Raw genomic sequence first — 110,531 nt, 5'->3', positions numbered from 1 at the left:
CTGGGAAGACCCCTTCTAGAAGACCGCTGTGACAGCTGCTTGGAAAAGCACTTTTATGATAGTGCTTTCTAATATCCATCTAATGCGGTATCGCACAGCAGAGCTCTGAAACGCTGCAGCGATCACAACCATAGCCACTGCTGGTAGCCAGCAACTTGGCAAAGTGCGCAGACCTTAGCGAAAATGCTCTCAGTCCAGGTCTGTCCCCCCCTCCCCCGTATCGCCAGTCAGCCCCTGTCCTCCAGGAACATCCACCCTGCAGAGGTGAAGCGGGTTAGTAGCAGAGGACAAGCGTGCACACAGACATGCTCTTTATTACTAACCTTGGTGATAGGACTGAGTGGCTGTGTGCATGCAGCAAAGCCCCTTTTTATTGTGTCTGTCAAGGTCAGAGTGGGAAAAGATATGTCAGAAATTCCCATGTGTCATGTCCACACAGCTCCATTGGTGCTGCTGTCCCACTGCCTGGAGAGACACAAAAGGCAAACTTCGCTTTTATCTCTCTGCAAATGCAGCCTGGTTATTTTTATTCCTGTATTGTCAGGCGAGTACAAAGGCAGAGCGAGAGACTGCAGCTCGAGGAGGCAGCACAGCTCTCCAAGCCTGCCACACTGCCTGCTTCGATGGGGAGTGGAGGAACGAGAGCTTCACCGTTTCCTCCTGCACCTGAGCAACCGGTCCTCCTGCTTCTTCCCTGCACTCCACCAGGAGAGCTGCTGCCTGGTGGGATGTGTGCGGCTGCTGGCTTTCCAAGCTGGAGCATCCCAACCTCTCGCTCAGCTCTGGTTCAGCCTCTCCTGGACAGACTGCCTGGGAGCGGGGGACTGGGGAAGGACCTCGGGCTTGGTCTCTGCTACGCCACTGCCGCCTTCTCAAAGGGCTTGGCTTGTTTCCCGAGGAACACCGGCCGCTCCCTATTGAACAGTAACCATCAAAACACCAGAATTTACTTTTCTGGTTATATGCATGAAACTCAATGGTTTTGTCAGAGGGGCCTGATGCTCCCCTGAGCTGTGGTGGCCTGTGGGTAGCCCCCGAGGGCAGGCATGCTGCGGGGCAGGGGGGCTTGAGCCCCAGGTTGGTCTCTCTACAGTTGATGGGCTCTGCCTCTGGCAAGCTCTGTCCAGCAGTAACCCCCCAGGTCCTGCTCCCAGAGCTCACTCACCTTGGTGTGGGAGCCTGGCTCATGGCTAGGCCAGATTCAAAATCTCTCACCAGAGAGGCTGTTGGGTTTCATCCACACCATTTTACCTGGACAGCACCCAAAGACACTGTGTGCAACGCAGTGATCACAGCTGGGAGCACACCTCCATCACAGTACCACCACCACGTGCTGCCTGAGATGGGAACGGGACCCACAGCCGTGCCATGGTGATTTCTGTGCCAGGCTCAAGGAAAAGCCATTTTAGTTGCTGGCATCCCAAGTGTAGTGAGGTTTGTACCCTCGGGGCTGGCTGTGTTACTGCCTCCCTGACGCATCCCCATGCCTGCCCACCAAGTGCTCTGCTCTTCTCCTTGCCTTTGCCTCGGTGCACTTAAAGCAAAGTGGGGCTGGATGCTTTTTTGCACCCCATCTCCCTCGGAGAGAGTAAGGAGGTGCCACTGCAAGGGCAGGACCATCACGTACCTTCCCCAGGGCAACAAACCCCGTGGATCAGCCCAGGGATTGCAGCTGCGGTGTGCACACCCTGCCAGGGTGGGCTACTGCCGCTCAGCCCCCCGGGGAACACGGCCGGTCCTCTCTGCAGCGCCGCTCTGCTCCTTCCCAGACCCTAAGGCACTCCATGCCCCCTGTGGCAGAAGGGGCACTCGTGGGCTGCTTGGATTTGTGTGAAACAAGCTGCAGCTGCCTCCAGAGCTGGAAATCAGCCTAACTAGAGCTGGATGACTTGGGACCCCCATGTGCATGTGCAGGGAGGGGCAGCATCTGGCCCCCCTAGATGGGCTGGATGGCTGCACCCCCCCTCCTCAGCCGGGGGGTGCCCAAGTGCCAAACCACCTCTTGGCTCTCCAGTCATGTCATGTCCAGGGGGGACAGAAATTAGAAATAACCCCACTCAGGTGATACCAGAGAACCGGGGCCCATGGGCTGCAGGGCTTTGCTATTCCCCATTCAGTACCCCTCGCACCCCAAATAAACTTGGGGTTGTTGTATCCTCCTGAGAGTAGGGGAAACTGAGGCACGGGGAGGTTAAGGATTGGCTGGATGTGGCGTGGCTTCTGCCATGGCCAGGATAGCAGCACCAGAAGCTGCTTAGGGCATGTGGCTTCAGCTGGGCACACAGCCCAGGTTACAGAGAGGTTTTTGCAGCCCCAGGACCTGCCCTGAACCTCAGCTAAGCACTGGAAGGGTTTCTGCTGAAGCCCAGCAGTCACTCCTTCATCCAGCGCACAGGCATGGTTTGCTGCTACATTCTGCGAGTGCCATCTCCTCCACAGCCCCCTGACAGGCAGGTCCTCTGCCCTGCCACCCTGCTTTGAAGTGAAGCCTGGGACATTCATGGGATGGAGGAGGACTCCAGACCTGTCCCCTGTGTATTGAGCCCCAGCAGAGAGGATAGCTGGGCTCAGGGAGGGGTTGATGCCTTCACTGGCTGCACGGTGTAATGTAAGGGCTTTGTGTGGTGCCAGTCTTCCCCACGAATTAAAATGTTCCTGTGGAGGGAGGCCTGTGGCATGGACAAGGTCACTTTGAGCACATCAGGATAAAGCGGGGTGCAAGCCCCCATCTCCATGTCCCACGTGGGCACTCTCTCACCAGGCTGATGTTCAGAAGCTGGTGCACAGCTGGACTCCATGGATGTGTGTACTGCAGCTGCCCTGGGGAGACCATCAGGGGGACACCAGTCCTGAGATCTCTCTTGATCATGGCATGACGGGGGTGCTCAACCCTTGCCAAGAAGGCAGAGTTTCAGTGTCCTGAAGAGTCACAGGCGCTGGTGGACCACAGGTCCCTCTGAGGTCACCCCGGTGGTCTTCTGCCTCTCTGCCCTGGGCTCAGAGTCAGGTTTCCACCCACGTCCTGGAGGGACCCGAGGCTTTTGGCGGGTCTGGTGCCAAGTACCTTTGCCACAAGCGCCCAGGCAGTGGGACAAGCTCTCGGCCCAGACCCACCAGCTGGCCCAGCCTCACACATTCTTCTCAGGGCATGTACTCCCCCCTCGCTCTGCTCACCCCCTCCCCTGCCTTATCTTTAAAGCGATTTTATTTTCGGAGATTCCTTCTGCAGTTCCTTCTGTTCGCCCTAGTTTCTCTCCCTCTTTGAAGAGGTTCCAGCAGGGTCCATCAAAGGCTGAGCAGATCTGTAGAAGGAGAAATGTGGAATGGTCGCTCCAGCAGCTGCTGAAGTGCATTTCCGCTTGGTTTAGGCGTTTTCAGCACTAGCATTTGTGATGTGGTTTTTCAGGGTGGTAGGAAGCTCATCCTTGTGTTGCTGGCAAGGCCTGAGCTGTGCCCTGCTCAGACAGGTGGGACGGGGCATCCTCAGCGGGGCAGCGGCCGCAGAGGGCTCCTGCGGACCTCCCACGAAACCCCATGGGCACGACGAGGAGCACATGCTTTTAGCTTGAACAGAGGGGAGTTTGCTAAATTTAGGTGGCTATTGCCCAAAGCAAACAGTCTGCCCGAACGTCCCACCAGCCCTGCACGACCATCCTCAGCAGTGGGAGCATCTGCCCTCACCATTAAGGTACCCCCACTCTTCCCCCCCTAGTCTGTGCTTGACGTTGGTGTCCCAGGATATGATGGAAGAGGATGGGGCTCCTCAGCCATGCCCCCACAGGCTGGACAGGCCTCTCCCCATGGGACAGGACACCACCAGCACCAGACTACAGAGCTGCCCCTTCAGTGAGCGTTTTGTGGTCAGATCAGCTCCTGCTCAGCCCTGGAGAGCCAGGAGGGTGCCAGGGGCTCAGCCATCCTCTCTGGAGAAATCCCCTGGCTGCTCCCTGACCCCCAGGAGGAATGTTTCCCATTAGCAGGCTCTGATAAGTGGCAGGAAGGAGAATTACTCTACGTGTCAGCCAGTTTGCTAGAGGTTTCCACACTTAACATATCACCGCTATCAGCTCCCTGAAATGCACTGGAGGGGAGTGCGAAGGCGGCTGATTAGATAAAGACAATCTACGGAGGGGCTATTTCAGGCATATTTCCATGGAGCGGGAATGTCTGCTTACAGCGAGACAGGCGGCAGTGACAGGCCAGCGCTGCCAGTCTGACAGTGTCCCCCTGGCTTAGCGTGGCCACCAAGGCTCCCTCCAAAGCAAACCCCTAAAACCCCACAGCCCTGTCCCCCCAGGGCAAGCGAGCAGTCACCGCCGCAGCACAGCTTTCCGTGTATTGCTTGACATCAGCAGGAGACAGGTGCGGCAGCGGTGCTGCTACAGGGACCCCAAGGGGCAGATGCTCCTGTGGGGCTTGGCATGGAGTTAGCACTGGGTCCCCTCATCTCACAGCTCCCTGGGCACTTCCCAGCACAAGTGCTCTGCTGCCTGGACGTCCCACCCTGGGGACAGTGCTGGTCCCCCTGTCCTGAGCTGGCTGTCCTTTGGCTGGGGGTGAAGTTTTGCCTCTATAACCCTTCATGAACACGCATGAAGCTGCCGCTGCCATGAGCACCTCGGTGCGGTGGTACACACCTCAGCATAGCACGAGGCTTGGGCAGCATGGGCATGCTGGCAGCTGACCCTCTGGGCACTGCGCTTGCACTGCATGGGGCAAGTCTCCAAAATGAGTATCAGGACTGAGAAAGAGACATGCCATGAGAAATTAAGTGTCCAGAGTTACCAAGCATGGTCACACACAGGCATGGAGACACCGAGATCACCTGGAGACTGGGAAAATCAGAGAGGTTTTGTTTGTTCACTTTGAATTTACTAGCTTTGAGGTTTGAGGGGTTTTCTCCTGGGGTTTGCTACCATAAAGCATCTGTTTAAGAATGAAGGTTGTACTGAACACTGCAAAAATTACAGGAATGTGTGAGCCTTCAGTGAAGATGCTTGAGGTTTCGGTAACACACTTCAAAACAATGACAGAAAAGAGAATCTTGCCCTGTCCATTTGAGTACTTAATTGCACCTTAACTCCAGATGGCCTGTCAGGACAGACCCTGGCATACAGCAGTCATTGGAAATCACGACCAAGAGCTGCCTTGGAGGCTGCAGGGAGGTGCAGAGCCTGATCAGAACCAGAGCCGGGACGTGGTTCTGCCCGTCCATGGGCCGGCTCTGTCCTAGCAGCGCCCTGGATGTTCTGGTTTTGCATCAGCTTTTGAGATGTGCGAGCACGAGGTGGGGCGGTGCTGTGCACACACCCCAAGCCCACACAACCAGCTGCTCACAGAGCATCGATCCTTGGGGGGATCCCATCACAGCCCCCTGCTCTCTCCATTCTTCATGCACCTTCTCCTTCACTCCATGGGAAACTAGCCCAGGGCGGTGTTGCAGGCATAAGCTGATGGAAGTGGCTGGGCTGGGCCAGGACCTGCTTGGCTTTAGCAGTGTTTCCTTGGCCTGAAGAAGTCCATGACTCTGCTCTCCTGGCCCATCGACCCAGCATTCTGCTCACTGTGGGCTCAGACACTGCTCAGTTTGTCCTTCCCGCTGTGCCTGCTCATCAAGCCTCACAATAGACGAAGCTCAAGTCTATCTCATGGCAAGGGACAATTGTTCAAGACAAAGTGGCAATAGATGTGGCAGATTTTCATGGAACCTGGTAGGCCTGGATGTTTCTCAAGACTGGCTGTCACCTGGGAGGGAGCAATATTCCTGCATGTCCTCACATCATGACAGGAGACCTTCTCACCTCACTATGGCCCATCGCAGCCCATGCTACCACCTGTCTGTCGGCCAGTGGGTGAAATAAACCTCCCTAAAAGCTCCCCAGGAAGCAAGTCCTGGTGCTGGTGGGACTCTGGCCTCAGGAGACCAGCAGCTGGGTCCCTCACAGCCAGTGCAGCATCTGCAGGGATCTGCTCCCTGCCAGCCAAAGCAGACCAGCATCCCTGGCTGGTCCCCACCTTGCTGCTGCAGAAGGTTGGGCACAGCTCGGGGAAGCGAAGGTGCAGCCAAACACAGGTTCAGCCTGGCAGCTTTGTTTTCCACCAGCCGGTCCTGCTGCCTCCCTCACAGCCTGGCTCGGTGTTATTTATACCTCACTCCATGGCCACTTCACTGCACAGAAAGGCCTGGTGGAAAAGCTAAGGAAGTGAAATTACTTTGGGGAAGAAATGACACTACCCATTTATAAATAACCCGGGTTTCATTGATCTTTTAGATGCTCTTTTGGCAGAGAGTCCAATGTCATTGCTCCAGCAATGCAGACAATACTTGGGCATTGTTTTATTCTCAGTTACAGGGAAAAGGACAGCACCAGCTGCCTTTCTATCTTTAGCCCATGAGAGCACTCTTCAATTGTTCTGAGCTTCAAACAATAGGCACATGTGTGTGTGGTTTAAGATTGCTGGCCTTACCAGAGCATTTTGCAGCGAAATACGGCCTTAAGAGACAATAGATTTCTTTCATGCCCTGGCTGAAGCTGGTATTTATACGACAGAGAAGCCATGGTGCAAGAGCTCTGTCTTGTTTTTCTTGTGCATGATGGGCCAGCGAGAGGTTCCGCTCCCCGGGGAGTCCTCTGAACTCTCTTCCACAAAAATAGCCCTATTGTTCTCCCTTTATTTGGCTGGTGCTGAACATCACATCATCCCGTCCCCTCGCAGGGTCAAGTTAATGGCTCTGGTACTATATTGCAAAAACAGGCTTCTGCATTAATGCACAGATATCCTGAGATACAAGAGAGTTGGCCAAAACCTCAGACTTGGTTTCTTTGCAGCTAGAAGAGCAAAGGAGAACTGGGGTATTTATTTTTTTGTCCCTGTAACAGGGCACCAGGGAAAGTGAGTGTGCCCGCACGTGGTTGACGAGTGATTTTTTGAAGGCGCGGATGGGCAGCCAGGCACCCAGCTCTGCAACCAGCCCGTCAGCTGCAGTGTATCAAATGCCTGTGCATAACTCAGCAGTGGAGTGGGTAAACGATCTGCTCACTTTCTGGTGGCTCTGCCAAGGCCCTCGGTGCCCAGCCGCCTCTGCCTGCATGGCTGGGGGACCGAGGCTGTGCCATGGGCATCCCAGGTGCAGGACGGGGCTGCATGTGGGACGTACCTGCTGCAAAGCCCCCATTCACGTGTCAGTCTCTGAAGAGTGAGAAAAGCAGGGTCTTGTCAGAACTATTTATTCCCCTACCCCGTTGTGGCTGATGTTGTATTGAGTTTCAATTGTCTGAGCCCTGGGCAGCCTTTGAAAGGGGACGCGACATCCCAAAGCCACAAAGCCCACCTTTGAAGGCTCTTTAGCAGCCAGAGGAGAGGTTTACAAGTATAAAGTGCTTTTCTTTAAACTTCGCAGGTCTCTATTTTTAGCAAATAAAGATAATGTCCCAGTTGCTGTTGTTCATCTTTTGTTGCATGTAACATGCCAAATAGTTACCATGTCTGCCATATTTTTTTATCATTAAACCTTCTCTGAGCTGCATTGCGGCTCTCTTACGCTATAGCAGAGATTAGGGGCTATCTGCATGTACAAATCCTCCCCGGGCTACTGGATTACTTTGAAAAGATCTCATTCTCCAGACTGAATTTGGAAAAGAGAAAGAAAAGACAAGTCAGAGCTCTCTATAAAAAGACTTTTCCCAGTCTGAGCAGGCTACATTCATTCTGGGAACTCTCAAGTACAGGGCAGCACCTTTTCCCAACTTTTTGCGATGAACTAGGACCATTTTTTGCAATGTATTGCTTAGAAACCCAAGATTTGCATGCCCCTTCTCAGACACTCAGAGCAAACAGAAAGGAGGAGGGACTCAGGACCCTGCGAGGATCGAGGACTGAGAGAAAATGCTTCTGTCTGAGTAAACTCTGTCCTTCTGCATCATCATTAAAACTCTTGGACTTTGTTCCTGACTTCCAACTGTTGACCCACATGCGGGTGAACAGCCTTTGCCCCGTGGTGGGGTCAGAGCAGGCTCCCAGCACAGGGCAGTTTTCCAGCGAGAGAATACTGGATCACCAGTCCACTTCCAAATTCACAGCCTGGATGTTATTAATTAAGGTGTGAATCCACAGTTACTGATCAAAGGATGGCAGAGAGCAAAAAGAAAGAGTAGGACTCCTGAGTCCAGAAAAGAGACTAGGTGTATGTTATTAGAGAGCTATAATCATAGAGCTTCATTTCAGCAATAGACCTCTAAGGGCAGAGCTAAGAGGCTTGCAATGACAACTCCTGGCGCTTGTAACAGGATAAAGAGCTGGTTATCTCCCAGCCTGTCCTGGCCACTGGAGATGATGCATCTATGGACGGTGACCTAGTGTAACAAGAGCCAGTGCTTGCTGGAGAAATCCCTCCACCACTGGCAGGCACATCCAAGGGTTGGGGGCTGCCTTCGCGCCTTCCTCTTAATGCATCCCGTTGCGGGGTACCCCTGCCTGGGGCTTTCCCTTGTTGCCCCAGAGTGTAGGTGTGGCTGAGGGCATGAGCACAGCACGTGTGAGCCTGACACCCTCCTCAAATGTCATGCTCTAGGTTAATATATATGTGTGTACGTATATACAGTCCTAATCCACCCACAGCCTCTCTGCAGGTTAGATGGGTCAGGGACCTTCCCGTGCAGACAGGTTCTGGGGCTTGCTGTGGAGCTTGGCACTTGGTGCATTTCCAGACTCGGTGCTGCTTTTGCTGCTGGGTAATAGCTCTCAGGGCAGACGGGGAACTGAGGCAAAGGATAAAGTCATTTGCCCAAAGTCATCAGCAAGTCAGTGGCCAAGTGAGGAAGGGATCCCCTTGCCTTCCTAGGCAGTCCAGCAACGCATCTTCAAGCTCTGGAACATGTCACCAAAGAGATGGGAAGGTCTCTGTTCTGGGAGGTTCTCAAGGCTTGGTTAAGCGAAGCCACAGCCACTCTGATCTTGTGCAAGGGATGGTCTCACTGTGAGCAGGAGGCCGGGTTAAGAGACCAGCCCCTTCCCTCTCATTCCCTGACGTGAGGAAATGCCTGAGCTAATCCCTGCTGGTAGAGCAGACAGAAAAAATAAGTATCAGCAGGCAGCGCACTGGAGTCGATGAAATAATTCACAATTTCATGGCTTTGTGATGGCAGGATCTGAGCATCGTAGGTGGATTTACTCATCCCCTTCCCGAAGCTGCATTGTTGAAAAATTAAGTCCACATAAAGATCCAGATCTGAGGTGTTCAGGCGTTGTTCTGCTGGCTGACACACAAGCATCACATAACCATCTCTTCACCAGCAATCAATGATTTCAAATGTTCATAATGCAGGTCACAAGCCAAGTCCAGCCCTACTGCTTTTGTAGGAGCCTCCCAGTTATATCACAAATGTCCTGTGAAAATGTTTAAGCAACTCTATTGCTCCAGTAGGTACACAAATGATTGCCTTGTGATGACAATAAATGTTTTTTTCTAGTTACGCTGTTGTGTTGATGGTACCTTACTGGCGAATGTGTAGGGTTGTTTCATTTTATTACACTTATTGTAAGAGCAGAGAGAGTTAGGACTCACAGTTCCTTTGTATATTTAAACAAAAAAGTAGGAAGGACCTGGTTCGGATTCATTTGCACACAAACAAATCTTATCTGTTCCAAATACAGACACATTCCCACAGAAATAACCCTCTCGATTTGTCACACTGCCATTTCCAGCCTTATTGCTGGGAAATTAATATCCTGCAAGTACATGAAACTGTTCTGAAATCTGAGATTTACCAGATGTACTTAAATGAAAAGGCACAGAACAGCCCCCAGCCTTGGATCTGCCCGAAATGAGAGCAGGGAGCAACCCTATCTCTTGAAGAACCCAGACAGTCAGTGTAAATACACATCTAAAGTGGGAGAAAACTATCAGCTTGCATTATGCCCCAGGGCGTGCCAGAGCCCGCCGAGCGCCTCCCACCGCAGCATGGCACCCAGCCACGGACACCCTGGCCCACCGGGGCACCCAACAACCTCTCTGGGGACACCAGGGGGAGATCTGCGATGGGGGCTGCCAGTGGGCTGGGCTGATCGAGGTGCCCCTGGCCACCCCTTCTCCAGGCCCTGCCGGCGCCGCGCTGCAAAGGGCAATGAACGTGTCGAAGAAATGGGAAACGTGAAGATGTGGCCAGTATTGGTTCAGTTTGGGTTCCTTCATTCCCAAAGCCGGGCCCATGGTCCCTCTGCCTTCCCCCGCCTGGCAAGGGGCGGATTTCACTGCTGCGAAGGCAGGAGCTGACACCGCTCCAGCGGGTGAGGATGTGCCGGCCCTTAACACAAGACGCTTCCCGCTGCTTTCGGCTCGCAGCTGCCTCCAGCAGGTGCCGGGGGCCTGCAGCAGGCACAGAGTAGACCACACACGGCGGGACCCCCTGGGCACCTCCACCAGATTTCCCCCAGAGCCTGCATGGCCCTGGGGTCTTGTGTCCCTTCCGCGGGGATGATGTCATTACGAGTGGCAACAACCCGGTTAGCACTGTGCAGCGCCGCAGAGGAGGGGTTTCATTCGCCTGAGACCTCGCTGCGGCCGAGCACCCCCAGTGCCCACCTCCCCGAGCCTACCGGAAGTCCCGCACTCCCGCCAGCGCTGCTTCCGCCCGCCTGACGTCACAGCGTGACGCCACACGTCGCCGTGACGCAGCCCCGCGGCCGGGAGCACGCCCCCTTGCTGCAGCACGCATGCGCGCTCTCCACACCTCCCGCAGCCCCACCCCCGGTCACTGCATTGGCACGCCGTGGCGGCGCCTCCCACACTGATAGGACGGCTGCGCTGCCAATCTGTCTCGGGGCGGAAGGGCTGTCCAATCGCGTGATGGCGGGCGGGGCGGGCCGGGCCGGAGCGGCGGGTCGGAGCAGGTAGGCGGCTGGCGGGGCACGGGGCTCGGTGAGGGGCTGCGGCCGCCCCCTCGGGCCGCCCCGCTGCTGCCCCCCGGGCGAGCGGTGTCGCAGCCCGGTGCTGCGCAGGCCCCTGGGAATCCCGCACGGGCCTCCCTGGGGCGAGCGGTGGCAGCCTGCGGTGCCGGCTCCTGAGCCGGGGCTCGGCCGGGGGGCTCGGGCCTGCCCGGCCGGCACACCCCGCGAGCTCGGCGGGGGGCGGAGGTGCCTTTATCCGGCGCGGGGCCGGGCTGGGCGGCGGGGGCGGTGCGGAACGCTGGGTCGCCGGCCCCACGGGGAGGCAGGGCCGGGCTGCCGCCCGGGGGAGAGGCGCTGGGGGCCGGGGGTGACCGCCGCTCTGCCCCCTCAGCGCTGGCCATGGCTGCGCCGTGGGAGGACGTGCTGCGGAACGAGCCGGCCATCCGGGAGGCCGCGTCGGTGGCCGTGGATGCGGCGCTGCTGGAGGGCGTGCTGATGCGGACCGAGCGGGAGCCCAACGCGTCGGATGTGAGTGCCAGAGCGGAGTCACGGGACGTGCTCGGTCCTGGCCGGGGTGTGAGTCAGCAGAGCCGGAGGAGCCGGCTGCCTCCCGCGGTTTGCTGAGCCCTCGGCCGTGTGCGATCGCCTGGACACCTGGCTGAGGCACGAGTGACCTGGGGGCGATAACTCACACCCAGGCTGAGGCATGAGTGACCTTGGGGTTGGTAACTCACACCCTGTCCTGCTGATGAGCGCATCTCCCCCGAGAGAAAATTCGGGAAATTGCCAGGAGCCCCACGTGTGTGTGGTGGTGGTAGTTCATTCCTCTCCCAGCCTCTCGCCACCCATGTGATCCTTTGAACCAGGGGAGCATCTCTTGGAAGGGCCTCTGGTTTCGGTGTGCTCCCAGCCGAAGGCAGCCTTTTCCCCATACCTGGGACAAGGCGACTGGGGCAGCCGATGCCGTGGGATTACCTCTGGTGAATGTCTGGCAGCTGGTGGCGGTGAGGGCACTGATGGGGGGCTTAGCCTGTTCGAGAGGAATGCTGTGAAGGATCTCAGAAGGAAGAAGTACCCCTGTGCAAGAGGGGTGGGATACCACTGGGGGTGGGACACCACTGGGGATGGGTCCCTGAGGAGCCAGCCTGCGGGCTGTCAGAGGTACAAGCAGGGAGGTCTCCACCACAGGGGCTGCTCCTTAATGTCAACCCCATGGTCAGGTCAGGGCTGTGATGGAACCTCGAAGGACGAGAGGAATAAGGAGCCTGGGAGGAGAGGCCAAACACACAGGAGAGACCCAAATAAGGGACAGACCCTTGTTTCATGTAAAAATCAAGGTGAATCGGGAACCTCTGTCTGGTGTAGTCTTTGGCTTTGAGGGTGGTTTTGTACCTGAGCTGTGGGGTGAGCCAGGGGCCCAGAGTCACCCTTGGGACTCAGTGAGCAGGGATCAAAAGAATCAACTCTGGTGGCCAAAATTTAGGACTGGCATGTTCACATTTTCTCTCAAACTGAAGTGTTTTGGACATGGTGCTCTACAGTTAAGGTGGAAACAGAACATCTTTCAAAGGAAAGCACTCAGTCCAGCTTGAATTCTGGAGCAGCTGCTCCTGCCTCCGCAGCACCCTGTGGACAAACTCCTCAAAAGTCAGGGGTCACCAGGGTTTGAGGCCATGTGTCTGTCCAGGGCACACCGAAGAGGGCGGCTGGGGGTGGCTTCAGCCTTCAGGCAAGCAGAGAAAGCACCTCTTTACCGCCACTTAAACTGCATAGACCTGACTGCTCTGCTGCATCCTTGTTTGCAGGTGGTGAATTATGCTCCCTTCACACTGCTCCCATCTGCAGTACCAAGTGCCCTGTTTGAACAAGCCTACGCTGTTCAGCAAGATTTTAACCTGCTGGTGGATGCTATTAGTCAAAACAAAGAATTCCTAGAGAATACTCTGGCCAGGTAACTTTCTTGCATGTTGCGTTTTAATGAAATATTTTAAATGCAAAGCATTTATCACCTTCGGAGCATTGTTACCTGCCATCCATTCAAGTCCTGCAAGCTGAGGCCAGCACTCCTGTTCTCTGTGCAGAAATTGTCTCCTTTGCTGCATTATTTGTCCTAAGATCAATTTCCATCAAGTCTCCATCTTTTGAGGTCTCCTTGGGCCTCAGAAGATGGGACATCTGGCCAAGAGTTGACTCCCTGCAATGGTCTTTAACTTTGCCAGTGTTTCAGGTCTGTGAATTCTTACTTGTGAGCCTTAAATTCAAATTGCTGGAGTCTTCTTTGAGTCCTGGATTTAGTAGTTTCTTTTAGTTTTTGTTTTGCATCTGTGTGTGGCTGGCTGATAACCACCAGCTCTCCTGCCTGCCCGCAGTTAGGAAGAGAAAGTGTTTGTTCCTTCCCCCATACCTGCTTCTGGTCAGTCACCCCATGTCCCCTGCTTTTCCAGCCGTTACAGGAAGGTGACCCGCAAGCTCTGAGTGCTGAAGGACTGCTCAGCTCTGGCTCATGAACTCTGCTGGATTTATCTGTGGCTGTTGCCCTGTGCTGGAGCACCCATCCCTGACTGTGGCACCCATAATCTACACAGCTGTTGCTTCCACAAAATTAATTTCCCTTCCTGCTTCCCGTTCTGTGCTGCCTGTCTGTGCAGGTGCTGCTGGCTTTCTGGCACCAGAACAGAGCAAAGGAAACTGTTTTCCAGCGTCCTCCTTGTTTTGCTGAAGCCTGGCCCCTCAGAACTGTGTAATGCTTGTGCCTGTTCCATAGCCAGCTGCAAACAGAGCTTGTGGGGGCATTTTTATACCTGTGGTTAAGAAACGCAGCGCCTGCCCTGTGCTGTCTCCTGTGCAGTGTCTCAGGGCAGCTCCTTGGAGATGCTGCTCTCAGTCAGCTCGGGGGTTTGGGACCCTGAAGAAAAGACAGACCTATTCTGGCAGGGCCACTGAACACTTCGCACCACAGTGTGTGGGATTTGGAGCCCAACAGGACGGGGAATTTGATGAAACGTGTGAAGCTTCTATGAGCTGTGTGTGCAGGCACAGACACACCTCTGATTTCTTTCCTGTTTCTACAGAATTCTGCTGCATGTCTTTGCTTTTGCTTGTCCTGTCCCTCTGCCCTGCAAGTGAGTCATCTCTGCACAGCGGTGCTTTTCACAGGGCTGTACTGAGCAAACCAGATTTGAGTTACAGTTTTGTGCTGTGGCCCTTGTTGAGGAGTGCATTCGTGGTGAGGTGCTTAACGGTGCTGTAGGACTTGGTCTAGGCACAGCCCTGCTGTTTGTGCTGGAGAATGTCCTTGGTAACATTTTTTTTTTCTGGAGAGGAGTTAATTTTCTTGTTCCTCTGTGACAGTGTAAGGGGGCTGATCTGGTCTGTCTTTCTCTCTAGCACCATCAAGGTGGATGACTTCACAGCTCGGCTCTTCAGAATCCACATGCAAGTTTTGGAGGAAGGCTTGGCTCAGGTACCTTGGCAGGAGGCCCCAGTGGTCAGCAGCTGTGCGGGGGGTTGCCCGGTCTCTGTCTGCAGGCTTGCTGGTGTGGGCTTTGAACTGTCCCGTAGTCAGGCTGGTTGCTCCCTACGCTTCAATGTCTTGGTTACAGCCTGTGAGCTCAGGACCTTGTCTTGTTTGGCAGTCATGCGCTTTGGTTAGTGCTGCTGGAAACAGGCCTTGACTGGAAGGGTTTATGTGGTTTGTCTTTGCCCTCTGGGAGCCTCAGGAGAGCGCAAGGACGTGTGCCGTGTTGGGGCATGTGCTGGACAGGCAGTCCCTGCAGAAGCTCCTTTACTCTGACAAGTGGTGTTAACTTTGGAGTACTGAGGGCCGTGGGCCCTGAGCAAGGACCAAAGCGCACACAGACACGTCTTGCAGAGGTTTTATCAAAATGAAGGTGTCTGGATCTGGCCCAGGAGGATTCTGAAGTGAGATCATCAAAGGGGTTTACAGTTAAAGGCAACGGGAGAACCCACTTCACTTCCCTTCTGTTTCAGTCTGTGTTTTTAGGCATAAACCGCTCCGATTACATGTTTGACTGTGGGGTGGATGGGACACCGGCTCTGAAGCAAATAGAAATAAACACCATTGCTGCCAGCTTTGGAGGCCTCACCTCCCGCACTGCGGCGGTCCATGGGTAAGGGAGCATCTCTGGCCCATGCCACCAGACGCTGCAGCAGCTGTACTGTGTGGCCTGCTGCACTTCATGTCTTTGTGTGGTCTCCAAACTCCTGCTCCCTAGGTCTGGCTGGGGGCTGTCATGACATTTACAGCTTTTCTTATTTTGTTCCACAGGCGGGTGTTAAAAGTGCTGGGAAAGACTAAGGAGGCATCACGCCTGCTGCCCAACAACCCATCGAAAGGGCTTGCCTTGGGTATTGCAAAAGCCTGGGAGCTCTACGGTTCTCAAAGGTAAGGAGAGAGGAGGTACTCTAGGCTGGATTATCTTGTCTCCCCTGGGGATGGACATGTTTGGTTTTGAAACTGCACTTTCTGAAAGATGCCTGCTTTCTAGACAAGCTGCTCTCGAAAAGCCTGTGGCACCCTGGGAAGAGCAATGCAGTTGTCTTAGTGGGCGAGGTTGCTGCGCCACAAAGGCAGAGAGGTGCAGAGGGACCCTGGAGGAGCTGTGTGGTTCAACAGCCCTGCACAGAACTTACTTTGCCTCCTGCCTTTGTACTTATGCCCCGCACTGGTTTGTAATTGCACAGGATCAGTACTGCTTTCTGTTTGCACGCTGACCTGTAGAAACACTGGAGAAAACAAGCAGGAGCAGTGCAGGAAGTCTGGATCACAGAGGTCAAAAGCTGGTGATCCTGGGCGCATTTGGAGTGTATCTGGGTTTAATGATGTCCTTGGTATCTCTTCCAGTGCTGTGGTGATGTTTCTGGTGGAAGAAGTCCAAAGGAACATTTTTGATCAGCGATGTGTAGAAAATGAGCTTTGGAACAGGTAAAGATTGAATTTTCCTGGGATGGGAAAGGAAGGAGATGGTACAGCTTTGGAAAAGGGAAGCAGAATGGACCGCTGTCAGGTCATGGTGTTTCCCTCAAGGCAGCTTGTGGGGAGTCTCCAGGCCCTCCAGCAGGCACAGTGAGTTGGCCGGAGCATAGGGGCAGGCCAGGGAAAGATGGAGAATCGACATGCTTTCTACTTTTGTCACATACTCAAGGCTAAAGTCAAAACACTTCATAGTTTCTGGGACTGTGGGCGAGCATATTTTGGTATGTAACAGTGGGCAGCTGTTGTCTTGGACTTATTTCTGTGGTCTGTTGTGCAGCCCTCTTCAGCATTCCTTCAGTAGGCCCCTGTCTAGCCTCAGCACCCACCTTTGTCTTCTCACCAACCTCCCAAAGCCTCTCACCAGCAATTTGCTGGAAATACTAGCAGCTATCAAAGCCTCTGGTCTCCAGGGCTGACTCCTTGCTGATTTTGTGCCTGTGTAGTCCTCAGAGCTGCACCAGTGGTACCTTTGCTGTGGACCAGGTCTCTTAGGTGAAACAATAAGGAGCAGAGTGGGGTTAATGAGGGTCCTGCTTGCTCTCTGGCTTCGGATTGGGCACAGCATATTTCATAAAAGCTTAATTAATGAAGTTTCAAACCCACTGAGGGCAGAAGCCAGGTGAAAGATCTGGGCAAAGCAAGCAGCGCAGCAGTGGAGTACAGGACTCTGGAGAAGGAGGTGTTTTGAGAATGTCTAGCCCTGAGCCCGTGCTGAGCAGCGGGAGGTGTTTTGGGCTGTCTCCCGATCAGCAGGTCCACAGTGCCACTGTGTGGAGGAAGGACTGTAAAGCGTGAAGGAGGTAAAACGCAGGAAGTCCCTGCCTGAATGCAGCTCTTGGTTTTGAAGCCAGCAGTGGATGAATCTGTTGTGTAGGAATAAAAAAATCCAAAATACCGACTTTTCTTAGAAACACTTTAGGAGTGGAAAGGTGAGTATGGGCAAATCCAAGGTATTCAGGCACGTGTTCTGCTTCCTACAGTATTTGGGCTGGAAACGTAGGGCAGGTGCTAAAAACAGGGACTGGTTTGGCCTCTAGGATTCCTCTGGCTCTTTAGTACAAAGCCTGAGGTTATTTGTAAAGGAGCCTACAGATCCTCCTTGATGTTGCTGCTGCTTCTGCCTGTGATTTCCAACTCGAGTAACTATGCCCAGCCTGGTGACTATCCCACTCCTCTTTTAACAGGAACATTCGGGTCATCAGGAAGCGATTCAGAGATGTGTTTGAAAAGGGGTCTCTGGATGATGCCAAGAGGCTGTATATGTGAGTATGAACCAAGGTGCGCATTCCTGGCTGTGCACTGGGCACACAGGGCTGTAAATGGGAATTGTCAGCCAAAGCTGGTGGTATGTTTTGAGCGTAAATAGTGACTTTCTGAGAAAGCAGTTCTCTTCTGTGCTGCAGCCTGCTGCTGCTTGCTTCCCCTTAGAGCTGGAATGTTTTTGTTTTCACAGTGGTGAGATTTTGCATACACACATCAGTCCCTTACAGCTGGAAACATAATTTCCCTCCTTCAAGCCACAGCCTTCACAGCTCTGTGGGATCTCGACTTCCTCCACATACATCTGCTACAAAAAGTCCTGGCTATTTCAGAGGCTTCCACAAAGACATTTCCTGTTTACTGTTCACGTGATGCTCTGCTAGTGGGAGTTGGGCTGGGTTATTAGTGCTAGAGGAGGAAGCATTACATGTCCTTATGGTATCTGTTGGTTTTGAATGCACTCAGCATCTTGCCTGCTCCCTGTGGAGGCCAGGACATGCGGGTTGCAGACTCCAAGTGCTGGCAGTTTGTCCCCAAGTGTGACATTTGTCCTATTCCCAAGTAATGGGCTTGGAGCTGTACAGCCCTAAAGGAAGATTTGGTTTCATGCCATTTATTTTTTTTTTTGCTGTAGTTAGACTGTTTTTTCCATGGTTTGACCTTTGGTGCTTCTGCTATGTTTAATTAGCAAATACATTTTTATAGCCGAACAGTTAAGGGGAAAGTGTATCCCACTGTTCTTCCTCCAGAGCATCCTCTCCTCTTACTGGTGAATGCCTTTAAAATTACACTGCCTGGCTGCCAGCAGGTGCTGTGCTGCTTTCCCTGACCACGCACTGTTTGTGTAGCCAAAGCTTGGGTGTGTGGTGCTACAGGTATGCTGATGGCCCTGCCCTGGCGGGATAGTTTGGTGCCTGGGCAGGTTGTTGAGTTGATGTCCTGCCTTGAATTGCCACTGGAGAAGGACTGTGTTTCAGCTTCAAGAATCTTGTAGGTCTGGCTCCTGGTGGCAAAAGCTACTAAAAAGTTAGGTTCTTGGTTCCCTGCTGGACTGGGTGCCTAAATTACTAAGACTTTGGTTAGTCAAGGCAGAGGCCAGATGTGAGCTCCCTGTGTCTCGGAACAGGGCAAGCCAGCTGGGGTGTAGATGACACCAAGCTAGGGTGGAGTATTGATCTGCGTGAAGGCAGGAAGGCTCTGTAGGGGTGTTGGGCAGGCTGGACCAGTGGGCCAAGGCCAATTGTATGAGGTTTAACAAGGCTCAGTGCCGGGTCCTCCTGCATGTGGGTCACAACAACCCCACACAATGCTACAGGCTTGGGGCAGAGTGGCTGGAAAGCTGCCTGGCTGGAAAGGACCTGGGAGTGCTGGTTGGCAGCTGGCTGAACATGAGCCAGCAGTGTGCCCAGGTGGCCAAGGAGGCCAACAGCATCCTGGCTTGTATCTGAAACAGGGTGGCCAGCAGGGCCAGGGCAGTGCCCATCCCCCTGTGCTCACACTGGTGCAGCCGCATTGCAAACCCTGTGTGCAGAATTGGGCCCCTTGCTCCAGGAGGGACATGGAGGGGCTGGAGTGTGTCCAGGGACAGGCAGCAGGGCTGGGGAAGGGGCTGGGGCACAAGTCTGATGGAGAGCAGCGGGGGGGGGGGGGGGGGCTGGTGGGGTTCAGCCTGGAGAAAAGGAGGCTTGGGGGGGACCTTATTGCTCTCTACAACTACCTGAAAGGGGCTGTACAGGTGGGGGTCAGTCTCTGCTCCCAGGTAACAAGCTATAGGACAAGAGGAAATCGCCTCAAGTTGCACCAGGGGAGGTTTAGACTGGATATTAGGAAATTTTTTTTCACAGCGAGGGCAGCCTGTGCCAGTGCTTGGCCACCCAGGGAGGTGGTGGAGTCCCCACCCCTGGAGGTGTTTAAAACACGCACCGATGCGGTGCCTGGGGACATGGGTCAGCGGTGGGCTTGGCAGTGCTGGGCTAACGGCTGGACTTGATCTCAAAGGTCTTTTCCAACCTGAATGATTCTATGATTCAATGGAGAGGAGCCAGGGCTTGCAGCCCTCTTCTGCTTCTGGCTGGCTTTGCCAGAGAAAGAACAACCCAGGATACTAAGGAGAAGGGGCAAATGCTGTAACACGTGTCCTGCCTGACCCCATTGCAGCCCCCTTGTGCGGGGGGGGGGGGGGTCGGGCAGAGGCGGGCACTGGCTGGCCTGGTTCTGTGAGTGCTTCTGGTTTCTGTTGCAGGGACGGCCAGGAGGTAGCAGTGGTGTACTACAGAGAGGGCTACGTGCCAAAGAACTACGACCAGCAGGTCAGTACTGCCCACTCTGCTCCAGGAAGCCGCCCACGCTGTGGCCTTGCTTGGCGAGTTTGAAATGCCCCGTGATCCCAGGGGCATCTCTCCCGTCCTGGATGGGGTTAGCCCTGTCCGGCATGGCTGACAGCTTGGGGAGCTGTGATTCCACAGTGCAGGGAGGTGTCCCTGGCACTCGCACAGTAAGAGACGTGAGTGGCTTGCTTCTGCAGTAACCACTCGTGTGGTGACCTCGTACTGCAGCACCGAATCGCTTCTGGACAGTATGGGTTATAACACAGGTATTAGCGCCTGCTTAAAGGGTTTGTACTTGATCTACAGGTCACACTCTGTCCTCTGCTAGGGCTATTAGGCTGCAGGTAATAATAATACAGACCAGAGCGTACTGTTGTCTGGGGGTGGCAGCACTGGACAGGCTGGGAAAGGGGGTGCAGGCAAAGACAGTGGGCTAACCTGGCTGTGCTGTTTCCAGAGGTGGGAAATCCATGTATGCATGTCTCCTTGTTTCTGGGGTGCTTTTCCACCCCCCATCCCTGCCAGGCTGAGAAGGAGGAGGCAATCATACATCAATAACTGAACAGAAAAGAGTGGAGAAAAAACTTTTTTATTCCCACCTTTCTTTTCTTTTATGCTGACAGGATGGTTTCTCTCCTTCTGTTTCAGAACTGGGAGGCACGGTTGTTGCTGGAGAGATCAAGGGCAGTGAAGTGCCCTGACATTGCTACCCAACTCGCAGGCACCAAGAAGGTGCAGCAGGAGCTGAGCCGGCCAGGGACACTGGAGAGGTTACTGCCCGGCCGTGCCGAGGCTGTCGCCCGAATAAGAGCAACATTTGCTGGACTCTATTCCCTGGATGTGGTGAGTGTGAGGGGGGCTGGAGCAGGAGTGAACATGCAGGTGTGTGCTTGGCCTGTGTGATGTTTCTCTTTGGTTAAGAAGAGAGGGGGCTTTGTTGTGGTCCCTGGGGGACCCTGTTGATCCTGCTCAGAGAGGTCTGTTGAGGAGCCCCTGTTCCTTCCTGATGCTTTGCTGTTGCCGTCCTTTCCTGCCAGGGCGAAGAGGGTGACAAGATAGCTGCTACAGCTATTGCTGACCCCGACCGGTTTGTGCTGAAGCCACAGCGAGAAGGTGGAGGTACGAACTGGACTGGGTCTGTGTGGGTTTTTGTCACGGTTCATGCTGTATCCAGGAGAGGCAGTAGCTCTGTGATGGCCCCTGGTCCTGTGCCGAGGAATAAAAGGTGGGGTGGCTTGTAGCTGCTTGGAGCGGCTTGTAGCTGTGGGAACTAGTCATGGCAGTAGGGTAGTGGTGCCTCCAGGGCAGGAGCTCCCTAGGCCCCAGAGCTGGTGGGGGGGGGGCCCAGGCAGCACAGGGGGAGGTGAAGGCTGGGTCTCTTTGGGCTGCTGGGGCCAATGGTTTCTGCTGTGCTGGGAAGTGCTCGACTTGCTGATTTTGTTGTCAGGGAACAACCTCTACGGTGAAGAGCTCAGGCAGGTTCTGGAGAAGATCAGGGACAGCCCTGAGAGAACCTCCTACATCTTGATGGATAAGATCAAACCACAGCCAACAATGAATTACTTGCTGAGGGCTCACAGTCCCCTACAAGTGTCTGAATGTATCTCGGAGCTTGGTATTTTTGGTGTCTATGTCAGGTGAGAAATGTACTTGTGTTATGGGGTGGTTACCTGCTCCAGCCAGTGCTTGGGTGGGGAGCATTTTCCCCTCTGCACTTGTGGTTACTGGTGTAACAGCCACATGGAACCGGTGCATCTCATCCTAGATTTCTGGGAGCACTCCTCAGGTTCTGGAGGCAGCCACGTGCTCCTCTGAAGCCCTGGCGATCTCAGAAATACCTGAAGGCTTAATGCGGTCCTACTCAGCTCTAAATAGCTGCTGCTTTTGTTTAAAACCCTCGCGGGCCCATGGAAATGTTTCCATAGCTTATAAATTAAAGTCCTTCTTATACAATTTTAGAAACAGATGTACTCTGGCAGCATTCTGAACCCGACACGGCTTGTGTGCAGAGCAATCGGACCAGAATGGCCCAGCTGAGGAAAGGCGCTGTTGCTGGCAGGCACAAAACAGGCGCAGCTCTGTGGTCGGCAGAGGCCCCTGCGTTACCCCTGGGGCTGTCACCTGTGGTTACCTGCCCTGTGCTGGGCAGCGTTGGGGTGTAACCCCAGCCCGTAACTAAGTATAAGCACCAGGCAGCTGCTCGCTCACTCCCCCAGCCCCCAGAGGGACAGGGAGAAGAACGGGGAAGGAATGTAAAACTTGAGGGTTGAGATAAGAACAGTTTAATAATTGAAATGAAGCAATTATTATTATTGGTAGTAGTAGTATTATAACAATTATAATGAAAAGGAGGGAGAAAGTGAGAGGAACGAAATCCAAAGGGAAGGGAGAAAACAACCCAAGTGATGCACCGTGCAGCTGCTCCCCGCCGCTGGCCGATGCCCAGCCAGTCCCCGAGCAGTGACCGGCCCGTCCCAGCCAGCTCCCCCCGTTTCCATCCTGAGCACGATGCTCTGTGCAACGGGACATGCCTCTGGCCAGGCCGGGGCAGCTGTCCTGGCTCTGCTCCCTCCCAGTGTCCCGTGCCCCTCCAGCCCTCTGGCTGGCAAAGCCTGAGAAACCACAAAATCCTGACTTAGTATAAACATCACCGAGTAACAACCAAAACATCGGTGTGTTATCGACATTGTTCTCAGACCATATCCAAAACACAGCTACTAAGAAGAAACTTAACTCTATCCCACTGAAACCAGGACAGGCAGGGAACACGGATCAAATTGTCCAAGATGAAATGCCCTAAGCTTTCTGCTCTGCAGGTGCTCAGTTGCCCTTTTCTTTGCAGACAGGGCAAGGAGATGGTGATGAACGAGGCTGCCGGCCACCTCCTGCGGACAAAGGCGATCGAGCATGCAGACGGCGGGGTAGCAGCTGGTGTGGCAGTGTTGGACACTCCTTACCTGGTGTGAGGAGGTGATGCCCTATCCCACCCGCCTCACTGTGCTTCCTGAACAGCTGATCTACTACAGGGATGTTCTCCTGAAGGTGTGCTTACTGAGGTCTGACGTGTTGGGGTCTGTGAGGAGGGACTGTGTGGACGCAACCGCTCAAACATCCCACGTGCCAGCCCCAGCTTCTCTGCAATTCCTCCTGCAGGAAGAAGGGACTTCCTTGCTCTGCCTGCTCAGGGGGCCCTGCCCAGAGCGCATCCCAGCTGTGACCTCCCAGGACTGCACTGGTCCGGGTGTTCCCTTGGGGGCTAGCCTGCGGCCAGGAGTACGTACAGCAAAGCTGAATGGTGAACGTGCCACAACAGGCACTTTTGCTGTTCCCAGTTTCGTGCTCCTGGATGCTGCATTATTTCTGGAGACGCGCAAACCCAAAGCCTATAGAACGGGAGGAGAAAATTGGGATATATAAGGCTTCATCCTTGGGATTTGTGGCCCAGTGCCTCAGTGCTTTCCAGGTTAAAGAGGGGAGCCCAGCGCCATGTGTCCATGGCTCCTCCAGCCCTCCTTCAGGTGCTGCCGCTGCCCCCATTTCTACTTTTCCCTGTGCCTGAGGATCCTCGGGATTCCTGCGCAAGGGACAGCTGCCCTGGTGTAATTTGCCAGAGGGCCTGATGCTTGCTTTTGCTTTGCCCAGCTCCTGGTTTGTTGGACTGGGTACTCATGCCAGACAGTGCCTCTGTGCTACGCAAGGCAAGCGACAGTGCAGAACGCATCTGGGAGGGCTGTGTCTGCTCCCAGTGCCTCCTGCAGCCTTGTCCAACAGATCCCCGCAGGCTGGCATAAGAAGCCCTCAACAATGGTGGCAGATCCCAACATGATGGTGAATTGAACCCCTGAGGGCTTGTGCCGGTGCATCCCACTGCCCTTTAGGCACTGCGTGTGGCACATGCAGCCCAAGAGCGGTGTCAGGGATGGGAGGTGATGACATCCAAGAGTGGACGTCAGCAGCGGGAGCTTTGTGGTGAGGAGGGAAAGGAGTTGCAGGAGAGGCTGAGTGGGACCAGCACCAGCAGATGGCGAGATGTGTCTCCCTCCAGGTTTTATGACTCGGTGGGAACAGCGCAGCGACATGGAGGATCAGGACTCTCCTTCCCGAGGTGTTCTGCCTCCTCAGCCAAACAGTTCAAGGGGAAACATAAAAGATGCATCTTCCTGGCAGTGCCGTGGTAAAGCGCCCAGGCAGCCTCAGCTCCACCCTTTTAGTGACACCAGAGAGAAGCGGTGTAAAGCCAGTATTCCTGAAGAAAGAATGTGCCAATTGACAGACCTGCACCCTGCTGAGCGCATTGCCGCTGTCACTGCGGCTGTGCTGTGTGCTTCAAATCATCCGTCTTTCACCTTGGAGAATTCAGCTGTGTAAGTGTGACAATCTACGGTTCTGGGGGGTTGTTTTGATGGGGGATTGGTTACCCCCAGCCAGAGATTAAAATGTACGTGCAATCTGAATGTTGTTCTTGAGCCAGTTTTGTCTGAGAGAGGATGCAAAGGGGAGAGGTTTGCCTCCTCCCTGGCCAGGCGAGGCTTCTGGGCAGGTGTTCACCGGCGCGTGGCCCTTTTGTGTACCTTTGCACCAGGGACGGCTGAAGACAACCCCCCAGTTTCTGCTCCGGTTGCTGTAAGGCTGCACAGCGCTGTGTTGGGGGCATGTCCTGGCACTCTGCAGTGCTGGCCCAGTGCAACCAGTGGGTGGAGGGGTGCTGGGTGAGCTGGGCTCCAGGAAGCTCAGCCTGGGCAGTTTGCTTGGAGCAGCAAGAGCCCAAGGTCAGATGCAGCCACGAGATGCTGTAGCAGGGTCCCTGCGCTGCTGGAGGCAGCTGCTGGTGAGGCCTGAGCAGAAGGTGACACTGGGGACCACAGCGTGGAGGCAGAGGCTGGCAGCCCTTGCTGTACCTGGATGAGGACCAGGCCAGGTGTGGAGGTGAGTCAGCTCCCAGCACCCCCAGGCTCCCCTGGCTGCTGTGCTGGGTGCCTGCCTGTCTGCCCGGCGCTGGCCCTGCAGGGGTGGCTGATCACAGACGGGTGTACGGCCGTGCACGGCCCTGAGCCTTAGTGGAACAACGCTGGCTGGAGACCAGGGAGAAGCTGAGGTACAGGCTCCCGCCCTGGAGCCAGAGCTTCTTGCCCCCATGCAGCGCAGCAGCACAGCCCCACAGCGCCCATAAATCCCAGCCCACAAAAAGGCATCACGTGGGCAGTAACCTGCCCCTGCTCAAAAGCCCACCCTGGTTAGCAAGGTCTGAGCACCCCCCTTTCCCCCAGACTCAACAGCAGACAAGCACCTACAACCCATGCACACTCTCTAAACCTGTTTCCATTTTGTTTCCTTGAATTTTATTTCATTTTGCATAAAACTCTAGCTGTTTCCAGCCAAAATTACATCGCAGACAGAGTAACAGAGGAGGAGAAGTGATGTAGGAATCCTTGTCAACAAGGTGGCACAATCCAGTGGTACAGAGCTGGGGCGGGGCACGGGACACGGGCACGCACCGAGCTGATGGATCACAGCCAAGTGCTGTGCCAGTGAGAGCAGCAGGTAAGGAGTGAGACTTGGGACTTGGACAACAGCCCACCAGAGCACCCGCCCCACCTGCCCTGAGCCCCCCGCCTCAGGGGTGCTCACCTCATCCTTCCCTGGCCAGGCAAAAGTCAGCTCAGGTTGCAGGTAAAGCCCATATGCTGGCACTCGCCGAAACAGCTGTTGCAGCAAGTTGTAAAGCCCAGTTCTCCTTTGGTTTAAGTGCAAAATCACACAGTTCGCATGCATGTTTTTATAGACATTACAAAGGAGGTATCTCCCAGCTCAATCCAAGGCTGGAGTTAAGCGTAATTCATTTGAAGAAGAATGGCTCTGGCAGTACCCTTGTCATGTTCAGGCTCTGGGGTTAGAGGTTTTGGGTGTTTTTCCTATCATCACAAATCCATGTCAGATTTAAGCAGAAGCTAACTTTAAACATCTTCCACCATTTTTTCCCTAATGGGAAAAACATCATCTAGGACTAACACAGCCCTGCCTGCCTTGGTTTCTTTGCTGTAGCGATGGTCATGGTGTGCTGTAACCCAGTGCCCGTTTGCCCTGCAATGGGAAAGGGGCTGCTGCGTGGCTTTCCTTCCCCTCCCTCCTTTGGTATCAACAGCACCCACTCCTACCCCAGGGCACGAAAGGAGCACACAGCGGTGGAGCCCAGCTGCGAGCAGGTGGAAGCAGCGCTCTCTGGGGCACATCAGACCAAGCCTTTTCCTCCTAGACCACACGTGGCTCCCTGTGGTGTCCATGGCCCCTGAAGGACCCTGGGCTGAGGAAAAACCACACCAGCCAGCACCATGCAGTCAGGAAGCAGCAGACCTTGGTACCAAGTTGCTCTGAAAAAGCCTGTTTGAAGCACAGAGCTCCCTTGAGCCTTGCCCCGCTCCCTTTCAGGCTAGGGGACCTCTGCCAGCAACAGGCTTGGATGGTGGATGCAGGACTGAAACTGCTGCCCCGTTATGATGCGAGTGTCCTAAGTTCTCACGCAGCTTGCAGCGCTCCAAGTAGAATAGGAAGCTTAGCTGGTGCGTGGCCAGCGGCAGATGTACCTCCCTCGCCTGCCTGCACTGGGTAACTCCAGACCACTTCCCCTCCAGCCTCCCCCGCCGAGTTCCTTCCCACTGTGCGCAAGGTACCAGGGCTCCTCAATTACATAAGTTAATTAACCACACCCCCCCGCCAAAAAAAAAAAAAAAATTAAAAATCAAGAATGAGGTGCTGAAAACGGAGGAGCGTGAGCTGAACCTCAGATATACCATACCCATCTGGAACATGATGAACACACTCCTCCGAGGCAGGGACGCGCTAGCGAGACACGGCTCTCCGAGCCAGCCTTTCCCTCATTCCCAGCGTTCGTACATTCAATTCAAAAAGTGAAGTTTCCTTCCCAGGGCAGACAGCGGACGTTCGAGGGACGTGCTCATCGGGACACTGCTGCTGCTACAGTTCTGCTCAGCAGGGACAAGTCATGCTGCTACTGCGTAGTGTCACATCTGCTGTTGAAAAGATGTTTTATGATGCCCGGGTTTGCCAAGGTGGAGATGTCCCCCAGATCTTTGTCATTTTTGGCGATCTTCCTTAATATCCGTCTGGTAATCTTTCCTGTAACAACCACCATGAAAGAAAAGCGGGAGTCAGGATCTCCAGCATCTGTAGGAGGGGGGAGTGCCCAGACCTACAGCACCCTGCTTGCCCTGAGGTTGCTCCCCCCCGAATTTGAGTGGCCCTGGACAAGCGGTTTAGGGCTGATTTCCTCCCACTGGCAGGAGCTACTCAGTCCTCCCAGTGCTGTCACTGGGCCCTTACCTGAGCGGGTTTTGGGCAGGCTAGGTGCATACTGGATGTAATCAGGTGTTGCAATCGGTCCAATTTTTTCTCTGACTAAAGAAAAAAAGAAGTATTTTCATTGTAGGTACTAGGAGACAGAACACACCCCCTTTTCAGGCAGGATGACCAAGTGAAGACGTGCAGAGCCCAGCTCCTGGGGAACGTGGTAGGGCAGCGCTTGGGGGTGCTGCACCCCAGCCTCGGGGCTGTGGGAGCGGGCAGCAGGGCCTGCAATGACAACAGGGCTAACAAGCACGTCTTCCCAAAGGCAAGGGCCCTCGTTTTTTCATTCTCTCCATCTCCAGGAGACCTCTAAAATGGCTACACCAACCACTACTACCATTTTGGTAGAGCAAGGACTGATTTGCTGTTGGGTTCCTACAGAGAAGGAACTGCCAAGGGTCTGTTTCACATATTAAATGCGGCAGGCTGCTGTGGCAGTTAAAGAGCTCCCTCGAGACCAGAGCACAAACACCCACAGCACTGACCCCCAGAGCAACCAAATGATCCTCACAGTGAGTCAGAACTGCCAGGGAGAGCTGTGGCAGCCGTGCCCACGCTGCTGCCAATGGAAGCCTGCCAGGTACCGCAGTCCTTCACGCAGCTTGCCAGCTCCCAGGAGGTAGAGCTGGCATCACATGAGCAGCCAAAGGCCAGGAGAACTAATTTTAGCCTTCACCAGCCGTGCTCTCTAATCAGAGGGGGCACCTTGTTGCAGTTGTCCACACCGCATTGCCCAGACTACGGGCACCCGCGTTCAAGTACCCAAGTCCTTAACCCCTCCATCACCTGCCCAGCACTGCCCTTCCCTGCTGCGTAACCTCCCCAACGCCGTCTGCTGCTACCTTGTTTTTTTAGCTCATCTGTCAGGTTCTTGGTGAACTCGTGGCCATCTCTCAGGGTCACAAAGCAGTAGAGGCACTCGCCTTTCAGGGGGTGCGGGTGGCTGACCACCGCAGCCTCTGAGATGGCAGTGTGCTCAAGCAAGGCTGACTCCACCTCTGCAGTGCTCAGCAAGTGGCCTGGAAGCAAGGAGAGGCAGTGTGTTACAGACCCCAGCACCAGGCTGGGGTCCTGCAGCTGGGAGGAAGAAGCCTGCGGGTGTAAAAGGCCCTAAACTATAGGTCTAAGAGCATCAACTTCATTTGCTTGAGAAAAGACAACAGCTGGAGAGAGAAACTCCAACAGGGCAGGGGCCAGGCTGCCCCGAAGGCTGCCAGGTATTGCTTACCTGCAGGGCGAGGCCATCTCCCCCGGCTGTTCTCCCTCCCACCTTTACCTGCTTTCCTGTAACAGATGATGGACTGTGCACAGCCTGGGCTGAGGAGGGGGTGGGTTTGGTGAGAGGAGACCTGCCCACATGGCCAGCTGGACGGTCAGAGGAGGAAGACGCTGCACCTGCAGAGCCCAGGACCCAGCCCCGCCAGGCACTGCTCCAGCTCATCACTGGGGAGATGGAACTCCGCTCCCCATCGCGGGGCAGGGGCACAACTCCCTCCTGTACCTGCACTCTGACATTCCGCCCTGGGACTGCTGTCGCAGAAAACCACAGGAAGGCGGTCAACTCCCAGAACGATCAAGCACTGCTGGTCAGATGAAAGGATCTGGTTTGATCCAGGGACAAGTAACCGCTGCCTGTGAGGTGCTGTGGTAAGTACCTGCAGGCTACCACAGCCTCGAGGAAGGGAGCGAGGGAGCTATTACGTGCGGTATATATGTAAAGTGATGGGCTGAGCAGCGGCTGGATCTCAAAGACTCAGTCAAGAGAGGCGGGAGAATCTCCTCCTCTGTAGCTCTGAGCTTCGTTAGCCCTACACAGAGCTGCAGGTTGGATTACGGACCACGCGGTCCTGCCCAGCCTCTGTGATTCCCTGTGGCCCTAAATCCTTCAGCACGGAGGCAACATGGCTGGTTAAGGACCTCCTCCAGGAGGTCAGAGAAGGTTCCTTCCCTTCAGCGTGCTGTCTCCAGAGAAAGTGATGTCACAAAGTCACAGACTCATCTGTCTCTGAAATAAACCTGACCCAGCAATTAAATCCACGTTGAGGACAGGTTGCTGGGCAGAGTCACAGATGCAGAACCATCCCCCATACAGCAAGGTAGCTTTGTAATTAGTGTCAGAAACGGATGCAGAAGTGTCCCCCATAAAGCAAGATGTCTCTTAACTAGTGTCAGAAAGCGTATCGGTCCCCACTGAAGACAAAACTCGTTCTTACCAGAAACATTCAACATGTCATCAATTCGCCCTGTGATCCAGTAATAGCCATCTTTATCTCTCCTGCAGCCTAAAAATAGCCAGAAATGACAGCGTGAGGAAGCAGTGCCAGCACTCAGAGCAACTGATAAGGGATTCTGAGGCCAGGACGTGGCAAAATTTAAATTGCCATCCCCAGGCCCCTGCAGCCACACACCTCTGGACAACCTTACCATCGCCTGTCACATAGTACCCAGGGAACTTCTTGAAGTACGTGGTTTCAAATTGCTGGTGGTTTCCGTACAGTGTGCGCATCATTCCTGGCCAGGGCTGCTTAAATACCTGACGGTGAAAAACGCAGACCTGAGTCAGTGAGAGCAAACCCAATAACCTGGGCTTTGCACCATGGCGACAGACGCATGCAGCCTCCGCAGGCGGTGACGGAGACGCTGGAGGCAGAGCCAGGAGTGATGACACTCAAACACTTGCTGCCCAGTGCTGATCTTCTGGGGAAGTCTCGCCAGGCTTGGCACGGGGGAAGGAGCTTGGCCGAGGAGTTGTTCCCATCCTCCCGCCTTGCCCATGCGTGCAAGTGCATTTAACCATCAGCTGAATGGTTTGTTTACGGCATAAAGCCCCCAGCAAGCTACAGCAGTGGAGGGAGTTCCTAGCACCCACGGGGGTCCCTTGGGTGGACCCAGAGTAAGCAGAGATGTGCACATGCTCCCAGGAAGGTCCTGGAGCTCACGGGGAATGGACAAGGGGAGGAGAGGGAAGATCAGCCCTTCTTTACCAGGTAGCCTTCTGCTTCTCCTTCCAGCTCTTCCCCCGACTCGTTCAAGATAGCAGGGACCACACCGAAGAAGGGGAACGTCTGCCATGGGGAGCAGAGAGCAAGGAGACAGGGAGGTGAGCCCACACATTAAAACCCCCGAACCAGGAGTGGGATGCAGAGCAAGGGCAGCTTTGGAGAGGCTGTGGCACATGGGCCTGTGAGCACAGCTGCACCAGGCCAGGCCTGGGATTTTGGGTGGTGGCCGCCCCCCAGACACACCACCATCCCACTATCACCCTGGCAGGCTGGTAAGCACCAGGCCATGGCACAGACAGTGCCAGCGGCTGCTGCAGTGCCTTGCTCCCCGGGGAGCCCTCCCTGCCCCAGGAGAGCAGAAGTACTCACAGCAGAGCCCGGCTTCAAAGGGGTGGCGGCAGGGAGGGGTGTCAGCATGTGGCCACCCTGCAAAGAGAGACAAACACGAGTCAGTGTGGGCCACGCCAGCCCACGCCACAGACATCTGCACTGGCTCTGGTCACATACAGGCTGCTCGGGGCAGCTGCAGAGACAGGGCCCCAGGAAGGATACGGCAGGGGACAGGGAGCCTGGGTTTGGGCACAAAGCTTTGGGGATGCTGAGGGACAGAAAGGGGAGGGGAGCAGGGTCCAGAGCAGACCTTGGCAGGGACCCTTTGGAGAGGAAGGTCCCCCCTTGGAGCCTGCTTGAGGTCCAGGAAAGAAAGAGAAGGGGAAGCAACACTTGCAGGCCACACCGGACTCTCCTGGGCAAGCAAAAGAACTAGTCCACATAACAACAAAGAAACACTAGGGCACACCTGCAACGACACCCTGTGGGGAGCACAAGGGAAAGAGGTCCCAGGGCCACCCAGGTGAGGACTCACTGTCTCCGTCTGCCAGAACGTGTCCACAATGGGGCACCTCTCTTCTCCCACCACGCGGTAGTACCACAGCCAAGCTTCAGGGTTGATGGGCTCGCCGACGCTCCCCAGCACCTTCAGAGACTTCCTGCTGTGCCTGTGGAGAGGAGGGGGCTGGCAGGGGCTCAGCAGGCCCTGGAGAGCAGCAGCGGTGAGCCTGCTGCACAGCAGAGCCTACAGGAACTCCTGTGCTACCCAAAGTGTACTTGGGGCTTCCAGGCATGGTTCAGACCCTTCTGGGCCCTCTTCCATGGGGGAAGAACGAAGACCTCTGTGATTTTGGTGTCTCCTGCCCCACACTCCCACTTGGCTCTGCTCCTTCCCCTCCTTGGGCCAAGCAGCAGCACACGGCTGAGCACTCTGCCCAGCACACCTCTGGGAGCTTTGGTCCGGAGCAGGGAGGACCTGCCACCTCTGAGCTTAGCTGCAGCTTATGATGGAAGAGGACCACCAGCTCAGAAGTGCCACCATGAAGTTAGCGCCGGGAGCGCAGAGACACAGCCTGCATATTGCTGTGTAGAAGGCACAAGATCCTGGTCTGTTCAGAAAATACGCTGGGGAAGCTGCTGCTCAGAGGGGAAGCTGGGGCCCCTGTCCCCCACTGGGAGCCTCTGGCTGTGCCGGAGCCAGGGATCCCCACGCCACTGGGGGCTGCCACTCACTTTTTGACAGGCTCCTCCCCGTGCTTCATCAGCAGCCGGACGGCTGTGGGGGCTGTGTAGAATTTAGTCACCTTGTACTTGTCAACGATGCTCCACATTCGCCCGATGTCCGGGTAGGTGGGGACACCTTCAAACTGAGCAGGAGACAGGGCAGTGAGACAGCCGCTCCTTACTGCTACTGACCTGCAGCACCTTCCCGTGCAGGAGGAGCCGGCAGCAACAGGGAGCAGCAGACGGACCCTAGCGTGTCCTTGTACAAATGCCAGGGCACCAGACAGTGAAACCAGCCCAGCCCAGGGACCCCTTTTAGTGTTTTTTTGGGACAGATCTGGAATCACCCCATCCCAGGCATTCTAGCAGATGTCCCCTGAAACACCCTAGCAGCACCGGCATTTGGGCGGCTACCACAGCGACAGTCCCACCAGCACAACTGACCCTGCCCACACAGCAAAAGGCAAGAGGTCCAAACACAGCGACAGAACCACAACCCGAAGCACCAAGAACCCCCAGAAGGACTCCCCCAACGTGACACCGATTTTCCTGCTTGCAATTCCCCAGGGAGTCTTGGGCACAGGCCTCTGGCTCCCTGATCTGTATGTAAGTTACAGCTGTACACTGTCAAGAGAAATACAGACGCAGGAGTTAAATCCAGCTTGTCAAACTGGCATCAGCAGTGAAAACATCACTCCCTGCTCCTGATCCGGCTTCCACATTACCCTGCAGCAGCCCTGGCTCCCCTGGTGCACAAGGCTTGTACTTCTAAGGGAAAGAAACAGGGGAGCACTTGAAAAACTAAACACCCAAAAGTCACATATCAAGTAGCTCCCCCATCTGCCACCGAGCAGACACCCATGCCCTCCCTGGGGACCGTCACCCTTTCTCACAGAGCGCGGCACACTGCACGCAAGCGAGAAGCACATTCGTCACACAGCAATGCAGGGATGCAGCTCAGCACCGTGTCCTCCACGTTCTTGGGGTAAAAGCACCCAGCCGCCACCCAGCACTTACCAACACACTAGTTGCCCCGTTTGCCAAGGGTCCGTAAGTGAGGTAGGAATGGCCCGTTATCCACCCGATGTCAGCTGTGCACCAGTAGACATCCTCCGGTTGGTAATCAAACACATATTTAAATGAGGTGGCAGCAAAAAGCATGTATCCACCCACTGTATGCAGCACACCCTAGGAGGAGAAGGCAAGCAACCGTCAGCGCAAGCGCCCACCCAGGCCCTCACCCTCCCGGGCCAAGCTGAGCATCACCAGCCCACTGAGCTCAAACAGCAGCAGTGACCAGCACAGCCCCTTTCCCAAGGGCTCTGTGGATCCTCCTCTTAGTGGGGCCTCCCAGCAGGACCCTCAGCAGCGCCCACAGCGAGGCATTACTGCGGTTCAGCCCGGCCCCGTGGGCGGTGGGCTAGGAAGCATACCTTGGGTTTCCCAGTTGAGCCACTCGTGTAGAGGATGAAGAGTTCGTCCTCCGCGTCGCACCACTCAGGCTCACACTCCGTGCTGGCACCACCCATCAGCTCGTGCCACCACACGTCCGTGGCTGGGTTCCAGGGAGTCTGGGAAAAACAGATTAGAAACAGGCTTGCCCAAAATAAGAGAAGTGGGGGGGACGAGGGGTGCAGCCCTAACCTCACCCCCCTCACAGACCATCGAGGCAGATGTTCACAGCACAGCTTCTGCCCCAGAGCTGCCTGCTGCAAACCATGCACCACAGCTGCAGCCCCCACTCTAGAAGCTCCTTTTCTCAGCCCAGAGCCACGAGGAAAACCTTTAAACACCGTCTGGCTGCAAGACCTGAAGCAGGTTGCCCAGACCACCGGTATCGCAAATAACTCAGCAGTAGCAGCCAGGAGAGGGTCCACGGCAGCAGCTGCTCCGTGCTCTCCCAGCAAACAGGCTTCTCCTGCCCACAGGGCTGCCCCGGAACAGCCAAGCAGCGAGCCTCCCCCAGCACAGCCGCACACCCACCTGTCCCGCACGCCTTGCGGGGACCCCTACAGCAGCATGGCCCGAGACAAACAGGAACATGTTTGCTGGGCTCACACTGCTCGGCCTGCAGACACCCCCCACCCCAAAAAAAAAGAAACCAAAACAAATCTGTTAACCTGATTTTAAGGAAATTACCCTGCTGCTCCGACGTGGAAGCACCCAGCACTGGCCACCCGAAGGAGCTACTCGAGGATGCCAGAGCTGTAACAGAGCCACCAGTGCTTGTGGCTGGTGGGCAGAAGTCACCCCAAGAGTTGTGCTGTGCCAGCTGGCACAGATCACTGCAAGACCTAACTCCACCTGAGCTCACCTTTCCTCAAAGGAGCTTGGGGTGGCCACGTGGGCAACACTCCCCAGCCTCAGCACGGATGTGCACATCTGTGAGGGCCAGCACGCTGACCCAGAGCCTTGCAGCTCCCAGCCTGGGCACTTCTCCTCGCAGAGCTAGAGCCCATTGCACAGGCACAGCCTGCACAGAGTCCCCACAGCCCCCTCAGCTGGGCTGCACGGAGGCACAGAGAGCAGAGCAGCCACGAGGTCACACGATGACTCTCTGCAGCCTAAAGATGTTCACGTGCCATTTGGAGGCACCGGGACCCCACGGCCCAGCACACAGCTCCTGCACACGTGGTGCAGGGGACACTACCTGCTGGACAGCCTGGTGTAACCGAGCCCACCTGGAAAGCCCTCACAGATCCCCAGGGCTCCTGGCTTTACCTGGGGAAGCAGTTTCCACAGGTCTGTCCCACCAGCAAGCCCCCAGCAAAGCACCAGGTCAAACAAGCCCAAGGTAGGCTCACACCAGCCCATCCAACAGTGGCTTTCTTGCATCCCTCCTTCAAGGATCCCTCCACCTTAGCCCCCAACTTCCACTGTCCATGGAGGAGGTCAGCCCCACGGCATGGCACACAGCCCCTGAGGCCAGGCCTCTGCCTGCCTGCTCGTGGGGTCCTCAGGCCCCAGCTCCTTGGATGGGGCAGGCAGAGTCCACATTGTAGCTCCAGAGCTCCAGGTCTGCTGCCCATGGCACATCACTGCAGCCGGGAAGCTGTGGGTGATCCCTGCCAGCGTCACCGCAAAGGGAAGTGCATTGCGACAGCTGCTTTTAAAAAAGGCAGAGATGAACCGTTATCCGAACGCTGACAGCGCATCCTGGGGTTCTGCATTTCCCGTCAGCACGCTGACGTGCGCTCAGGGGCTTCTATGGATGCAGATTTGTTTCTGGCAGCACAGTTGGTGGCACTGCATTCGCCCCGAAACCGTGGGCAGCTCTGGCCAAGCGGCGAGTGGTAACTACCACTAACATGCAACTGCTGGTAACCTGGTTAGGAAGGCACGTGTGGCCGTGCAGAGTCAGAGCGGTTAGGAAGGGGGAGCGGAAGGGAGATGCCACGAGGAGGAAGGCAGCGCTGTGTGTAAATACCTTGGGATGGAGTCTCTGTGAGCTCTCAGTCTTTTTTTCCTGTTAAAAATCCACAAAGAGGGTGTGAAAGTTGAGAAGCAGAGGATCCACACTGGGCTTTGCAGGCAGGGAGCTGGAAGCCCACAGGCCTGGATGCTGGGAAACCATCCTGGCAGGCTGGAGGGCACTTGGATCCCGGGCCAGGCCAGGAGATGCCCTCTGCCTGTTTCCAGCACCTTCCCTGGGTACCCACCACCTGTGCAGCGGGTCGCAGAGGCCACCCCTGCACGCAGCCAGCTGGGTACAGAAGCGCAGAGCTGGCGCACAGCCCACGGACCGTCTGAGAGTGTCACACAAGCCGACAGCATGGTAAGTGTGCTCACCGGGGAAAGCAATCTTTAACAAAGCGTCTGAACAAGTACAGCAGCAAAACCCACAGGGTAAGGGACACCCTCCAGCCTCCTCCCGGGACAGTCTGCATAGTAACATCACCTCACCCACAGCACCCAGTGCAGGGACAGGCTTCTCTGCGACCACCCAGCCAGGGAAACCTTGTGCAGGAAGGCCAGTCTGCTCCGGTATTCCCAGCCCTTTGCAGCTACCCTGCCCTCGCAAGAGAGGGGGCAGAGGAGGCCAGTGTAACACAGCCAGACTGGCAAACATCGAGCAACACCCCAATAAAATTAACACAGCTGAACAAGGAAAAGTAGCTCAAAGATACAGAATCTGCTGGGACTTCTTGTTCCAGGGATGCACACAGACCATCCTTCTGAAAACAGAGCCCAAAGCTCACATGTGCTCCCCAAATACAACCCATTTCTGAGCAAGCAGCAGCCTGGGGATAACCCAATGCAAATAATCACCAAACACACAGGGACCGAAGACACCACGGTAAGACACGGAGCCGTTTGGTAGTTCAAAGCGACCTGCCTTTTAAGCAGATGAAGACAGCGGGTAGCAGCCGGGTGCAGCAAGACTGCACACCAGCCTCGGGAGCTCAGCAGGCAGCCACGGCTCCACGACACCTTCCCCTCCTTCCACCCCCACCTCGCCACATGCCTCTGGCCCACATCCTTTCATCTGGTTTCAGTTGCAAGGGAAAACCGCAGCCCCAGCAGCTGACGCAGTTACTCTGCCAGCTACACAGAGGCTGCACTATTCTCAGCATATGATTGTTGTCATGTCGGGGGGCTGCGTTGAACCCACACCATGAGCACAAATCGCCTGTTTTTCCTCTTGCTTCCACTGTCACAGCTACGGTGCAGGACGGCATCGGTCTTTGCAAAAAGCAGAGAGAGTTACAGGATTAGGAAGGGAAAGCCTTCACTGTACAGAGGAAAACAGGCATCTTGTCCTTGTCCTAGTGGCTTTGGAAGATGTACCCGCTGTGCTCGCAGGGGTCCTGCGGGCTGGCAGCTAGTGATGGTGTTAAAGGAAGCAGCAGGGAGAGGATCTTGGTAAAGGAAAAGGAACCATTTTTCAGACCACTCGCAATGCAACAACAGCAAGAAGGGGAGAAAACAGGAACAGGAGTCAAGAGAACAGGAGCATCCAGGGAAGCACTGCAGCGGTTTTGCACCGATCGATTTGCTGGGTAGAGGCCCATAGCCATAAAATCCCCCCTCTCACCCCCACAGGAGCATACCTGTACATCCTGGCACAGCCTTTTGAGAGGGGGAGATTTGCTGCATGTCCCGTCCACTGCTACCTCTTCCCTCCCCAAGTGCTTCACCACGATGCACTTTTTCAAAGGGGAGCCCCTGTAAAAGGCAGGAGCTGTCAGAACAGGCTGCTCGGGCACGGGCTGAGCCCGCCCTTCACAGGCAGCACTGCAGGCAGAGCAGGGGCCCTGAGCTGCCCTTGTTGAGCTACAGCGTACGGTGCCACGCAACCTCCAGGCACACCATGAATTCTCAAGGCGCACAGCCACAGGAACAGAGCTTGGAGAGCAGGAAAGGTCTGTGCACAGCTTCCTGGGGATTTATCAGGTAGGATTCTTATGGAGGAAAGGGGGATTGGGCAGTGACTGGGCAGATTCCTTACAAATCCCAAACTTGCCCACTTGTACCCATGAACAAGACCTTGCACAGCACCCAGGAGATATTAGGTGGCTGCTCCCATCCTTAGGCGTGACCAACTGTCTGATTCAGAAGGAGGAAAAGCTTCCAAAGCCAGACTATACGTCAAGGAAAAGAGTGGGCATTTGTCCCCTCATGGGGGCTAACGCAGCCTACCCATAATGCAAACACAATGATCTCACCTCCCGTCAGCCCTGTCAGGGTACCAACACACTGTCTCCAACAGCTCATTCCCAACTTCCAAGATCACTTCTGTCCTCCCAGGTACCTATTTTTACAGCCCTATACACTTACGTTTTCAAGTTTTAGAGTTTGACATGCTTTTATAAAGTTTGAATTTCTAACACGCACACTACCTGCCCTAAATTTTCATGTTTGATCAAATTTATAAGACCACATTCAGTCTCACACAAGCTACACAGACTCTGTCTGTAAGCTTGGCAAAGCCATTTCACCATGATTATTTCCCCTTCCATTTTTTAAAAAATAAAGCAGCTTCACCATATATTCGTGCACAGTGAGGCCCTGATCCAGTGCACTTGTTGGTGCATGTCAACTGGAGTGCCCACTCCTGTTTACACAGCCATTTCCCAAACTTGAATAATTTCTGATTTATTTCATTGTTGTCGAATTAGTGGCTTTGGAACAAGACTAAAGCCTCATCTTGATGTGCCCCACAGCACTGTGTCCAAGTGTTCATAACTGGTATAGTGGTGCGTTATTCCCTCCCACTCCAGGAGCTGTTGCAGAACTGGGAGATCTGCCATGGGCCGCTATGATGGTGGATCAATCTCTCTCCAGCAAATCCTCCCCCATCCAATATGTGGGCCTTCAGGTCAGAACAAACAAGAGGAAAGTTAAAAGAAAATGTTTTTAAGATGAGGGAGTCAAAGCACATACTCCTTCTGAGAGGCTCAGGAACGCGGTGCAGCTCGTGTCTGCTGCAGAGCCTGCCCACCTATGAAGATTCCATACCCAGGTGTGCGGGAGCAGATTCCGGTAGCGATGCCTTCCTTACAAAGGAATCCAGACTTACTTGTCTTTACATTTCTGAAGGGCTTCATCTGCAATCTGCTTCAAGTTGACCAGCTTGTCCCCTCGATAAAAGGCATCTGCAAAATGGTAAGGAAGACATTAGAGGGCCTTCACGGCCAGGGCAGCCTGGGACAGCTGGAAGCAACAAGCAGTTGTTTCAGGAGGGCAGAGCAGAGCTCACATACTGCAAATGAGGGAAAGCAGTCAGGCAGCTGATGGGAAAGGTTTCCTAATACACCCTTTTAGCCTAGAGAAACAGATCCAAGAGAAATGGTGAAATTCCTTCCCTGGGAGAGGTTCCAAATTGACCCCAACAAGTCCCTTGGGTATATTCTGTGCAAAATAATCCAACATGGCCAGAACACAGACCGCAGTTTAGTGGGTTTTTTCCATGCCATGGACCTATTAATAAAAACACTATTTTTTGCACTATTGCAAAAACAGTTGGAGAAATGCAGCGGGTGTGCATGCAAACACTACCACTTCCTTGCTTTACAAGGCTGAGAGTTGCAGCAGAAATGTCCTTAAAATTGGGAAGGGAGGGAATTCTCATATTAGGACTGCCTCATAAACGATACATCTTGCAAACATCTGGCTGATTTTGAAGAGGAAAATGGATGAGAAGCGTTTGGAAACATCTTATTAGCAGCTGGTGACATCATGCTTTACAGGACAAAGTGGGCGGGCTGCTTATATGCTTCACTGTACATTCGAAGTGGAAAATAGTACTCCAGCACCGCTACAAGCGGTGCATCCGCCTTGCGGCAGCTCAGCTAAAGCACTGCCCCTTCCTCTTCCATTTCCAAGTGCATCTGGCTTTTAAAATAAGGGCCTTTCAGACAGGCTACAGTAATGGCTCAGGGGCACAGATGCATGTTTTACCTGCTGTGATGAGGAGAGAACAACCGCAGTCAAGAATTCGCTCGCAAAGAGAGTCTGCCGAGAAACCTGCAAACTGACAGAGATCACACAACCAAGTCAGCAAGAACACAAAAAATACAACTCAAAAAAACCAACAGCAGCTGTGCGGTTCACCCGCGGTAAACGATACCACCAGGCACTGATGGAGACAGCTAAAGGAGCTTCATTCCACACTTAATGCAGAAAAGGGCTAGGCAACAGCAGCACCTTAATTGAGTTTCCATCCATCTCATGGTCAGCACCCATCTTTCAAACTCCTCTCCCAGAAAGAAGAGCTGCTCTCCGCAAAGAGCTCAGCACCAAGAGCAACACAAAGGGCTTGTTCCTACCACAATGGAGTGCAGAGCTCCAATCCTGGCGCAGGCCAGCATGGCTACAACCAGCTCCAAGATCATTGGCATGTAGATGGAAACTCGGTCGCCTTTTTTCACACCTGCGGAGAGAAAACAAACACATCACATGGCAAAAGGACAGGATACAGAAAGAAACTAATGATTTAAATCAGCATCTATATGTACACAATAAAGCTTCAGATGGAACTAGGGCTGAACCAGTCTTGGGTTTTGCCTTTCAAGCCCTACAGCTCTGGTAAGATAAGATGACTGCAATGAACGCTCCATGTTCTCATTGGACGCAGCCCTTGAAGGAGGCAGAAGTGTAACTGGTGCCCACTGCTCACTGGAGAATCCCTGAGCAGCAAGTTTTGAGCACAGATTTCTTCCTTGTACAACTGACTTGGCCAGCATTGATTAGTTTTCACAAACAGAGCCAGAGATGAATCTCCAAAGGTGCATTGCAGAGCAAATCTGCATCCACTCTGCTTTACAAATGTGGAGGCAGAGAGAGAGGTGAAGTATTTTGCACAGAATTAATCAACAGACTGACAACCAGACAAAAAACGAGCCCAATCTCCAAAACCCCGGTCTGATGCATTCCCAGTATCCAATGTTCCTCTTGCTTCAGCTGCGTACCTTGGCTGCGGAGGACATTGGCGAACTGACAGACTTTGTGCAGCAACTCGCTGTATGTTATTTTCGCGGAATCCCCAGGTTCATTCCCTTCCCTGGAAAAGCAAGGTAGTATTTGTTATTGTACAAGCATTACAAGGCAAGCGCTGCACTTACTGCTTTGGACAACGTGTATGACCTCATCTGCCCTTCCAAGCAGAGTAACCAAACCCCAGAAATCCAATCCTGGGCTAAAGTTCTCCAATAGTAGGAAAATTAAGTCCAAAGTCCCCATTCCCTGTGTAGATCAGTATACCTGAAATCAATTGAATGCATGCAGTGGAAATACATGGTACTTTCAGAGAGGCAAGGAAGGTCCAACGGAACCGAAGCTGAGAGAGCACAAGCCCAAGAGCAAGCCAGGATTTACGGCATGGCACCCTTGCTCACATGCAGATATATCTGCATGACACATTGGCCAACGTTATTGTGCAGCAGCACACAGCCCTTAAATACCTGCCATCCGATGGACTGCGATGGGGTGTCAGGGCTGCCTTATTTTCCAAGGTCACACATACCAATGTATTTGTGCTATGTCATGCCTGCTCTGCATTATTGTCTCTGTGGCCCTCCATGAACCAACTCTGGGCTGCTGCAGCCCAGGTGCCAGTTCAGTGGGACATCCCATTAGACACACCGATGGGAAGAAGAGCCAAGAGCTGCAACCAGAGATGGAACGGGAATGTCGCATCCCCAGAGAAACGGTTTGCTACCGAAGAAAGCAGCAGGTAATTTTAATGTGACACAAGTCTTCAGCTATGCAAAATAAGGTGGCACTCCCAACAGAATGGGAGATTAACAAAGAATTTGAATTTATTCTCTCCCTGAGGCAACCAGTACAAAACCAGTAATGATCCATAAAAGAATAGGTTATCACTCTCAGTTGATAGTCCCCGTGGAAAAGTGTCCCCTTGAGTATGTGCAGCCAAATGAAAAACAACCCTGGTGCTGGGGAGAAGCCAGGAAGCACCTCCACGCTGTGTCCTCCCTTAGGACTGCAGCCAGGCTCCGTCTAACTTGGGAACAGAAACCTCACTTCTTTAACATCCAAGCAGTCCAGAGCATACAAAAAATATGTACTGAATTCTGCTAAAACTAACCCCTGCTCCTCCTTCCCCGGCAACACAAACAGCGGGAGTGCTCCTGTGACACAGAAATGCATAACCACACACCCTCATTTCTCGTATCATTCTGTGTCAGCGCAACAGTGACCAGTGCTCCAGTGGCAGGCATGGTCCTGGTGGAAACAGCGTAAGAGTCAGGAAAGCCCTGCTGACACAGGCTCTGCACCTCCTGCCCCATGCAGGACAGGGCTTTCAGAACTGGGGGTTACACTTGGATTACCCCATTCAAAAGCTACTCATGGATCTGCTGCTTACAAATTTGACTTGTCCCACTCGATACCCAGTTATACTCCTGGCTTCCATGGTGGTCTGCAGCAACGGGGCGCATCGATACCTGCACTAAACTAACTTGCACAGGGCAGTGTTATCTTCCTACCAGTGGCTCCTGCAAGGGGATTCCCTGCTTGATCCTTTATGCAAGTTTGGTCCCTTTTAAGTGCAAAGAGGAGAGAAACAAGAATACTAAGAAAAAGTGTGGGAATGAAAACCAGCGTTCAGGGCAGGCAGCTCAGCTCTGGCATCCAAGCAGTTTGCCCTCCTTTCCCCATCATTACCAAGAGCATCACACTTTGAGCTAAATAACATGTGAGACTTGGGCTAGGGCCCTAACAGCAGGGCTCTCGCCTAGTAAAGAGAAACCAGGAAATCAGAGAGTTTCCTTGTTGATTTTATTACTTGAGGGTCAAAGATCCAAGAGCCGATTTCAGTGCTGGACTAAGGAGCTGTAACTGATTTCAGTGCTGTAACTGATCTGGCTTAGAGGAAGAGCATCTTCTTCTGTTGCATCCGGCGGTGTGCTGGGAGCCCTGCCTCGCCACGCAGAGGTTTCCCTCAGTGCATCTATGCTGCAGGCACAACAACATCAAGGCTAGTGCTGCGCAAACCTGCTTGGGTCCAGACGTGCAGTACCACCGCACGTGCAGGCCTGCCCCTCAGTGATGAGCCTTGCTAGGAGATACCTCTTAAAGGCAATTATAATGCTTCCAAAAGCAAGCTGGAACACCCCAGCCCCACTAACCCCCTGCACCTAAAGATCTCCGCACTGGGGTCTGCTGGGCACTGTGGGCAGGCCCTGTGCAACCCAGCCCCCAGCCCAGGGTAAAACCGGGCAGGGAGGAGGGACAGTGCTCTGCTGCAGCATAGGATCTAATTACAACCTTTACTAAGAGAGAAACACATTAGGAGGAAAGGCTAGCACAGGCTGTCCCATCTGGAAGGCTTCCCATGTAAGGCAGGTAGGCAGGCAGGCAGCCCGCGGCCCTGGGTGCTATTTGGGGGCTCAGCTGGGCACCGCAGGTGAAGTGCTGTTTTGGCTGGTGGCAGACTTAGCCAAGGACACAGCAGAAAGCACTGGTCCCCCGTGCCAGGGAAATCAGGTGTGCCCATCAACTTGGTGATGCAACACCTACCTCAGGAGGGAGAGGAAGGCTCCGCTTTGCATGCAAAACTTGGGAGTCCTCTGACAGAAGCCCTGCAATCCTGCGCCCCAGGAAGACTTGGCTCCCTGCCTTGAGCCTTCCCGGCTGCATTTGTAATGCATCTCCTTGACAGACTCCCAGCAGAGCCTGGCCCTGCCCTGCAAACAGATTTCCAGAGGTGCCGATTTGCTTTGGGCTGGGGTGGCCACTGCTGCCACAAGGTGGGCTGATGGTGGGATGCAGACAGAACCTATGTAAAAAGCTGCACTGAGCATCCTGCACTTGCTGGGCAGCTGTGAGGAGATGGCAGCTTCTCGGGCGAGCAGCCCTGCATACCCGCTCTGGGCAGATCCATGCTGCCTCCCGCAAACGGTACCTGGGAGGGACACGGACCTCTCCTGAGCCACCTGCGTGCAAGGCATCACTTTGACATCCCTGCTTTCCCTGCACATGAGAAGCACATCTCAAATACACGAGGTCCTCCTCCTCCTCGCTAGGCTCCAGGAGGGAAACTCAGGCCAGGGGATGCACCCAGGCTTGTCCTCAAAGCCAGCGCCCAGAGGGCTCTGCAGGAGAAAAGTCAGAGCGAAGTCAAAGAGAAGTTAAAACTTTCACAAGGATTGTCAGAGGGCTTTCAAAGTAGTTTCCATTCCTTCACATGACTGCAAAAGAGCTCCACTAGCACCAGCAGGGGAAACCTCAGGCTTCGGATTTTAAGAAGATCTTGTGCTTAATGGGAGATAAATTGCACCCACATTTCCACAGGAAAAGCCGCCTCCTTTCACCGCATCTCCAGCAAAGGCCTCTGAGCAGTCTCTCAAGAGCAGGCAATTTGCTTCAGTCTCCCTGCATCTAAAAACAGTTTGGAGTGCCCACAGCTACACTCAGCGAGCTACAGCAGCACTCAGAGTGCTCTGTCCTCTTCCCTGGCACAAAAGCCCAGAGAATTATGTATTTTAGACAGGGCATCTAAAGGAATGCCCACTTGCATGCTACCAAGTAATCCGTGCGTCAAAAGCAAGCCTGTAAATTCCTGGCATCAAAGTTCTGCAAGCAGCATCTTCCCTTCAGCACCCATCAGACAGAAGCAAATGCTGTCAATCCTGAGCCTCTCACACAGACTGCCTTGTCCAAATTAAATCGAAAAAGAAATAAAATAACTCACACTTCTGAAAACATTACCACAGTGCTCACCTCTATACCTACAGCATGCAGCCCAAGCCCTGCAGAATCCAACATCCCCCAGACAGATCCCTTTTTAGGAACTGGCGACAAAAATAGTTGGCAGCAGTACTGCTGCAATTGTTAGCATGCAATCTTTGATCTAGCAGCAAAGCCTTCCTCTGAAAGGGAAAAAAAAACCCCAAAACAATCTTCAGCTCCCCAAACTTCCCAGACACATCATTAGTTGAAATACACGGCGAAACACAGTTCGAGCCGGATGTTTTTCTCACCTTCCTCAGAGTCCTGCATTTAGCAACTAGTAATCCAAAATCTTACAGTATCATCTGGGTCACAGCAGGAATATATTTGAGTTTTTTAGCACTTGAGAAGGCCATGTTCTACATACTGCATGTTGTGTGCACACTCAGCTGGAGAAAAGCATTTTTTGGCCATATGGTCTCAGCTGAACCCCCCAACAATTAAGTAAATGCAAGCCCTTTAAACACAGGGATGTATAACCGGGGACCTTCCGAGGCAGGCTTTCTCCTAAAAATCAGTGCTTTGTTGAAAAGTCAGGTTTCATGCAAAGGTGATAGCTTTTGAGCTGCCTGCAGCCATTCGTGGCCAGGACCAGATAACCCAAGGGCATCAGGGACCATCACCACGGCAGTGTGTAGGACAGTAGCGCCCAGCTCTGCACAAACAGATCCCTGTCAGCATATCAAAGGAAGCACAGGCTCTGCAGAGCGTGTATCATACTGCTCCCTTCTGTCAGCAGTTAAAATAAAGGGCTCCCCACTTCTGAACAGGCGCTGTGATGCACACAAGTCCCATGGGACATGCCTTCGGTGGCCCCACCAGCGCCTCAGCAAGAAATGGTCACATGGAGAAGGCACCCTGGGCAGGAGAGGAAGGAAACTTCAGGTGGGGACACCTGAACACGTCACCTCCATAGCACAGCACCACCACGCTTACGGGAGGTTCATGGGTTGCCTGCCTGCTCAGCTGGGAGTTTGACCTTGGAGGTGCAGAGCCAAACCTGTTTCACCTCACGCTCCTGTAGCTAAATCAAGGTTAAGCTACCCTGTTAAAAGCGACTACGTAGGCTAGCAAAAGATTTAGTGTTGTACATTCATTGTGCAGTAAGGAAAGTGGTTTGTAGGAGCAGGCAAGCATTTCTTTAGAGCTACGTTAACTCAAGCACTGACCCAATGGAACAGTCGGGGATGCAGAGCAGCAGCGTGGGAGAGGGAAGCTGTGGCCAGATGCACTCCTGGATATTTGCACCAAAGCAGGTTAAGAAGTTATTGTGCTCTGCCAAGCACCAGGGCTGACCGCAGGACTTTTCAAAGCACTGGTCTGCTTCACCCACTCATGACATAACCAGGCGAGCCTTCCACTGCCCATCCAAGCCAGCTGAGCCACTCTCAACAAGCAGGAGGGAGAGGCAGCAACTTCTTAGCCTGCACAGCTTGGTGGCCAAGGGGATGCACACTTCCCAGAGTGCCCAAACGGACCAAGCAAAGCTGGCCTGGAAACCGATCAGCAACACTGTTTGGTTTCTCTCTTGCACCAGATTTCTACATAAAAATTATTTGCATAACCTCTTTGAGTAATGGATGAATACAGCTTGCCTGTGCAACACTGCCTCAGCATTTTTATGGAGCAGCAGGAAGCACTGGTTGCATCAGTGGGAATTATGGTTTTTAAGGCAATTGCCAATTATGATTGTGGTTTACAAGGGTTATAACACCAAGATGCTGGTGTACAGGAGAAAATGATTAAATGAAGTCAAGCAAGCAAAGTGTTACAAGTTCTCCAGATCTGCCAGACCATCTGCAGATCCGCAAAGAGAAACAGAAAAATCACAGACCAAAGCAAGCCAGGGCACAAAGCCCAGGCCTGCCTGACCCCTCCCTCTAAATGCTCCCACTGATGACCAAAGGGGCTGAAGATCATTTAAGTTTCTTCTCAAAGTTACTGTGACCACACCCCCTCAAATAAAAGCATTAACCCAAAGTTACCAGGCACAGCTGGGGAGCGGGACATCTGGAAGGCAAGTTTTCAGAGCAAAGCAAAACACCTCAAAGCCCCCAGCCAGCAAAGAGGCAACAGCAGCCCACAGAGCAGTTTTGCTTAATGCAGGAAAACGCTCTGCATTTTAGCTACCGGCAAGCAACCTTAAGAAAACCTTAAGATTCCCAGTTTGCAAAAGGTGTCAGAAGAGGGAAAGGACCCTTTCCCAGACAATGCAATGTTAGAGGAAGAATTTGCACAGTGAGGAACGGCAAAAAGCCTCCAGTAGAGCAGAGATGGGGACTGTGGGAATGTCCGCCCTAAACCATCTCTGGTGCCATCTAACTAAAACACACTCAGAGCCCCAAACCCCTCCTAAGCGTGCGATCAAGCTGGTGCATGAGAAGCGTGGGATGGAGACAGCGAGTTCTCCAGCTCCACCAGCAGCCTGTCCCCAGGGCACAGAACGAGGCGAAGGAAGGAACTTTACCGAAGGCTCCTGCACAGTGGCACCTCCTCACGTGCAAGGTCACGGCTCACAGCTTCTCGATCCGCCCCACATCCCAAAATTAGAGCAGCTGAAATGCCAGGCAGAGCTTGGCCAGGCTGAGCTCCTGCCACCTGGGGAACGGGCTCACATGCACGCCGCGTGGGCAGCGGGAGCCCCGGGCCCCTCCAACGCCTGCGCCAGCACGCACGGGCTGCGTGTTCTGCTACCGCGGCTATCAGCTGCTCACAGACCGCCTGCTGCCGTTTGGCCCCGGCTGGTCTCGGGGGAGCCAGGAAACCTGCTGCCTGGAGAAGGGCCTGCCTGGAGATACCTCGGTAGTTTGGGAACAACCACCGTCAAAAGTGGAAAAAGTACAATTTCTCCCTGCACCCCCAGCCTTGCTTATCCCGTCTGACACCGGAACGGCAATCAAGTAGAGACAGCCCCCTAAAATCTGTCCTTGAGAAAACAGATTATGTTGGAACGTTAAGTTTGGAGAGACCAGCTGTGCAAGACAATCAGAAAAAGACCCTGTTTCATTGGAAAAAAATGCTTGTATTTGCATGGATTGTTCGATATGAAAGAGCTCCTAGGCAGGGTGCCCAAAGCAGAAGGGTCTCTCTCCAGCAGGGTCTGCACCGCTGACTCCAGCAGGGAGCCAGGGGGGCCTGAAACAGGTTTGCAAAAAACCTTCACAAGAACATTTCTTAACAACCTGACAGCGTGCCCAGCCCTGCCCATGCTTAACGTCACCTATCTCCCACCCCAGTAATGCATGGCAGCAAATACCCAAGAGTTCTGGGAAGGCTAAGGGGTTTTTCAAGTAAAAGGTTTACCAGAAAAAGCTGCTCAGCCTCTACCATCCCTGCAGTCATGTTCTAATCCCATTGCATCATGACAAGGATCAAGAAAGAAGAAATTGTGTAACGATGGAGCATAGCCTGGGAGAGGCTGGTGAAAAGATTTTCCCAATATATTCAGAAATACTTGGCAGCGCCAAGAGAACACTGTTGAGTAAACCTAGCAACAGAAATCTCAGGGAAAAGACAAATCTTATCAATTTAACCGCATCACCTTCTAAAACCATACAGTTAACTCTCAGACCTGCATTAAAACCACCCTATGCTCTTCCCCTCCAGTGCCCCCATCACACAGGTAGGCCCCAGCAAAGCTCCACTGTCAAATCCATCCCAGCCAAATCATCTCAACTAAAAGGTGATCACGTAACCAGGATGAATGGGCTCCTACTGCTGGAAAGAAAGCTAACCCAGGCTAGCAAACAGCACTCTGCCATGCCAAAGCAGGAGCCCTGGGCTCTGCAAAGCAGGATGCACTGCGACCAGCCCCCAACGCCCATCCTCTCCAGCACAACTGACCAAAACACAGGCATTACCGTGCCTGTATTTTCAAAACAGCTAAAATGGAACGTATTTCTAAAGGGACACTGGGCCACCATCTGCTCTATGATCAGGAAATCAGTCTTCTAATCACCTTTAAAAACAGCCATATGGAAATGCAGCCTACAAAGAAAACACTCCCCACCCTGCGTGGCTGCTAATGTCCCATAGGAAAAACTGCATCAATTTTCTGTCTTTCCTTCTTACATACGTTCTCAGCTACTCTTTCTATTTGTAGCCTTTCACAACCTGAACAAGTACCAGAGGCATCTAAAGGAATAATATTTATCTTGTGCAGTCCAACCACTGTTCACCATACCCTGAGTGATGCCTACAGCACAGAGCCCAGCTGGAGGCAGACACTGCTTCAAAATCATTTATTCACCCTCCAAAATTCCCTCCAATTTTCCCACTCACCTGCCAGGCTACACCCTAAAAACCTACTTCCAGCCCCTTTCTCTAGGCTGTGGGATGCTCAGACGCCTCTAACGGAACCAACACCTCCCGGCTTACACTGCTGCTGGTTCATCGGCCAACATAAGCAAGTCAGCGCAGTGGGGTTTGTACAGCCTGCATTCACATCAGAGAGCCAGGACACCCATGAGTAACAGTTTTAAAGAAGACGGGACTGACAGCAGTCAGCAAGCCCCTCTTCAAGGGAAATCTACCATTATTTTGACAAAATAAGGCAGCTCTCAAGTAACACAGACCATGTGTAAATACCTGCTGATGGCACCAGCAGCCATTCAGTGCTGATGGGTACCTGCTCAGCAGCAAGGGGAATTCTGCTTCTCTGTGGTTTCACGTTTTTCCTACTCACTTGATACTGAGTAATCATCAAGTCAAGAGGATATGCATTGACTCTATGTTCTTACCTTCTTAAGTATTTTACAACATGGGACAACAGCCAATGAAGAAAAATGACAGCTTTTCACCTATTTTATTTAGAGGAAAGTTTAAGATTTAAAAAAAAAAAAAAAAAGGTTTTTTTGAAACAAAATGATTACATAGTGTTGCAACAGAGCTCATATGCAAGACTTATGGAGTAGGTCACCGAGTTTGGCTGACCTCAGCCAGCACTTCTAACTCTGCCAGCCAAATCCACAGAACACTGTAGAACGCAAGAGCTCGACACAAGAGGAAACATTTTAGCTGTTTACCATAAGTCATATTTTCAGAGGAACACCGACTATTTTCACCAGTCCAACAGGACGAGAGCTCATTTCCAGCACAACACAGCTGATTCTTTGTTTAAACAATTTGCAGGCGGGCCACAAAATATATCCTGGACAAAGCTTCTAGAAGTCAAACAGTCAACAAGCCACCTGCAGCTGGGAAACACCGCATTTGGGGAAATACTGCATCTCTGGATGGAGCACGCTGCCCAGTTTTCAAGACTTTCTAGGAACACTGAAAGCCAGGCAAGCTGATTTCAATGGAGGCCCAAACAATATCCATTAAGGACATGACAGGGAAATTAAACTTTTAATCAGATTTTTGGTGGACATTTCTACTTCATGCCTCAGAAACCTCCACGGCCAGATGCCACCGGCTGAACTGTTACCTTGTTCTACACAAGGAACATCTCTTAGAAAATGGTCAGAGGCAACAGGAATGTAAAACATGCTTCACTATCAGGTACTCAGATGTGAAAGAGTAACCAGGAAGGCCATTGATTTCCTTGAGAGATTCCCCTAAAGAAGGGAAGTGACATCTGCAGAAATGATGGGCTTTGAATTTACAGAGAACTGCCAGGGCTCCTGACTTCATACCACACCACATTTCAACATCGGCAACAAGTGATGTGCAGAAATGCAAACAGAGAACCAAAACCCTGCTCCAGCCGTGCACAACAGCTCTGCCGCAGGGCTGGGCACAGGAGGAAAAGGCAAGCTCATTGTGCTGGTGGAGTCAAAAGGTTTTCTCAAAGCATTGGCAATCAGTATTACAGCCTAACAGCTCTGGGCACAGAAAGCCCACCGGACACAACAAATGCCACTACCCACAGGAAAAATGCCATGTTTGGAACAAGCATCCACTTACACCTCTTCTGGCAGAGCCTGACCACTTTGTCCCCTGTAAACGCCACTGCGTGGAGCAAGTCTCATCCACATGGAGCCCAAGTCCTTGTCCGCTTCTGCTCCATTCACACCAGGGTGCCAGAGGAGAACACACAAGCTGTTCACACAATTAAAATAATCAGATTTTCTAGGCTGATGAGTACATTGAAGGCTCTGACCTTCCACATCCTGAATCTATGTAGGAGCTCACCATCCTCTCTGTTCCTAAACTCCATTTATCTGCCCCAATTTCAGCTCTCACGCAATATTGGCATATTGTGAATATTGGCAGAACCCCAGCACCCCTCCCAACAGTAAGCAAACTATTCTTAAAACATCAAGGTGCCTGCTATATTTGCCAGCGTTACAAGATACAAGTTTCACAGACGTGAGAAACTGAGAGCTATTGTCTATGCATGTACACCCCTCGCTACTCCCCCAGGTAGTTATTGGGCAGCCACACACCCAGAACCATGCAGAAAGGCAGCTTTGGACAGGTTATAAGGTGACCTTTTAAGACGGGAGTGCAAGAAACAATTCGTGAAAAATTATTAAATTCCTTGTGCTGAATCAACAGAGCCAGACGCTCTGTCACAGCAATGAGCAACATGAGGAAAAAATACTAAATAAGGACATAAAAGTTGCCACAGGTCTCATTTACACAGCAGTATCGCACTGCAGCACTAGGATGTTCACAGCAGCTCAGCCAAGAGCCTTTTTAAACAAAAACAAAATACCACGCTGGGTCAGAACCAGGGTCCAGTGTTTTGTCTTCGGGAGCAGCAGCAGGAGATGCTGTTTATGGAGGGCAGATGAGCCCAGCCACCACCAGCAGTTCCGTTTCATTGGGGGACCTGCTGCTGGTCCTCAGAAGTGACCATTAAAAGCAAGGAAGCAAAGAGTAAGGCTAAACCAGCTCCATAGAAAGGCAGTTCTTCCATTCAAGGTTAGGCTGTTTTCTTGAACCTTTTGTGGGAAACCCCACGAAGGCAGTCTGAAAACAGCAGTACCCGTGCGCTCAGTACCACCCGCCTTGCACCCCTGCTGGTCTGCCAGCAGGACTTCACAGCAGCTCCATCACCTTTCCAGCAGACTGCACTGGTCCATGCCCACAGCGACTCCATTCCACTTTACCACTAGGGATGCAAGGCGGATTTACTGGTTCCCAGGACCCACTCCATTGCCCCATCTAGACCGAGTGGGGCTGGCAACCTCCCAGCCCTTGGCACAGTGGCCTTTTGCAATAACACACAGCATACCCAGACTGAGCTCTGCAATTTCACATTCAAGTTCCTGCAGTCCTCTAGGGTGCATGCCTTCTAATCCTGGGCACTTACTGACATCCAACTTGTTTATCTGGTCAAATACTTCCTTGTATTTATATAGATGGATGCTGTATCTCTGCCAGTAGCGACTACCAAGGGTTTCAGAGCAAAAGGCGAGGAGCAAACAGCTCTGACAACCCAAATGAAAGCTGCTCCCCTGATTCAAGGCTGCTGCTGGCGTGTGTTCCATGCAGGAGAGCTTATACAACCCCTCTCCTTAGTGCTCAGCCACAGAGCAACCACCCAAGTGCTGCCTGAGTGCCTTCCTTCTTTACAAATTTGACATAACAGAGGAGGAAAGTCCCATTCTGCTTACAAAAACAGGATTACAGGTTATTCAAGCTCAGTAAAAACTACTTCCAGCGACAATCTTCAATAATGCTGAACTCCTTCCCACGGAGCACCAAGCCCAGGGGTGCTTCTGAATGAGCAAAGCCACAGATGACCACAGGCACTGTGTAATCCAGGGGTCACTAACTTTTAATAGCTGTCCCCTTCCTTCACTGCACCGCAGAGCAGGACAGCACAAGGCTGAGAGCGCTTGCCGGCTCCCTGCTTCTGCATCCTACGACATAAAAGTCTCTGCAGAGCAGGCATGGGGCTTGAGATCTCATCAAACCAACCATCCTTCCCAGCATCTCCCCGCAAACCAGCACGCATACCTGACAGGAATGAGTCAAGCTTTGCTTCAGTCAGCCCTTGAAAGGGAAAACCAATTCCAAGTAACTCCATGCCTGCCAGCTGTCTAATGTGGAGCTCAAAACCCTGACTCAGAGCATCCCGGAAAGCACACCCCACATTTCCTTCCACATGCTGGAAGCCCACAGGACAGTACCTTCCTGAAGAAGGTATTTTGCCGCTCTCACATATCTAGTTCATCCCTGGCACAGCTGCTCACCTGGTAACTACGTGAGAATTCATGAGTAATAAAGAGGACAGAGGATGCAGCACACATGTGCAAGCCATTAACAGAAACACTTGGGACAGAAGAACCTTAAGATATGACAGAAGAAAACCAGTGGATGCCAGGTCTCAGCACACACACACATATAGCCTTCGGAAATCAGCTTCAGACCACAACCGCTGAATTTTCCAGCCCCTCAGGTTGAACCAAGACTCTCCAAACCCTTAAGCAGGCATCACCACACTGCCCTGGGGCAGCACAGCTGGTCTCTCATCTGCAACCAAACCCACAGTAGGACAGAGTGATCACATGAAACCATAGCCTTGCTCAAAACATAGGCTCAAAACAGCCTACATCTGAAGACAGAGACTCCATCCACCAACGGAGAAAAGCCAGGGAGCTACACCTGAGGGCAAGCTACGAGTCCCTCCTGTCCCAGTTTGCACTTATATACAAGCACCCAAACACAGCAGCTGTTTGCACTGCTGCCACAGCACTAACCATACTGGTTGGTGATTGTCCTAGAACTGGGAGAGGAAAAATTCCACCAAAGAAATCTGGAAAGCAAGTAACCTGGACGTGTCTGAGGTACAGTAGCTACTTCCTTTACTCCTTGTTTTAATACCAGGTTTCTATTGATGCTCCCACCATTCCCACTCGTGCACTACACAGAACTCAGAGTCAGACAGGGCTCCGCAAAGCAAAGATGTTCTTGCCCGGAGGTATGAGAAACACTGCTCTACAGCACTCAGGCAATGCAGCCACTTTGGTAAACCCCCTCCCAGGCTGCAAGATTTCACAAAACCCACCAGAAGACAGCTACACTTTCCATGATGGAAAGCTACAACGATCATTGCCCTTGAAGGAGGGTACAAGATCTATATCTTAATAAAATACAAGCACATTCAACGTATTTCATTACCTACTTAGGTGCACCCAATCCATCCAGTTTCCAGAAGCAGAGCACTGTGCTGTCCAGAATGCTTCCAAATAACGGCTATCTGCCACAACCACCAAACTATCGCTCCACTCTCAGCACACACAGATGAGGTGACATGGATTGCTAAGGATGCACCCCAGGAAGTTTCTCCGATTTTCAGGGCTGAGTGGGGCCACCCATGAAGAACCCCCATCAGGGAGAGGAGCAGTGCTGAGCCTGACTGGTACTGCAAGCATAAACCAAACACATGGTAACTCTTTCAGAGCACTTTTCACTGCTGCGGGGCTTACTGAGATCCCCCTGTGGGAGTTATGCCCCCGATCAGCAACAGGGGAACAGCGCACTGGGTATGGCTGTTTGGTAGCACCCGCACATAGCTCTGACTGTTCTCAGCAGCCGGCAGGCACGCACCTGCAAATGTGTACCACTAAAAGCAACCTTCCCAGTGGTGAATGTTGGTTCTTTAAACAAACTGTATGATTTAGGGATGTGCTTTAACTATCGGAACAGTGTTGAAAGAGACTGCATCACTGCAAGCATAGCAAGCCATCCAGGCAGTTACCAAAAAACTAAGAGTCAGTTTGGCACGGGACACTGAAAGGTGCTGAAGCCAGTGGGAGTAGCAGAGCCGAGTGCATTGTAGAGGCCTGCTACAGTTAAGCACTTCCGAAAGTCTCAGTGTTAACAGCCAGCATCCTCAGTCACAGCATCTGTGTAGATGACAGTAATGGAAGACTGGCACCTGTGAGGGTATCTGAAGAGAAAAACACAACCCAGTGCTGACCTGGATTATGGAGACCAAGCACTTTATTCTCAGCAGTTCAAGAGAAGATTATTTCTGCAAACAGAAGAGGTCCAGACCTTTACAGCAGAAATACAGCTGAAAGACAGCTTCATCTGGTTTCATTTTTGACTCTGGGGTGGCACATCCCAGAACAAAGCGCTCCATGGCGAGGAACGGCCACCAGACCAAGGTGCACCAGCAGCCAGCAGGTCTTGTTCCCATTTGGCCCCAGCAGCACCTGTACACCAAGCCAGGGTTTGACAATCTGTATCCTCTCTGGAAGGCTGCTGTCCAAAAACTATTTCCAGCTTCCTAATAAAACCCTCCAGAAGTGCTCCGGACCTTTTTTTTGTTTGGGTTTGGAGTTGTTTCTTTTTTTAAAACATACTCTATAGTTGTTGGTTATTTCCTTAAAGAAAGATTTATTGGAAGAAATATCACAGCTACAAGCCCCTAAAATCCTTTACTACATGTAAAAAAACCCAAACCAAACCCCAAGAACAAAAACAAGCAAAACCCCCCACACCACTCCTTCACCATTTTATCTTTGCAATGTCATATTTGTTCTAGGCCCAGAATGGGAACCATAGGCGGTTATTCTTTTGTTTAAACAAAGCCCCAGTAAGCTCTGGCAGCCTTTACTATCTTTGTTTCTCCTTTCTAGATGTTTTATTTCATATGCGTGCATAAGAAAGCAGAAAATAGACACACTCTCCCCAAGATGGCAGAAGACAGCAGCACCCTGCTAAGCTCACGTACCTGGGCTACAGGGAGGCTCAATATATTGCGCCAAGCCCTACCTCCTGCCCCTGCCCCCCGGTCCCTCCAGGCACCACCAATACTGCAGCTGGGGTGACTGGTTTGAGAAACAAAGCCAAGAACCTGGTGCTTCAGCTATGCACAGGTTACACAGAGGACAGGCTTCATCCAGGTACCTTTGCACCCCAGGGTGTAATGAGAGACTTTTGTAATATATGTTTTCTTTTTGAATTCCCACCTGGTTATATTTTTACCTCCACAAGCTGCCCAGGCTGATGTTTATTTATATGAGCTTATTAACAGGCACTTCAGCACAGAACCATTAATTTCTCTATGCGACACGGGTATGCCCGCTGCACGAAGGCACACTGTGCTCCTGCTCTAACTAACGCTACCCACCACAGACAGAGTCCCCAGCACGGCTTCAAGCCCCCTGCAAGTGCCCTCACCGTCCCAGCTGGCTTGTCCAGTGCATTCCACCTGCAAGGCCCGCAAAAGCCACCATAGGTATCTACCTGCCCAGTAAGCACAGTGTTATTGACTTTGGCCTTTCCACACCATTATGAAAGAGATTTCACTTTTGAGAGCAGCACTTTATCAGAAACACTTCCTGGAGCTACTGTTCCTTTTTAGGCCACATCAGCAATACCAAACAGAGAAAGAGGAATGAAAATCAGCAGAAACAGAAATACTTGTAATGTTCACAGGCAGAAAGAGGTATCAAAGTGAAACAGGCAACAGGGAAAATGCAAGTGTTTCCTACCAACTCAGGATGGTCATTCTGAACTACACAGCCCTAACAGCACCAGGAGGACAGTATCACGACAGTAAACGTCACCCATGTACAAGTTCTGCAGCACAAAGTAATCCCATTGTGCTGAAAGAGCAATTCCATGTGACTTGGGGTTAGACCCTCTGAGTGGAGCCAATCTGGGCAGACTTGACTGATGGTGGTGCAGGAACCTTCAGAGCAGCTTGGTTGTAACAAGTCTGGATGAACTGCTCACTCTTTCCAGTCCATGCAGAACCTGAGACAGCCAGTCAGCAGCACACAGCAGCTCTGAGTTTTGTCAGGACACATCTCTTCTCAGAGACGCTCAGCAATGCCTTGAAATATTCTTCACTTTTTTCCTAATTTCTCCCCTTAAAAGCAAAAGGCCACGGTCTCTTATCTTTTCAAAGCTCCCCTCGAGCTGGGCAATCACAGATACCTTGGTATAAGCTCAGCACCTTCTCCCATCTAGCAGGCTATAGACTTTCTCGTAAGCAAGGAGCCTAGGTATTTTAAAAGAATTCTAGTTTTTCCCAGGAATCCTTTGGAGGCGCTCATTTCTTTTTTTAACCTTTGATACAGTGTGACAAGTCTCAAGTGTTTCAGGAAAGCGAGCTCCTTCAGTAGTGTTAAACACGCAATGTGAAAGGACAAGACAGGAGCAATTACATTTTGATATTGAAGAAAAGCATGCACCCAGAGGCACCCACATGCTCCTAGAAGAGTAAAGTTACAATTTGCAACCCCTAGACCGGCTTCCTCAAGCCCTCAGTGCCACAGTTCACAGGTCAGTACTGCCCATGCCATGTTCAGCGTGCCTCTTCCATCCCTCCAACATTCCCAGCTGACACCTCCAGACCTGGCACCCCAGTGCCAGGTCACTTGTGACTGAAGCACGCTAGGAGACTTTATCCCAAAATAGTTGGGGAAACTGTCTGTGAAGGAGGAAGAGAGCCCTTATTTTTCAGCATGACTGACAGACACACACCATTTTAATATCCACTCCAAATTTTGCTCAGCATCACAAATACCCCCAAAGGCTGCCAGAATAACTAACAAGAAAAATCTTCACCAAGACCAAATTAAAGCTGTAGGCTGCTGTCTAGCTGTCACCCAAAGATTTATGTGCACCCACTCCCTCCATAAAAGCTGCCAGCACTGGCCTGCCAAATGGCTTTGTTTGCTGGCACACCTGTACCTGAATGAGTTTTACAAAGGAGTTTTCATTCAGAAGCTCAGTCATTTCACATAAGAGCAAGTTAGAGCAGGGAAGTAACTTTCCACCACTTAACACCTGTGTCTTATCAATATGATTATTTGCTAAGCACTATGCTTCAGTGAAAGAACTGCACAATAGCTCTATGATAGAAACTCTAGAATAAGCCCAATTTTACAGTCTCAGCCAGAATTACACTGGTATAAACATATTCCTTTCTGTAGCAGGGTAGCTCCTTGTCACCTTTATGCGAGATGACTGTGGGGGGGCCAACCCTTCAGCTGCACAAAACTACTTAGAGCATCTGCTATTTTTATTGCAATGACAGCAAGACCTCCAGCGGCTCTGCTGACGGTACTCACCATAACTCAACAAGTTATTGCATCCTAACAAGTGGTACATTTAATTGTACTTCCTGTACTGCCACATACAGTCATACTGCTGCAACATAAATGCATGCTAGCTCAAGGGAAACAGCAAAATGCATGGATGAGCCAGACCCTGTTCTCAGTTTGGGGACACAGCTGTGGTGCCAGCTGAGCTAGATCAGCAGGGGAGCATTAGTTCTGGATGTTGGACATCGCAGCTGAAGCCTATTTCACATCAGTGCAAAAATTTCAAGTTTCACATGGCTTTTAACACTAGTAACTACTCTGGTAAAGAAAAATAGAAACAGATTCAGAGAGAGCTGGAAGTTAATTTTTCTTCCAATGATAAGAGAAGCCAGCCTTCCTGAGAGCATCACAGTCTTACACATGTTCAAGTGCAAGGAATCAATATAAAAGCTCAGGTTTTAGTAAAACCTTTCTGCCACAGCAGTGGAACTTGCCAGACCCACAAAACATGAAGACAGGACACACGGGGCTTATTAGCTTTTTGCTCTTGGATGTGAGCTGCTCCTCATCCCGTATCTCCTTGTACACTTACCTACTTCACTAGGGAACTGTGGCAATTCTGGAGAAACCGTGAAACTGCCTCCATCCCATCTCTGAAAGCTCTGAGCTTCCAGCAGGTACAGCTGCAGAGCCACAGCTGGAAGCCAGGAGCTCCTGGGCCCCTTCAGCTCATCCCGGGATGGGCAGAGCAGCCCAGGACATGGCTCGTCCCGTTGGCACAGAGAGCCAACCCCGGTCGACCCATGTAAAGGTCCTCACCGGTTTTACCGTGTTTTAATTCACCTGGGTCAACAGTCTTGCCTGAGTTGGCAGCCAACACCGCCGGCACGCTAGCTGCACACCTCCTACCCACGACAAAAACAGGAATTTACCAGTAAAAAGCAACTTTGTCCCCAAGTCTCTTCTCACTGACATTTCTGTCCAGCAGGTTGTAGCAGACGTTGGTGGTCGCCCCTTTCATCCACTCGATGAAGATCTTCCCCTTGGTCACGTCGAAGTTGTAGCGCAGGAAGGGCCCGGCGTGCTGGCTCTGCCAGTAGAACTCCTTCGCGATGTCGCCCCAAAACTCTGCAAAGGCAACGGCCGGCGCTGGTGACGCGGGCCGGGCCGGGGGAGGGCAGCCAGCGCCCCGCGGGGCACGGCGGCGGCCCACGCGTGTGGCGCGCCACGGCCCGGCCGCGCTCCCGCCCAGGGGAGCCGCTCCCCGGCCCGGCCCGCGGGCAGCGGGCACGGCGGCGGCGCTCACCCTGCGGCTCCTCCACGGAGCGCTGGTAGAGGCGCTGGTAGTGCGGCAGCGAAGGGACGTGCGCCGCCGGCAGCAGCTCGGGCCGCGGCCGGTACAGCCGGGCCTGCTCCTCGGGCAGCACCATGGCGGGGCGCCGGCGGCTCTGGGCGGGTGGGCGGCCGCCGAGCCCGCTTCAAAGCGGCGCGGGGACGGGGGCGGAGACGGGGGCGGCGGCGGCGGGGCCCGCCCTCATGGCGGCGGCGGGGGGAGCGCGGCCGCCCGGCGCCCCGGCTGGTCCCGCGGGGCCCGGCTGAGCCCGGCGGGAAGCCCCGGGGCGGCGGCAGGCCCGGGCGGGCAGCGGCTCGCCAGCAGCGGGGCGCCGGGCCGCGTGTCCCTGGCAGCCATGTCACCCGGGCAGCCATGTCACGCTGGCAGCCATGGCCCCCGTCTCGTCAGCCATGTTTCCCCCCACCTGGCAGCGCTGTCCCCTTGGCAGCCATGTCACACCAGGCACCTCCGTGAGTGGTGTCTCCGCCGTCACCCATGACCTCTCTGTCAGCCCTGTTCCCTCTGTCACTGGTGTCTCCCCTTTCAGCTGTGTCCCCCTCATAGTGATGTGCCCCCACGTCAGCCGTGTCCCCCTCATCAGTGGTGTCCCCCCCATCAGTGGTGTCCCCTGTCAGTCATGTCTCCCTCATGCTGGCAGTGTTCTCCCATCGACAGTGCTGCCCCATCAGCCACGTCTCCCTTGTCAGCTGTGTCCCCTGTGACCAATGTCCCCTCAGGGCCAGTCCCCACCACCTTGCCAGGCGCGGGGGAACAGCCCGGGGTACCACCTCGACAAGACCCTCCGTCACTGGCCCCACAAAAGGCCCAGAGGCCATGGCCACGCTCGCTGCCTGCCCCCCTGCCAAAAACAATCTTTGATTCCCTCTGCTTGCTGCCTGCCTGGCTGAGCAGTGAGCCACGTCAGTTCGTTGAGCATTTCCCCCTGCACAAAATTTTATAGATCTTGTATAATTAGTGAGAAATTAAACCATTTTTTTCACCATGAAAGCAGCCGAATGCTGGACCAGGGGCCCAGAGTGGCAGTGGGGTCTCAGCCCCTGGGGACAGTCCCAGCTCAACTAGACAAGCCCCAAAGAACAGCCCTGGTGGAGCCAAGGTTGGACCTGGGCTCTCCCAAGGGACTGGCGCGGGCTCTCTGGCCTGAGTGGTTGTACCTCTGGCAGCAGACCCATCGCCACCTTGACCCTTAACTGCCTGTGCCGAGCCGGGCTGCCCCGATGGCGTTGCCTAGGCAGGCTGCTGAAACCGCCAACGTCCCTTCTGCGCTGGGGAGCATCACCCCTTGCACGACACCCTGCTGTGCCTGGGGAGCCACGTGCTCTGGAGCTACAGGACATTTTGGGCCCCAGCCAAGGAGCATTCAAAAAATAAAAGAACATAACCTTGGACTTGGGACAGTATTCCTCAGGCTGGAGAGCAGTGGTCTGGTGTCAGCAAGCAGGTACGGCCTACTCCGGCATCCTTGGTGTTTTACATGGTTGAATGCACTCCCGGGGAGCATGGCCTTGCTGTATGCTGCGGGAGATGCAAACCTGTGGACTGGTGAGCATCGTCTGCCACCTCGTGCAATGTTCTCACCAGCAAAGAGGCACGAAACAGGCCTTTAACAGACAAAAGTGGCTGGTGCTGGTGTATCTTCTGTTAAGGACTCTCCCTAGTTTTGAAGGGCATGTCTATGCTGTAGCTCCCTGCACTGACGTTAGTCTGCTGGCTGCCCACACTGCTCGAGGGCAAAGCTGCTTCTCTGACTCCCTTGGGGAAGACATAGCTGGTTTCCTTCAAGATGAAACCCAAGAGTAGTTCAGATAATACCTCCCTCCATGGGCTGTATCCTGCGGCCAGCATCACTCCAGGGATGCTCTCTACACATCTTCAGGATGACCTCAGCGGGCTTTACACCTCTCAAATGGGTCAGCCGCCCTCACACCACACTGTAGCACATGTAACAAAGATTTCTTAGCCATATGGTATAAAACCACTGTCCTGGAAAGCTGCAGCACGGCCTCACATTATTAATTTCATTGTTATTAAAAAAAAAAAAAAAAAAAAAACAAACCACAGGAAGGGATAGTCAGATCTTAGGGCTCAGGGATTCAGTCTCTACTAGTAAACCACATGGATGAAGGCAAAGTCTCCAACACAAGTCCACATCCACCCAGATGCCCAATGTTAGCACATTCCCTGCTGGAATTTCAGCCTGGGACCACCAGCCTCTGAGCCCAGGCTCACTCTGTGGGCAGACACAATATAGATACAGCCAAACCCTGCAAGGTCTTTCCCTCCACCATCCAGCACATTACTTCCAAGTTCCCTATTACAAAAAGAGGTTTTTGAAGAAAAAGTCTATTTGTCCATTCAGCCTGGGCTTTCTGGCATGGGTATTTTTCAAGTTCCCCAGGGACTATGGGAGTTGCACTCCTCCAGCACTCCCCTTGGAGTCATGCTCCAGGCACAGCCCCATGAGTTTTGGGGTACATGAGACACATCATTTAACAACCCCAACTGGAAACCACACTGATCATCCCCTGAGAAGCAGGACAAACCCAGAAGTTCTAAAGTCCGTCAGAAGCCCCCTCGCACTGAAAATTTTCTATTACAAGTTGCCAATGCTTAGTTTTAGCAGCTTCCATCTCAAGGATTTTGTATTTACCAGAAGGGCTTAGCAGCTCACTAACAAACCTTCTGTCCCCCGACGTGCCAGGCAGATGCCAGTTCACCCACTGCTGGGAAAGAGCTTCATCGCTCTCCTTGTCACGGGACAGGTGCCCTGGCGCCAGTGGAGAGGTGGTTTGCAGATCTGGAAGGCGCTCTCTGGTTTCCTTCTCACTGGCCATTTGCTTTCAGTGATTTGTCCAGCTGAAATTCTCCACCAGACTCTGTGACAGCATGATTTCTCTCCAGCAGCTGTTGCCTGCTGTGGGCAGGACATACTGAGCCACAAGGCCAGGACAGCACCATGTCCCACTAGCCCGCCTGCTGTCCTCTGTACAGCATTGCCCAGTATGGGCTGCTGCAGCCAGGGGATTTTGTTGTGCTTCAGCTGTCCACAGCTGTGGCCCAGGAAGCTGCTTGATAAGGAGTAGTTGCATCATCTCTCACCATACACCTGCAAAGCAGAAGACTCAGAATAGCCTCCCAGACATGTTTCCCCATGCTCTCTCCTCTTGCAGGAGTCCAATAACCCTCCAAGCGCCTGTTTACAGGGCTGCAAAGCGCATAGTCCGTACCATCAGTCAGGCCCCCCACAGCACAAACACAGCTTTTCTCACATGGTCATTTTAGTGGTCCACAGCTGAAATATGGGTATGTCCAGGACTCCGTTTGGTGATTTTATAGGCTCTAGGGAAAGGGCTCCTGCTGTATGACCATGTGTTGCTACTCCAGCCCCTTTCATCCCAGGCGAGCTTGCATCCAGCTGGGCTCCTGTGCTGGGAGCTGGTGGATGGTGGGGCTGGATGCTGCAGGGTTTGCTCCGAGCTTGGCTCCCAGTTCTCCTCCTGACTCACCAGGCAGCCCTGGAAAATCAGCTGCATTTTGGGTCTTTCATTTCCTCTTCCTGTAAAGGAGTAAAAGTACATAAAGGATACGTGTTAGTGTATATTAAGATCTCTTGCAGAAACACAGATGGTCAAAAAAAAAAGTTACTGGCCAGAACATGTGGTGTCTTGCTCACACTGTCTGCTTGGGGTACTTTGGAAAAAGCCTTTCTAGTGCAGCACCCACCGCAGCTCGGCAGCTGTGGTGGGATTCTTCACTACACCTTCCCTGACATGCAAGACTTCAGTCCTGGAGATGCTGAGGGAAAGAAACTGGAAAATCAGAAACAGTCCCTGAATGTCAGGCCTTCTGTACAGCAGGGTGAGTGAGAGGCAGCCTCCCATGGCAAACGTGTTAATTTGGGCTCCGGTAATTTGCTCTGGTAGAGCAGCTGACTTACCTGGGGGGCTCCAATTGTTGTCGCAGGGTACTCCCTTCTGACTGGCCTTATTGCCAAAAACTGTGTGTGAATCATGTCCCTGCTAGAGTCACATCATTAGGTGTCTGAGCAACACCAAGGTCAGCATGATGCCTGAAGCCCATGTGCTTGCGTGGAGGAGGAGGATAGCAAGCCACCTCCTCTCCCACTGCCTGTGCACTCATCCCAGAGCATCTCCTGGACAGGGCAGCCTGGACCAGGGCCTAGAGAAGCCGTAACAGAGGCTGGCCAGGCAGGTTCAGCAGCCTAGTGATACAGCTGTCAGTGATGGTAATCAGAGAAGACATCTTTTTAGATGGACCCAACCCCTGGTGAACGTCACAGCACAAACAAGCTTATGCCTTGCATGGACATGCCAGAGGCAGCGGGAAGCTTTATCAGAATATATCTGATATATCTGTGGTAAGGGAAAGTTTTCTTGAACTATAGGTGACTGTAAGGGTAGGGAATTGAGGGGCAGAATAAAAGACCAAAGGATCTGGAAGAAATCCCAAGTGACACCAGCAAACACTCCTGCGACCTGCAGAGCAGGCGTGGGAGAGGGAGCAGGCTGGGCATCCGACAGCAAGGGTGAGCTTATGGGCTGGCCAGTGCTGGCAAAGGGACAGGCTCAAAGTTAGCTACAATAAAATGGGCCCGTGGTGCTCATGCCCCCGGCACATACATGTGCTGGCCCTTGCACGGGACATGACACCACAAGCGAGCAGTGGGACTGCTAGCAGAGAGCTCGAGGCTGGCATGGCTGGTGCTGCAGGCTCCATGTGCCTTGCAGGGACAGGAGGGAGTGCACCGTGCAGCACCACGACCACTCGTGGGCTATGCTGCTGGCACCCCTCTTCTCCCACGCATGATGGTGCTGTGTGGACTCAAGCAGCGTGGATCCCCAGAGCAGCATCCTGGCCACAGTGAGGCCCCAGTGAAGCAGAGGAGATGGGGTGGGAGGATATGACCAGGCTGTGGATCTTCCTGGTGGGATTTTCTGTGCTAATTTTCAGCACATAGCCAGGCTGGGCAGCCCTTCACTTGGGCTGAATGAATCAGCACAAAGCAGCAACAGGGTTAAACACCAGATCGTGCACTGTCTCCCCACTGAGGACACTCCTCCTCTTTCTTGGCTGTGGAGAAAATTTTAATCAGCACCGTGATAACAGCCTTTCAGTTCTGCTGGGAATTATCAGCTCCTTTGTTTGTAAATGTAGCTGCTCAATACCAATACAGCTCTGGGTTCCAGCACATGCAGCTCCACAGCCCTTTGGCTCAAGGAGCCTCCCTCCCCTCCAGCTGCCTGCTCCTGCTCCCAGAGCCTCCCTCCCCTCCAGCTGCCTGCTCCTGCTCCCAGCTCTCTGGTATCGGAGTGTTAAAATAGGCCAGGTTGTGCTGAACAGAAGGGTCAAGCCTGAGCTGTTTCCCTCCTGCCTCTGCTGTCACCGGGAGACAGACCTCTGAATTTCAGGCTGTTTAAGCTTCAAAGAGTAGCTGATGAATATCACAGCCCGGTAATTTAGACCTCTGCAGAGTACAGACAATATATTCATAATTATTTTACATGTAGATGAGCTAGTAATGCAATCAGGGTTATAAATCAAACCCAGGAGACATGTTAGTGCTGTTTGCTTGAGCTTTTTGAGCGATCTGGCCACAAGAAAATGTCTGTCTGTCTCTTAGATGCAGCCAATTAACCTTATAAAGATGCACTCTCCTCTCACAGCAGCTCATTTGTTTCCTTTTGAGCTCTGCTGGCTGCTGCTATTTTCATTCTGGAAGCGGGAGCCCGGCTGGTGAGAGGTTCGGTGGAGGGCTGCAGGGGAAGGGAACCCAGGCTCAGGGGAGATGGTGTCTTCATAAGCGGTGGCACGTTAGAGGTGATTGCAGTTTAATAACTGGCTTCTCCATGTGGCTTCACAGTTGTCCCCAGGCTTCAGGGAGTGTCCTTGCACACCCATAACTGGAGCTGCCTTCTTTTTCCCTATTTTATTGAGCAGTAAGAGATAGCCGGGACTCCGGGGTGCTCAGTGACTGTGGCCTGGGTGGGCAGCGGCTATGTCCTCTGCTGCTGAGCTGCCAGCCATGCAGCTTTGCTGTGCCGGGCCCGCGGTGCCAGCCATGCAGGAGCTCAGCGCCAGCTGCACAGAGTTCTCCGTGCTGCTGGTGCAGGGTCTGCAGTGGCAGCAATGCAGGGTATGCTGCCAGTGATGTGGGGTCTGCAATACTGGCAATGCAGGACCTACAATGCCAGCAGTGCAGGGCACACGCTGTCAGTGATGTGGGGTCTATGGTGGCAGAAATGCAGGTCTCTGTGGTGGCAGTGGCACAGTGTCTGAGGTGCCAGCAACACAAGCTGCAAAGTGCCAGTGATGCAGAATTCAGGCACGAATTCACTGCGGCCAGGTCTCATGCTGCAGGACATGCTGGGTGTCACGCCAGCCATGGGGTCTGGGCACACATGTCCCCCACAACGTCCCCTGGCATCATCTGCTTGTGCCCTGCCCAGAGCTCGGAGCAGAGACACAGCTGGAGCTGAGCTGAGGTCGGTGCAGACACCAGAGGGTGGTATGGTGTCATGCATCGCCAGCACCAAAGCCTCTGAGCTGCTCCGACCTGGGCGTTGCTGTTTGGCTCAGGGACGAGACTTCTGCTGCGAAAACCTGTTGGACTTTGCAGTACCGTGGGCCAGGGTGAAAGGCGGTGGGTGACTCGTCTGGGAGCTGCCTCCAGGTTCAGTGGGGACATGCGGCAGCTTGACCCGCCCTAGCCATATCTTCAGTATCCAGAACCTCAGTTCTCCAGGCTCCAGGCATTGCTCACCCGTGTCCCTGTAGCAGGGACACAACTTTTGGGGCCCCGAGGGGACCACTGACAAACACCCTACGCGGGCTCTTGGCAGTCAGGCAGATGCTGTGAGATGGGGCCTGTTTCCTTCATTGCCCAGGGCATAATAAAACCACAGGAGCTGCATCTTCACCATAGCTGGTGTCCCCAGGAGCTGTGGCAGGCAGAGGACAGGCAGGGCTGGGAACAGGAAAGCCACTGCTACTCTGACACATTTGTAAGAAGAGGACTTGGAGACAGCTTTTATTTATTTTTTCATAGAGATTTTTAATGTTCATTTTTTAACAGACTTCATTTAAATTTTTGTTTTCTACAATAATTCAATGTAAAAATCCCAGTACAATATACAACAGTTTGAACATTTGGAGTAAGAAATCCAGCATGGGGAGACATGTAAGTTCAGCTAGTTTCTATCACAGGTAGCAAATTCCCTCTACCCTCCCCTAGATTCACCAGCCAGGAAGGCATGTGGACGGGAATGCTTTACAAATGTCACCCCCACCCCGTCATGCCCTGTCCCTGCCCATATTGCAGTGGGACGGTCCCTGAGACACATCACCTTGGAAAGGGCAGGGTCCCCTCCATGGGATGGCTGGGAGCCTCCATCACTGCAAGGCAAAAGCTGCAGTCAAGCGAGGCTGGCTGGCCCTTGTGCGTGAGTGACGTGGGATGTTCCACATAGGCCCTCCATGCAGGTCCCTCGGGGTATGGGGCTCCCTCAGGATGGAGAGGAGACCTGTCCTCCCCTTGGCAGCAGTGCCAGCAGCCTTGTGCCCCAGTGCAGACATAAGGTCGCATGGCCATGTCCCTGCATGGCCCAGCCCAAGGGAGGGAAAACAAAGATGATGCAAGGGTCCTTGGCTCTAGGGTCTGAGGGGTCATTTCAGGGATATCTCCCTGGCCTGGGATCTGGCAGTCTTTCAGGAAGCCACTCTGGCCTGGCCCATGGTGCTCAAGCAGCCTGGGACAGTCCTGCCTGAACAGCCTGGAGTGGTCCTGCTCAAGCTACATGGGACGGTCCTGTTTGAGCAACATGGCAACATTCTGCTCAAGCTACATTGGATAATCCTGCTCAAACAACCTGGAGATGTCCTGCTCCAGCAGCATGGGGGTGTTGCTGCTCAAGCAGCGTGGGATGGTTCTGCTCAAGCAGCATAGGATGGTTCTGCTCAAGCAGCATTAAGGTGGTCCTCAAGCAACCAAGAGCTGTTCTGCTTGAGCAGCATGGAACGGTCCTGCTGGAGTTGCGTGGGGTGGTCCTGCTTGAGCAGCACGGGGTGAGCCTGCTCAAGCAGTGTGGGATGGTCCTGCTTAAGCAGGCTGATGTGATCCTGCTCAAGATGCATAGGGTGGCCTGCTTGAGCGGCATGGGGTGGGCCTGCTCATGCAGCATGGGATGGTTGTGCTTGAGCAGCGAGGGGTGGTGTTGCTTGAGCACCTGGAGCAGCTGCAAGTGGCAGGGATAGTTCCTCGTGTCCTGCAGCATCCCAAGCACTGCATTCAAAGCCATGTCCGGCCTTTCTTGTCCCTCTTGGAAATCATCCGCTGTTCGGAGAAGTCTCCAAAAGATGTGTGCACTTGAAGGGATGCCAGGGGGCTTTGGTCAAGCTCCAAAAGAGTTATTGCTAATGCTAAATCAGGACATTTGTGACTATCTATGAAACCTTCCAAGGGCAGAGGATCCTCCCACGTTCTCAGTGACCAGTTCCAGCTGCACCAGCCCTAGGGAGAAGCATTTCCTCATGTGCAGCATGAAGATCCCTGCCTACACGCTGTGGCCATTGCCACTATTATGGAAGTGCCTTTACTAGTGGGGATGGGGTATGAGGCCAGTACTTCATCTAACCCAGCCCCGCATCCCATCCCCAACAGTAAGGGCCCTTCCTGCTTGGATCAGGGATGGCTGCACTGGTGGTAGCTTTCCTGGGTTGGTAAGGGGTGCGATACAAGGCAGGGAAAGGAGGAAGAGGAGAAAATAACAGCAGGAGTCAGGTGTGCTGGGAGTAAAAGAGTGAAGGGAAGATGGAGGAGAGAATAAATGGGAGAGGTCAGGCTGGGAGAAGATGGGAGGTCATGATGGAGTTGGGAGGTGAAGGAGAATGAAAGGACAGTGAGAGAGGGAGGTGTGAGGTAGGGCAGGATGGTTGAAGGTAAGGTAGGGTGGCTGGAGGTCAGGAAGGGGTGCAGGGAAAATCTGTGAGGTAGGCAGGACACTTGGAGGACAAGGAGGGATGGGGAGATATGGAGAGGTAGAGGAGTATAAGGAGAAACAGGGAGACTGTGGGAGGCAAATGACAAAGGATGGTGAGATAGCCAGAGGTCAAGTATAAGGAGAGACGGGGAAAGATGTGAAAGAGCATGAAAAAGGATTGGGAAGAACGGGAGACTCACAGGAAGGATAGAGGGACTGAGGTGGAAGAATAAGATTTATGAGACGGAAGATGAGGGAGAAGGTATGGGAGATGGTAGAAAGTGGAGGACAGTGAAGAGGAAAAGAGACGTTGGAAGAGGATGAAGAGGACTGGGCAGATAGTGGGAAGGTGGAGGATGAAGAAGAACAGGCAAACAGTGGGCAGTGTTGGGGCATGAGGAAGGATGGGGGACAGTGAGAGGTGGAGAAGTAGGAAGAAGGGCAAAATGGAAGAGAGAAACAAGGAGAGATGAGATGGCAGGTGGTGGAGGGCAAGGAGGGAGGGAGAGATGGAGATGAGGAAGAGGGATGAGGATACAGTGGGAGATGGATGAGGATGACAGGAGGGATGAAGAGATATTTAGGGGGTAGAGGAAAACAAAGATTGCAAGGCAATGGAGGAAGATGGGTGAGGAGATGGTGGGAAATGGTGAAGCACAAGGCAGGGATTAGAAATGTTGGGGGTGGAGGAGGAGGAGGCAGGACTGGGTGAAGTTGGCAGCTGGGGGGATGGGGCAATGGTAGGAGGTGTGGGTGGACTTTCATATGGAGAAGTGGGGGAGGATGAGGGGGATGAGGAGGTAGGAGGAGATAGAAGAGGATGAAGAAAGATGGGGAGAAGATGAGAAATCAAGGAGGCTGAAACAGGCCAGGGTGATGGTGAGAGCTAATGGAGGATAAGCAGGGATAAGATGGTAAGATGTAGAGGAGGACAGGGTGATGGTGGGAACTGATGAAGGATGAGAAGGGATGGTGAGATGTTGACATAAGGAGGAATATGAAAGGAAAAAAACCTGGAGGCAAAGGAGGATGGGACAGGGTGGAGGCAGAGAATGAAGAGAAGACATGATGATATGGTGGGAGGCAGATGAGGATAACAAGGAATGGGATGTGGGGGATGAAGGAGGAACGGGTGAGAGGGATGGGATGCAAGTGCAACAGGAAGATGGGAAGGTGGGATTATGAAGGGCAATGGAGAAGCACAGAAACGAGAGATCGAAGGTGGTGGGTGATGGAAAAGCACAGGAAGAAGGGATGGGGATAAGGAGAGAAAGTATGTGATGTAGGACGCAGGAGTACAAGCGGGCAGCAGGGGATGCAGTGGGTAATGGAGGAGCATGGCATGGCAGGTAGGGATGGGATACAGTGGATGACAACACACTCTGGGAGGAGTGCAGGAGGGATGGGATGTGAAGGATGTGGAAGAGAACAGGGAGGGATGGGAGGTGGTGGGTGATAGTGGAGCACAAGAAGGGATAGGACACGGTGGAAGATGCAGGAGCACAGGAAGGAGGAACAGGACATGGTGGCTGACGGCAGAGCACAGAAAGGAAGGATGGGACCTGGTGGTGGAAGAGGATGGCAAGAAGGGATGGGACACAGTGGGTGACAAGAGCACAGGGAGGATGGATAGCATTGGTGGACAATGAAGAAGCAGCGGAAGGAGAGGTGGGACATGAATGATGGAGGTACACAGGAAAAAGTATGGGATATGGCAGGCGATAAGAGCATGGGAAAGAGGAATGGGATGGCTGGGTGATGAAGGAGCACATGAAGGAGGGCTGGGTTGGGTTAGGTGGGTGATGAATGCAGAATAAAGAGGGATGGGACACAGCATGCAATGGAAGAACACATGAAGGAAGAGAGGAATGTGATGGAGGATGGAAAGCAAGAAGTATGGGACATGGGGGATCAAAGAGCAGGGATGAAAGGGATGGGACATGAAGGGTGATGCAGGAGCAAAAGACTGAGAGGTGGGCCATGGTGGGTGATGGAGGACCTCAGGGAGGGACAGTTCTACTTAGTGAGCCTGGAGGAAGCTGGGACCTGCAGGTGATGAGGGGCACAAGGGCAAGAAGCCATGGGCAGTGATGCAGAAGGGGACATGGGGTCCATGTGCGGGCTGGGGTGGGCTGCTGGGCAGGATGGGACAGGACAGAGGAGGCATGAGGAACACCAGCATCACAAGAACAATGCAGAGCTGAGAGGAGCCTGATGTGAGGTGACCACCCTGGCAGTGAGGCCATGGAGGACCCATGGGCAACGACAAGGAGCCCTGGTGGTGTGGCACAGTCGGGGTCAGCACACAGGGATGGTGTTGGGGAGAGACAGGCGGGTGAGGAGAGGATGGGACACTGTGTGTAGGCTGGGCAGCTGCAGGGTGGTGGGTACAGAGGGACCCAGCCACTCCACACTCCCCTCCGCAGCAGCACTGGCTCCCCAGCCAGGACAGGCGTCACGGTCACCCCACCGCAGCACGGGAAGGCAGCACCAGGGGCACAGGTGAGGGGTTGCAGGGCCTTTATTCATCACACGACAAGCAGGCATGGTACAGGGGTGCAGGATGGGACAGGCAGGGGGCCCGTCATCAGGGCAGAAGGTGCCCTTCATGTGACCTTGGCATGGACTGGTGAGAAGCAGCAGGAGGAGAGGGCAGGGGAAAGCGTGGTTTTGCCCGAAGCACCTTGGGCTTTGCCCTGGGCTGGGCACTGGTGTGTGGGGAAGACAGGGGCAGAGGCTGGGGGGGGCTGGGGCTGGATCAGCCATCTCCACACCTCAAGCAAATTTTCTCCACTGCCTCTGCCAATCCCTTGCTAGCCCCGGCTCAGCCCCCAGCCCCGCGGGAAATGCGCAGCACCGCTATTTACAGAGTAAGACGGAACTGACCAATATTACAAATAATTAAAAGGCAGTTGTAAAAATGAGAAACCACATTCCAAATGTAGAGAGTCTTTTAAAAACAAAACAAAAACAACAAACAAACCCAAAACCCCCATTACCAATGAAAATGCTAAAAAACACCCCGAAAGGATCTATGTACAGCAGGAGATCGCCTGCAGCAGTGCTGCGCCTGCCGGGGTGCAGAGACCTGACTTCACGGCAGGCAGGGATGCTGCCTGGCCCCGGCTGCTGGTGAGGGTGGGCAGCGCCTGCCCCGCGCGTCCCGCACCCGGGTGACAAGGGTCCCCGTGGGGCCGGCCAGGCGCTGCAGGAGCAAAAGGCCATCGGTGCTGGGCCGGCTGGGCCCTGGCTGATGCTGGTGTGTCCGGAGACACAGGCAGTGAGTGGCCGTCGCGGAGATGCTGACGGAGGCTGCGACGTGGCAGTGATGCAGCCTGCCTGCCGCGGGCAGTGTGCGGCTGGACGGGAGGGGGCAGCAGCTTCGGCCGCAGGAGCATTTTTAAAGTGAAGCTGCAAGATGACAGCAACGCGCAGAGGCCCTGGGGCAGCGTACACTGCCCCAGAGCAATGCACGGAACCCCTGGAGCAGTGTACAGAGCCCCTGGAGCAGTGTACAGAGCCCCAGAACAATGCACAGAGGTCCTGGAGCAATGTATAGAGCCCCTAGAGCAAGATACACAGCCCTTGAGCAATGCACAGAGCCCCAGGAGGCACAGGCACCTGCAGGCAGCTCCACCTGGGCGAATAGCCCCGGCAGGCAAGCCTGAAAATAGGTCAGGCAGCCGCCTCTGAAATTGCTGTTCTCTCCTGGGGCTGCAGAGGCAACAATGCTGCTCTGCATGGGGCTGGGATGCAGCCCCCTGGCTCCAGGAGCTCTGCACCACCACAGGGACTGTGGCTGCTGCCCCCACTCCCTCCCTGGCTAAGGCTTTTTCTGGTGGTGACCGAGGGACGCATGGCGCAGACCGTTGGCCATACTGCAGCCTCCCAACCCACAATCTTTTAATCCAATTGGTGCATCTCCAATATAGCTCATTTCGGTATTTTTAAAATGCACTTGGTTTTACATTGCAGGCTGTCCGGAGTTGGGCAGAGCCAAAAGTAGAGGGGGGAAAAAAAAAAAAAAAGTATATTCAGCACTTGGAGGAGCAAATAACTACAAATGGCCCCAGGCAGGGAGGTGGGTGCAATGCAGGGGGCACCACAGCCGTGGCCCCTCGGGATGGCGGCAGGAGATACGCACGCACGAGTGCGCGCACACACACACACACACGCAGGCACACGCTGCCTCCCCCCACGCTGAGCACCCAGCGCCGTCTCTGCAGCTGGACGAGCCAGGGGGACTGCCTGGACCCTTCCCAGCAGTGAAGGCCCTCAGCTGCCCCCCACCCCAGAGCAAAAGGGTGGCCAGGGAGGGCCCCCCCCCCAGCCCAGCCTGGGTGACCGCAGAGACCCTCCCCGCCTCCTTCCTGCCCGGGGAAGCACGCGCAGCCCCGTGGCTGATGCAACCGCACGGCAATCGGGGCTGGCAGGGATGCGCCGGGGCTCGGGCAGGGCGGGCAGCGCTGGCAGCGGCCGCAGGGACCGGAGCCAGCACCCTCCGCCCTGGGGGCCAGCGCGGCACCGCGCCTCCATCCATCGCACCCACACGGTCTCCCTGCCGCACTTCGCCCCAGCCCTGCCCTGTCTACCCGAGCAGCCTCCCTCCGCTGCTCTCCCCTTCTCGGGGCCCCGGCGAGCCCTCGCACGGTGGGGTCTCAGCTGACATTCCCGGGGTGGTGGGCACCGGGGAGGACCCCCCAGTGCTGGCAGTGGCTCTGAGGGAGCAGGTCTCCGCACAGACGGGAGGTGAAGCAGCCACCCCGGCGGGACATCCCCGCGCGCCCCGGGGCTACCGGCAGCCTGCGGCTCCGACATCTGCTTCGTAAGCGTCCCCGGGGGCGAGGGGACGGTTAGGAGACAGATGCGCCCGCGCTGCCTCCGAGAGGGGCCCCCGCGGGGTGGGTGTCAGCGCGGGTGCTCTTCCAGCAGGAGAGTGGATAGCAGGCACGCTGCGTCCCCCGGTCCCCCGTCCTCACTCACTCGAGACCCCCAGCTTCTCCTCCGCCCTGGGGGGGTCCGTGGGGTGCAGTTTGCACTTGGAGGGGGAATGGCGGACGGCGGAGCGGGATGGCCGGGCGAAGCAAGAAGTGAGGGATTGGGAGCTGCAGTCACAGGCCGTGTCCTGCAAAGATAGACAGGGCACAGGGGGGTTAGAGGGGTCAGAGACCGTGTCCCCTGCCACGGTGGGACACCCCGAGGGGCACCCTGCCTCGTTACCTCGCTGGCTATAGCCGAGATGAGGTCGGGGTCCCGCAGGGCTGCATCCTTACTCCCCTGGCCGGGGGATGAGGGCTTGGGGTCCTCGCAGCTGCTCTGCTTGAGGACTTTCTTGTTCAAGACACGGGAGATGTTTTCAGCTGGGTGGTGGGCGGCTGGGCTGGGGTGCTCAGCTCTCTTGCTGCCCTCCTCCCCGGTGGCTTCCTTCTTCTCCGGAGGGGCAGTGGGGCTCTGTGCCCGCCCACAGACGTTCCTGAAGAACTCCTGCACGAGGCCGTACTTGGGGGCTTCAGGCTTAGCCCTGCTGCTCTCAGGGCAGCCCGGCTTCCAGATGGACTCGGTGCTGCCTGCATGCTCTACCACGCTGAATAAGCTGGACAAGCCGTCATTGATGTTGCTGAGGACGGGGCTGTCACGGGTGGTGGTGGAGCGAGCCCAGGCAGAGCCGTTCTGCTTGCTCTGGTGCAGGTTCCAGAGGCTCCTGTCCTTGGAGGCGTCCAGCTTGGAGGAAGACCTCCTCTGGAGCTTTGGAGAGCCATATTTTGGGGAGCAGCATGGCCGCTCAATCCTGGAGTGGACCTTATCCAGGGAGGAGGAGATCTGCTTGCTGCGCACGGACACAAGGGAGGAGCTGCGTGGGGACCAGCTCTTGCCATGCACACCACTGCCACGCGGCAGGTCGGTCTGCAGGCCCACGCTCACCGTCTGAATGGTCTGTGTCCCCACATGGGCCAGCCCCACTGTCTGGCTGGAGGTGCTTTTCACCTTCCTCTCCAGTGAGCTGGAGCGGATGGCCTGCCGCACGCAGTTGGTGATCTCCTTCATGTCATCACTCATGTTGCCAGAGATCTCCAGGTCGTGCAGCGACGGGGGAAAGCGGGGCACGGGTGGCACTGTGCTTTCCACCGTGCCACCATCCAGCAGCTCTCGCTGCTGCTTGGAGAAGTTGCACAGCCACTGGCTGTAGGTGCTCTCAGCACTGGCTGACTCCTCCGGCTCCTTCGGCTTGGCCATGGTGAACAAGAAACCAGGTTCGATCATGATCTTTCCCTCCTTGTTGTGCACCAGAGGTGCCTCCAGCCGCCGCACCACGGGGGGGCTGTAATAGATGCGGATCCCCGTCTTGTCAGGCGCTGTGTAGCTCCTCTGCATTTGCTTCTGGGCTGGGTCATGCCCAGAGAGGCTGCTTGCCCGCGAGTAGTCCCAGGAGGAGATGCCCACCTTCTCCTTGGCCAGGCTGTCGGGGGAAGGTTGCTCAATATTCACATATGTACAGTTTGAGGGAGGAACGCCAGTGCTGTCCCGGATCCCGCTGGGCAACAACTGGGCAGCTGCAGACGCCTTTTTGGCCCGGGAATGGTCACCCAGCCCCGGTGTGGTTTTTCCAGGGAGGTAGGGAGAACAGTCGAGCAAGCTTTCAAACTCTGACATGGAGGAAACGGACTTGGTCCTGTGGGAGGAGAGAAGACGGGGCTCACAAGGGGACTGGGCAGCAGTCTGGCACCTCACTCCCACCCCAACGGGACCCCTCCTGAGCACCCAAGTCCTGCTCCTCATGGGAGCCCTTGGCATCCAGGACCACCCTGGACCATGGCTGCATCTGCCCCCAGCTGCTGGGGCTGCCAAGCCTGGGGAGAGCCCCAAGCAGCCTCCTCCATGCCCCAGGGACCATGTAGACACCAGTGCACGTACCTTTTGAGGTTGGTTCCCTTGGCTTCTGCCTCAGAAATTGTCTCTTTGTCTGTGATTTTTTCATTGAGAGCCTAGGAGGACACAGGAGAAAGCTCTGGTGTCGGCAAGCACAGGACCAAAGCACACAGGTGCTCTGGAGCAGAGGCTGCACCCTGCTCCTCTCCAGCACTACTTCCCCCATGCAACCAGGCCTGGCATCCCATTCCCAGGGCTACATGGGGCTTACTGTACCCATGTCTATTTTAAATAAAGTTTTTATAACCTCATGGAAGCCCTTGGGGTTCAGCCATGCTCTCCACCCTCTCATTCTCCCCAGCCCCTGGTGCTCCCCTTTGCAGCCTCATTTGCTGTTCAAGGGGGTGTTACTTGGGGTTCACAATGGGATCTCCCATCTAACCCTGAGCATAGACCTGAGCCCAACGAGCATCTCGAGAGCCCTCTGCCTGCTCTTGCACACCTCTTTCCAGTTGCTGCTGTGCTTCTCCATTTCAGAGTGCTTCAGTGCCCATGGGTTGGCTCCTTTCTGCAACTGGAGAATGTGTTGGTCACTCAATGTGTGCAACATGTGCCCCTTTGGGCAAGCAAAAGCATTTGCTGCTTGCCCTCAGTGTGTGCCTTGAGTGCGTGCTCTTGGGACACACATGGAGGGCAAGTGGCAGAGGCTGGAGGAATATTCACGATGCGGGGACACCATACCTGGTTGATTTTGTTCTGCAGGTCCTTCGCTTGCTGCTCTGCCTGCTGCTGCTCCTCCTTGAAGCGGGCCAGGAGCTCCACTTTCTCCTGGTTCCAGTTCTTCTCGCTGATCTGCAGCTGCTTGGTGAGGTCCATGACAGCGCTGTAGGACTCGGCTAGGAGATGCTGGTGCTCCTCACGCTCCCTCTTCAACGCTACCTTCCAGTCAGGCAGCGCGCGCTCTGCAATCCCTTTGCCTGCCTTCGACTCCAGCTGCAGGGACATGTTGGTGGCTGTGGGGGACCCATGGCTCCAGCGTGGTGCTGGACATCCCCAGCAAAGGGGCAAGGCTGTGGGCACCCTGGTTCCCAGTGCAGACCCCGTGCTGCCTGGGTCAGGCAATAAGCGTGTCCCCAGGGCTGTGTTGCACAGCACGGCTCGCCCGTGGGCACAGCCAAGCTGCAGCCAGCCCTGGCTTGCAGCCACGTCATGCCACACGGCCCGGCAGACGGTCACCCAGTGGGACACAGGCTGAATGTCCTGCCTGCTCGTCTGTGCTCTGCCTGCAATCCTGCCTGCTGGACCTGGCTCCTGGAGAGGGGCAGCATCACCTGCAGGGCTGGCAGAGCAGATGCCAAGGATGCTGCTGTTGCTGGCAGCCAGGAAGGCACCTGAAACTGGGGTGCTGCCACCACGGCAGCTCTCTTTTGGGGTGGGAGAGAGGGGAACTGGGGACTGCTGCTGAGCTCTGCCTGCATGCCTGAAAGGTGCCGGCACCCACTCTGGGGAGCGAAGCTGATGTACGGCCATGGGCTGCTGCCAGCACAGTGCGAGGGAGGGGAAAACCCTCATCACCCTGAAGGCAGGGCTGGGGGACTGGTGGGACTGCTTCTGCAGGCAGGAGCTTCCCCCAGTGCCGAGGCTGCCCTCCCTCCACCTCCTGCCCTCGCTGCAGACATGCATCCACAGGGGTGCAGAGCCCCCACCTGCGCCATCACCTGCAAGAGGAGAGAGGAGTGCTTTGATGCTACTCCTAGATGCCTATCCTGGGGAGGGATGGTGAGCACGGGTACCATCCTACCCACCCCAGACAAATCCAGCAGAGGAATAAAGAGCATCCTCTGCTGCTCTGCAGTCAGATTTTCATGCCAGCACTGTTGCTATAGAAACTCGCCTGCTGGAGTGGCTGCTAATTGAGATTCCCACAGTGCCACCCCGCCTCCCAGCCCTGCCCAACAGCCAGCGCCTGGCACTCAGCACAGGCAGCCCCATCCCCACATCCCCACCAGGCAAGGAGGAGCTGTACCAGCCCGTGGGGTGTCCGGGGCTCCCACCTGGGCGATGTGGCACTTGAGCTCGGCACGCTCCATCTCCCAGGCAGCCTTGGCCTTGGTGAACTGCTGCTGCAGCTCGCTGGCACCGCGCCGCTCCTCCCGCAGCTCTGTGCACAGCTCCTTCAGGGTCACCTTCATGTCTGCCAGCGTCTTGATGCACTCGTTGGGCTGCCGGGGGATCAGGGGTGAGCAGAGGGAGCTGGGGTCCCATGCTGGAGGAGACCCAATGGGGTAGGAACCCGTGGGAGCTGCCCTCTCTGCAGCCCACCCCCGAAGGCTGCCCACCTGTGGGGTGAGGGACAGGGGGTGCCACCAAGGCAGGGGACCACCCCCTGGGGTGACATGCCAGGGGGGAGCATCCCCTTTCAGCCACGCACCCCGAGAGGAGCTGCTATCCCACACCATGCAGCTGCAGTGGGGGCTGATCCTGCCCACCCACTGGGCTTGTGGGGACCCCACTCACCGTGCTGGGGGTCCAGCTGTCCCCGGTGCACATCTTGTTGTCTGCCTGCTGCTGCGGGGCGAGCTCCTCCTCCTCCAGCAGCAGGTACAGCTCCTTCATGCTGTTTACCTGCAGGAGACACCATGGCTGGGGTGATAAGGGGATCCACAGCAGGAACCGGGGTCATCCCAGCAGCCCCAGGTGGGATGCATAGGCATGAGGGATAGCCCCTGGGATGCCCAACGGCAAGGTCTCCCCTCCATGGCAGCCAAGGTGGAAGCCCCTCAGCCCACAGTACCTCCAAAAAGTCCTCGCCCTCATTGTGCACCATCTTGCCCTGGCGCCAGTGCTTGAGGAACCACTTGAGCTTCATGAAGAGCAGGAGAAAGCTCTGCCTGAACTGCTGTGACTCCTGCACCAGCAGGTTCTTCTCCTGGCTCCAGAACTTCTGCTCCAGCCGCCTCTGCAGGTTCAGGCTCTGCAGCTCAAACTCCCGCCGCAGCAGTGCTTTCTGGTGGTCCTCCTTCAGCTGCAGAAAGAAGCACAGGCTCTGAGACAGGGGCTGGTGGCAGCGACATGGTGCTTCTGCCCCAGGGTCTGGGCTGAGCCTGGTGCCAACCCCTTATTTAACACCCCCGGGAAGCTGCCATGCCCTGGCAGCGTGCTGGGGACAGCAGGGTCATTGAGGCATTGCCATGGGTAGAAGCCCTGCGTGGCTGCACACCCATGTCAAGGAGGATGTGCTCAGCCCCTGTGCCCCTTGAAGATGGGACATGCTATGTGTGCGGTCCTGGGTGACACCTGGGTCCCCAGGTGGGTCATCAGCCTGGGGCTGGAGGTGGCACGGCTGTGGGTGTGGGGACACCTGACTCCCAGGGATCATGGCTGTTGCCTACTCACCTGGCAGATCTTCTGTGAGAAGTTGTCCACCTCGTCCTTCCTCAGCTGCCTCTCCTGCGAGAGCTGCTCCTGCAGTCCCCGCAGGCTCTCGTTGGCCTCCGACAGCACCAGCTGCAGCTCCTTCATCTGAAACAGCCCGGGGAGGGGATGGGGATGGCGGGCTGTGCCTCCCCACATCCCTTCCCAACGGGGCTCTGCAATTCCCTTGTCCCCAGCCCTCAAGAGGTACAGCCCGTCCCCGCAGCCCTGTCCCCAACCCGGCAGCCAAGGGGACACAGCTCCCCAGCCCGTGTCATACCTCGGTGGCGTAGGAGTTGTTCTCCTCAGGCCGGCAGGTTTTGTAGCTCCGGGGATGCACGGGGTCTGTGTCCTTGGTGTGGGGGATGCGGTAAGGGTCGGTGTCCCTAAAATCAGGCTGCTGCATGCGTGGGCAAGTTAATGAGAACAAACCAAAAGAGCGGGAAGAAAAAAAAGCCAGAAAACAAAACAATGGGTCTCCGAAACAGTAAAGAACTACAAGACAACAAAAAGGATGATGAGGAGAAGGAGCTTCATCACCATGGCGGGAGACAATGCAGAAACCAAAAGGAAACACAGGATGAGGAGACACGTGGCCTGGATTGTTTGGGGAAAGGGGAAAAAAGAGAGAAAGAGGGAAAAAATGTGCAAACACCAGTTACGGTGCCATGCAGTGACTGGGGAGACTGGGACCTGGGGCTGGTGGGACCACATGCAGAAAAATAGGACTCTGAACAAGTGAGTGTGCTCCAGAAAGGGGCTTGTGTCTGCAGCCCTGACCACCACCGGCGACATCCCTGGCCCCTGGCACGAGCTGGCCCCCCCTGGGGAGGAGGGGGAAAGCAGGGCGTGAGCTCTGCTGCTCCACAGGCGCTCCTCACTGGATGCAGATTTGCCCTGGAGTCTTTGCTCTCCAAATTACCCTGCCTGGGTACCACTAGGGGCTAAGGCTTCTTGCAGCTGGGGTCCTCACAATTTGGGCTGCTTTCAGGAGGCTGCAGGCTGCTCTCCTCCCACCCAGCTCATCCCCAATAAGCAAAGGACTTTTGAGCTGGGGATGTTGGGCTGAGCCAGGGACAACAGCCAAAACACTGGTCCCTGCTAAGGCAGGATGGTACCCAAAGGCCCTGGCTGTGGGCAGGGCAGCCTCGGCACCACCAGCCCGTGCCGGGATGCGCCAGGATGTCCTTGCCTCCTGCCCTGGGCACACTCTGTTGGAGCAGAGTCCTACCTTGTTCCCGGTGCCACTGGCATGCAGCGAGGTGTTAGTCTGGGGTTTGCTCTGGAGAGGCTGGAGGGAGGTTACGTTGGGGATCAGGGTTTGCTCCGTTAAAGCGGGAGGAAACAGGGCAGCAAATAAAGCGGCAGCTCCTGCAGGGGACATGGGAAGAAGCCCGTACCTGGAAGTCAGAGGCATGCTCCTTCTGCAGTCCCTCTTTGGTGGCATCGTGGCTGCTGGGGCCGGAGAAGGGGAAAGAGTCCGTGTGCTCCCTGAGGCCACTGGTGAGGTTATCCACCCTCCTCGCGAAGCAGCCCAGGTCCTGCTGGAGCACGCCCAGCCGCATGAGGAGCACGTTCATCAGCTTGGCATCGCTGGGGCTCTCGCCACCGCTACCCACCGCCTCACCCAGCAGCCCCCCCATGCACTCGTTGTCCAAGCAAGCCTTCAGCCCAGAGGTGAAGCCATTGGCATCTGAAATCAAGACATCGATCGCTTTGCTGACGAGCGCCACTTGGTCCCGGATGCCCAGCAAAGTCTCCAGGTCCTTGGGCTTGAGCAGGTTGGCGGGACCATCGGGCACCTTCCCACCACTGGGCACCCTGTCCTGCCCATCAGCTTCGCCGCTGCCCATCCCGTCCCTCCAGCCGGCGGTGGGGATGCACTGTGCTGAGTCTCCAGCCTCAGCATCAGTCTCCAGCATGGGCCGGGTGGTCTGGCAGGAGGCCAGGTCGCAGCGCTGGAGGTTGGACAGCAGCACACGGTTCTCGTACTGCAGCTTCTTCACCTTGCCACTCAGCTCGCTGATCTGCACCTTGGCTGTGGCCAGCTCCTCCTGCGAGGGCTCACTGACCACTGAGCAGCTGTCCTCCGACAGCGTCACGTCCAGTTCATGGTCCGACTTATACTTGGTCAGCTCATTCAGGAGGAGCTTGTTCTGGTCCTCCAGCTCCAGCAGCGAGCGCCTCAGCAGCTCGGCCTCCTCCTCCACAAACTGCAGGTGCCGGCGCAGCTCGGCCACCGTGTCCCCTGTGTCCCCGCAGCCTGAGACACCCACCAGGAACCGCGCATCCTGCCCCGGCAGCTCTCTGTCCCCCTGGCCCTTCATGTCATCCATCTCCGCCCGCAGCCCACGGTTTTCCACCTCCAGCTCCACTATCCTCCGGCTGAGGATGTTGGCTTCCTCCTCCACCAGCTTCAGGTGGACCTTCAACTCAGCCTCCCGGGAATGGGGAGAGTCGGCTAGCTCCTCCACAGAGAGGGAGCTGTCAAGGTCCCCATACAGGGACCTGTACTTCAGCAGCTCCTCCTTCATGCCATCATTCTCCTTGGCCAGCTTGGTCAACTTCTTGCACATCAGGGCCGACTCCTCCTTGGCAAAATGCAGCTGGCACTTCAGGTCCGCACTGTCCTCCTGGGGACCAAGAGGACGCAGGCATTACAAAAGTGCTCCCAGGGCCATGGGGACTCTGAGCCAACCCTGGGGACATGCTGCCCTCCCACCCTAGTAATCCTGGGGAAGCCGCAGCCCCCATTCATGGAAGGGAATAAACTTTGAGATCCATCCTGGAGGCTTTCAGGGAGAGTGCAGAGACAGGGCAGGATGCCTGGGCAAGGAGACCCAATGTTGTAGCTCCAGGAAGGACACTGAGCCACCGCCAGGGATGTGGGGACAGAGACCAGCCCTGCTGCAGCTTGATCCACTGCGGGGAGGAGGGGAGGGAAAGCTGTCAGGCTCCACAGAGCAAAATAAAAGCCATCAACAAGGTTTCCTCCCGAAAGCTAGCAATGCTGAAACAACTGGCACTGCTGCTGGTGCAAACCCCCTGCCAGGGTCTGCGCCTCCTGCTCAGCCCCCAGTGCTCCATCACAGGGCAGGGAAGCAGTGGTTTTGGCTGGAGACCTCCCAAAGTCCCAGCCCGTGCCCAGCTCGCATCCTTGCTGCCACCACCTTGCCAGGGGACAGAAAACCCAGGCAAACCTCCTGCATCAGCTTGCCGGTCCCTTCCCATGCCTCTTTGCTTCTTGGGACTGTTTTTGCACGTGTTTTTTTTTTTAAATTTAGCAGTTAGGATCTCGGCTGTTTGCCCAGGCAGACTGTTTCTCTGCTTTGGAAAGCTTTTTGGATGAGGGACCGGGATTTCCTGACGTCCAGCTCACGGCTTCCTGTGCTGTGGGGTCACTTGAGTGCTCCGAGCTCTGGTGCGGTAGCTGCCAGGAGGGGACCTGCTGGGCTGTGACCCGCACCCTGTGGCACCTGCTGGAGCCCAGGATGGGTGCTGGAGGCGGCCAAGCCCTTTGCCAGGTGGCTGCTGGCCCTGGCATCTCTCTGCCTGGTTGAACTCATCCCCTTTTCCCGCTTCCTTGGCTGGCAGAAACAAGCCATCCCCCTCTTCGGGTGCTCCTGACCTCTCAGCCCCCCAAGCTGTGCCCACATTCACCCCCCTCCAAACCCCACAGCAATTTACTCTGCAGACTTCCCAGGCTGCTCATATCAAGGCCAGGGGCACCGCAGGGGCCCCAGGAGTTTGGGGTGCCGTTTTACTCCCCAAACACCCCACCATGACCACAGGAACCACCCTGCTGCTCTTCTGTGCTTGTGCAGGGAGACATGGCCTCGCTAAGGCGCTTTAAAGCCATGCCCCCCCTAATTAGCTGCAGAGATTAGGGGAGGGCCAGTGCGGGCAGCTCTAGCTGCCGGGGCAGACATGACCTCAGTTCCTGTTTTTCCAGGGGAAAAAAAACCACAGTAGTCTGACATGTCCCTCTGCCCTTTGGCATCACTGGAGGGACACGCACATCCCCAAAACCACCTGAGTGCTCCTAGGGTCTGGGGCAGAGCTCAGCATCGAGCCTGCCCCCCCCCCCCCCCCCAGCTGTGTTTCTGGTGAGTGCTGATGCTCACCCAGTGCAGCCAGGCAGGAAAGGGGCCCAGAAGCCACGGATGAGTCACGAGCATCTGTGCCCGTGGTGCACCAGGCCATGGCTGCACTGGAAAGGGAGCAGCTGGCGGGGGCCACATCAGGGGCATTTGCACCCAGGGAAGCTCGGGGTTTGCCTTCCAGCACCGGCTCCTTCCTGGAGCATCAGTCCCAGCACACAGCTGGGACCGCATCCAGCCCTGCATCCCCAGGCTGAGGGGTCCCAGCTCCGCGGGGGTGTGGGAAGCAGAGGAGGGTTTTACTGTGGCCCAGGGCTGGGGCGTGTTTCCTGCCCCAGGAGGAGGCAGACGAGGGGCTGCATTTCAGCCTCGGGAAGGGGGGTGATGGAGGGGCTCCCAGACAACCCCCTCTGCTTGGGGCACAGCCGAGTGTAGGTGCAAAGCCACAGTCTGCTCTTTGGCAGAATGGGGGGCAGGACTTGGGGACCATCAGCGGGTCTGAAAAGGCTCTCAAGGACGGAGCTAAAGGGAGATGATAAATAAAAGACAAAAGGGGGAAGTCTTTGAGGGCCTGGGGATCCCTGCACGGCGTGGGCTGTGCCAGCAATGATGCAGGTCAGCCAGAAACCTCGGGGGTGCTCAGGGTCCTCATCACAAGATGCTCTCAGCAGCATGTGGCAGGAGTGGCTTTACAGGGTCTCCCTCTCTGCCCTGGCTTTGAGGAAGAAGATCTACTCCCCAAAATAAACCTTTCAGGTCTTTTGCCTTTGAAAGAGGATTTTTCCAGTCTTAAAACACTTGCATTTCTATTCCCGCAACAGCAGCTCTGCCCCTCCGAGCCCCAGTAACAGCATTAGCGAGTCACAGCAGCTCAGCCCAACCGCAAGTGACAGCTGAAATCCTGCTGCCCCAGCAAATCCCCCTCCCCGCGTGGCCCCAGCATGGGCCAGGGACACCGTGGCCTTGAGCTGCCCCCCACAGGGACCCTCAGCTCCCCCAAACCCCCAGGGCCACCCTCGAGCACGGCTGCTGGCACAGGCAGGAGGGACCCAGGCTGCAACAGCCGCAGCCCAAGAGCAGGAGCAGCTTCGCAGTGTAAAAGCCAAAGTCCTTCAGTTCCTTGCTGCAGTCCTGACACACGGCAAGGGTTAAAGCCATCAGCCAGCCACTGATACTCCATTGATAAATGAGACAAGGGAGTGGTTGAGGACAAGAGGATGGCCCAGCGCATCAATCCCTCCCTTATGCTCTCTCTGAAAGGCAGGAAAGCCCTGCAAGCCAGGGGATGGCACTGCCATGCCCAGGTTTACTTCTGAGCCAGGAGTGGTCCCCAGCTGGCACCACGACCTGGGGTGCTGGTGGGCCACCGTGGCGTGCCCCGGCCAAGCTGGTGCCAATACCTGCACTGATGGTTTCTTCTCGGTCTTCCCGATGGAGCGAGACCCCCGCTTCTTCAGGGAATTCTGCAGAGAGGAGAGAACGAGTTGTTAGCCGCAGCGATGGCATGGCACTGTGGCACGGACAGACAGACCCAGCGTGGATAGACATTGATGCCGATTTCTCCAGCTGCTTGTGAACCCCAGGAAAACACCAGAGCCCCAGTGGGCTGAGGCCCTTTGCTTTGAGGGAGCTGGGCTGGTAAGCATCATATGAGGTCTGGCCAGAAATTCCCCCCGCAGGCAAGCGAGCAGTGGGAGAGCAGGAGTGAGCAGGAAATGAGCCGTGGAGAGGCTGAGTCACGGTCCTGTCAAGGCTGGATGGAGCGGGGAATCCAACCCCCAGGCCAAGGGGTGGCTCTTGGGGCATGCCAGCATGGGAGCAGCAGATGATGATGTTCCCCATCCCCTCTTCCCCAAGCAAGGGACATGTCCTGGTCACAGCTATGGGTAGGGCTCCTCCGCAGGACAATGCTGACTCTGCCCTCACTGCTTCTGGTGACACCAGAGACAATCTCCAGGCCAGCGAGGACAGCTGGGAGATGGGGAGGCCAGTCAGAGCAGTAAGGCAGACTGGAAGGGGGGGAGAAGAGCAGCTGCCCAGAGCAAAGCCAGTTAGGAGGGCAGCTGGGGGAAAACCCTCAGGAACATCAACGCAGCCCCCCAAGTGCTGGCTGATCCGTGCAGCCACCCTGGACCTATTTCCAAGCTGGCGCTGAGGCCCAGCAGCCAAAGAAAGCAGCTGTGAAATGTAAGCTGCTGCCTGTGCCAAGGTGCTGGGCTCCAGGCTTTCCTATTAAGGCCACGACCATCGCTGGAGCTGCTGCTGCTGCAGAGCCTCTCCCGGGGGCTGGCTGTGCCACGTCGGCATCCCTCGCCCCCACCGTGCTGGGGACCAGGGCTGGCAAAGGGCATCACCCAGCCCAAAGCAGCTCCAAGCACAGCACCCTGGGGCAGACGGTGCCTGTCATCGCTCCAGCTTGGGCGCATCCCTTGGGGTGGCCATGCCTAAGGGTCTGTTCGGTCAAGCTCGATGTGGCAGGCTTAGCACCGGGTACCTGAACTGACCTGCTCCCCAGGACATGCCAGGCGGGGTAGAGCCTGAGGGGCGCATGCATGTGCCTTTGGGGATGATCTGCCCATCCCAGCAATTATCCAATAATGGGAGAAGCCTCTTGGAAGGGAGAAATAATCAGCCCTGAGGGGCGAGCCCGGCCCTGCGCAGCCTCCACTCTGCTGGCTTGGCTGCTAACAAGCTCTGCCACGCTCTGTGCCCTCCAGCAGCAGCGAGGAGGTGGAGGAGGGCTGTTAACTCACTCCTTTGTCTAATTATCGCTCTGCAATCAGTGAGTAACCCCAATGCCCTTGCTCGCCTGGGGACATGCCACCCCCAGCTTGGGGAGCTGTGCTCTGGCATCGTCCCCCTTGGGCTCACGCAGCTGCAGAGGGGGGCTGTGTCCTGTCCCACGCTCTTTTTGCCAGGGCAAGGCAGCAGCTGCCGCTCAGGTCTCCCTGCACACTGACCACGCAACCATTTTCTCTGCCTGTTTTTCACACACGAGAGTCCTCCAGCCCAGCTCCTGCTGCTGCCGTTTGTTATTCAGCCTGCACTCGCTGGCTGCTGGGAAAGCCATTTCACGCCTGTTAGCGGAGGCTGTGCAGAGGAGGGACAAGATCTAGGGTGACGCTGCTCTGTGCCACCCCACGAGAAGGGGACTGCAGAGGGGATGGGTGTGACTGCAGCTGGGTCCTGTGGCTTGCCAGGAACCGGCCCCAGAGACCCCAAGCCGCGTGCTGGCTCCCTGCCCAGCCGCACAGGGAGGGGGCATTGCTGTGGGCAGAGAGCCCCCTCCCTGCATCATGTCCCTGCATCATGTCCCCATCCTCAGCGGGAGCAGGGCCAGAGCTCTGCCACAGCACATCTCCCATGCGCTGCCCTGACGGCTCTGCCAGGGATGCTTCCCTAAGCTCCCCAGGGACCAAAGGCATCCCGGGCAGCAGGGAAGTGGGTTACAAGTGCTGCAACGAATCACAAGCCCAGACTGTCACCAGGATGCCTTTCCTGTCACCAAGGATGACATCCTCCTGTCTGGGAGCTGGTCCCAAACCAGGCATGGCATGGAACACCCTGGACCTGTGGGCACATGCGCGGCACACGGCTTCCCGGGACACTGATGAGATTGTGCACCCTCCCAGCTCCACAGCACTGCCAGGACATCCCTGCCATGCAGCCCCATGGCTCAGCATGACTTGAATCAGCAGCACGCAGGCAGGATAGGGCCAGCACTGGGCACTGTGCCAGGAGCACAACAGACTCCACACATCGTGCAGAGCTTTGGCCAGCGGGAGCTGGGCACAGCCCAGGTGGCTGGGCTGAGCAAGTGGCGGAGGACATATAAAGTGGCTCTAGTGCAGGCAAAAAGTCCTGTAGCCCTCCCAGGATGGAGTAGAGCCACCCCATGCCTGCAGGGTGGGCGAAGCATGCCTCACCCAGGGCAGGTGCTGCTCGGGTTTCGCAAGCATCTGCAGCATGGTTTGGGTTTCAGCAATGCTGAGCAGGGATGGGGGATCCTGCAGTGCAGGGCCAGGACACCTGCTATGGGCAGAGCCTTGGGGATGCCTACCAGTCCCCCTCACCTCTCGGAGCTTGTCCATCTCATTCTGCACCACCTGCTTGGCCAGCTCAGTCTCGATGAGCCGCTGGCGCAGGTCCTCATTCTCCTCCTCCAGCCTGATCCTCTTCTTCTCCACTGCCTCCAGCTCATTGTGGAGCCGCACAGAGACGTCCTTGGCCACCTGGGGACACAACAGGGCTGCCATCAGACTGGGCACAACACGCATGGGGCTGGGACCGCAGTGCCTGGGCACCTACAATCCTCATGCAGAGATCATCAGGTTGTTACTGAGACCCTTTGGAGCAGACACTGTGCTGAGTGACACCCTGGTCCCTGTGTGTGCCCCCTTGCTCGCATGCTGTGACTGCTGTTCCCCCTTCACCAGCTGCAATGCTGCTCCACATCCCCATCCCCAACCCAACCCTGCCTTTCCCAGTCCTAACATAATACTGCAAGATGCTTGTCACCTTTTTGTATTTTTTTTCCACACCATGAGGCTGGAAAAGCCCCCAAAAGGCTGGAAAACCTGGTGGGTAGCACCAGAGCAGGCAGCCCCTCACTACTGGCAGCAGCTGTGCAGGCCAGGAGAAAGCCGAGCTGCTGCATCACATTACAGAAGAAAACAGCAGCTGCCCCCGGGGTGAAGGGTGCCTCCATCATCCTGGGCAAGGCCCAGGGACCCCCCACTCCAGATCCCTGCAAGTGAGCAGCCCCTGGCATAAAGGGAGCTTAATGGCATGAAGTGTTCGCTCCCGCATCTGTATGAAGGGAAAAATTGTCCCCAGTTCCCCCGGTCTCCTGCCCAGCCCGGGGCACGAGCACTGTGGAGGCAGCAGCAAGCCCCACTGTGGGCTGGGCTCATGTTTCCCCCGAGGATGGGCTGTTCTTTCTCCCCCAGAAAGGGAGAACCTGGAGGAGGGTGTTTTTGGCAGCAGCACCCCAAGCTGGGGGCTGCTGGGTGGTCTGGGGAGGGGATCGGGCCCCCAGCAGGGATGGGCAGTGCGAGGTGGGTTCACAGCCCTACACTTGTGGCATGCCTCGGCTCTGGGACTGGCTGTTTTCTGCTCAAAACCCCGAAGTCACCCCTTGAGCAGTTGCCTGTCCCTGCAGAGCTGTCCCCAGCTGTCACTGCACCCCACTCCTGGCAGCAGCCATGTCGGTGAGAGCCCTCAGCAAACACTCACTGGCACCAGCGGCTCCTTGAGGGCCAGGAGCTGGAGAGGGTGAAGCAATATCACCCCGCAGAAATGCCCTCGTGCCTGCCCAGCCTGTGGTGCCGCAGTGCCCGGGGCTCTGCAAAGTTTCCCCGACAGCCGAGAGCAGCAGCCCCCAGGTCCCCAGGCTCCCTCCCCGTGCACTCGTGCTGCTCCAGCCCGCGGTGGTGGCCCCGTCCTGTCCCCACTGGTGCAGGATAAGGGAGCCCAGCCCTGGGGCACAGGATCAGGCTGGGCTCCAGCCTGCACAGGATAAACCTCACGTATGGCATTACGAGACCCCCATCCTTGGGCAACACTGGCCCTCTCCACCCTCAGGATCCTCCCAAAGGCCCCCATGCCCAGACCACGTGTGAGCTGAAAGCACTGCTCCCCACTTCTCATATCACCACTGCCAGCGGGGAATGGCAATGCCCCCGTTAGCAACCTCATAAACAGCGCAATCCTGCAGAGCTCCCTGCACCCCAGCATCCCCTGCCACCCCCTCGTCACCATAAACCACTCTGGGGGACATGGGGACTGCCTGGATGGGGATGTCGCCCTTCCAGCCTCACCTTGACGTCCTGCTCGAGGCTGTGGATGAGCTCGCCGTCCACCTGGCCCGTCTGTGCCACGCGCAGGCTGCGGCGCTCGGCTTTGCGCAGCCGGTACTGCAGGATGCGGCAGGTCTTGCTGGCCTGGTCCAGCTGCTGCCGGAGCTCCTGCAGCTGGTAGACATCCTCCTCCATGTAGACATCCCTCATCTCCAGCATCTCGGCACGCAGCTCCTCAATCTCATCCTGCGAGGAGATGTGTGTTAGAGGGGACAGACCCCACAGCTTGCTCTCCCCTCTTCTCCCCCTGGGACACCTCCCCACCATGGCTGCCCTGCCCTCCTCCATCCCACGAGCCATTTTCACAGACCTTCGACCCCTCGGGTCAAGCCCCATCCTTGCAGGAAAAGGGCTCAGAGCCAGCTAAGCACCATCACGCACTGGCAAGCCAGCCACCCAAGGTGGGGACAGCCAACACAGGCGCCTGTAAATATCTGCGGTAAAAGAAAGAGGAAGGTGGGGGAGGGAGAGGAGCTGCAGGAGCAGCACAGGCGGCAGCCACGGCAAGAAAAATGTAGGTTGTCTTTGGAAAAGATGTGTCAGGGAGGCAGGCGAGGGAAGGAGGAGATGGCAGGCGAGGACAGGGGAGGCAACGCAGGGACACGAGTGAGACGCTCCCGGTGCTGGGGACCAGGGGTTGCCCCTTGTTTTGCCACCAAGGGGCAAATCACTGGGCTGGGAGAGGCTCATCACCATGAGAGCTGATGAGACTGGAAAGGGGAGTAAGGGGGACCCAGTTCAGCGATTTGCCCCTTGCAAATGGGATGACATCCTGCTGGCACCAGCGCTGACCCAAACCCTCCGCCGGGTCTGTGGCACATGACTGCTGTGGATCCCCTGCAACAGCCACAGTGCCACTTCCCCATCCAGCACAGGGCTACAGCCATTGGGGATGCTCAAGGACTGTCCCCTCGGGTCCCTGGGGACCCACACAGGCTGTGCTGCCCAAAGCTCTTTTCACGTCCCTGTGAACACGGTCTCGACCCAAATTCTCCAAGCAAACGCTCCAGTGGTCTCACCGGCTGTTCTCCTCGACAAGACCCAGTGGACCTGGCACGCTCCTGGGAAGGGATCAAGCATCTGTTTTCCTGCCAAGAAAGCTGCACCACTAAACACCTCCCATCACTGCCAAATGCAATTGCCACGAGATGTGAGGGGCTCACGCTGCTGCCTTGCACCATGTCACGGCCAGGGAAGGGACAAGAGGAGGATCCAGCACAGGCAGAGGGGATGCACTGCCCCGATTCACCCCAGGCAGAGGGGGACAGGACCCCACTGCTCCCGAGACTGCCCATGACAACGACCTGAGACAGCAGCACCACGCCAGCTCTGCCAGGCACTGGCACTCTTGCTGCCATGCTCACCCAGCCCGGACAAAGCCCCAGCTGCAAGAATTCCCCCAAAAAGCAAAGCTGAGCCTGGCGAGGGGGGGAGGCAGCTGCGGGGACAAGTCACAGTCGCTCACTGTTGGCTTTAAACACTATGTGACAAATAAGGAACGTCAATTAGACAATCCCGGATTATCTCTGGGCCTAGGCTGCTGGAGCCTGGCGGCACCACAGCCACCAGTGTCCTGCCACCCTCCACCGCTGCTTCTTGCTGGGGGTCTTGAGAACAACAGCAGGGCAGAAGCAGCCCCAAGGCACCGAGATGGGCAGTGGGGTGTCCCGCGGACACCTGGCTGGGCTGCGCCAGGGACAGCTGGAGACCATCCTGTAAAGGGGCACCACTGCAGGTATGTGTCTGAAACACTTCGCGGACAGCTCAGGCATGAAACCCTCGAGGGATGGACCACACACGCCCGCAGACAGCCCTGTGACTGCTGTGATGCACCGCAGGGTGACAAACCTGACGGAAACCCACTGCCGGCACTGCCCACGCCACGGCCCTGGGGACACCAGCAAAACCCCCGTAAGCCAAACCAGACTGGGGAGCTGGTTTATGGGATCTATTCCTTGGGAGTTTTCACGGGAAAAAATCCATTCTGCATCAGAGGCGAGCAGCTGCTCTGCAACAGGGTGGTGGAAAACAACCTTTCACCACCAAAGTCACGCGAACTGTGGCTTGGATATGACTGTAGGTGCACATGGAGCTGCCTGCGTCCTGCTCCAGTGCTGACCATGCCAGCTCCCGTTTGCCATGCGGCTTCCCCAGGCAGCAGCCCAGCAGGGCAGGGAGAGGGACCTTGGAAAAAACCCAACCAAACCTCACATTTGCTGGAAGGACGCCTGGGCTTGCCATGCTAAGAGCTGCTGCTTGTTTATACCTCGGGCTGTAGCAACCGTTATTTTACAGGGAGGCCATGTCCAGCACGAGCTTCTGAGCGGCTCTTTCGAGCTTCTGAGCGGCTCTTTCGTAGGGTGCTTCCCCAGGGATCAGGGCTGGAGGGATTTGCAGCCAGGCCAGCGCTGTGGGGGGTGGGAAAGCAGTGCCTCCCTTTGCTCCAGCTGCAGGAATTCACCCACACCCTGTAATGCCAATAAACCCTTGAGTGGCTGCAGCCCAGCAGCTGCACAGCCTGCCCCAAGCTTGCTCCTCAGAGGCAAGCCGTGCTGCTCAGCCATAGTAACTGGATTAGGAGTGCAGAGCAGAAAATGCCAGCAAACTGAGAGAGAATTTAGGATGGCAAAGCTGACCTCCTCTGTGCCAGGCTGCCGTGGGTGGCACAGCCCCACAGTGTCTGGAGGCAGCGCATGGGGTGCAGAGAGGTCCCCTTATGGCTTTGGGGGTCTGTGATGGCCACTGAGCCTCACCCTTTGCATCTGCACATTTTTTCTGGAGTTGATGCCCAGCTTAGCAAAATCAAAGCAAAAAAATCCATTTGGATGGAGGTGAGGGCTGAGCCAGCCGCAAGGAGGAACCCCACAGAAATATCCCCAGTTCAGGGGGGCTCTGCGAGCATGAAGCACCATAAGCGATGGTAAATGAAGCGTGAAACAGAGACAAGGACAAGATAAATGACTTCTTTCCCACACAACTGCCCCTGGGGACTGCCAGGCTCCGCCACTTGTCCCATAATCAAAAAGGCGCCCACCCCTATGCAGAGTCAGAGCCTCCCAGCACCCATGGGCTGCTCGCCCCCTCCATCCTCCAGGGTTATCCACCACTGCATCCGTGCTCACCCCATCCCTGTCGCAGCAAAGATTTTGTGGTGTTTTCACACTAGAAGTCACCTGTCTTGGAAAAGATGCTGGGGATCTGCAGTCCAGGGAGACTTGTTTCACTGCCCAAGGGACAACAGTGTGCAGGAGCAAACACCCCACTTGTGTTTGCAGGAGCCAGGTTACACTCGATGGAGGAATCCAAGAGACAAGATAACTTCAGCCATCTTCACGCAAACCTCGGAGACACTGTCTCTCCTTGGGAAGATTATTCAGGAAACTAAAGAAGCAGTAAGGTGGGATGCAAACTGCCTGGGTCCAGTTCAGACACACACCCCCCCACACACCCCGGTGTGTTTTCACAGCAGAAGGTGACAGCTACAGCCCTGTCCATGTGACCGTGCCCACTTGCAGGACATCGGCACCTCCAGGCAGGGCAAGACCTGGAAAGGGCTGAGCTTTAGGGCGATGGCCCTGGCAGGAGAGGGACCAGTGAAGAAGGCTGAGCACACCCCAAAATGCAGATCAGACCCATCATGGGTTGCAGCAGCAGAGTTAACCCTTTAATCTCCTGCCCAAGAGGAGCTGCATGCTGGCTTAGGTGCCTGCAAGAATGCAGCAAGCTCAGACCAAGCCAGGGGACCTGCGCTGTGCAACGCCTGCAGCTCCTCAGCAGGATCCGCTATCTTTTAGAAGCAGAAAGCAGCAATGGATACAAAACAGGATCATGCAAATAACGACATGGCTGGCTGTCGTGCTGCTGCCAGCGCATACACCCTCAGCTTTGGCAGCCCCAGACTCTGGGGTGCAGCCAAGCAGCAGCTGCCTGTCCATGGGGGACGGACGGGCGGCTCTCCGGGGAGCACAGCCCTGTCTGCATTCGCACCCTCAAACCTCAGCGCAAGATGCAAGGAAGGAGAAAGGGTGGAAGCTGCCTGTGTGTTTTGCATTGATGCCTTTGTGCAGAGCTCGGGGCTGTGCTGGCAGCGGCTGCGCCCGCCGGAGAGCCTGCAATCCCTCGGCTCTCCCTCGTGCGAAGATGGGGATTACCGTCCAGGAGCAACAAGCACTGCTTCCTCTGAGATTACAGGACAAAAGCAGCAGCTTTCAATTAACTCTGAGCCCCTGTCAGACAGAACAGGGAATTATGCTAGGGAAAAATATAAAATCAGAGGGGATTTCAAAAGGAAATTGCCCAGGGTACCCAGCATGTCCCCTTGCCAGCAAGGGGGTCCCAGTAAACGCAGCTCACCCCAAACCCATGCCAGGGTGCAACGGTTCAAAGGATGTGTAAGGCACACCCATGCGTCATTGTCACACACAGGGGTTTCCTTAGGTGCACTAAGACCAGCTCTCGCCCAGCTCTGACAGTAAACATCAGCCATCCTTCCCTCCATGTCATGCTGGAGCTCGATGCAGCAGCCCGAGCTGAGCCCTGCCCCTGGCCGGCACGCCAGCTCCCGCTCGGCAGAGAGCACAGCACATCAGCGGGGGAAAAAAAATCAACATTTCTCAGCTTTACACCTGCCCCCATAAATTAACAGGCAAACAGCTGGGGGCTCTCCGCAGCCCAGCCCGTGTTGTGCAGCATCTGAACAGGCGAGAGGCTGCAAATCCCTTTCCAGAGTGGCTGCTGGAGAAATGATACACAGCAGAGCTCTGCACCCCGGCTCTGCCTGTGGTTAGTGGGACCCCCAGGCATGGTCCCTGGCCCTGTGGCCTGGCAGGATCCGAGCAGCAGCACGGCTGGGACCCAGCGCCAACCAGGCTGCCCAGACACAACCTCCAGGTCCCCTACGCAGACCCTGGTGCCCCTGTGTGATGCCCTCAGCGAGCCCTCGCTGGTGCCATGCACCAGTCCCCAGCTGCCTTGCAGGAAATGAGGCACCCATCCACCCACCCTACCTGCTTCTACACAGAGCTGGGAAACGCACCCAAACCCTGAGGGACACAGGGTGACGCAGGGCAGGGAGCAGGAGGGAGCAGGCAGGACGGCGCTCCCAGCGTTACCTGGCCCTCACCTAAGCCCCTTCCAATGGAAAGGGTCTGCAGGCATCCCCTCCCCTCGCTCCAAACCCTCTCCTGTGCCCACTCTTTGTCTGCCTGTCCCTCCGCAGCTGCTGCCGTATCGCATCTCACATTTTCCAGCCCACTGAGCAGGCCAGGAACTGCTCTCCATTGCATGGCTCAGCAACGGCAAGACCCGGCAAGGACACCCAGAGATGTCCCCTCCCTCACTAGGCATCCAACCTGCACGTGAGAAACCACCCTTTTTGAAGAAATGCTTGAAATAACCCATTTATGGGGGGTCACTGCAGGTGCACACACCCGAGAGCAGGGCAAGAGGAGACACCAGGCCAGGTGGTACACTCAGAACAGGAGAAGGAAGGCAGAGCCTTGCAAAAATCTGGGTTGCAAAGAGAAATGGGTGAAGTGTGCTTAAACATGTACATTTTATTATGGCAGCCGAGGAGAGATGCAACATGAGCTGGCACTGTTACCGAGGGCTGCGATGCACTCTGCCAGGAAGCTCCAAAACCCTGTGTGCATCACATGGGCGTAGTAGCACCACACATGTCTGGCCCATGCCAAAATCCTCCCACCCCTAAAATTCCTCATTTCTTTTTAAAAACACACCAGGTTTTAGCTGGCTCCAATGAACAAATAAAAAAGATACTAATTTGCAGCTACTTGGGTGAGTCCTAGGAAACAAGTCATCTCTGATAAGGTGATAACGCCTCTGATATTCACCCACACCTGAGGGGAGGGGAGCTGCTGAAGCCAGGGGCCATCCCTGCAGGGTCCCTGCGTGCTGCTCTCCAACCTGGGCTGCGTGGCAGGGCGGGTGATGCCAATAGCTTGGGTTAGGGCTTTATTTTTGCCATAAGGCCCCAAATCCCCCGATTTTTAGCACAGACAGCACAAGCCAGCACCCTGCTGCAGCCCAGCACAGTCTTCTGCTCCTTGCTGGAGAAACCAGGCAAATCTTCCATCTTTTTTTTTGGAGCACAAGGGTTGCATGCGTCTGCCTGTGGCTTCTGCCCAGCTGGAGCCAGGGTACCACCCCAGCAGTCTCCTGCTCAAGCGTCAGGAGAAGTGAGCGACAAAACCGAAACATGGTTATAAGCCGGATGCACATGTCAGGGAGGAGACCCATGTGCTGGCGCGAGCACACATAGATGTCACAGTGAAGAAACCACCAGCATCCCCCTGGTGTTTCTTGGTGCATGCCTCCAGCAGCTCTCAGCTCTCCCCATGGCTCCTGGCCAGGCGATTTCAGTTGCCACCCCGCACAGCAGGTAAATAATCACACCCCGCACGCCTGCAGCTTGCCAGAAAGAATATCACGTGGAAACGGAGGAAGCAATTGCTCAGTTCACAGGAACAGCAGCATTTGCACGCGTGTTCTTGGAAACCGGAGGGGCCTCATCTGTATTTTTCCAGCTCTCTGTAAATCAAAGCCCTTAAGCTCTTGCTGCTAATTCTGGCAGGAGTTGGGACACCAGCTGTGAACCAGGGCTTTGCTAATGGACAAAGGGCCTGACTGAGCATCTTCCAGTACGTCACCCAATGCCTAGCTCCCACCTCATAGCTATAATCCCAACACATTTACAAACTTTGGCACCAGCGGTTGAGAGCTGGCCTGACCTCCAACGTGTGACATCCAAAGAGCAGCCAGCGAGAGGTGGCACCTACCCCTGAACCCCCCAGCAGGTGACTGCACCAGCATCTCATCCAGAGCTCTACCTTGAAGAAGAGCAGAGTGCACAAAATGCCTGCAACCCACTGGGACACAGCATCTAGCGGGTATTTGTGCCCACCCTGCAGCAGGCAGCGTGTGCCAAGGTGCACCAGGTCGATGTGTGACCGGAGGCGGAACAGCTGTGTCCCTGTCCCCACACAGCATGTCTGCCCTGGCTTCACCATGTGCCTGCCACACACCTGGAAAAAGGCCCCGGGGAACCAGTGGAAAGAAGCAAGCTGGAAAATCTCCCCAGGGTCTGGCAGCATCAGTAGGCAGGAGAGCAGCGGGGAGCATCCCACCCTGTGCCAGGCTGAGCTGTGCGCAGCTGCACGGGGTTAGGTCATGCCATGCTGTATCCCAGGATGTCAGACTGGGCTAGGCCAAACTGTGCCATGGCAAGCCACACCAAGCTGTGCTGAGCAGAGCCGTGCCATGCTGAGCTGTGCCTTGCTAAGCTGTGCCAGCCCTGGCTGTGCTGAGCCGAGCCACGCCAAGCTGGGGCCATGCTAGGCTTGGCCATGCTGTGCTGAGCCAAGCTGCACCCATCTATGCCATGTCAGGGCAGGTCATGTCCTGCTGGGTCCTACCAGGCCAAGCTGGCCCACATTGTGCCAACGCATGCCCTGTGCCAAAGCGTGCCATGTCATCCTGAGCCAAGTGGTGCCCAGCCACGCCGCACCACGGTGGACCATGCCCAGCTGGGCCTTGCTGTGCTGGAACAGGCCAGGTCTTGGCCTCAGCCATGCCATGCTGTGCCAAGCTGAGCTTTGCCCTACGTCCAGCTGGGCCATGACAGGCTTAGGCAAGCCATGCCCTACATCCAGCCATGCCACACTATGCCGAGCTGAGCCAAGCCCAAGCCCATCCCCAGCACGCCAGGCCATCCCCAGCTGTGCCATACTGCCCTGAGCTAAGCCCAGCCATACCATGCCAAGGCCATGCTCACTGATGCCATGCTGGGCTGAGCCATGCCAAGCCCTGCACCCAGCCATGCCACGCTGCCAGCTGAGCCCGGCCAGGCTACGCTCAGTGGTGTCGCCAGGCTGAGCCAGGCCATGCTGGGCTGAGCTGAGCTGTGCCCTGTGCCCAGCTATGCCCAGAGATGCCTCACTGTGCCACGCTGTACCTGGGGACGCTGTGCCATGCTGAGCTGTGCTTTGGGATGCCATGCCATACCGTTTCCAGGGATGCTGTGCCATGCTGATGCCCTGGGATGCCATGCCATGCCCAGAGATGCCACACCATGCCATGCCAAGCCCAAGATGCTGAGCCACGGTGACCCATGTCCTGGGATGCCACGCTGTGCCATGCTATATTGCCCAGGATGCTGCACCATGCTGAGCCGTGCCCTGGGATGCCACACCGTGCCATGCCGTACCCAGGGATGCTGAGCCGTGCCCTGGGATGCCACACCGTGCCATGCCGTACCCAGGGATGCTGAGCCGTGCCCTGGGATGCCACACCGTGCCATGCCGTACCCAGGGATGCTGAGCCGTGCTGAGCCGTGCCCTGGGATGCCACACCGTGCCATGTTGCACGCAGGGCTGCCGTGCTCCGCTCCCGCCCCGGGCCGCCGTGCCCCGCCGTGCCCACCTTGAGATAGTCGTTCTCGGAGCGCAGGTCCTCCAGCTCGCGGAGCAGCCCGTCGGTGCCGGCGTCCAGCAGCTCCTCGGTGAGGTCGGAGAAGGCGAGCGAGGTGCTGAGCTGCAGGCGGCTGCTGGCCATGGAGGCGGCCGAGGGCTCCTCGGGCAGCGGCGAGGCCTCACCGGCCGAGGGCGGCGGCGGCGGGGCGCTGCCCGGGGACTCGCCGTCGCTGCCGCTGAGCCCCAGCTCCAGCGAGAGCAGCTTCGCCTCCTCCGAGGCGCTGCAGTCCGACACCTCCGAGCTGCTGTCGGTCAGGCCGGGCCCCGGCCCCCCCGCCGGCCCCGGTCCCGGTCCCGGCCGCCGAGCCCCGGCCGCCGCCGTCTCCGCCCCGCGGCACCGCCCCTTCGCCCGCAGCGCGCCGCGCCCCGCCGGCCCCTTCCCGCCGGCCCGGGCCGCCGCCGCCGCCCGCTTCTCGGGGCGCCCGTCCTTGCCGCCGCCCGCCCGCCGCGGGTGCGCGCCGCCCGCCGCCAGCCGCGGGGCCGCGCCCGGGTGCCCCCCGCCGCCGCCGCGCCGGCTCTTGGCCAGCGACCAGCCGGGCACCTCCTTGGGGCGGGCGGGCGACGGCGCCCGCTGCGGCTTCTTCTTCCGCTCCGGGAGCGGCGGCGGCGGCGGGGCGGCGGGACCCTGCTCCGCCGGAGCGGCCTCCATGTCCCGCTGCGCTGCGCTGGGCTCGGCCCCGGCTGCGGCTGCGGCTGCGGCTCCGCCCGCCCCGCCGCCGGGCGGGGACGCGCGCGGGCGGCGAACAAAAGGCGGCGGGGGGGGTGGGGGGGCGGCCGTGCTGGCGGCAACAGCGACCCCTCCGCCCGCCCGGCGCCGCGCACGCCCCCCGGCATCCCCGGTGGGTGAGGGGCGCCATCATCCCCCCCCACCCCGGGGCGGTGGCACCCCCGTGGGCAGGGGGTCCCCGGGCGTCTGCGGCGGCACCGGTCCTTGGGGGCAGCCTTGTCAGCGCCCGTGGGGGTGAGGGTCCCTGAGGCACCCCTGGGGGTACCCTCACGTGTCCCCTGCAGAGCGGGTCGCTGGGGCGTCGCGGTGGGGAAAGGGTGCGCTGGGGTGTTGCGGTGGGTGGGGGTCCCTGGGAGAACGCGACGGGTAAGGGGTCCCCCAGGACAGGTGGTCCCCAGGGCGTCCTCAGCAGTGCAAGTTCCCTGGGAGTCCCAGTAAGCGCAGGTCCGCCGGGGCAGGCTCGGAGGTGGGGGTCCCCGGGGTACCCTGTGAGTGACGGGTCCCTGGGGCACCCCCGTGGGTAGGGGTCCCCCAGGGCACCACAGTAAGCACAGGGCATTCTTGGACACAGAGGTGCCCCACGGACCCCATGGGTAGAAGGTCCCCGGGGCACCTCTTGGCAAGGATCCCCTGAAGCACCCCCACGGCTGGGGGTCCCCTGGGACCCCCCCCCCCCCCGCTGCCCAGGGCGAGCTCCCGCAGCCGGGGCGCGCACAGCCCCGCACGGTGACTCTGCATGGGGAAGCCGCCAGCGGCCAGTGTCTGCCGGAGCCTGCGCCCACCGACCCGCCCCCGCCCCTCCTACGTTCACAGCCCGGCCCAAACGCGCTGCGAGCATCCCCGAGCTGCGTTTGAAAAATGCTCCTCCGCGCCCGCTCCTGCAGCAGCCCGGCCGGGGGGAGCGCTGCCCCGCCACCTCGCGCGGCCCCCCCCGCACCCCCCAGCTGCTCAGACTCAGCTTCCCATGCAACACAACTCCAGGGCAACAGCTTCTTTTCTCCAGGAGCAAACCTGAGCCTGGCCGAGGGGCAGAGCGCACCGCGCAGCTCGCTGGGTTTCTGCCTGTGCTAGGGGGTGTGCTAGGGCGTTGCTCTAACGCTTGACACACAGCCCCCTGCCCCCCCGGGGACCCTCCCCAAGCTCCCTCTGGGCTGCGGGGTGGAATTGCATCCCCGCTCTGCCCTAAACCAGCTGTGCATCTGGCATCGGAAAAATCAGGATTGTCCCACAAACCCAGACCTTTATTGCAGGAATAGCTCGGTGCTGCTTGTGGCCCGAGCAAGCGCTAAAAATTGGGTGGGTGCCTCTGGCCACGGCTCACTGAGCCTCTCCTGTGGCTCTGTGAATCCCTAGGTGGTGGCTCTAGCTGGTCAACAGCTGATGACTGTGACAAAGGGGAAGTGGCTGGAATAAGGGACCCCAGGAAGGTGAGGGGGGCTCAGTGCCCTGGTCCCATGCTGCAGTACTGCTGCTGCACTGGGGGAAGGTCCCTGGGCACTCCTGCTCCTGCTAGGCTGATTTTTTTCCAGGCTCTGGCACATTGCCTGATCCCACACCTTGCAGGAAAGTAGGCTGAGCTGTCACAGGTCCCATCCCGCAATCCCGGGGCACGAGGGATGGACGGAGGGTGGCGTGGAGCTGCCTTTCTGTACGTGCTGTGGAGCTAACGGGAAGGCTGCTCTCCCCACGGGCCTTGCAGCATTGCTAGCAGAGCGATGATTCAGTCCTGCTGCATGACTGCACATGCCCCTGCGCGGGACGTCAGGCCCTGACCAACAAGTGCTGCGCTCATTAATGAAGATCATTATTTTTCCTCCAAGCAGCGGTTAATTGCGTAACACAAGACACGCCGTGGACTGCCCTTGTGGAGCCACACAGCAGCAGGGGAGCGAGGGATGAAGGCAGCGTGTCCCCAGCCTTTGTCCTTGGGGAGAGCCCTCAGGTTGCCATAAGGATGGGGCACACGATGTGTCCTGAAAATTGCTGAGGGCTGAGCACGGTGTGAAACAGCTTTCCCAGAGAGAGGCCAGCTTCCTTCAGGGAAGCCCATCTCCCAGGATCTGGTTTGTCTCATCACCCACCGCCTGCTTGCTGGAGCTGGGGACTCGCTCCTGCGCTCCCAGCCCGGCTACGGCTTGTCCCCACTCTCACCCAGGTGGCCTCAGGCTGTTGCACCCAAGGGTGGGCATGAATCTCACTGCAGTAGGGCGTGCATCTGGCCGTGCATATGCATCCCCTGACAGGCATCTTGCATCTCACCACTTCTGCAGCACAGTAAGCTGGGACAGGCTTTGGAGGCAGGCGAGGGCTGAGCCAGCCCTGTTCTGGGATGGCTGCCTGGGGGACAACTGCTCAAAGACAGGGACAGGTTTGGGGTAGAAGTGGGAGGGATATAACAGACCTCAAAATATCCCCTGGGGCTGAGGGCAACGCAGGCAGCCAGGTTTAGAGCTGAGCCAATGTTGCCCCAGGCCAGGCACTTCATTCTGCGCTCACCATCCCCTTGGCATGGCCGCGGAGATGCACCAGAGGACACAGAGCCCTCCATGGCCAGGGCTGCGCCAGCTGATCTCACCCATGGTCTGTTGTAGTGGTTGGTCTTGAACTAGCTGCTCCCAGGGGAATTATTCAATAAATTTGAATTAAATGCAAGCGGGCAGCTTTCTGAAACCTCTGAAAGAAAAGCAATGAGCTTAACCAGCCCCTTGGGCCCTCAGGAGGTCTGGCTGGCAGCCAGCCGGAGCCAGGATTCGGCACATCCCTGTGCAGCGCAGAGGGAAAGGTCTGCTCATCCGCGTCTGTGCCACTGGAGACAGGGCTCAGGCAGGGCAGGAGTCCCCCTGGCCACTCAGCCCATCCTGGGGGTGACCAGGACCTGGGAGAAGGGGGACAGGTGAGGTAGCCAGAGGGAACATTGTCCCATGGCACCACACAGGGTCCCTAGAAGGCGCTGGCTCCCGGCGCAGGGACACCAACCCTGCAGAACCAAGCCATCACCTCCAGGGCCACCAGGTCACAGGGATTGCACTGGAGTCAGTGGCACCATGCTTGGTCTGGATAAGGGCAGAAGCACCCCAAGGGGTTCAGGGGGATGTATCCAAAAAATGTGTCCTGAGTGCAAAGGGCAGAGCCTGAGTGAGCACCAGGAGGCAGCAGCAGGTCTTCCCACCTGAACACCTTTCTGGATCAGGCCCTGGGTTCTGCACGCTGTCTGCCCCTTCTCCTCTGGCTCTCAGTGGCAGCGCTGGCTTTGCTCCAGACCTCCGATGAGGCTGTCAGGTTTATTTTGGGTTAAGATGCTAAAAGCCTTGTAACAACTGGCTACAAAGCAAAGAGCAGCGAGCCCTGGCAAGTGGCAGGAGACAGAGCCTGAGCCCTCAGCCTCCGAGGGTACAGCAGGACCCCGTCAACCTGCATGCTGGCCCAAACCATATCGACCAAAGTCAATAAATCCCTGTAAACTGATGATCCTATAATTTCTTATGGAAAAAAGAATTAGGAATTGCTGTAATGTTTTGCCAATATTCAGCATTCCCGCTCATTCAAACAACATTTGAATCTGATATGAAGCACTATATATATACACATGCACACTATTTGAATGACAAATACTCTAGTTGCATTATTTTTACACTAAGCAGTACATGCAGGTGTTTAAGTGCCATGCTTGCCCCTCCCCAGCACTGCTTTCACTGGTGGGGTTCCTGGGTCTTGGATAGGGACAAGGATGGAGACACACAGCCAGCATCCCAGGGGAGGCTATGGGAGCAGAGGGGGCAGTGTGTGTGGCCTGCCATGCCATGCTCACACCTGGGGGGAATAGATTTGCTTTCCAGCTGTGGCACATCTTCTTGCAGAGCTGCTTGACATGAAGTTGCATTGAGGACAATCTGTGGCAACCATAGCAACAGGGCTGCCATGGTTTTCCACCTTTCTCAGTAGAAATTATACTGATTTCTCCCAAATTTACCACTTTTACCATTGCCTGAGAGGTGCCAGCAAAAACTTCTGGCCAGGCAGGAGAGAGGGGCTCGTCTGCACCTGGGGAAGGTACCCAGATTGGGGCTCTGCTGTCTCATGCCAGGTGAGGACTCTGGTGTTGGGCCCAGAGAACAGCTCCACAGGCTCGGGACATTCCCACCTCCACCAGCCCAAGCCTCTGCAGAGCCCTAAGCCACATCCCAGACCCTGACTCCCTCCAGCATCAGCAGGGTGGGAAGCATTGCCTACCTGCACCAACAGCCTGGATTGCACAAGAGGACGAGCAAGTAAGAGCCAAGCATCCAAACCTCTCTGGCATCAGCAGCAACCTGTAAGCAGACAGCAGTGCCGTATGGCGTTGCACAACAGAGCATGATGGTGTAGCCCACTGAAATGGCTACTGGGGTTTGGAGAGGGAGGCGCTGGGTCCAGGAATGGTTATGGGGATTTACATGATCCCAGATGCTGAGGGCACCCTGGGATCCGAGCAGCACCCAGTTTCCATGGCACACCACCAGCATGTTACTGATCTGCAATTAAGGTATTAAAAAATGCAAAGATGAACAAACCCCCAAATGCACCCTGGACTGCCCTTCCCTGGCCCCGGGCTGCACCCACTCCTGTGCCAACCAGTGTCAGGGCTGCTGCAGCTGTGGCACCCACTGGTCCAGTGCCAGCTAGGCCTGGCCACAAGCCCCACAGCCTCTCACTGAACCAATTCCACCTTCCAGCATCACGGGCTTTACAACCCATGCTCTCCTACCATCACTGGTGATGCCCATGGTTCCTCACCCTGCCCTCAGTACAGGTCCCAGAGCTGTGCAGACCCCCCACCTCTCCCCAGCCTGCCCTCCCCTCAAGGCATGGTCCAGTGGGGCACTGGGCTGTTTTGTTGCTGCTCAGTGCTTCCCCTCACTCTGCAGCAGTGCTCCTGGGAGCTGCTTTTTGGGAGGGGGATCTTGCTTTTGAGGTACCAAGCCACCGCACTCAGGTGCAGGCTGCACTCCCCTTGCACAGCTTGCTTCCCCCGCCACGCTGAACCATCTGGCTCTGCAACGGCAGCAGTGTAAGGTCAGGTCCTGGGCCAGATGCGGCGAGCACACTGAGCCCCCCAGCCTGGCTGTCCCAAACACCGGTGACACGGCAGTGTGGCAGAATGGGGATGTTTGTGAGGAGCAACAGGAAGATATTTGCTCCAGAAACCCCACACAGTGCTCAACACATCTCCCCTATGCTGGCCCCGTGGGAAGTGCCACTGCACTGTGACCCAAGACTCCAGCAGCCAGCCTGGCTCTCCCAGGCTGGAGATGAATGCCTTCGTCCGGGAACGGTCACCAGGATTTAGGGCATCGGAGTGGCCCTCCAAGGTGCTGGGGGCATCTCCCAGGCTGCCTGCTCCCCCGGCTCTGCTTCACAGGAGCCCCTCCGGGACAGGGGCATGGACATCATGGGCCAGGTGGGTCCTCCCACCTATGAGTTTTCTCCTCGTCCCGCACCCCAACAGCCCAGAGCAAACCAAGGTGCTGAGCAAGCCCGGAGCTCTGCAACGAGCATCCCAGCGGGTGTTTCCTACCCCACGGCTGCCCGGGCCGCCGGCGGCGCGGCTGCGGCGCCATCTGGTGGCCGCGAGGCGGAGCGCAGCCGGCCCGGCTTCCCGGAGCGCAGCTTCCCGGCTGCAAGCCCCGTCCCTTCAAAAGAGCTTCCTGAAACGACTTTTTGCAGTACTTTGCAGAGACACGGGTACTTACACATACAAATGTTATTATGTTTGTATTTATAGATAAATGTGACACCAAGTTGCTTCAATCTTCAGCCAATTTTGTTAAATTTGTATTTTGCATCCCCACACCTGATCCTTTCAGTGCTTTTGTGCCTTTCCCCTGGGAGCAGCGACCACAGCTCTGCCTGGAGCACCAGCATCCCATTCTGGGCACTACCAGCAACATGTTAGCAAAGCAAAAAGTCTTCCTTTTGCTCCCATCTCGACGATGGGGATGCCATAGGGAAACTGACACTGCAAAGACTAGGCTGTTATTATAAGGATGACTTTTTTTTTTTCTCTCCTGAATACCCAGCAGAACATTTTAGCAACATTACAAGTATAAAATCCAGTCAGGGCAGCCCGAAGGCTGAGCTGAGATCACAGGTGGGGGCACTAGTCCATCTCCTTTACAGCCACCAAAGACAACCAAACACGTTCAGCTGTGGGTCCAGGCTGAGGAGGGAGCAAGGACAGCAACTCCATGGTTCAGCCAAAGGCTCAAGAATACACAGGGAAAAACTTGAACAAATTCTTCCCTTTTCTCAGCTTGGCCACTGAGAAACTATCACCTCCTGCTACATGAAAGTTTTCATGATTGGACAGTGCTGGTGTGCTGACCACAAATTGGCTTTTAAGAAGTCACCAGTACATATACCTAGCTTTTTAAAAAACATATACAGTAGAAAAGAAAAAAAGAAACACAGAAAGCCTGAAGCCATAGCAGCACTCACAGTGTGAAGCTCTGACCCCTGAGTAAGTCCAGCTATATTTGCACTCACCCTCTCAAAAGGACTTTGCACCAGAGGTTCAGGGTAGGCTCTAAACAACAAGCAGGAAGAAGCCATTAATGATTTTGCTAAAGAATGTCTCCTATGAAAGGCTAAAATTCCATTTTGTAGCTTTAAAAATAGGTAACACCAGACCAACAACTAGTAACACAATAGAAACAGCAAGCAAACATAAAAGAGAAAACCCACCCCTATTTATTCATCTCCTGTGTCTCCCAACACTCCTTAATCAATAATCTCTACCAGCTGAGTTGGAAGGTGAGTTCAGCTCACCCAAGCAGCATCCCTGCCCAACCAGCTGCTGCCAGAGTGCCCTGAGCGCACTAATAAGCCTGAACTCCTGATGAGCCTCACCTCTGGGACCCCGCTCACAGCCATTTAAGCTCAGACCCAGGCTCTTTTGTTGTGGTGTCTCTATGAGTGTGCTGGTGGGAATTTTCTGTGCTAGTCCTGACCTGCTTCTGCTGTCCTTCTAGAAAGCAGTAAGTATGGGATCTTTTGTAAAAGTTCTGCAGTCTGGTAGCTGACCTGCAAACAGCCACTTTTGCATGCGGAGGAAAGGTTTGTGGTTATGAAGTGTGGCTGCCAGCCCTGAGGAAGTGTGTGTCTGTATTATTCCTGGTAGGGGTGGAAAACCCCAGAAAAGAGCTGTGTTACAAGGAGACTTTTTTTCCTAGTGTGATGTATAGTCTTTGATGGGAAACTTCCAGTGGCTGCTGTTCTGCTACTCCCCTGTCTGGTGGGCTCTGTGACGTGCTGGGCTTTATACCCTGTGGCTGTAGTGTGTGTCCTCGGGCACCTTACCCTGGGTGCTTTGGCTTGGTGGTAGCTTGGGTGGCTAAGAATCTTGTTTAGCGGGACCTTCCTCTGGGGGAAATCTGGATACAAGTTTGAAGGGTTTTGGAAGAAGCAGCAAATGGTTCTGTGTGTTTTTCTGTGCTAGGGCCTGTTGTGCTTGTATTGGCTGGTGGCTTGTACCTTCTTGTGTGAAGCATTTTGCTCATGCAGCTGTTCCTGGTCAGGCTTGATGAAGGAACTTTCTGCAACCTTGTGGGAAGGGAAAAGAGCTGGGAATGAAGGCTGGGCCAGTAGATTCTTGCAAGGAAGAACAGGAGTGGGGGTGTCCACATGTGAGGAAGACTGTCTATACGTGAAAAGCAAGCCAATAACTTTAAATAAGTTTTAAATTTGAAATATGCTAAGAAGGCCCTTTTGATGAAGCAAGGAAGCCTTTCACTACTCCATCCCCTAGGCCCTAGAGCTACCATTTCTTCCTCATCTTTCAAATCTGTTTCATCTGCTGTTTAAAGACAACCTCTAATTAGCAGAGTAGAGTTCAGCCTGCAAAATCCAAAGGAGACCCAGTGCAGAGACCAAGCCCTCAAAGTTCAAGGGGATTTAGTCAGCCAGAATCAAATGGCCACTTAAAAAAGCCCCCTAAAATCAAGTTTTGAACAGTCTCTGTGTCCAAAAGTGCTTGTGTTCGGAGTATGGGAAAGGCTCCATCTCTGGCAATGTGAGTTGTGCCCCTTCTCCCTCCTCTCTGTAGCAGGTGGGTGCTGCAGCTCTGCAGGAGCAGCAGAAATGCTGCTGTCCCTGTGGCCGCACTTCTTTGGCCCATGGTCTCAGCTTCTCTCTTCCAAGCTCGGCAGCTTTGTGTGAGGTCAGTATGAAGCAGGGGTGTTAGGATTTCTTTAGAGGAGTGCCTTTTCAGAAATAAAAATTGCACAGGCATACCTTTTTCTTGAGAACTTGAAAAAAAATGGGGCTTTTCTTTTTTTTAAGATTTAGACATTGTAAAGCCTTCAGAGCATGCAATATCAGTGAAATCAAATGAACTTTTAAGTAGTGGATGCTGTGAAAAAGAACCATATTGAATAAGAAACAAATAGTATCAGCTATGCTACTGTACTGTGTCTGTCTGGCACCCGTTCTGTGTGATGTGGGAAATGCTGTGGTGGTGCTGGTGGCAGAGGAGGGTATGAGGTGAGGTGCCTTCAATGCTGTCTGCACTGAGGATGGCAAATAAAGCTTCTGTAATGAGCTGGCCAGTGCACAAGAGCACAGCTACCACCTTTGGATGGAATCAGAGTTGCTTGGCTACGAGCAGCAGCACTAATTACTGCTCATTAATGGAAAACCAATTTCAGTTTAATTGCTGAGAGTTTGTGCTTCTGAAATGGAGGGTCTGGTCTCTAATCTTGCCTCTGCTATAAATCTCTAACCAAGTCCTACAGGCTAGGTAGAATCTTCAGCCTCCCGCCTGATCACAGCAGACTGAAATGTGGTTGAAGCTTTTCCAAGTTGGGCTTCAATTCCCAGAGGTTTGGGTGCTGATAGCAAATCCTTTCTGCCTTTACCTCTTACCCACTTTTCCCGCAAAACTAAAGCATGACCCAGGCTTGATTATATATACCATGAATTTGAGATGTGGAAGCACTGGGGAGCTGATGGGCTGATAGTATGATAAACAGGTTAATAAATGCTGGAGAAAGCCCATAGGAGCGGACTCTTGGGATGTTTGGGAGGTTTAAGCTTGCAATTGACTCTGTACAAGCCTTTCCTGGGTAGGAGAGAGCACAAAATGCTCATGGCTGAGAAGACAGATCTGCAAAACGAGCTTCAGGGCATGAACACAAAATGCTCATGGCTGAGAAGACAGATCTGCAAAATGAGCTTCAGGGCATGAAACAGAACTTTGCTGCAAGGGCTGGTTCATTCAGGGGATGGACAAAGCAGCAGGGTGAGCCCTGGTTTGTTCCACAGGGCTGGACTTGCAGTGGCTGTGAGTCACTGTGGTGTGAAGAGGGCGAGGATGGATAAAACCCCTACACACTCCTCTGTCTGCCGGCTTGCTCCTCAGGGAGGTCTAAATGGACAGCAGAGGTATTTGCTCTCCAGCCTGTGTCCAACGCTGGCTGTGGGACCAGCGTGCACAGTGCTTTCACCATCACAAAGATCTCTCTCGCCCCATTTGGAAAAATAAATTGGGCGGGATGCTAGCTCAGCAGGATACCTGAAAGCTTAATGGATGCCTGACACACCACATTTCCAATGTGCCAGTATAAACTGAGCACATTAATAATGCTTTGGGGCTGGTACCTAAAGGAATGGGAAGCTCTGAGCTCTTACAGTTGCAAGCCGGCGGCTAAATTCTGGATTTGGGTACGTGTGGGAAATGTGGCCAAATGTCTGGGCCTCCTGCCTTCGCATGCAGCCTGCTGCTTCCCAAAGGGGATTCCCAGCACGTGGCTGAAGGCGATGCACTGCTGAGCTGTGTAGGTATGAGGCATTTAGCTACTGAGTTGTAGAGCTAATTTGATACGCTTTATGTGAAATGTTTGTAGCAGAGAGCAGCTGTTTGCTACTCCTACTATTTTCTCACTGCAGTGCTGGCTAAGGAGGATGATGTTTTTTATTAAAAAGGCAGCAAAAGATGTTTCTATGGGAAGGAGAGTTGGTGTGGGCTCCCATCAGGAAAAGCAGTGCCATTGAAATGGCCTCAGATGATGCTTTTCAGGAAGGTGGAAAGCATTGTGTGTCCCTGCGCCCATGGGAGGACCCAGCTGGTGGCCTGCAGCATCCAGGCTTGGGAGCACTGTTTCCTCTGGTTTTCCCTGTATCCTATCAAATAGCCTGTAGCTGCAGGCAGGCTCCTAAGACAGGAGACGTCATGCTTTTTTTTTTTCTATAAACCTAGGGAGAAAATAAATCAAATGTAATTAAAGGACTGTTTTAACTTTTTTGTTTTTCTGTGGGGTGGTAATTCCCCCCTCCAACATGATTTCCTGAGTCTGAGCCTGGCACAGCCTCCGGGCAGCAGCTTTGCCAGCATCTGCTGAGTCTGGCTTCCAGCTTCCTTGACATACAGCAATCCTGATGTGGGAAGTCTTATAAATATGGGAGAAATAACTCAAGTGATAGCTGGTCTGCTTTGGCCATGACCTCCAAACAATGGAACCACAAATATAAACATTTTCTTGAGATGATGAAAACTTTCTCTGATCTATACTTCTCTCCTATATCCTTGAGATGTATGCTTTGGGGTCCACTGTAAAAACTCCTAGACAGCTCAAAGAAGTTTTCTAAAACCTCTTTATGGCTTTGTCTGGGGAGACTTTCAGGGATATTTGGTTGGAGGCTTTGCTGACTGTTTCATGTGACTGTGTGACATGGGGGCTTGCATGGGTTCTTCTCCCAGTAGTCATGTCCTGGGAGCTGAGCAGGCAGCACCTGAAGGTCTTCTGTGAAGTACAGAATTGCAATGGAGCACTTCATAGATGGGCTAAGCAGCAGCTGCACTGCTGCCTCTGCCCCGAGCCTTGACCCTTCTCAGCACAAAAGGGCATCTTGTGATGTGGTGTGAGATGCTTTGCTTCCTTCTGGGAAGACAAACTCGGTGAGGCTCATGGTGGAGGCTCCTTGTCGCTCCTTGCTGTCTTGGTTTGGCTCGGGAGGCACTGCAAACCCTGCAGCACCCGTCCTGCTGTACCATGCACCTTCCTGCAGGGATCTGAAACTGTGGGAAGAGCGACAGGACTCTTGGAAGTGGATTTAATCGAAGTCGGTGGGTTTGCTGGTGTTTGTGTGTGGTTTTTGGTTTTTTTTTTTCCCCCAACTGCAGTCTCCCACGAGATGGTGCTGTGGGATAGGGGACAGTGCCACCGAGACATGACTACAGGGCCCTCGCTGCACTGGGTACAACAGAAAATCGGGAGGGCTTCCTGCAGTGGCTTTGCAAAGGTCTCTTCAGGAAGAGCAGATGGGGAGTGAGTAACATCAGCTGCAGCTGGGCAGCTCCCCTCCGCAGGAAAACCCAGTCAGAGGAAAAGTAGTCACCAAATCCCATTAAATAATACACAGATGACAACTTGTGCTGAGCCCCTTTTCACTCAGAAATTGATGCTGCCAGTGTTATGCTCAAAATCTTCATGGGCAAAAAGGAAGCACACCTTATATGTGAGTAAAGCAGAGAACACGTTGCTAGTATATGCAGTTTCTTAATAATTTAATAATTATAAGACAAGATATTACAGAAAAAAGAAATAATGCAATTAAAATGGTTATACATGCACTTGGCTTCTGTGCCTCTTCTAGTGGGTTATGTTCATCCCTGCCTCGTTCCCCTGGCTCTTAAGGCTGGTGGCCTCACTCTGGGAGCACCGAGGGATGTTACAGCATGTTGTCAGCATCTGAGTCCTTTGGCAAGAACGCAATCTTCTTGGTGGTGATTTTGGTTTGCTTGCTCTAGGATCCCCTGGGGTTGCTTCTTTATATTTGCTAGCATGCCTTTATACCTTTGCTCATTGAGCAAAGCATTTACATCATTGCTGCTTTCTTCATGGTCTTCAGCTGTGTTTATATTGCATGCAGTGGTCTTTTCATATATTAGGTTCTGCTTCTGTGTTGTCACACCTAAAACCACCTTGGCTGAGCTCCAGGTCTGCATTTCTTTTAGTGAGCTCTTTGCAGTTGTGGGGTCCCCAAGTGCCAGCCTGTGCCCTGGCTCTTATCACCCCATGCCTGCATGCCTCTGGGCTGCCTCCCATGTTTCTGTTTCGGTCCTGAGGCTTTGCAAGTTTGGTACAAAGCTTATGGCCTGCCACAGCGATGGCAGTGCTGTATTACAGGGTGTGTGGTTACCCTGGCCCTATAGGCACTGGCGAGCAGGTGTGGGATTGCTGTCCCACAGCCTTTCCCCTCTGGTTCCCATCTTTGTGCATGGGAGGGCTGTTTGGGGCACTTCTAATGCCAAGCTCTGAGTCTTGTTGGGGGGGAAAGTGTGTTGTGTTTTTTTTTTTTTCTGAACGTGTTCTTTCAGATGTTTTTCATTATTAATGATACCTTTGATCAATGTCATGAAAAATGTGGATGTTCTTAGAATGTTGGTATTTTACAAAGAAACTGAAAGTGAATGAATGAACAAATATTTGTCACAGGGATCCTTCTTTCTTTTCAAGCAAGTACCCGGGTTATTCCAATTGAAAACAGACATTACGGAAAATACAAAAAGATCCAGGAATTGCATGTCAGCCTCTGCTTTTATTTTTAATTTCAGAGCCTCTCCATCTAGAAATAAAAGTATTACTGGGGTTTGATCTGTCGTCCTCTGAAGTCAAAGGAAGATTTTTTTTTTTCTCTCTAAGTGATTCAGCAACAGTTGAGACTGGATTGAGAGAGGCTAAATAATTTAGTCAGAAATTCCCACTGCTCTGTTTGCTATCCAAACACGCTGTGAGCCAAAGGGTGTGCTGATGTCCATGCATACAGAGATCCCCTCAACTTGTAACACACAGGCTGGGTCCAGCAGCAGCTGAGCTACTGCCAGCTTGCCTGGGTCCTTAAACCCTTCACTTGTGGCAGCTGCTGAGTTTTGTCCTTGTTCCTGCCATGGAGGTGGTGTGGGTTTTGTCCCACCTGGATGGGTAGATAGGTGATGGACAGAGGTGTGTGCTCTCACCCGGTGACACTGGTGTCTCTGTACCCCAGGAGAGCTATTGGGAACTGCCAGAGGCAATGTATTTTCACTGGGTTGCATTGCTGAATTTAGTTAATTCAGTTGAGTTTGTCTTTTTCTGTTTGCTTTTGTTCTAAGGAATAGGTTGGCGAGGTAACAAGCATGACACAAGTTGCAGCCTATTTCTGAAAGATGCTAAAATAAAAATCTTGGTTTGGGTTTTTTCTCCTGCTACATGTTGATCATCAGGGCCCTTCACTGCTGTTCAAACAACAACGTTAAACTTTGCTTCTACAGTAGTAAGATGATCAGTTGTATTTCTCACCAAAGTATTGTTGTCTCTTGTTAATTTACCTGGCCCAGGCACTCAGGTGTGATCTTCCTGCAGATCTTTCTTTAATGAACTGTTTTGTGACATCATGTATGCATGCCCCAAGACTACAGTAGCTTGTTTCTTGCTGTTGGTGGAGTGATGTGGTCATGCCAGGCTCTTGTTCTTGGCTTGGGGTTATTTGGCAACAACAAGACCTGGGGCCAAGGCTGCAGTGTGGTACTGCCTGCTCTGACTTTTGTGGTGATGACACCCACCTCCAACCTGCACATTCTTCTCCTTAAGCCTTACCTGGGAACAGCCTCTTCTGCAAAGACCTAGTCAGCTCCTGGTTTTGTGCTAATGACTTGTATCTCTGCAAGGAGAGGACAGGACCCTGGTCCTGTCTCTTCAGTGTCCTCTGGAGATGCCACCATCAGCTCAGTCTCCATGTGGCTGAGACCTCAGTCTTTCCTGTGTGCTTCCCTCCATCTTCCTCCTTCATCTGCTGCCAGTACCATGATTATCATTCAGGTCAGCTCCCTGTTGTTGCCTTTGACTCAGATTTCCCTCTGGGTCCTGATGTTGAAGCTACTTTTAAATTTTGCAGACTTTCTGCCTAACACTTCCATAATTCAACCCTTCTGATCCATCAATGCAGGCGGAGTGTCTGTGCCTGTTGGCTTACCTGGGGCTCATAGATTTCTTCTGGTGCTACCAGGTATGCACAGTGCAGGGGCAGGTGTTGCAGACTCACAGCTCCCGTAGGTTTGGAGCTTGACCAACTTATTGCAGGTTTGCTGAAGATTTTCTTTGTGCAAAGGTGGGCTTATGGATACCCTTAAGCCAACCCCAATTATGTCTCTTACTGGGCTTCCACGGTAATAGA

General features: G+C 55.0%; 3 protein-coding genes across 10 annotated transcripts; 1 reads left to right on the top strand and 2 right to left on the bottom strand.

The window, feature by feature from the left end:
* The first annotated feature begins 10,857 nt into the window (after positions 1-10,857).
* On the top strand, positions 10,858-23,924 carry GSS (glutathione synthetase). 4 transcript variants are annotated; one of them, XM_037403163.1, is made up of 13 exons: positions 10,858-10,890; positions 11,279-11,415; positions 12,693-12,838; positions 14,275-14,350; positions 14,878-15,017; positions 15,176-15,292; positions 15,752-15,832; positions 17,068-17,145; positions 19,386-19,452; positions 20,119-20,313; positions 20,508-20,589; positions 20,918-21,107; positions 22,313-23,924. In XM_037403163.1, the coding sequence occupies exons 2-13, from the start codon at positions 11,287-11,289 to the stop codon at positions 22,434-22,436; spliced, it is 1,425 nt and encodes a 474-aa protein (XP_037259060.1). In that variant the 5' UTR covers positions 10,858-10,890; positions 11,279-11,286; the 3' UTR covers positions 22,437-23,924. The 4 variants fall into 4 exon arrangements, 2 of the variants coding, with proteins under 2 accessions (XP_037259060.1, XP_037259061.1); XM_037403164.1 differs by lacking the exon at positions 10,858-10,890 and having other exon boundaries at positions 11,188-11,415; positions 22,313-22,440; positions 23,516-23,924; XR_005106587.1 differs by lacking the exon at positions 10,858-10,890 and having other exon boundaries at positions 11,189-11,415; positions 22,313-22,512; positions 23,516-23,924.
* An 862-nt stretch (positions 23,925-24,786) lies between these two features.
* ACSS2 (acyl-CoA synthetase short chain family member 2) lies at positions 24,787-58,000 on the bottom strand. 3 transcript variants are annotated; one of them, XM_037403160.1, is made up of 19 exons: positions 57,846-58,000; positions 57,472-57,667; positions 39,800-39,891; positions 39,158-39,261; positions 38,790-38,862; positions 37,909-37,984; positions 36,440-36,554; positions 34,816-34,854; positions 32,822-32,959; positions 32,406-32,576; positions 31,398-31,531; positions 30,700-30,832; positions 30,204-30,260; positions 29,817-29,897; positions 29,257-29,365; positions 29,046-29,114; positions 27,675-27,851; positions 26,809-26,883; positions 24,787-26,604 (listed from the first exon to the last, which is right to left on the bottom strand). In XM_037403160.1, the coding sequence occupies exons 1-19, from the start codon at positions 57,967-57,969 to the stop codon at positions 26,477-26,479; spliced, it is 2,091 nt and encodes a 696-aa protein (XP_037259057.1). In that variant the 5' UTR covers positions 57,970-58,000; the 3' UTR covers positions 24,787-26,476. The 3 variants fall into 3 exon arrangements, with proteins under 3 accessions (XP_037259057.1, XP_037259058.1, XP_037259059.1); XM_037403161.1 differs by lacking the exon at positions 34,816-34,854; XM_037403162.1 differs by lacking the exon at positions 57,846-58,000 and having other exon boundaries at positions 57,513-57,621.
* Positions 58,001-69,818: 11,818 nt separating this feature from the next.
* On the bottom strand, positions 69,819-95,947 carry SOGA1 (suppressor of glucose, autophagy associated 1). Of its 3 annotated transcripts, none has more exons than XM_037402842.1 (15): positions 95,568-95,947; positions 87,090-87,314; positions 85,344-85,502; positions 82,671-82,733; positions 78,571-79,803; positions 77,451-77,570; positions 77,153-77,278; positions 76,551-76,781; positions 76,274-76,381; positions 75,811-75,978; positions 74,498-74,749; positions 74,259-74,330; positions 73,802-73,872; positions 72,110-73,559; positions 69,819-72,014 (listed from the first exon to the last, which is right to left on the bottom strand). In XM_037402842.1, exons 1-15 carry the CDS (start codon positions 95,697-95,699, stop codon positions 71,865-71,867), a joined length of 4,560 nt encoding a protein of 1,519 aa, XP_037258739.1. In that variant the 5' UTR covers positions 95,700-95,947; the 3' UTR covers positions 69,819-71,864. The 3 variants fall into 3 exon arrangements, with proteins under 3 accessions (XP_037258739.1, XP_037258736.1, XP_037258738.1); XM_037402839.1 differs by having other exon boundaries at positions 77,451-77,567; positions 95,568-95,810; XM_037402841.1 differs by lacking the exon at positions 95,568-95,947 and adding an exon at positions 90,302-90,819.
* Between the last annotated feature and the right edge of the window lie 14,584 nt (positions 95,948-110,531).

This window comes from Falco rusticolus, chromosome 10, assembly GCF_015220075.1.
Source record: "Falco rusticolus isolate bFalRus1 chromosome 10, bFalRus1.pri, whole genome shotgun sequence".
NCBI classification, from domain to species: Eukaryota; Metazoa; Chordata; class Aves; order Falconiformes; family Falconidae; genus Falco; species Falco rusticolus.
Note: the sequence above shows the minus strand (reverse complement) of the source record. Positions and strands in the feature narration are given on the sequence as shown.

What these genes read in the sequence shown, in the direction of transcription:
- GSS (XM_037403163.1), top strand. Translation starts at nt 11,287, where the DNA reads ATGGCTGCGCCGTGGGAGGACGTGCTGCGGAACGAGCCGGCCATCCGG. An exon ending in GAAAATGAGCTTTGGAACAG is followed by an intron (nt 15,833 to 17,067) that starts GTAAAGATTGAA and finishes CTCTTTTAACAG; the next exon opens with GAACATTCGGGTCATCAGGA. An exon ending in CAAAGAACTACGACCAGCAG is followed by an intron (nt 19,453 to 20,118) that starts GTCAGTACTGCC and finishes CTTCTGTTTCAG; the next exon opens with AACTGGGAGGCACGGTTGTT.
- ACSS2 (XM_037403160.1), bottom strand. Translation starts at nt 57,969, where the DNA reads ATGGTGCTGCCCGAGGAGCAGGCCCGGCTGTACCGGCCGCGGCCCGAG. An exon ending in CTTCAGAAATGTAAAGACAA is followed by an intron (nt 36,555 to 37,908) that starts GTAAGTCTGGAT and finishes TGCCTTTTACAG; the next exon opens with GGGCTCCCCTTTGAAAAAGT. An exon ending in CCTGCCCAAAACCCGCTCAG is followed by an intron (nt 26,605 to 26,808) that starts GTAAGGGCCCAG and finishes TGGTTGTTACAG; the next exon opens with GAAAGATTACCAGACGGATA.
- SOGA1 (XM_037402842.1), bottom strand. Translation starts at nt 95,699, where the DNA reads ATGGCCAGCAGCCGCCTGCAGCTCAGCACCTCGCTCGCCTTCTCCGAC. An exon ending in ACAGCAGCAACTGGAAAGAG is followed by an intron (nt 73,873 to 74,258) that starts GTGTGCAAGAGC and finishes GTGTCCTCCTAG; the next exon opens with GCTCTCAATGAAAAAATCAC. An exon ending in TCTCGGCTATAGCCAGCGAG is followed by an intron (nt 72,015 to 72,109) that starts GTAACGAGGCAG and finishes CTATCTTTGCAG; the next exon opens with GACACGGCCTGTGACTGCAG.